Source organism: Mesocricetus auratus, unplaced genomic scaffold (assembly GCF_017639785.1).
Source record: "Mesocricetus auratus isolate SY011 unplaced genomic scaffold, BCM_Maur_2.0 Super-Scaffold_2245, whole genome shotgun sequence".
In the NCBI taxonomy this organism is placed as follows: Eukaryota; Metazoa; Chordata; class Mammalia; order Rodentia; family Cricetidae; genus Mesocricetus; species Mesocricetus auratus.
In genome coordinates, this window is record NW_024429180.1 from 46,703,638 (window position 1) to 46,847,816 (window position 144,179).

General features: G+C 41.6%; 1 protein-coding gene across 2 annotated transcripts; it reads right to left on the reverse strand.

Annotated features, from left to right (window-relative positions):
• Positions 1-1,543: 1,543 nt before the first annotated feature.
• Htr2a (5-hydroxytryptamine receptor 2A) lies at positions 1,544-66,351 on the reverse strand. 2 transcript variants are annotated; one of them, XM_040745887.1, is made up of 4 exons: positions 65,396-66,351; positions 64,479-65,183; positions 61,473-61,673; positions 1,544-5,488 (listed from the first exon to the last, which is right to left on the reverse strand). In XM_040745887.1, exons 2-4 carry the CDS (start codon positions 64,888-64,890, stop codon positions 4,686-4,688), a joined length of 1,416 nt encoding a protein of 471 aa, XP_040601821.1. In that variant the 5' UTR covers positions 64,891-65,183; positions 65,396-66,351; the 3' UTR covers positions 1,544-4,685.
• Positions 66,352-144,179: the final 77,828 nt, after the last annotated feature.

Below are 144,179 nucleotides of genomic sequence, written 5' to 3' on the forward strand. Positions count from 1 at the left end.
GTAGAGAGACTAACTCTGGCAGAGACAGGATCTGAGACAATGATGGGCAGTCCTTCGCAGGACTGCTTAGCTATCTCTTGCTTTCTGAATCTCTTCATCCCTCATTGAGTAAATCCTCCTTTATTGCTTTCACTATTAATTTGGGCTCTTTCAGTTGATTTATTGAGGATGAGTGGCTGACTGGTTTGCTAGGCACAGATTGTATGCGACCATAAACCTGGTGACATTAACTGGGTACTTTGGAAAGAAGAAATGAAGGGGGCCAGATGAAGGAACCTGTGCATCATGGCAGCAGAGGTAAAAAGTGTTTTGAAAGTCAGAAACATTCACAGGAAACAGTAGAGAATTCTGAAGAATAGTGTTGGAGGAAGATCACAGGTTTAGGCCCTTCCCAACCTATGGAGTAGGTTCAAGGTCAGCCTGGGCAACCTAAGACCCTCTCTCAAAAGGACAGTTAGGTGGCATAATGCTTGCCCAGCATTGTAAGACCCTAGATTGAATCCTTAGTTTCATAATAATGAAAACAAACAAAAACTGAAGCAAGCAAGGCCATTTCTAGTGTGTTGCAGATTATCAGGGACAGCTACAGCTGTGATATGATGTATCCATCTCTGTCAGTTAGCAAGGCAGGGCCCTGCAGGCCCACTCTAGAGACAACAATGAGGTGCATGGTGACAAGGATGACTCAAGCTCATAACCTAGTGTATAGGAGAAACAAAGATGGAAACTGAAGTGTTTGGGTTATGAAAGGTACTCTTTTCACCACTTGGATGAAATTGGTAGAAGCATTTATGGATTTGGATCAGATGCCTTTGGCTTGAACTGTCACATTTCTTGTTAGCTGTGTGGCTTTTGACATGTCACTGAGTATCAGTATCCTTCAAAAAAGACTATTCCTACCTTTACCATCATTGTGAAGAGCCCATTTATATCAAATGAACAAAAGCAGGAAGCTTAACAGCAGGCATACAGTAGGTAGGTGCTCAACACATGAGGTGTAACAACCTGGAAAAGACCATTTTCTCTGTTTGTAATCATCTCTATACTTTCTTCATTTTTTTTGGAAACAAGGTATCATGTAGCTCAGGCTGGCCTTATTATCTGTAGGCATCCCCCACCCTCTAGCCTCCACCTCCTCAGTGCTGGGGTTATAGGCATGTCCCTATGAAGCCCTGGCTTAAACATGAAATGATGAATGAGGTGACTCTGGCCTACTTAATGATGCTCCATGTCCTTGATTAACTATGGTTCCTGTGAAAGAATGTGTGTGTGTGTGTTTGTGCATGTATGGTAATGTACCTGCGCGTGTGTACACCTGCAGGCATGCCTCTATCTTTTGATGGCATCACTAAGACACAGAGCATCTCTCTTCTGTGTACGATGACGGCAAACTGACTCGTGACCTTGAAGCTGAAGAAGTGAGTTCTGGCTTTGTGATGTGGCTGAATCCAGAGGTCCAGGCTTTTACTTTCCAACTGTCCTCAGCTTGGAGATCTGGAAGGTTTTGACCAATTCCTTTTAGCAAACACAGCCATTGACTCACTGTTTTTAGTATACTTTATTTGCAATTAATCATTCATTCTTCAAATATTTTAGAATAGATTAAAATCAGTACATAAAATAAATCTTCACTGTATTTGTTACATATGGCACAGAATAACAACACTTTATAAATACGTTTCATCAGTGCACAAAATGGGGGAAGAACCCTTTTGCTAAAAGCAGCCCAGTCACAATTTGAGTGGGCTATGGTAGCATTTTCCAAAACTGACCATGAGATGGCGATGTGGCCAAGTAGATTATGTAAGCTCTAACTGAGTTTTCCTTAACTATGGCATTGAATCCCTTAAGTCTAGAAGAATCTATCATCTAACTTAAAGAAGACTGAAGTTAGTCACTCTTTTAATAGTATTGGCTAGAAACGAATCCTTTCAACATGGATCAATAAATCATTAGATGGTCTTTTTCCCCCTACCGGGGAGAGGAGTGTATCTGAATAGCCACAGAGGTCAGGAAGTACCCAGCCTAAAAAGAGGCCTGAAGTTACCATTCAATTTAAGATTAGTACACGGAACACAGGCTATTGTTTTCAACACCCTGATCAACCTGTGTTAAAATCTTTCCACATAATTAAAGCAACTTCCAGTTTATTTAAAGGGTATGTCTGTTACACAGTAATCTCCTTTGGCAGTCATGGAAGGTCAAAGGAATATTAGAACATGAATTCACATTTAGACAAACATGATTCAAACATGCACATGTGTGTGTTTTCACCGACTTGCTCCTCTTTCATATAAATATATAAATATTGAATAAAGTGCATGGGAACATGTCTGTACATATATACAGGTACACGTTTTCTTATATACACTTCAGTGGATACTTACAGAGAGAAAAACCACATACACACTGGTTATACATGTATAGTCAAAAGACATCTGCCAGGCAGTATTTATGGTCATTCTGATGGATTAAGATCTCAGATTAGAATTGATAGGTTTTTCCTTAATGCATATTGACATGTGTACAGTGTTAAACTAAGGCAACACACATTAGAGCAGACTTCCTAACACTTCTGTTTTTATCAGTCATTATGGTCTAAGCATTGAGGACTAGCTCTTTTCAAATATAATCTCAGTACAAGTGACATACTAAAATTCTATGTCTGAAGCAATGACCACCATTCAAAGCGACTGTAAGAAAAACTCGGGAAAACATTAGTGCATTTCCAACCTACATAATGAAGCTTTCTACATTCTTTAATGCCAAACTTGTAAATTTCCCAACGGCTTACAGCAAAACACGTTTATAGTCAATATAAAACTTCCAGTGTTTTACCCTGTACCTATTGAATGTTCCAACAGTAATGTGCAATTTACTCTTGTACACCACAGTGTCAAAGCGGAGTAACAGTGGCCGACTTTGTTAGTGATCATTTCTACCAAACATTATGGTAACTGATGTTTGCCTTTTAATTGGGAGCTAGTATCTGTCAGAGTAAAATGAATGGAGTTTTAGAGGGTAGGGACAAAAAATACTGCTTTAAACCTTGATTATCATGAGTTGGATTCAGTCTGAGGTGCTTATTTCTATACATAAATTGAAATCCTTGATTCAACTGACATTTTCTCATTTTCTTGCCTGCTTGGCAAATGAGAAAAACTGGAAAAAAATTTCAAGAGTAAATACAAACTCTTTTCTGAGTCAGGTAAGAAAGCAATTGAACTGATTGGTTTTCAAAATAAATCTGTTCATGCTTTTTGACAATGGCCAATTAAGTTGTCATTTTTAAGTGGAAAGATCTTATAAATTTATTTTTATATACTTAATAACTAAGGAACTGCTCCACTCATAAGATACAGTACATAGATCACTGTGGAACCAAGCTAACCCATTTTAATAAATAATATAAATACATTAATATGAAAGTATCAATTTTCAAAAAGTCTATATTTATTTATTTTCTTTTTGGGGCAGGGTTACATGCAGTCCACACCGACTTGATAGAAAGCTGAGAATGACTTTGAATTCCTGATTCACCTGCATTTCCCAAGGGCTAGGATAACAGGCATGCACCTCCTTACCCTGGGGATCCAAGCTAGTGCTTCCCCAATGCTCACAGTGCTGGGAACCCTGCATGGTAGAGGAACACTCCTATCAATGGACTTATATCCCCAGCCCTTTGAAAACATCAGTTTTACCTGATTAAGTGTCAATAGGAAAGCCACTTGACTTTTTTTTTCTTCCAGAAACAGCCTAAGAAACTACTGCTAACAGCGAGAAACCTGAGTTTATTGTTTAGCTGTGTCAGTCAAATCAATGTACTGGTCGCCGCTCAAAGGGCGCATGCGCAATGCAGTTGGTCCCATAGTGAGTGACCAAACACCTCCAGGATGCTGTTTCTTTGAAGCGAGTTCTAGAACTGTATTTTGAAAAGCAAAATTATCCTTTGATAGTTTACAGAGAGGAAAATATATGAAACAAGATCACATTGCAAATTCAGGTAAAGCCCAAGAAGTTGAAGAGAAAGCAGCACGTTATTGAATAACATTTAAAATCCTTCCACATCTGAGAATTAAATGACAGATGCAGCAAATGCCAGTGATCTTGTGAACATTTCAAAATGGCATCTATGAAAAGGCAAGAATGAAAAATATTGTCAAGTATTTCAATTAATTATATTAGCAATACAAATTTCATAATACTATTTTTTTATTTTCAAAATATGTGTCATGGTAAATTTTAAATGCTTTTTTTAAAAGAGGCTATTCATTATGTTCAGTATTTCTAGCTACTTTTATATACAATAATAGGTCACCAAGTCACTCCCATGCCACCCATCAACAACATGGCAGCAAGGTTTCCATTTGAATAATAGAAATTAATTAGATTGATTTTTATGCCTCATTATAATTGTACAATAAAGTACAATGATCTTAAAGTGCTCACTGACAATGTTAAAAGGACAATGATAAAACCACAACACTCTGCTCAAATGCTGTCACGACATTGTCCAAGTGCACATTTTGTGACACACATTTTGTCTTCATACACAGAGTACAATGAGGCATATAGATACTATTGAGTCACCGGAGTAGTCTAATTTGTCCCAGACTCCTGATCCCCACCCCCACACACTAGGGCTAAAAACTGGTTCAAGTGCCATTGTCATAGCAACCAGTCCATCACACGCAGCTAACCTTTTCATTCATGGTGTTGATACTGTCTGTACAAGTCTCGTCGGACTGTTGTTTTCCTAGTGTAACCATAGAGCAGTCATTACCTGCCGGCTCAGAATCTTCCTTAGAGTTCTTATTTTGTCCCGCCTGGAGCTGACCAGACTTGTAGGCCAACGCCGGTATAGTGTTCACTAAAATTAACTGCAGTGGCTTTCTGTTTTCCTTGTACTGACACTGAATGTACCGCGAGAAGGCAGACCTGTAAGTCTTGTTGAACAGTGTATAGACCAGTGGATTGACAGCTGAGGAGAGGTATCCAATCCAGACAAACACATTGAGCAGGGCTCCGATGATATCTTCGTTGCAGGACTCTTTGCAGATGACGGCCATGATGTTGGTGATGAAGAATGGGCACCACATCACGACAAACAGAAAGAACACGATGCCCAGCACCTTGCACGCTTTTTGCTCATTGCTGATGGATTGCATCGTCCTCCTGCCTGTGTAGGAGCCTGGCTCCCTGTGGATGGACCGCTGGAAGAGCTTTTCGGACGACAGAGAGCTCTGAGGCAGGAAGCTGAAGGAGGCTAATTTGGCCCGGGTACTGAGGTCACTCACGCACAGGGTGGCTTCTTTCTGAAGTGACTTGATAGTGAGGAAGTAGGTGATAACCATGATGGTTAAGGGGATGAAAAACGCCACAAAAGAACCTATGAGGACAAAATTGTCATCGGCGAGCAGGCAGCTCCCCTCCTTAAAGACCTTCGAGTCATCCTGCAATCCAAAGACTGGGATCGGCATGGATATACCTGGAATGGAAGTAGAGGGAGACACGTGATCAAGGAATTGAGTACATGAAGGTGAGAGTATCCCTACAAAATGCTGGCTGGTCAAAGAATTTATACCAACTTATTTTAAGGTTTAATATGTTACTGCCATGAGAGTTGGGCTAATTCTTACTCTATAGTTTTCTGATGATATTTTGATTATTAACTGGAGAGAAAATACACAGAGGCAAAATGAAGCAAATAAAAATGACCACTAACTCTACCATCCAGAGATCAACAGACAGACTGCCCTAGACAATGTCATGTTGTTTGTTTTAAGCACGTATCACACGCATGCATGTGCTCATGTACTGGGAAACAGAAAAAGCTTCTACTTTATCTACAATTTTCTAACTTTCCATTTCACATTATATTATCAGCATATCTTCCTTTGTAATGCTACAAGCCTAATATAGTTCCTTTTTAGCAAATTCAAAAAATATAAAAAAGTAACAATTAAGAAACGAAATAGCATTTATTGTCACTACCAAGGACATAGGTTACATTTCTTTTGCTTGCACAGTACTTAAATGCAGTTTTAGATCTTCCTTTCTTAATTAATATTCATTATAAAACTGAATTGCAATCAGGGTTCACTCCTCATTATGTCATGTTCTCTGCCACAAAGGCAGAGTCAGGAGGATGGAAAAGGAGAAGAAAGAACTACACAACTCAGTTCAAGTTTGCTTCTTTCACCGAAGGATAGACAGAGACCTTGTTTCCTTCCTACACTTTTCCTGTATTTTCAGTTTCCCAAGCTGCACGATGGAGGGCCCTGGTGGTGCTTTCAGAGACTCTGTAGGCAGCCCAAGATGCGGCTCTCAGGCCAGCTCATCTCAGTCAGGGGCCACTGTTTAACCCCTGCCTTGCTATCCGTCAGGAAGAAAGTTTCCTTGGAGGATGTGTGCTACAAACATTGCAGCAGCAACGACAAAACAAGAGAAAAGCAACCCAACTCCGTATGATCAGAAATGAGTTTGGCTCTCCCCAAACACAGGTGTGACTGTCCTAAATCCTGCCTTTGGGAGGGAACTTAGAGTTCACTGGAACTTAGAGTGATATTTCACAAGAACTTCTGTCTGTCTCTCCTCTCTGTGTGAGCTTGCCCACCATCTTGTCCCAAATGGGAACCTAAAGCTGGCATTTTCCTCAATCACTTCTCCACCTTATGTTTTGAGGCAGGGTCTCTCACTGAACCAGAGCTTGCCATTTCAGCCAGACTGGATGGCCAGTGAATCCCCTGAGCTATCTGTCTCCATCATGCTAGTCTGGAGGGCCAGTAAGCCCTTGATCTGTCTGTCTCCATCCCGTCCTTTCCTCTGGCTGCCATGCCCAAATTTTTAATTTGGTTTGTCGAGACAGGGTTTCTCTGTATTGTTTTGGAGGCTGTCCTGGAACTGGCTCTGTAGACCAGCCTGGCCTTGAACTCACAGAGATCCACCTGCCTCTGCCTCCTGAGTGCCGGGATTAAAGGCGTGGGCCACCACCATCCTGGCTTCCATGCCCAAATTTTTGCTTGAGTGCTTAGGATCCAAACTTGGGTCCTCATGCTTGCCTGGCATGCACTTTGCCCCATGAACTGTTTTCTTAGCCTGATAAAACTCTTTTTGAGTGCCATTTGCCTATAACCCCACAGGCTCTAATGATGATGTTTGTCACTTGTCTGTGCAAGGTCATACCAGGTTTTTTGTTTGTTTGTTTTGTTCACATTCCAAAAACAAAACAAAACAAACAAACAAAAAACCTGGTATTTTTTGTGGTAAATGACTCTTCATGTGTGTGTCCCTGCCACACTGTTGAGGACTCTGAGTCAAGAGTTGTGGCTGTAGTGGAACCCTCCTCTGAGAGAGACCTTCTGATCCCTCACCAAATTTTAGAACACTAACCATAAAAGATAACGTATGATTTCTAAGACAGCTTTCTTTTTCTGCCGATATTTGAACTCATATCTGTGAGAGCTGTTTCTTGTACTCATCTAGTCTCATTATATAGACGCCCTGTTTACTGCTTAGAATGGATACACTGGACATCCATTTCAGATGGATGTAGATTTGAGTCTTGGCTATGACTCTGGGCTCCTGGTGTGATGTTCATTTCTTCTGTAATACGAGGCTGGTGCCAACATGCCTTCATGAATGGAATGAGAATAGGATGGATCAAATGTGCAGAGCATCAGGATGGTGCATGGCCCAAAGGAGATGGGATAACAAATGAAAAGCAGGTGGCAATAGTTTTCCTGGTGTAATTTTTCAGAAAAAAGATATATTTTGTTTTAATCTATTTTGTTTAATTTTTCTATGCTAGCTTTTACATAACAGAGTTCATAAACCAAAAGAAGCAAAACAGTGTTCTGGCTGCTTACTATTGGCTACGTAACAATGATGTAATTATTAGCTTTTGCCAGGGTCGTGTGAGGTCTCAATCAATTTTAATTTGGTATGGCTAGCACTGTTGATTACTTTTCTAATGTGATGGATGGTAGCCATTACTATTAGTCATGATGCACATAAACAGAATATCAACTGTCCAAAAAAGGTATGTGATTTTGTTGTTAAACTCTTGGGTGTTCATTTTCTTGATTAGTACAAGGAAAGTCCTGCCTTTTGACCTATTACTTATTACCTGATAATTTGTAATGAGTGATCATTTTCAGTGAAACAGAATGTAGGACAGCCTAAAGCACCCAACTCCTCAATCATTTGGAATTTGTTACTGTGTCTTGGGTTGGCAAGACACACAAACTATCCACCCTCTGTGGGATGTTTTGATTTATGCAGTCCTGGAAGGAAAGGGTGATGGAACCACCCACATGGACTCAAATATTGTCTCTTTAAAATGTCTGAGATAAAGAACTGATTCTGGAAGGTATGGTAGGAGGTCATAGGCAGGATTGTTTTGTGCTTGGAGAGGACACCTTGATTTGGATGGGGGACAATCTTTAAATGGTTCATTTCTCTGCATGAGCTACAAAACTATCCTGATTTTTGCTGTATACCATTTGTTAGTAGTGTTTCTTCCTGAAACACCATGGTCAGCAAGTGTTATAAAATGCTAGTTGGAAAGTGAAAGCTGTACTATAGAAAGAAGGGAAGAATTTTTTGTCAAAGAACTAAGGCATGTAGATGGGCTTTGTGTGCACAATAGGGAGTGCTGAAGCATGCTCCCACCAAGAGAAATGAAGAACGCTGGCTGATAGTCAAGAGTATGGTCACAGTCATTTCAAGTGCATTAATTTTCTGGCTGCTTTGTCTGATAATAGTGGCTTTTGGAGACCTGACATCTCCTCTCACTTGGAATTTCTGCATATTAAGCATTTTGCTTTATGAACAAACAGTCAGTAGCTTGAACTGTGTGACTCTGCATTTTGTTTAATAAGTTTTTTCCCCCTGAGAAGTAGAAAACAGCAATCGAAATTCACTAAAGGCATGGGATCTTCTGTGCATATTTTTTTATTCCTCTGCATTAGCATTCAGACAGTGAAGTGAATGGGAAACACGGACACTAAGAACACAAAGGATTTGGAGGGTGTTCTCTTTGAGCTCGGCTCTCTGCTTGCTTTGCAAATAAAGGTTGCATCTCTAGTTAGCATCTTGCGGAGGGCTAAAGGATCTTTAGTGAACTGTGACAGATGGGCTTTTCCTTTTAATTCTACACGCTAATGATTTAGGATCTTGAAACCACTCCTGGTTCTTTTGTGGCAACTACTTTTCTTTAGATGTAAGAAGTTTTAGTACTAGGTAGCAAGGGTCTCATGGGACACTGAGAGTTGGGGGAGGCTTTTGGTGTACAGAGAACCTAGATGATGGGAACAGATATTTCAGGAGCCCGAGGAAAGTTTTGAGTCTTGCATTTTTGTTTCCCCCAGATTGTCACCTTTCTTTGGACACTTGACTTTTTTTTAGTTATAAGAGAGGATTTACTAGCAGTTTGACAGAAAGCACCATAAGCTAATGCAACAGAATAATCTTCAGGCTGCAGGTGAAAGGAAATTGATTCTCTGTGGGGAGACTGGAAATGGCACTCACCAACCTGCCAGCTCCAATACATGGCAACATTTCAAGATATTTTACACACATGCACTCACTCCACCTTGACTTTTTAACAGATTGGATAAACATTACCCAGACTACATAAGGATTGATAAGAATTTCACCATAAGGAGATGAAAATTGGCCCTAGCTAGCTTATGCAACTTACATAAATTTAAGGACATAATTAAGACTTCTACCAGTCTTTTAATTTTTATATGATATTTAAAAAACTGATTTTATGGTAGTTATAAAATCTAAAGTCTCCAATAATCCTAAAATCCTCTGACTGGCACAGATAGAAATTTATATATAATCTATGAGAAAGATAGAACTTTCATCAGATTATCTGAAAACATAGCAACCAACACTATTAGTTACCTTTAAATTTCTCAGATGTTGCATGGACAGCAATACACTTACACACACACATGCACGCATTTATACCTACTAGTATACCTCCTAACATGCACATACACACACATATTACACATACACTTATAATACAAACACACATACACACCCTTCTTCAACAATTCTCTGAACTTTGAATCTTCTTTCTGAACCTCAAAATAAGTCTCCTGGTGAGACATTACATTTTTGAGGCTAGAAATTAGAAGGGCAACATATTCTTACTAGGTCTCTGCCACATGTAGCAGTTGTACTCAGCTTTGGCTGTACATTAGAATCACCCAGGAAGCTTTTAAAAATTATGGTGCCTGGGCCTCATTCCAGACTGATTTACAGAGTTTGAGAATTATGAATGCCCATGCTCTGCCTTGACTTTGAAGCAAAAGCCACACCAGTGACCTCTGAGAGCTAAGTGGTGTGCAATGCAGAGGCTGGCTGCCTGGTTGGTCCATCTTAGATTCTTGGCTCCTGGCTCTGTTGTCCCTCTCTGTTGTGTAGTGAAGGGACTGTGCTTGAAACTCTGTAATGATCTCCTGCAGAAGGTAGGTAGAATTCTGACTTGGAGATGCAGATTGCTGGCTGCAAGTACAGCTCCCATCCATATGCTTCTTCTTTCAGGGATGTGTTATTTACATTGACCATTTTTGCCTCTTGAAAATATAAGTATCTGAATCATATCAAATAATTGAAATCATTAAAGCTTATTATTAAAAACTCATTTATTAATATCATGGGGTGGGCACATAGGCCACATCATATGTGTGTGGTCAGAGGATAATTCTGTGGAGTTGGTTCTCCCCTCCCACTATCAGTTCTGAGGACCGAAATCAGGTCTCAGGCTTAGGCAGCAAGCACCTGCTGAGCCATCTCACTGTCCCTGAAACGAATTATTATAACCTTGCTTTGTTGCCGAAACCACAAGTAAGAAGGAACTTTGGGTGATGGCTATGTAAATTAACTTGGTTTAATTATCCTATATCATATACATGTACCAAAACTCATATTATATCTCATATATGTATACAGTTATGATTGTCTAGCAAACAATAATAATAAAACTCAAATATACTGTTTCTTTTTTCATAAGCATATAGTGGTGAATGTTACCCACCATTACCAAGTGTTCTTTTCTCAGCTGAATATTTAGCAATATGCTCATAAATAATGATTTATTTAGGCAAAGGTCATACCTGGTCCATATTATTGAATCCCAACTTTTATTATAGTTTTCCTGAATTTTTACTGGGGACAGATTTCCTGATTAAGTTTTGCATGGAATACATCTCATTTTGGTAGCTCCAGTATTCAAGATATGTGTAGAAAGAGCCATGGCTCATCTGTAATCAGACTGGTGACTATCCTAGTTGTCATCAGAGAGCCTTCATCGATTAAAGGATCCACAGCCAAGCCCTGGGAAGAGCTCTGGGAGTCCAAGAGATTGTATGAGCCAGGAGGGTCAAGGTCATGATGAGGGAACCTACAGAGATAGCTGACCTGAGCTCATAGGAATTCATGGACTCTGGACAAACAGTTTAGGTAGCCTGCATAGGACCAACCTAAGTCCTCTGCATGTGTGTGACAGTCATGTAGCTTAGTCTATTTGCAAGACTCCTAGCAGTGAGATCAGAAGCTGTCCTTGGCACTTGGCTGGGTTTTGGGAGCCTACTCCCCATGCTGGATTACCTTGCCTGGCCTTGGTGTACGGGGAGGGGTTCCATCCTGCCCCAACTTGATGTGCCATGCTTTGTTCACCCTCATGGGAAGCCTGGCCCTTTCTGAACAGAGATGGAGGTGGAGTGGATGGGGAAGAGGGGAAGGGAGGGAATAGGAGGAGAGAAGGGAGGGGAAACTGTAGTCAACATATAAAACAAATGAAAAAATGTTAATAAAATAAATAAATTAAAAAAGAGAGTGCTGGTGTCTGGAAAGGGTGTGGTAACTATGTGTTCACACAACCCAGGTCTAATAGAAGTCAAATCTGCCTGTAGGTTAGCACACTGGATTAACCATACTACAGTGTAGAGAACCCACAGCCTACCTAATGCTCAAGCACTTACCAATCACTCATCTTACCCTAGAAGGCCTTAGTTTGGTCTTCGTGTAATTCACAATTTTTATATTTCCACCTAATCCTGTAGCCTTCCCTCTCTGACTCTTCCTAATCATGTCTGGAGCTATTTAGCTACATAGTGACTTGAGATGTTCCTAAGACCTGCCTCCTATCACATGTATCTCCCCCTAATGACTTGGTTGATATAATGCAGTGCCCTTTTACTAGTAAGACATGTTTCTTTTTGTGTACCTAGAATGCATTGGAGGACTGGTTTTAACCCAGATTCATTTGGCATTGGATAGAGGTGGGTCCATGTGGACCTTGGCTGTCATGAAAGAGAAGCCACAGGGAATAGCTTAGGGGTGCTAGTCTGATAGTAACATGACAAATATATCCTTATATTCTTAAAAGTCTAGCATCAAGGGGCACTGTAAATAGTAACCAGAGTAAAGAGACTCACATCTCATTTGTCCTCTGGCCCAATTCTGATGCTATCTACTTTTCCAGATGCTTCATGAATGACCTTTCATGGTTCTAGGATTTCTGATAAGCAAGGACTTGGGTAGGACAGTGGGTTGGGCATCTGGAGGTGGGGAACCTGTTTTATGGCTACATTTACTTAGAAAGCAGACTTTTTATTTTGTATTATTGCCTCATATGGTATTGGGCTGCAGATGGGGACTGTATTCCAAACTGCCTCCTATTCCTTTCAAGACATTTCCCAAGGCATATCCCTTGTGAAAACTTCTCAAAATCATTTCTCTCTCTCCAATGCGTTCTCTCTCCTAACTCTGTATTCATCACTGATCCATAATCATTTACATGACGCTTCCAACACCTTAGCATTCTTTTTCTTTAGAGGTTCCACTTCACAAAGGGATGGTGATCTCATTAGCAGCAGAGATGCTTTTTCTTAAAAACTTATTATAAGTTCAGACCTCAGATAAATGCTGGCAGGATTAGGGAGCAAGCTTGAGAAGGGAGAAGGTATGGGTTGGGAATCATAACACATTTTATAGACACATCTTGGAATCACTGCATAATTTCACAGTGTTTCTCAGTTTTGCTTGGGAAACACAGTAATGGGGTTTTAATTAGTTATAAAAGGCAGAAGAAATCAAAATGGACACTTATGTGAGACACAAGAGCTACCCACAGGATGAGGCAGCACAGAGCAGACTACTTGTACAGCTAAAATCACAGGAGGTGGTGGGGATGGGTGACCACGGCACCACGAGGAAATCAAGGATCTCAGTTCAATTCCTGGGCTGGGATCTGGCCTGTTATTTTCCTTAAAGCTGTTTCTAAGATAAATTGATTGTTGAGAAACTAGAGAATTGTATAGAGGGGAAAGACAGGATTTAAAAGCCTGAAGTTTATCTCCCAACTGTTCATCAGTAGGTGAGTGACCTTAGGCTGTGGAATTTTAATGATTCCACTTGTAAGGAAAGGTGTGTGTGTGTGTGTGTGTGTGTGTGTGCGTGTGAGTGTGTGTGTGAGAGAGAGAGAGAGAGAGATCCACCCTGATCTTCATGTGGGACTATAATGAGGAAATAGTGATACATTGGTTCAGAAATATTTTATAAACTTCTAAGATTTATTTTTTAAAAAAGCAATTACAACTCACTCATGCGGGGTGGGATTCTGTAGTAATACAAAGGGCATATGAGAAGCATTGGGAAGCCTGGGATCTTATGGGGAAATTTAAATGTGCCTACATGATTTATTAAGGAGGCAGTACAGGAGGAAATGAGATCAAGAGGCATAGTAGAAGACGTGGTTAGCAAGGCTGAATAATGGCAGAGTGTGACACCCATGGTGAGTTCACATTTCTGGGGGAGAGTCATGTAGAGGACAGATACTGAGCTGGCCCTGTGGCTGAATAACATCTGGGTGGAGTTCGGGACCAAAGGCAGGATCCAGAAGGGGTCTGTGTACACCCTAACTGAGGAACACCTGGCCTTGTGCATCCAAGGAGATAAGCACCTGGCCATGTGTATTTTGTGTGCCTGACCTCACCGTGGGCTAAGGCAGTCTCCAGTTTACTGTGCAATTTCAGGCTCAGAACAAGCACACATATTTCCTTTGTTTTGTTCTGTTTTCTTTTGTGTGCTGGAGTCAAACCCAAGGCCCTATCTATGCTCTTCAAGGACATCCACACTGAGCTACAAACTAAGTTCCACACCGATGTCTTACTTCTTATTATAGACACTGAGTAGGCCCTACATCTGGGTCAGCAGTCAGTTTTGGCCGTTTATACATCAATCAAATGTTTAATTGACTCTCCTCTGAATGAGGTACTTAGGAATGCAAGAAGAAGGGGATTTGATATAAACAGTTGCTTTATACCAAGACCTTCTATGGTCATCAGTCCCAAGGAAGACTGGGAGAGAGTGAGAGGGAGGGAAAACAAGCGAAACCAGGGTTACACCAGCACCATATTGCCAAACACATGATGCATCCAGGGAAATCTGCATCTTGAACTCTGTTGCTGCTATCGAAGGGTACTATAATGTATACTTGCAGCTCTGGGACGTTCAGCCTCAAGACTTGCTTACCATTAAAAATCATTAAAAAGTCCAGAAAGCTTTTTGTTTGGGGGGAGTTTTAAGTATCTATTGGTTTCAGAAATTCAAAAGAGCACTTTAAAGGCAATCGTTAATTGATTCATTTAATAATAAAATATTATATGTAGACATGAGTAGCATATTTTAAACAAAAAGGTCCTCGTATTTCCCCCAAAGAATGTGAATGGCACTGTTTTGTGAGTGAAAATCCCTTTACCGTCAGGTCTCATAGAAGATGGTGGATTCACATGGTGCCACCTGCTTCTGCCTTTGTATTGTCACAGGTCCTTGTAACTGGAAACTGCACCCTGCTCTTATAAGAGGATGAAAGGGAAGATGGAAATGCCTTCTTGAAGGTATCATTGACCCCTTTGGTCTTCCTGGGAGTGACCCTGGAATTCCCAAAGACCTACAGAGCACCACCAGCGTAAGGGAGAAAAGCAATTAGCTGGCATCAGAAAAGCCCAGTTTGGATCCCCTCTTGTTTGAAACAAACCTTTTCATTTCTCTAAGTTTCCTCTGTAATGTGAGGATTGCTCAGTAATGTCCCTTAAAAGGATTGTCATCAGGATTAGAAATGAGACTTGCTGTACCATTAGTGGCGATTGTGGCAGCATCTAACAGCCGGTAAAGAGAAGAATGCTCCCTTAATGTTTAGAGTTCTTCATTCTGTCTGAAATCCCTGTTGTAGCCCAAACCTCCAGGCACCCTTGTTTGGTTCTAACAAAATGCTACCATCCTTACAACTTTGAAGATGCATGCATGGCTTAACTCCTCTGCTACAAACATCTCTATTAACATCAAACCACTCACCTCCCAAGATAGGGATCCTGCAGAGCAAGTCTGTGTCCTAGGATGGCTTGTAACAGAGTTGTTGAACATGACCTCTGGGGTGGGAACATCCACCAACACTGAATAATGGGTGCAAATGCAAAAAATGACATAAGGAAACACAGGAGGACTCAGATTCACAGAGTGAGGATAAAAGAGATGTCCTCTGTGGCTTTCATCTCTGGGCCTTCAGATAGATGGGATTTCAGATAGGTGGCATTAGGGCTCATGGGAATTAGTATGAGTGACTCTCTTCCTACAAAGTCTTCAATGAAAGGTCTGGGTTGCCTTCTTTGTTAGACAAGGTCTTTGTACTTAATAAATGGTAGCTGATGCTGGCTAACGTTGCAGAAACCAATACTGAGCACATTGAGAGATGTGGGAGAGGGCTGGGCTCCAGGATAAAATCTCAGAAGTGAAACTGCACTGCAGATGCAAGGGATAGGTGAAGAACATTCAGTCATCTTTGCCTACTTGGTGCTCAGGAGACTGTAGAAGTGTCCCTTCTGTACGGACCTTAAGAGCTCAGTCTCTGGAAACAGGCGCTTTAGATAGTGAACCAATACCTGGTAACAAGTGCCTCAGGCATGTGAACCAACACCTGATAACTGCTTCATCTTGTTTGCTCTTTTCATTCCTTCCAAAGTCAAAGTTTGACTAGATCATTCGTACTGACTCTAAGGGTCCTAGGGAAAGTTGGGATTTGACTTCTGAGAAGCTTTGAAGTTCTTAAGAACCTCTTATAAATATTGAAGTCATGGTGAGAACAAGCATAGCTCTAGAGTACAGTGGCTGGCACCCACATTACTCAATATAAAGTAGGATATGCAGTTGTAGAATATTATTTTAATTCGGTAAAGATGTGTCACATTTGTTTATGCTGTGGAATATTACTTTAACTGTGTAAAGGTGCTTTGCATTTGTCTATGTTGCATTTGTTTAATGATGAAAGAGTGTGTTGTATTTGTTTATGCTGCATTTGTTTAATTATGTAAAGATGTGTTGCTGTTTCACCTTGCCTGCCTAAGGCACCTGATTGGTCTAACAAAAAGCTGAACGGTCAATAGCTAGGCAGGAGAGAGACAGGTGGGGCTGGTGGGTAGAGAGAATAAATATGAGGAGAAATCTAGGCTTGAGAGAGAAGAGAAGAACAAGGGAGAAAGACAGGGACATGCCCGGGGCCAGAAGCCAAGCAGCTGCCAGCCAGACACAAGAATCAATGAAAGTAAGATGTATAGAAGGAGCCGGGCGGTGGTGGTGCACGCCTTTAATCCCAGCACTCGGGAGGCAGAGGCAGGCGGATCTCTGTGAGTTCGAGGCTGGGCTGGCCCGACAGCCTTGAAAACAATACAGAGAAACCCTGTCTCGTAAAAACCAAAAAAAAAAAGATGTATAGAAGGAAAGAAGGGTAGGAAGTCCTGAGTCAAATGCCAATGAAGAGAAACAGGTTAATTTAAGTTAAAAGAGCTAGCAGGAAATGAGCCCAAGCTAGGTTGAACATTCATAGCTAATAAGAAGTGTCCTTGTCATGATTTGGTTGGTGACCTAAAAACAAACAAACAAAACCTTGTACAATATGCAACTTCTGTAATGGCTTATTTCAGAGGTGCTGATGCTAAAATTTCATTTCCCCCCTATTTCCTACTTCTCTTGGATTTTGTTCTCCTTTTCAGTGATCTTTGCAGTTAGCATTGGGTCAAGTATTTAATACTTAAAAACATAGGACTAGCAAGATGGCACCGTTGGTAAAGTGCCTACCACATAAAATCAAGGACTTGAGTTAAGAGCTTCATATACACCAGGCATAGTAGCATACATATATAACCCAGAACTCCAAGGTGGGCCAGAGATGGGAAGATCCTAGGTTCTCGTTGGCCAGCCAGCCCAGATTAATCAATGGGGTCCAGGTTCAGCGAGAGACTCTGGCAGAACTGGGGAGATGGCTTAGTGGGTAGGAGCATTTTCTAAAGACCTCAGTTCAAATCCCCAGCCCCCACCTGAAAAGCAGGGCTTGGTCACACATGGTTGTAATGCTGGCACACTATTGAGGATGGAGACAAGAGGATTGCTGGGGCTTTCTAGACACCAGCCTAGTTTCAGGCTCAGTAAAAGACCTTGTCTCAAAAGAGTAAAGGGGACAGTGACAAAGCAAGAATTACAGCACCTGCATTCATACGTGCACACACATGAATACACACACACACACACACACACACACACACAAACACGTCATTCTGGAAGCACAAACCGCTTACTGACAGCTGCAAATTCAGATGTTCATGCAGCCAGTGTTTATAACTCAGTAACATATCAGAGCCATGACGTAGAGTGGGAGATGGTTGGGAGACTGGTGCTAGGTAAATGATAACATCAGTGTCTAATAATATCTGTGTTCAATTAAAAGGAAAACTGAGACACATTGTACAAACAAAACAAAATGTGTCTGTGGGCGAGAGACACTTTCCATTTTGTTATTAGCTTGGCAAGCTCGGAGCTTTAGAGAATTTCTCTTGAGATCTTTTTAGTTCACATCCCTCATGAGGTTTTCACCTTGGCCTTACTCTTGGGGGTCACTGTCCCTGTACTGATAAACTGACACCATTTCTACCACAGGGCTCAAAGAAAGTTTTTACTTGGATCCTAAATCCTGAGATCTGCTGGACTTGTTCTTGGCTTCATTTCAGTTTCATGCCCTTAGGCTCAGAAAACACCACTTTTTATAGATAGGTAAGATCTCAATTTGACAGTGCCTGAAGGCACTATTTGGGGGCACGAAAAAGTCCCTAACTAGCAACTTCATTTTCTAACTCTAGCTACACTTCAGTTTCCCTACTGTCTTAGTTGTGCTCAAGCTCCTAGAGTTCTTGAGGCTTCTCTATGATTTCACCTTTCAACACCTGTCTAGTTGGCTCAGACCCTCGCATTTTTAATCCAGCTTAGTGGGGCTCAGGATGATGACCTCAGAGTTCTGCTTTCTCTCAAGTTGTATTTACTAGGAGTTGAGTAACATGAAAGCTACTAGTCAGTGAAGAGTTTACCACTTCTGTCTTCTGCAAAGCTCTGCATGCCCTGATATGTTAGTTCAGGGATATGGAGGGAGAACTATTGATTCCTGTATCTGAGAAACATGTCTGAGTTCGAATCCCTACTTGTGCATACTCTATCTTCTCCAGTCTAAGTACGACTTTGGGTTTGCAGAAAGAGGCTTCAAATTAAAAAGCACCGTTGATGAACTTATCTGGTAGTTACCAAGAAGATCCTGTCTAGCTTTCTTGTGAAGAGCTCTAGTAGAGCTTAATGGCCATCGAATGAAGCAACTGTCCCTTATATTCAATGTCCCGTGCAAACGTACATTCAAAGGCAGCAAGCAGGGAGAAATGACCCGCCAAGTGTCAGGCTCTGTAGGTCATCACAGATCCACAAGGAACTGATGAGGCGTTTGTCTCACTTTATGAAGAAAACACAGATGCCAATGTAGTCTATAGTTTGCTGTCAGCCTTGGAGCTCACAAATGAATGAGCTAGGACAGGAAGCTAGATCTGATCTACTTTCTTCCATAACTCAAATGTTTTAGGACCTTCATCTGGTGTACTGATGTTAGTCTTGTCTGGTTTAACTAGGCTGTTGTGTTTATAGGCCGGGTGGAGGGAGTTTTCATAGATCCCTTGACAGTGTGAGGTTTATTAGCATTTTCATGACTTTCATATTGAAGCCAGTGCTCTGGGTTCTGAGGATTAAGTGCATTCACTCATGGGAGCATTAAGATGCATATGGAAATTATTCAATATCCCAGAGTACTTAAACATGGGCAAAGGAACAGAAAGAAGAATTAGAAATAGAAACAAACAAAACCTCTACCCCAAAGGCAGGGCATTGTCACACTCAGTAAGATACAATTATGAGCTGCCTGCTTGGCCTCTCAAGTATGCATCTCTCTAGTGGGCATTCCTACCTTTGCATAGCAGTATTATGGGCTGCATTCCATTGCCTATTCCCCTTAGCCCAGGAAATGGCACTGCTGTGTGTAAATACTTGGCTCAAGATCTTAGGAGAAACATTTTCATTATGCTCCCTCCGAGCATCCCAATGATGCTAGGAGCCTGTACACTTTCCACCCTGCACTTAATGACCACATCTGTCTTTCCATTCCCATTGCTACACCTATACTGCAAGCCTTTTGGACTCACGTTTGATCTTCCCCACTGTTCATACTGCTTCCGGCCCTGCCTATGCATCCTTGAGCCTCCATGGCATGCTCTGACCTTCCTCCCTTCCTCAGTCACCACCACCCACTGCCTTTTGTAGGATACTAGAGCTGCACTGTTGGCATCTGTCCCTGTTCTTCAGCCTCATAAACTGCTTAAGTCTTTATGGTCGTGGGATTTGCTGATCCCACTGCTAGGACACTCTCCACTAATACTCACATAGCCGTGTCCTTATTATTAAATATCTTCATAAATACCCTCTCATCAGCGGTCCCTTCCTGACCACTTAGTCTGAACTGGCCCAAATCACCCTTTGGCTTGGTTTCTGGTTGGCATCCCCTTTAGCATCTGTTACATTCTGAAGTCACTTTATTGGTGCATTTATTTAGTGGGTTTCTGATCCTTGAATGCGAGCTCCATTGAGGCAGAGGCTCTTCCTGAGTTCATGTTTAGCACACGGAATAAGTAACCAAGAAAATGCAGCAAAGCAGTTATGGCAAAATAGTAGACAATCTCATTATCCTAGGGATAGAGCTAAGAGATTGCCCAAATACAGGTCGAATGAGGGTTAACAATTTTGGCTTTGTAGATTCAGGTAAAGATATGAATTTGAGAACCCTCTTTTGGTGTCCTTCCTAATGATAAAATTCCCTTTATACTTCTGACCTAACACTGCACCGGGAGAACTGTGTGATATGGGTGATTATAACAACCATATATACACATGGAAGCAGGATGGAGATTATCTAGGAACTAGCAGGAGAGGATGAAGGGGGTGAATACCAGCAAAGAACAAAGATACATACATATACATACAAAAACATCATGACAAAACATTATTTTATATAACTAAAAATTAGTTTAAAAATCAGACTAGCAGCAAATATTTACACAAAGATTACTATGTTCCAGGCTCATCCTAAATACTTTATGCAAGTTGGCTCCCTCATTCCTCATAGCAGCCCTGTTCAAGAACATTATATTTGCGGATGAGAAAATAGAGAGACAAGTTAATCAACTTGGCCAAGGTCAGACGGTAAGTGATGGAACTAGAATTTTGATTCATGTGGCTCTGTGGCCTTTGTTGTATATGTTGTGTGGCCTCAGCACGACAGTGTAGACATTAAGTGTACATGTTTAAGGGTCAAATTCCCTCATTTTGAAGAATTAGGGGGTCAGGCCTGGCTCTTGGGTCCTGAATCTCAGGTTTGTGGAGGCCCAGAAGTCATGCTGATCTCTGTGCAATATTTTATGAGTGCATATATATTTTTTATGTGTTTGTGCCTTGGGGGCGATCATCTAAAAGTCAGAGCCATTAAGATGAGGCCAAGGTGAAAGCAGGCCATGGCTTCCTAGAGGACACAAAAACGAAGGCAATGTGGGGTAGCTTCTGGAACTTGGTTTGAAGGAATGATTGTCTTTTACTATAAGCCCTTAATGGCCATCTTCCAGGTCAACATTTTTAAATTACCATTCCCTCCACTCTTACAACGTCTAATTTCTGTCATTGAATTTCTGAGAACTGATGTCCAAGACCTGTACTAATGTTGACTTTTTTCCTCCAACTTAACCTATGGAGGATGCTGGAGGGCATAGAGAGCATACCCTTAAAGGGGAGTGCAAACATTTACCTGTTCTCAAGTCTATGCGTCCAAGTTTAGAAGAGGAGGATTCTGTAAGCTCTCTAGCAAGTAAGGCAGTTCGAATCTCTGGACCTAGAACAGTGGCCTTTTTGATGGTGTCACACATGTGTGTGTTGTGTATACAGATGCTCATCGTGCCTGTTGGAAAATCAGGCTCTGGGCTTCGCAGTTAAGCTTTAGTACCCTCCCGAGAATAGAAAAGGACTGTGTAATTAGAAAACACCGTAAGAAACAAAAGACAGATGTTTATGAGAAAATGCAGCAGAATGATGATAAGCTTCTGGGGGACACTGCACAACAACATCCGGGAAGCAGTTAATTTGCTGGGTTGCGCACACAAGTTAACACAGAAGATTGAAGTCTGTCAGGCAAGAAGGGAAACTTGTAGGATGGAAAAAGAAACTTCTAGAAAGTTGCTATAGCTTTCCACTTCACAGGGGCAGTTTTAGAATAATGAGACCATCTTTTTAGCAATATTGCGGGTATTTAGTGTGTGTGTGTGTGTGTGTGTGTGTGTGTGTGTGTGTGTGTGTGTGTGTGTGTGTAGATCCAGCTGATTAAGTTGCCAACTTCTCGGTGAAGTACAAGCTAACGCTAACTTTTGTAAGGGTAATAGGAAGTTTTGTTTTTGTAGCCTGTTGAACATTTGCACCTGATATGTTTTGTGGTAGGCAATTGTTGGGGGAAGTCCTGTGTATATATTAATAATAAAGCACTGCTGGCCAATAGGGAATCAAGATAGGTGGGACTAGGAGTCCAGGAGGACTCTGGGAAGGAGAAACACAGAGAGTCAAGATGTAACGCCATGGGGTAGGACGCCTGGAAACCTCTTCAGTAAGAGAAATACATAGATTAACAATTATGGGGTAATTACTTAAGTCAGAGCTAGCCAGTAAGAAACAAGCAAGGCCAACAGCTTCATAATTAATATAGCCTCCTGTGTGTTTATTTGGGACTCATGCGACTCTAGAACCAGGCTGGCAGGAAGGCTTCTCTCAAGGAAAAAGCTTCCCTTTACAGGCAATAATAATGGTGTTCCAAAAATGCCCTCATCAGGTCCCTGGAATCTGTGACCATGCTATGTTTCATAGCAAAGAGGAATTAAAGTGACTGAAGTGGCAGGTGGGAATAAAGCATCCAGATGAGTTGATCTTAAAAACAGATTACATACCGTGGGCCACCCAGGTGGGCCCAGTGTCATCACAGGAATCTTTGGAAGTGGAAGAGGAATGCAGGAGTGTTTGATCAGAGCTTCTCAGGGAGAGTAAGGCCCCCCTGGTCCTGATTGGCTTTGCAGATGCAGCAAGTGCCCAGGCCTCGCCGTGTCTCTCCTGGATGTTTGAAGGAGGAAGACTGACCACCAGGGAGAGCAACTCTAGCATTGCTGCTGGTTACAAGGTATTATTTTGCCCGTATTCTGCTTGGATATCCTCACTGACACTTGCATGGGCTATATCTCTCCCTCAAAATCGCCTAACCCCTGTGCTTAGAAGCAGGAGAGAAAGCTCAGAGGTTGGAGGGTGGCTCTTATTCCTCTTTGTGCTATCATTGGTTATTGGATACACATTTGGAACCACCAGCCAATTTAAAAATCCCAAACATCTGTCTGAATCCATGTGGTCTGACTTTACATCCCAGGTAAGGATGAGGGTGTGGGCGTTGACATGTTCCACAGAGGCCCCTGAGTGATTCTGATGTAGCATGAATTGGGATCTTCGTTCTTCATAGGCTATAGGAGATTCTGGGCTCTCTGCATTGAACAAAAGGCTGTACAGACACTAAACCAGGGCACTGTCTACATTGTGCCTTTCTCGGCTGTCCTCCATTCTGGGCTGTGTGTGCTTCCTACAGGCGGATTAATGAGCTCTGGTTTGCAGAAATTCATTAGTTTTTTCTGTTGGTTCCTGAGTCTCTCATTTTTCTCCGATTAGGTATGATAGTCTGTAGTCCCAGCTACTGTAGCTTCAGGGCAGAACAAGGAGGCCCTCTTTATCTATCTATCTGTCTGTCTGTCTGTCTGTCTGTCTATCTGTTTATTTATTTAATATGTGTATGTGGTTGCTAGCATGCATGTCTGTGCATCACTTGTATGTCTGATGCCTGTGGAGGCCAGAAGAAGGCATTGTATCCCCCTGGGACTAGAGTTACAGACAGTTCTGAATCACCATGTGGGTTTAGGGAATTGAACCCAGGTCCTCTGGAAGAACATCAGTGCTTTTAGCTGCTGAGTCCTCTCTCCAGGCTTCCTTCTGTACTTGAATCCGGAAAGAAGGGGAAACTAGCATGACCCAGCCAGGTAGCTGTGGTCATTAGCACCCCTTAATCCTACCAGGAACCTAGAAAAAGCAGCCACGCCTCCTGCTCCTCCCCACCAGGCTGCTTTAGTAGATTTGGTGAGAATGGGCTTTATCAGAACTTTCTTCCATTATGTGACACAAGAGGCACACCGCGTAGTGCACCCAGGCAGTTCTTTGTGGCCTGCACCAGTGTGGGGCCAAAAGTTATAGGAAGGCATTCTTAGAGGGTTTTGGGGTAATACTGAAGAAAATTATCACCCCAGGACTGGTGCTACCACACTTCAGTTCTTTCTAGATTAAAAGTTGTCCCAGAGCCAGGCGTTGGTGGTGCATGCCTTTAATCCCAGCAATTGGGAGGCAGAGGCAGGCAGATCTCTGTGAGTTCAAGGCCAGCCTGGTCTACAGAGCCAGTTCCAGGATAGCCTCCAAACAATACAGAGAAACCCTGTCTCGAAAAACCAAAAAAAAAAAAAAATTGTCCCTGGCTTTTATGGTCTACAGGACTCATGGCATAAGTCAGGAAAGACTCCTGGGAAAGGGATCTTCAGTTGAGCAATTGACTCTAATAGATTGGCCTGTGGGGGTCATTTTCATGATTAATGATTTGTTTGGAAAGGCCCGGCCCACTGTGCACAGTGCCATCTATGGGCGGGTGGTCCTGGATGGCATTAAAAAGCAGGCTGAGAAAGCCTGTATAGCACTCCTCTGTGGTCCGTTTCAGGTCCTACCTCGCCTTCCTTCAATGCTAGACTGTAACCTGTAAAACAAATAAACCTTTCCCTACAAGTTGCTTTTGGCTATGATGCTTTACAGTGATTATAAGATCAGAAGCAAACTAGAACAGTAGTAATATAATTAACTTTTTAAAAAATAACATTCAAGGTAGCCACAAAATAGTGTTGGTGGCCAGAGCATCAAGCTCCAAAGCCCATTGTAGGCTGGGGTTGGTGGACTTTCTACAAAGTGCTCCAAGTCCTAAAAGTTCTACCCTCCAGCCATGAGCATGATCTTACTTGGAAAAAGACTGTCTGACCAAGATAAAGTCAGATTCTGGGGATGACTCCAATCTAGTATTACTGATGGCCTTATTTTATTAAAAGGGCCCAGAGGAAGATCTGCACACAGGGCTCATGCTTCGTGAAAGTGAAGACAGAGATTAAGTGACAATCTAAAAGTCAAGGGTACCAAGGATCACCATCATACTGGCAGAGTCTAAGACAAGGGCACACAGAGGACCACAGAGGGAAGCAGACTGGATGCTACCCTGATCCTGGTGTCCTGGTCTGCAGAGGGAGACAAGCACTGTGCTGCATCAGCCCCGTGGTCAATAGTACCCTTCTCTACCTTTCAGAAGGGATGCTGTAGATTGGTCAAACTTGGGGAAACCTACTCAGTTCACAGGCTAAAACACAGAAAGACTGACAACCACCTATAGAAACAGAAATGTCACAGGACTTAAACTAGTATGTCTTTTTAGCAAGGAGAGCTTTGGAGAAATCCCTTTGGAGCCAGGGATGAACATGTCTCTTTCAGTTTGCAGCTCCTTGGAGAGTGGTCAACTGGGGAAGGTATCCCCAAATGGATACACATTTTTCCTTGGTTTTCCTTATGTTTTTTGGATGCTCTTCCTTCTGGGTATCCGGAAAATATGTAAACAGAGGCAGAATCCCCAAACTCCCCTCCCTAATGAAGGTGGCAGGCAGGCAGGCAGGTAGGAATCTATGAGAACTTTAAGATCTGGAAAAAAGTGTTGTCCAAGATACATAAAAATTGCAATCTCAGAATTAATACATTTGATCTCTATTAAAATGTTCCTACCCTTTGGACATATCAGTTCTAATAGTTGAATATCTAAGTTATTTAGCATGAACATTAATGCATATGATTGGATATAAGTGGGCTCTCCAAAAGTAAGAGGGAGCAAAGGTCTGGAATGGCCATGGGCACAGGAACAAACGCTTTCTTCTGCTTCTACCTGCTTACACTCAGACCTTCTTACAAAAGGACCTCCTTCCTAGCATCCAGTAGAGTGGAATGATGACTTGGTGTGGGTTGAGGATGAAGGGGTAGATGAAAGCATCCCCTCTGGGGTTGTATCTCTGCTTATGCACTTGGCCTTAGAAAACTGAGAAATTTAACAGTGGGCTGAGAACAAGACTCGGACATTCTTGGCTCCCTGCCAATACCATCTCGTCCCTTGTGAGAGTACCCAATTGAAGTTTTTTCTCTACAGAAACTCATTGAAATAAAAGCAAAGCACCAGTCCCTCATAGATTTATAATCAAATTAATATACGATTTAGAAAAGATGAAGCCAAAGCTTAAGAACAGAGTTCTATCTTTCCAATGAAACTTCAATAAATCTAATTACTTTTCATACTTTCCTAACAAAGGCAGGTGGGAAGGGAAAATGTTTAGATGTTACTGGGAATTCTATAAGCCTCAGAAGTTCAAGAGCTAGGAAACACAGCAAGGTTTCAAATAGCAAGAGAGCTTTTAAAATGGATGTGAGAATCAGTTGTTCCCAAGGAGTATGGGTCTTTTAAATGGATATGGACACTGTGGTAGTTTGAGTGAAAATGGCCCATATATATTCATAGGGAGTGGCACTATTAAGGACAAATGACCTTGTTGGAGGGAATGTGGCACTAGGAGTGGGCTTTGAAGTTTAAAATACTCAAGTCAGGCCCACTCTCTCTTCTTGCTGCTTGCCAATCCAGATGCAGAACTCTCAGCTGTCTCTCCAGCACCATGTCTGCCTGCATGCTGACATGCTTCCCACCATGATGATAATAGATCAAACCTCTGAAACTGTAGGCCAGTCCTAATTAAATGTTTTCCATTAGAAGAGTTGCCATGGGCATGGTGTCTCTTCACAGCAATAAAACTCTAAGATAGACCCTGAACACACCATCAAGTTTGTGGCAATGAATTCAGCAAGACTCATTAGGCTTCTTGAACAAAATCCTAGGCTAGATACAACATTAATGTAATCAAGGGTGTTGGTTATGTAGGATTTCACACTTGAATTACATTTTCTTAAAACTTAGATTAAGAGACACTCTGATTCATGGTTATATTTTATCCATGGGATATTTTAAAGAAAGTGTAAGTGTCAGAAATATAACCTTTGTCCAAAACAGCAACAGTCCCTATCACTAAGCAGCTTACAGGCCAGTAGGAGGCATTTATGTCAGTATGGTAAATACTAGCATGAAGATGATGCAGGGTATGAGGTACAATGGTATCTTAGACCCAATGGGCTGCCATAACAAAATACCACCAACAAGGTCATTTACAAATCATAGAAGTGTAGTCCTTACAGTTATGAAGGCTAGAAAATCAAAGATGGAGGCAACAACAATTCGGTGTCTGATATAGACTCATTTACACACACACCCCTACCTCTAAATTCACCCCTACCTCTAAATTCATGGTACCTTCATTTGGTGGAAGGACTAGGGTAGCTTTCTGAGGTCCCTGGTACAAAGGTGCTAATCCATTTGGGATTTGTGCCCTTAGGATTTAATCAACTCTCACCAGCACATAGGTGATTAGGTTTCAGTACACAGAACTGAGACACACTCAAACATTGAGACCATATCATGCAGGGAGGGGCACTTGACTTAGATCTGAGAACTGATTAGGAAAGATTTCTGTGCAAAGTGATAGCCAAGCCTTCAAAAACACCAGGACTCTATCCAGACAAATTGGATAAATGCCCCAGGGACAAGAAAGCTCAGCACATAATCAGAGCTGAAAGCAACTCAATATGAGGTGAGGGTGCTCAAGAGAGAGATGGGCTCAGACTAAGATGTAAGAGGTACATCTTGAAGGGGTTTACAAGTCATTTAGAGGAAATATAACTTTATCCTGAGGCCAATGGGCAGCTCTCAAATGATTTCAGGCAGAGAACAGAAATGATGCAATGAGCGCCTTGGTCATATGGAGGGTGGATCTGGACCAGTCCAGCGAAGAGGACGGCACAGTAAACAACACGGGCAGAGACAGAGCACTGGGGACGGGAAGGAGAGGGTTTCTCACATACTGGGAGGCAGAATTGACAGAAGTAATAATTAACTAGGAATAGGTACTTAGGAAAAGATTTGGGGTTTCTAGCATAATAATTTGTGAAAGGAGAAACAGGTTTTGAAGGACAGGTAATGGTTCTATATTGTGCAACCTGTGTTGGAGGTAAAGTGTGTCTAAATTGATATATGCTGTCTTAGGGTTTCTATTGCTGTGACAAAATGCCACAGTGGAAGCAACTTGGGGAGGAAAGAGGTTTTTTGGCTTACACTCTCATATTGTTCATCCCTGAAGGAAGTCAGGACAGGAATTCAAACAGGGCAGGAACCTGGAGCTGATGCGGAGGCCATGGAAGGGTGCTGATTTCTGACTTGCTCCCTATGGCTTGCTCAGCCTGCTTTCTTATAGACCCCAGGACCACATCCCAGCCCAGGGATGGCACCACACACAGTGGACTGGGCCCTCCCCGATTAATCACTAATTAAGAAAATGCCTCACAGTTGAATCTTACAGAGGCATTTTCTCAGCTGAGACTCCCTCTTGGATCAAGCTGACCTAAGACTAGTCAGTCCACATGCTTACTGAGTTCTGAGGAGAGAGCTGCTAGGAATTGATCTAGAACAGGCAGCTCTAGGGCCTTCAAGAAGGGAATGCTAAACTGAGTCTTGTAGGATGAATGCTAGTGCTTAAGAGGTGAAGGAAAGAAAACTCCTTAGGAGGAAGTGTGTAGGTGAAGGAGAGGAAGTGCTGTGGGGGCTGCAGGTGATAGAGAGTGACGGAGACAGAAGGCAGGGTCTTCCTGATGGGCCTTCTGCATCGTTTTCATGTCTGGGGAAGTTAAAAAGAGCCAATGACTTCAGACAAGAGGGAGATGCCATTTGTTCTTTTTTTTTTTCCCGAGACAGGATTTCTCTGTATTTTCTTGGAGGCTGTCCTGGAACTCACTCTGTAGACCAGGCTAGCCTTGACCTCACAGAGATCCTCCTGCACCTCTGCCTCCCAAGTGCAGGGATTAAAGGTGTGCGCCACCAACACCCGGCAAGATGCCGTTTGTTTTAGACATTAGACCAGCACGGATGTGACCTGTCAGTGGGAATAAAGCAGACCGATTTGCAGAAAGCAGTATGAGTGCATTCAAAAGATCAACTCCCAAGCTGTGGCAAAGGCCAGGGGGTAGAGAGGAAGGAAGGCATTTGAGAGAGAAGTAGGTAGCAGAATGAGAAGTGCAGCATTGAAGTAGGTATGGAGGAAGGTGGCCAGGACGGTGCTCAGGGCTCTGCTTTGGCTACCTGGAAGATGGGCAACACCACCTGGGTGTTAGGGAAACTTGGGCGCAAAAAGATCATGACAGACTGGTCACAAACCTTGGTGTTTCATTTTAGTCTAATGTCATTCGTCTCTATGACACTTGAATTTGTGTCCCTACAAGAAACAATCACAATCGCTTTCATATGCACCAAGGAATGGGATGTCACTTAACTGCTCTTCTTTTAGCAGTATTAAGTCTTAGGAGTTAGTTCCATATTTGGGAATGGCACTATTCAACATCCATGAGACTGATGAAATCCCTCTAGGATTTTGCTCTTGCAGGACACTGTTGTCAAATAACCCAAAAGAACCAGTCTGCAGCAGTGACTTAGGCTTGCTCAAGACGCCATATGTGGTGGTGACTCCTCCTTCAGGTCTGCAGGGATGAAAATGGGCAGCAGGCCTTTCCTGAAAACTTTCTAAGTGTTTCTGTCACTGAAGTGTCATCATATCCTGTTCATTCACAGCCCCTTCCTTGCCAACGTTCAAAGACTGATTTTTATTTAACCCATTCCTTGTCTTTCTTCCTGCTCCATAAGGTCCTGGGTGGGGGGGCGTACAGCTTCTTGACCTGGGCCTAACCAATAACAGCATTATTACATGTGCTGTGAGATCACCCTTCTGTAGATCCCGACTAACTCTTGGAGATCTCTGTTTGCAGGCTCTTCTAAGCCAGCACTATGAACACACTGATGGTTAACAGCCCAGTTCCTTTTGTTTTCCTTATCAGCCACTGCTCAGAGCCCTGGGATCCTTCACCATTACCAATCCACATCTCTCCCTTCTGCTGGGAGTCTTTGATCTTCCCCGGCCCCTCAACCTGCTACTTAAAGCTCAGTCAAGCAGGCTCTTACCCTGGTGCTAAAACTGATGCTTGTTCAAGTTGGTATCTGTGCTGTACATGCTCATATTTGACTACCATTCCCTCCCTACCTTTAATTTGTTTTGCTGTGTAATGCATGGAAACTTCCACAACAATTAGATTAATATAAGAAAGGTTTCCTAATGTTAGCCATGAACAAGCTCATTTCCATTAAAGGAGAAACACAGTGTGTGTTACAGCACATAGATGGGAGGTCTACGTATTTGATTGTGACAGAGTCAAGAAATAAAGGACAAAGGGTGGGGGACTTGAGCGTATCATGTTTAATCTGTTTTAAATGGAATACAATGTTTCATTGCTTTCAAAGAAAGTAAGGCTCACAGAACGGAGTCTGATTTGAACTGTGTTGATTCTGAAATATCTTAAGTGGAGGATCTTGATTGAACCTTCCTCTTTGGCTGGCTTAATTGGATTCCAACTGGGCAGAATAGATTCTTAATCAGAATATATTTTATTTGCTTAAAATGAATATCACTACAGTTACCCCTATTTATCAATAGAGTGGTCATTAAGAGCCATCGGCGGCTGACCTTGACAGATTCCATTACTGAAATAATGAAACCCGATGGGGTACTATTATTTGCTAATGACTCTCCATTGTAGAGAAAGCATGAAACTGGGGGGAAAGAGAGCTACTTATTCAGACAGGCTGACCCAGGGGAGAAGGTGAGGAAGGAATTAATGAAAAGCGTGGGCTCTTGAAGAAAAACAAATGTCTCTTGGGCAGACTTTCTATAAATGAAATGCAAATTTGGATATATGTTTTTTAGTCACCAGACTGAAAAGGTCAATCATTTAAAATTAGACTCTCCTGATGTGTTTGTCGGAGGCAGGAATGGGAGGCTGACAAAGAGGGGAAATAAGAATGCATCCTTTGAAAAAACTCTCGTTATTTCATAATAGCTCCTGAGTGAACGAACTGATACATTGAAAGCATCTGGACTTAAGAGGGGAATGAAGGGGAAACCCCCAGAACAAGATAGGAGAAAAAGCAAGCTGAACTTCCACCAACCTTATCAGTTTTTAGCATTTCTGAAATCTATAAGCCTGAGTTGGTGGGAAAAGGAAATGATTTTCTTAGTCCTCCCCACCCCGGAAAGTATTCACAGGTTACCGATATTTTCCTCACTGACCTATATTGAACTTGTCAAAACATTCCCTTCAGAAGCGTTAAATTTTCATCACTGTTAAATCTTTGACCCACAGAAAGCAACCCAGCTATTTCACTTTTTTTTTCTGGGCAGAACCAGCAGTGTGCACAGGAGTATCTTTTCTTCTGTGACACAGTTTACGGGACATGGGAAAGGCCTGTTATAGCTCAGGTCCCTCCCCCCTTTCTGAAATTCCCATCACAAATGCATTTTTCAGCTCTATCAAGCATTTTGCTATTTCTGCCTTCAATTCACATAAAAGCATCTGGAGGAGATAGTAACTTATACCCCTCTGCTCTTGGCATGTGGAATTTCAGCCTAAATGGAAGTCCTGTTGGGGATGAATCCTGTGGAGGGGGTTATTTTTGGATGAGGGAAAATAGCAGGCAGAGGGATTGGCAGAGGTCACTCCTGCCTGTCTTATATGACTTGAAGAGGGAGGGACCAGTTCTAGCATAGCCAGTCTCTACTATCCAGACTTTATGGCTCACTGGTTCTCCAGCCAATAGTTGCGCTGGAGCCCAAAGTAATGAATATTAAGCACACACAGACACAAGTGCTTCATTTATCTAGAAGACAGAAATGGAGTCTGTATTTCTACGCTTGTCTCCCTGAGTCAGTGGTCTAGGCTGCTGCTGATTTCCTACACAAGAAATTGGCTGTAGACCTCAAAATGACCTCATTTATGAATGCAAAATACCAGATATGACTAAATTCTTGCCCAGTGCTGGCCAACTTTAATTACACAAGTGCAATATCATTTGTAACTATATTTGACTTTGATAATCAGGGCACAGCATACAGGAAATGCAGATGTAATTTTAGACACATCTTTTAAAGTGAGTAGCTCCTTTAAAATACATTTTTCTGTATATCACTTTAAATATACAGAGTATATCCTCCATGGTTCTCATAGATTACAAAGATGATCACCCTGCAGACTGTGGGCCTGCAATATGCAAATGGGTATATTGTTAGGGACTTTATGCTACATTGTGTTACCAAGTTGATTATTTTAATATTAAACATTGATTTTATGTGTACAGATGTTTGGGCTGCATACATGGCTGTTCCTGATTCATAACCCTGGTGCTAGCAGAGGTCAGAGAGGGTGTCAGATCCCCTGGAACACAAGTTGGTTGTGAGCCACCATGTGCGTGCTGGGTATTGAACTCAGGTCCTCTGGACGAGCAGCCAGTGCTCTTAATCAGTTTGGAATCTCTCCAGTTACCATACTATCAATTTAAAAAATTATTTATTCTTCTAAGACTGAGCATGGCATCTCACCATAGGGAATGAGCTCCAACAAGCTAGCTCATGTACCAGGTTTGTATTGTGGTCCTACTGCAAAGGGACCCTCAGATAGTCCAAGCTTCACAACTGTCTCTCACATATGGAGAGCTTAATGCAGTTTCCTGGAGTCTCTACTGCTGTCAGTCTAGAGTTCATGAATTTCTATGAACTTGATTCAGTTGTCTCTGTAGATTCTCCATCATGATCTTGACTTCCCTTGCTCACAAATTCCCTCCCTCCTCTTTCTGACTGGGTTTCTGGAGCTGCGCCTGGTTCTTGGTTGTGGGTATCTGTGTCTGGTTCCATCAATTACTGGATGGACGGTTCTATGATGATGATAGTTGGTGTAGTCACCAATCTGATTATTTGGTCACCCTCTCCACTATTGCTGGGAGTCTTAGCTGGGGCCACCTTTGTGGATTCTTAGGAATTACCCTAGAACCAGATTTCTCCCTAACCCCACAGTGGCTCTCTCCATTAAGATCTCTTTCATTGCTCTTCCACCGCATCCCTCTCCTCCCCTCACCATCCAATTCTCTCATGTTCTCATCCCCCTCCCCTCTCCCTTACTTGCCCCATCGCCAGTTTACCCAGTACATCTCATCTAATTTCACTTCCAGAGGTGATCCATGTGTCCCTCTTAGAGTTCTCCTTGTTACCTAGCTTCCCTGGAGCTGTGGACTGTAGTCTGGTTATCCTTTGCTTTACCTCCAATATCCACTTATGAGTGAATACACACTGTGTTCAACTTTCTGAGTCTGGGTAGACAAAATGACAGCCCTACAGAATGGGAAAAGATCTTCACCAACCCACATCTGACAGAGGACTTATCTCCAAAATATATAAAGAACTCAAGAAACTAGACATAAAAATACAAAATAACCCAGTTGAAAAACGGGGTACAGAGATAAATAGAATTCTCACCAGAAGAGTTTCAGATGGCCAAAAGACATTTAAGGAATGCTCAACATCCTTAATCATCAGAGAAGTGCAATACAAAATGTCCCTGAGACACCATCATATACTTGCCAGAATGGCTAAGATCAAATATGTTGGAGAGGATGTGGAGTCAAGGAAACACTCCTCCACTGCTGGTAGGAGTGCAAACTTATGTAGCCACTTTGGAAATAGATGACAGTTTCTCAGAAAATTGGGAATCAATCTACCTCAAAACCCAGCAATACCATTCTTGGGCATTTACCCAAAGGACTTTCAATCATACCACAAGGACACTTGCTCAACAATGTTCGTAGCAGCATCATTCATAATATCCAGAACCTGGAAATAATCTAGAGGTCCTCATCAGAAGAATGGGTAAGGAAAGTGTGGTAGATTTACACAAAGCAGTACTACTCAGCTGTAAAAAAATGAGGTCATCCCTTGCAGGCAAATGGATGGAACTGGGAAAGAAAAATACTATCAAATTTAATGAAAGAAAGTAAAAATTTAATTTATTTGGCAGAAAAAAACTTGTAGTATAATTCTTTTTGAGATAGATGAAATGGCTTTGGGAACATACTCTCCCAGTGAGGATCCTCAGAAACAGGAAAAAAACAGAAGTTGGTGATTCTCTTTTAGGTGATAATTAACAACTTCCCTTTGTTGATGGAAAAACTCAACTCTCACCTCAAAAGGAGTAAGACAGTTTATTCTAGAGACAAATGTAAACAATCATGGCTTGGGGATTCAGGTCACCCTAAGTACCTATTCTGATGAGACAACAGTTCCATCAAGTTTTAGGGTGTATCAGATAAAAAGGGAGATCATGAAGTAAGGAGTTTTTCAAAACACAATGGAGAACAGCAGGTCAGGCGGTCACAGCAAAGGGGGAAATCTCTGCTCTAGGCTTCAAATCCTGTCTGAAGATGCTCTGAGCCTTTGTGTTGGTAGAGGTTACATCAGTGAAATGATCTACTTGATTATATTAGGGTGTTAGGTCAGAGGTGGGCAATGAATAACTATTAAAGGAGCTAATGATAATTAGGCTCTTGGGCTCCACACCACTACCAATTGTGAAATCGCAATCAGTCAGCCTTTTGATCTTTAATTGTCCCCCCCAAACTACAGTTTACATATTAAATGAACCGTTGGAGACAAAGTGTAACTTGTGTTGTATGAGCACTTGAAAAATACCTTCTAGTTTATAATAAGTAGATCCAATGTTAAAATATGTCCATATATCCCAACTGGGAGCCCAGACCTAAAAAGAGAGTAAAAAATGAAGTGGATAGTGGGTATGAGCAGGATATGAATTTGAACCCTGAAATAGGAATTACTGGTAACTGGGGAAAAATCTTTGCCTGCCTTTAAGGGGAAATGAGGAAGAAGGGTACAGTAAAGAGGGGGAAGAAGGCGGAAGACATTGTAAACTATGCTAAGGGCAGGGAAAGCTTGCACTTCAAACAGTAGAAAGTTTTAAAAGAGATACACTCCCAGCTCACTCTCTGAAGTTTACTGAGTAGTCTGAGATAATGACAGCAGCTATGTTTCTTCAGCATTGAAGTAATCAACTCCAAATTAGCTGTGTTAAGTGTGTAATGTGTATATGCATGGTGTGTGTATATATTAATGAATATACAAATATAATATTATGGTGTGTGTATGTATATGTAGATTTTTTAGTCTTTCTTCTCCTACTCTTCTTTTTCATATTACATTCTAACTGCAGTTTCCCCTCCTTCCCATTTCTTAGTCTCCCCATCATCTCCCTTCTCCCTGATCCATGCCTCTTCTGTCTCCCCTCAGAAAAGAGCAGCTCTCCCAGGGACGCTACAAGAAGACCAGGCACAAATCATCACATCAAGGCTGGATGAGGCCACCTAGTAGGAGGAAACGTGTCCCATAAATAGGCAAAAGAATCCTTTGTTTTTTTGTTTTTTTTTTGTTTGTTTTTTTAACCATAGAGTTTTACTATGTAGTCTTGGCTAGTCTAGACCTCACTATGTAGACCAAATAGACCTGGAAATTTCGGCAATCCTCCTTCCCTTGCTTCCTGACTGCTGGTATTCCAGGCATGCACCACTATACCCAGCTGACTAATTGTATATTTTGTATGATTATTAAAAATCTTGGCAATGCTCTGACCACTGAAGAATGAAATAAAAGAATAATACACGGACTGCAGCCAACTGGTCCTTGACGTGAATGATGAGGTTATTTTTTCAAATCAGAATCTTAATAAGGATTGAAATCAAATTTCTAAACCATGTGATGGGGAGTTTCCCTAAGCTGTAACAGAAGTCAGCAGGAGCATAACATTGTTACGTGCAGTTTTTCCCAATAGTGCAATGAAGGAGGCAAAAACTTAAAGCAAGGCAATGAATCTAAGACAAACTATGGTGTCTTATCTGCATAATACAAATTTATTTCAATAATTTAAATTGCTACTTCAAAACATACAAGGATATATTTGTGCCACCTATAAAATGACATTTTAGAGACAAATGGCATAAAAAGGGATTTTTGGGTTTTTGGGAAAATGATCCGATGAGTAGATTGTTTTCAGGCGCTTACTATTTGCTTCTAATGACATCAGCCACTAATTAAAAATGTTTCAACTCAGTGCTATAGAAGACACCCAAAGGACCTACCCACTGATGCTCCTATGAGCATCTGAAGATGAAAAGTCTCTAAAGTAATCTGCTATTTTGAGGAATCCAAGGTTAGTTTTCTCAAAGATTAGTCAAACAAGGAGACACTATAAATGACTGTACAAACCTTTGGATGGATGTATTTTGTGAAGATTGTACATGCAAATATGAAGTAAAGCAAGCCACGTGCCTGCCCTTTGGTGACAGCATCTTCTTTTATACACTTGTGGTTTCAATTGCTTCTGTTTTTGGAGACATAATCTTTGTAAAATCCTCTCGCTGGTCTTAGGACTCTGAGCATCTTTTCCCAAAGACCAGTGAGTCATCATTTGACGTGTAATCTCCAAAGGGACAATGTTCCTATCTTCCATGTTCAGAGGAAGGGTAGGGGGGAGCCCAGTCTCCTAGAGGTGCCTCTCTCCAAGTTATAACTACCTCTTTTTTGTTTTTTTTTTTTTTCTAGACAGGGTTTCTGTGCTGCTGATGTGAGTGAGTTGTATGTGTGGGTGCTGCTCATCTCCCCCATGATGGAGGGCTGCTCAGGGCTGCTCAGGGCTGGAGCTCCTGAAAGGATGAGGTAAGCTCTTCTGGGCTCTTTGCGGCCTCTGCCTGAGACCTTTTTGCTGTTTTGCTTCCAAATACCCCGTTATTTTCAAATTCTGCTATCTCTATCTTGCCCACATCCCGGGAACCCTAAGAGGATTCATTTGTGAGAGTTTTAGAAATAGCTTTGTAGATTAAAATTCTGTAGAAAGTGTCTATTGCCATTGGCAGTCCTGACTTAGAGAGATTAGGCTTCTGACAGTTGGTTGTTATGGGGTTCAGAGTGAGGAGTCTGTGTCATTAACCCAGGAGGCAGGCCCTTTCAGACACACCCTCGGGGAGAGGATGCTTCCCATAAAGTTAGCCTGCTGTCACAGTCCCTCACTTCTCTGCCCATCACAGAGTCTCTGCTCCTGACAGAGCTGACTGATGGCTGCCTGGGGGCTGTGCCAACAGGTCTGTCTGGGGCCCTGTCATCAGCTCTGTCTGAGGGCAAGAAGAGGTTGGTCACAGTGATAAGCATCATCTCACAGTGGGAAATACAGTTACCTTGAAGTCAGAAGACAAGTCTTTGAGCCCTAATGCCCCTGTGGAGGTTATGAAAGCATAACTAGGTACATAATCTCATTTTGATGACCAATGACAGGCCAGCTTTTATTTCATTGGGGACTAGAGTCATCAGTGAACAGGTACTTCATGGGAATTGTGTTTCCACTAGGGGAACTGCAAATAAAACCTAACAAATACTTTATAAACATACTAGAAAATAACAAGCTAGGGGGAACAATAACTGCAAGAAATGGGTGGGAGTGAATATAATTTCTGCAGTAGAATCATGTCACAGAGACACAGATCTTAGAGCAAAGGCTGGACAAAAATGAAGTGTAATCTCACATGGTCCAGCTCTTCAAGTGACACAGGTTTAATTTAGAACAGGATGGGAAACATGAAAGTACAATGTGATTGGTCACTCTCACTGAGTGACGGTGACAGCTACCCCTGAAGTGCTTAACACGTGCTAGATACCAATAATTTAAAACTCCTTTTTCTTTCTCTTTATCTCTCTCTGTCTGCCTACCTCTCTCTGTCTCTCTCTGTGTGTCTGTCTCTGTCTCTCTGTGTTTCTGTCTCTGTCTCTGTCTGTCTGTCTGTCTGTCTGTCTGTCTGTCTCTCTCTCTCTCTCTCTCTGTGTGTGTGTGTGTGTGTGTGTGTGTGTGTGTGTGTGTGTGTGTGTGTGTGTGTGTGTGTCTGAGTGTTACTGGGAATTAAATCCAGGGCTTTGAACATCTATGCACACATTCTGCCACAGACGTAGCTCCAAATACACCTAACAGCTGGTTCCAACTGGTCCTCACCTTGGAAGATGAAGGCCAACAGTGAAACTTCAAACTATCCGTCTCAGGAAATAGGTATATGTTCAATTTGAATCGGACTCCATTTACCACTGGAGATTTATCTCAGTAATAAGAACTGGCTACATATTCAGAGATAGGGAACTAAACATAAAACAACCAAGAACCGGTTCTCCTGGGTCTGGGGCCACAAGTTTCTGTTTTTCCACAACCTTTTCTGAGGATGTTTGAGGAATTAATAGCTTGAAACACAGATGGTGCCTGAACCTGGAGCGAAGGGCACATTTGCTTGCTGCTCATAATGAAAAAGCTGGTTTCTTTAAGTTTAGCTTTCTTTCTGTAGTCCTGTTGTTCTCAACCTGTGGATCATCACCACTTGGGAGGGTCAAATGACCCTTTCACAGGGATTGCCCAAGGCCATCAGAAAACAGATATTTACATTATGATTCATAACCGTAGTAAGATTACAGCTAAAAAGTAGAAAGGAAATAATTTTATGTTGGGGGTCAGCACAGCATGAGGAACTGTATCAAAGAGTCACAGCATTAGGAAGGTTGAGGACCATTGCTCCAGTGTCATCAAGTGTTTGCAGTGGTAGGAAGTGAAACTCAGGCGGCCAGTGGGAGAAAGTGACTACAATGCTATTACCAGGTGACTCTCTGACCCAAGAGTCCTATCTGTCACTAGTAAGAGTGACAGGCTAACTCACCAGTTGGCTAGTAGAGTATAATTTAAAGATCCAATCTGGGAACCGTTGCTGTGGATAGCTATATGAACTAGACTTTCAAGGAGAAAATAAAAGAGAGTTTAATGAGGAAAGATTAAGAGAAACCGTATAAACACAATGTATTGAACTCTGAGTAATGGTCCAGATTATAAAGTACATAAGGAAATGATGGCTCTTTTGCTGTCATAGAGAAGGTCCTAAAGTGACAAGTTTCTTGGGCCGTTGGCTGTGTAGATGATTTTGTGGCTGTATTAGGCCATCGTTAAATGTTCTGTTTCCATTTCATTTTCAAGCATTTATCCCACTTCTAACATCCTGCAGCTAGGGAATGATGTTTTCCTTAAAAAGCCAGGCCTGGACATTTGAGTGAGATAGCTTAGTATCCTTGGGTTTGTGAGCTGACAGAGCAGGATCAGAGGCAGGCTGAGCAGAGCAGGTGATCTGGAGGTGAAATGGCCAGCAAAGCCCCAGAGCAGGCTGGGAGCTGAGCCTTAACATTTATTCAAGGTCCTGGAGGGTAAAGGCATGGGCAAGAACAAATACAACTGTCAAGATCGTGGTTTCAAAGCCTCCTCCATAGGATCAAAAGTAAATGCCACGAGGAGGACTCACATATCCTCCAGAATCCAGAAAATATCACCACTGATCTTATTTTTTTTTTAAATTATGAGGTTAGTGTCCTACAAATGTATGATGACTACTCCTAGCTCTTGGCAAGAACCTATTCTTGGGGAGTTGATTCTGTATGTTTATCTGAGTCCTTGTTTTATCCCATATGTGACATGTGATGGTTTATCTTCATGTAGTTTCAAAGGATGTCTAGGGCAAGACATTTGTCTTTGAATAAACATGTGTGTTTACAAGGTTAGGGCATTGCTCACTTTCCTAATGTGTGAGACTCTGGACTCAATCTCCAGACGCATCCTAAGGAGTTCGGGATGAACTATGTCCACACTCACCAGCTACTGAAATCTTATTATCGCTAAATGAGAGTGTGGTTGTTTGAATAAGAGTGGCCCCTATAGATACACAGATTTGAATGCTTGTTACCAGGGAGTGGCACTGCTTGAAAGGAATAGGAGGTGTGGCCTTGTGGAGTGGGTGTGACTTGGTGGAGAAAGTGTGTCACTGAGGGTGAGCATTGGGTTTCAGAAGCCCAAGTCAGGCTTGGGCTATCTCTTGAGGTTCTATTTCTCTATTGCCTATGGATCCAAATATAGAACTCTCAGTGACTTCTCCAGCGCCATGCCTGCCTGCATGCTGCCATGGTGATAATGGACTGAACCTCTGAAACTATAAGTAATCTCCAGTTAAATGCTTTCTTTTATAATTGTTGCTGTGGTCATGGTGTCTCTTTACAGCCATAGAAAGAACACTGACTAAGACGGTGAGCAAAATTTTATTTTTCACACAGGAAACTGAAATAGGATATATATGTGAAATACATGCATATGTATATACATATAAATACATACACACATACATATATATATGTATACACACACACACACACTTAGAGGTGGGACAACTGGAATGGAAAAATTAAATGGAGAGAGTGAGGGAAGAAGGGAGTAAGGGGGTAATGTTGAGAGGGACAGATAACTCTAAGAGTCATTTATGGGGTCATATGGAAACCTATTACACTAGAAAGTTCTTAAAATATATGCATATATGAAGGAAACCTAAATGGACTCACCAATAATGAGGGAAACAAATCCCCAACAAGACATCGTTTGCCATCAAATGAAACTCCAGCATCAGCAATGGGTTACCTCTAATTGAGATGTTGATTAGAGGAAACTTTAGAAATCCTCAAACAACTCAGGCTATTGGCATGGTTATTGGTTGCTCCGCATAAACTGATGACAAAGCTTTATTGTTGAAGACAAAACTTATGTGTCTCAATCACCATGGATAATTCGAGTTCATTCATATCTAACTAGAGTCTTCACCCTACTGACTAGTACTAATAGTACTGGAAGGTACATTGCACACTATCAGAGGAGAAAGGTAAATATGAACCCTTTGACAAAATCTTCAATCTACAATGGTGACCTGTCTGCATGTTATACTGATGCAGTAGGGGCACACATGTTGTGGGATGAAGTAAACAGTCTCTGATTAGATTTAAGTCCTACTCTATGAGATGTAATCCATGCCTGACACACTGTGAGGGCTGGGAGTCTCAGAGTATATAGGTGATGGACCTAGGTTACAACCAATTACTAGTGTTCTGCTAAAGGGACACAGCAGTGAAATAACTCCTAATGGCATTCTGTTGATTCCCCTAGGTAATTGTCTTGTGCAGCCATCATCATCTGATCTGCAGCTTCCTCCTGCAGTAGATAGGAACTAATACGAGACCCTTAACTGGACAAAATACAGAGAGTTAGAAACCTAAATGGAATGTCTCCCTCAAGCCCCTCCCCTCAGGGCTCAGGGAATTATGTGGAAGAGGGTGCAGAAAGATTGTTAAGAGCCAGAGGAAGAGGAGATCAAGGAAACAGTGTCTCTCAGATACCCCAGGACTGACACATATATGAACTCACAGACTGTAGTAGCATGCTTTGGGGCTTTCACAGGTCAAAACCAGTTGGGGTCCCAACAATGAGAAGGAGTAGATGTTAATTCCTGTCTCTAAACAAGAGGCTCTCTTCAATTGACAACTGCTTGCAAAGGAAAAATGGTTTCTCTAAGGGAGTGCCATTGTGTATACAAACCACACTTACGGGAGGCTCCATGCCAAGTAGTGGATGGCCAACATGAAAAAACCTCAAACTCAAAGCACTGTGTGTGTGTGTGTGTGTGTGTGCGCGTGTGTGTGAGCGAGCGAGAGAGAGAGAGGGGGGGGGCTTTGTTACTGATCTTTTGCTTATATATTATAGTTTTACGATTTTGTGTTTTTATAGCTTTTCTTTATATGTGTGTCTCTGTGTTTGGTGTTCTCTTTATTTCTTTTTTGTTTGTTTCTCTGTTTTATTTTATTTGTTTTATTCTTATTTTTTTATTTGATTGTTTGTATTCTTAACAGAGAGAGAGGAGGCGTGGAGTTGGAAGGTAGGGAAGATGGGGAGAATCTGGGAGGAAATAAGGGAGGGGAAATTGTCATCAGAATACACTGTATAAAAATCCTTTATTTTCAATTGAAAAGTTTAAAGATAAAGAAACAGATGTATTGACACCATTGAAAGTAGGACCCTTTATATACCAAAGGATATTGCCATGAACATGGAAGGAGCTTATAGAATGATTGTGTAGAATGGTGTATAATGAGGGGAAATATTTGCAAATCACATCGGATAATCAGATAAGACTATATTTCCAGGCTGAATAAAGAGGACCCAAAACTCCACGAGATAATACCATCAACTAAAGATGGACAAAGGACCTTTCTGCAGAGAAGACAAACAAGAGTCTAATAAGCATATGAAATGGTGCCATTTTCATTAATTATTAGGGAAATACAAATTGGTACCACAGGGTCAGAACAGTTCACATGTAATTCAGTGATCAGAATAAAAACAATGGGAAATATGGATGTAAATGAGGGCTGAAGAAATAAGAACCTTCTTACATCGATAGTGGGAACCAAATATTGTAGTTATTTTAGAAAAGACTTTGGCACCTGGTGGTGGTGACACATGCTTTTAATCTCAGCACTCAGGAGGCAGAGGCAAGCAAATCTCTGAGTTCAAGGCCAAGCCTGGTCTACAGATCGAGTTCCAGGATGGCCAGAGATACATGGAGAAACCCTGTCTTGAAAAAACAAACAAAAACCCTCCAAAATAAAAAACCCAAAAAACAAAAAAGGATTTTGGTAATTCCTTAAAAAAATAAAACAAAAACAAAACATAAAACATAAATCTACTAAAGGACTCAATAATTCCATTCATGGGTACAAACCTGAAAGATTGAAAAACAAAAATCTAGATAGCTATTTGTTTGCAAACATTCACTGTAATGTCACAACAGACAAAGAGCAGAAACAGCTTAACTATCCTTTCATCAATAAGCAAGATGTTGTTCCTACAAGGAATTTAGCAGTAAACAGTAATCTAAGGGAAATGGCTGAAAGGGAAAGCATTGTGCAATCCCACTTACATAAAATGCCTAGAATACACAAACCATTAGAAAGCAGGTTAAGGATAACCTAGGAGCTTGGATGGAGAAAAGAAAATATTACTGATTAATGGAGACACAGTTTCTATTTAGGAGATGAAAGTTTGGAAATGGTAGCGATGATAGATAACACTCTGGGTGCCATTAATGTCATTCTATGAATGGTTAAAATAGCAAATTCGGCGTTAGATATTTCATCATGAGATTTGTTTTTAAATTACCCATCTATCTTTGTGACTTTGAAAAATGTGAGTTCTAAATTCATCAAATACAAGTGATAAAATTATTGCCACCCAAACAAATATACCTGAGCTAATGATAAAGAGATAAGACTAAAAGGACAAATGTAGACTTCTGTGGTGTAGAGGTGGGCTGAAACCAGACCAAAGATGCTGTGTGAATACACTGCTTCCCTTCACTTTTGCTAGGTGGCCAGAAGTGGATGGGTAGGTCAGTTAATACACCATGCTAGAACAACATGAAGGGAGAACTCTCAGTATTGGAGTCATTATGAGCCCTAGTAGAGGAAAACAGATGTTAGCAATGCAAGGTTACATAAAGGATCAGATCATAGACCAGCAGATGATGTTCTTGCAACTTTAAGCTATGCTACATGTGGCAGACAAAACATAAAATGAAAATAGCTGTGCTAGAATTAAAATATTTTGAGTGCTGTTGTATTATTCAGTTTTTTTAAAAGGAGAAAATGAAAGTAAAAAGGTTAACATTGCTGCTTAATAATGACTTAATGCCCAATTAAATAACTTGGGGGTTCAGGAAAGATCTCCTCTATCTTATATATGTATTGATAATGAAAAGTCTTAGTCTGCAGATGACGTCTAATTGAGGTTGTGACACTGGAGTGAAGCCAATGGTTTAGTTACAGATTTTAGGAATTCCATGTTGTATTTTACTTAAGACCTTCCTAAATATTCTATCTGGTAAGACTGTAAGATTCAGTTTATGTAGCTAAAAGTATGGGGTTGGAGATGAGCTTAGGGCTTTGGTAGCCTTCAGAAGCCAAGATCTCCCAAGTCTTAGTCCCCTAATCATTATGGCAATGTGATCTCTGACCTGTTCTCAAATTCTGTACCAATGTTACAGACACATAGCAGTGAACTTGGTTCTTGAATACAACATTGGATGACACCAGCTTGTGTTTATAAACCTGCACTAAACTAACAAAACTGAGCTGGGGAGTTATCACAGCTAGCAAAGTTGTAAAAGTGTGAGGACCTGTGTTTGATCCTCATGTAAAAATGCCAGGCATTGTGGCTCATTCTTATAATACCAGAATTAGGGAGGCAGAGACAGATGGATCCCTGGGGTTTTCTGGCCAGCCCCCTGAGCTAAGTCAGGGAGATCCAAGCCAGTGAGTATCTCTGTACAAGAGACAAGGTGGCCAGCTTCTGAAGAACAGCAGTCACAGTTGTCCTCAGGCCTCCTCATGCACCTGTGTATGTACATGCATTATACCCCACAAATGGACACACACACACACACACACACACACACACACACACACATACACACACAAACACACACACGATAGATGATAGATGAGAGAGAGAGAGAGATTAAACTAACCAAATTGGTTAACCCATTGTGCCTTCTCATATCATAAGAGCCTCTGACAAGAGAGAGCAGCCGGATGTGTTCCTATAAACACACGGTTATTCAGTTTCCTTGTATCTTCCCCCAAAAAACATGTTCCTAGCGCATTTATTATTTGGACAATTCTAAAATCAGAAGGAAATCAGTGTGGAGACCCATCACCTCCAGGGCTGATCTCCAGGTTCACTTGAAGCAGGAGGTTGGGGCAGAATAGAACCTCTCTGGCCCTTCAGTCTTTTCCTGGTCTAATTCCATTGCTGTCCTGTTAATTCAATTTGATGAGCCTGGTGAGGCTGTTAAAGAACCAATTTTCTGTTCTGCATTCAACTGTCTTATAAAAGAAAAGATGATAATTTTGAAAATGGAATCTTAACATCAGTCATTCAATAGGGTTTACCTACAATATAGTGTGTTCAACCAAGAGATAACCTGTAACACAAATTCTACTTGGTATTAATAATAAAAACACAGAGACAGATATTGGGATTAAAGCTGAAGATCAGAAAAGCAAAGCGACCAGCCACTAGAGAGTTCTCACCTCTACCAGTGCTCAGATTGAACGGGTGATCCTGTCCTCAGACTGCATCTGCAGACTACATCTGTCTCCACTGAACCTCAGACCACACTAAACTTCTGCCTCTACTGCCTTATAGTCCTCTCTGGTGCTGGGATTGAAGGCATGGGATCCCAAGTGCTGAGATCACCTTTGTGTGAGCTCTGTTTCTCTTCAGACTGGATCAATTTTGTGTAGCTCAGGGTGGCCTTGATTTAACAGAAATCTGTCTGCCTCTGTCTCCGAGTGTTGGGATTAAAGGTGTGTGCCATCACTGCCTGGCCTCTATGGCTTTGCACTTAACCTTCAGGCAAGTTTTATTTGCTAGATCATAAACAGAGTATCACCACACTAACCCCACTTGAGAATAAACACGTGTTCAAAGATGACAGTCAGCCAATGTGAAGCTACAGTCGGTCAGACCACCGAGAGGTTTCTGCATCCTCCCGGCACCTGAGCATGGTTCTGAAAATTGCATGGAGGCTTGAGATCCTATGCTCTTGGTGTAAAAATCTCTTCATGAAGCTTGCTGACAGTCTGAGGTCTTGAAAACTGATGACCAAGCTGTAACTAGAATACTGATAAGGATCATCAAAATGTAGTTTGATTTGAAGCAAATTCCTTGTAAGACTTGTGGTTTTCTGAGCCATTTCTGAACAAACCAGGGAAAGTGTTTCAGTTTTCCTTTTGTTTTTCTTTACAACCTGATTACTAATGGATGGTGATGTCTTTGAAATGTTGTGGTACCATTTAAGATGGGAGGAAACACCATTTCACCTTCTCATGAACTTGCCATGAAAACTCCTACTGGATACAGACTTCAGATCCAAGGTAACATGAGAAAATTCTAAAAAAGTAAGGCCAGCACACCTACTTCAGGAAACCATGATGGGCTTCTCAAAAGACATCTGTAGTATTGACTAAGTGTCTCTGTATCAGTGAGAGAGGCCCAGTGAGACATATCCTTGTCACCGCAGCAGTGGAGACCCATGAAGGAAAAATGATTTCCTTCTGGTCAAGAGAACAGAAATCTCTGGCTGGGTGGAGACCTAATATTCCAGAGGCCAGTCGCCTTGTTTAAGGCGACCCAGAGGAAGGTGGATCCATCTTAAGACCATGCTAAGGAGAAAGGAGGTATAATTATCTCCCTAATGAGGAATTGTACTTTCTTTTCCAGATTTCTAACCCCCTAGTGCACTTGGTGTAGGGCTGCTGGGAGGTTCTTTTGGGTCTGCCACAGCATTTGGGCTCTAGAGTAACCTTCCTTCCTTCCTTCCTTCCTTCCTTCCTTCCTTCCTTCCTTCTTTCCTCCCTCCCTCCCTCCCTCCCTCCCTCCCTCCCTCCCTCCCTCTCTCCCTCCCTCCCTCTCTCCCTCCCTCCCTCTCTCCCTCCCTCCCTTCCTCTTGCTGTCAGATCCTTAAGTATGCCTTTTCTGGTTTTATGGTACCCTGGCTTCCTTTCTCTCTCCCTGACATCCATGCCTGGTTCAAAGCTCATGGCCTTCTTTCTTTCTCTTACTCATTTCTGTCCTCTGGACAGCTGCCTAGGTTGACAGCTTGCCTGCTTTGGGTTTTCCTTTTAAACTGTAATGAAACTGTTCTAAAGCTTCCTTCAGAGCCAGCTCTTAAATCATTTTATTAACTAGACTAAAAATGCCAATAGAGGACCTTGGTTTCTCATAATATGTGGCAACTCTGGCCAGAGAACTCCCCTATCCACAGATTTCAATAACATCTCTTGCCCTTGAGAGCCTGCCTAAAACTCTATTATGCTCTATGCCATGGTTAACTTGGCCACTCTGCATATTGCTGCTGGAAGTGCTTGCATAAGAAACACATGGGCTGGACAGAAACCCTTTGAGTTTAGAAAGAAGCATATATACAGTGGGGCTCATGCAGTCTGCCTAAATTTCTAAGCAAATGTTTGAGGAGTGCATCTGAGTCTACTCAACCCCAGGTTGCTTCTTGGCTCCTATTGGACCAGATTCTCTGGGAATGGCCTTTAGAAAAATGCGTTTTCCAGAAATTGCTATGCACTTTGCAGAAAAGTCATGCTTCACAGAGATAAAGGTTTTCATCCAAAGGTCCAGAGGTCCTTGGGGGCCATAATTTTTGCATCTATGTCCCATTCTGATTTGTCGGGATCTTTAGCAAGCACTGACTTTTATAGTTCAGTCGCATTCTCCCATTCCTTATAATGGTTTATCCAAACTTAATAAAAAATGCTTTAATCTAGGCAGGTGAGTGAGTATGGCTCGTTGTGGAAAGGACTTGGGGCAAGGAACTGTGAAGGCTGTAACTGGAATCTAAGTTCTCCATCCCCTGCCCCTGTCCCCGCCCCCAGAAACATTCCCCGTGAACACACTCCCTGCAAGAGCTTCCACTCAGAGGAGAAGCTGAAACGGTCAGAAATTAACCTCATTAACACAGCGGAAACATTTCTCAGTTGAATTAATATGCCGCTCTCCTGCGTGTAAAGCTCCAGGTTACTGAAAAGACGGTGCAAGGGAATTGACAGCATGTACCTCGCTGTCTCAGGGCAAAACCCTTGTGCTATATGATTTTCATTCTTGGCTTCTGTCTGCAGCCAGGTTTGCCAAAACTATCTCCAAGGAAACGAACATTAAGTCTGTGAGAATACTGGAAAAGCCACCATGGAGATATTCATCCAGACTCATTTGTTGTACTTTTCCAAGTAAGGTCCCATATGCACCCAGACAGGCACAGGCAGACATTAGACTGTGGAAACCACTTCCTTATCAGGAAAACACACAAGGACCTCTGGGGAAAAACATTCTCTCTCTTCTCCCAGCTCTTGGTTGGCCCTCTTTATTTTCTTTTCTTTCCCTTCTTTTCTCATTTGTCATTCATTCAGCAACAAAGATGTGGTCCCATTTGTGGTTAAATGTGTATGTGCATATAATTCTATTTCTTCCTGACTAGCTCTGTGATACATAGCACCTAGGGAACCTGTCCATGAAACAGATCATGATGCAAAGGAAAGTTTATGGTTGATGTCACTAATACCTAACACTTAACGATGTTGTGTATATATTTTCAGTGAGAAGGTTGAATAGAATGTCAGGGAGCCTGGGGTAGAGGTGTGTTGGAGAATTAGGAGGACAGGAGAATACAAAGACTCCTTGGCAGAGCTACAGTTGCCAGCTGCCTAGCTCCTATCCTCTTCAGGTGGACTCAATAAACTATTAAAAAATACCAACGACAAAAGGATCTTTGATTAACTGAAGAAGCCTCTAGCATCTAATGTATCATGGTAGGGATGGGGATGTGGCCAGATATCCCCAATGCTATGCCTAAGATAAAAGTGGGAGACACACAGTCACCATGCTTCCTGCACACCTGGTAATTGGGGATCATCTCTCTTTATTTAAGACAAGCTTGAATGTCTCTCTTCAGATGAATCAAAATTTTAGTAAAAGCCATTTCCAATACCAGATGGATGAATTGGTCTATTAGTGAGTAGACAGGAGGCAGTCCTTTGGCCAAGAAGGGGGCATGGGACATGGCTCAGTGGTAAAATGCTCGCCACACAAACATGAGGACCTGAGTTTGGATCCCAGGATGCACATAAATCTGGGCATTGTAATCCCATCTGTAATCCCAGTGCTCTTAAATTGGGAATGGGAGGTGGTGACAGAAGCTTCCCTGGAAGCTCACTGGCCATCTGGCCTGGGGTACATAGTAGTGAGGAACAAGAGACCTGTCTCAAACAAGGTGCGAGGCAAGGGCCAATACTCAAGGTTCTCACGCATATGAACTCATTCACACACACTTATAGATCATATATCTCCAGCTACAATCACATACTTTGAGTGGCAAGCATGAATGGTTTTGACCCTAAAGGTTCTTAAGGACATATTTTAATATGTTAGGCATTAAGATTCGCCTCATCCCTATACTTCACCATAGCCAAACGTCCTAACTCCTGGAGTCAGATGTTAATAACGAATGAGGGATTTGATAATTCACTTCCAATTTACAACGTTTCAAGTATTCCATTGTAATTCACACTTCTTAAAGTAACACCAAAGTCAGAGATCCCAAATTGGGGACCTAGAATGCCTCAGCAAATTGCTTCCTTATGAAAAGAAACTAAGGTTTTTCATAAGCTAGTGAAAGTGTTCATCTGATGTTTTCCTAGAACAGCATGTCCAGAAGAATTCTGCAAGTTTTCTGGTAAAAATGTTTTCCTTTCTGGATGTCACCAAATGGGAATTTAAAGTATGACTGGTATGAGTCAGGGTTAATCCTGGAACTTTGATATAAAAATAGCAGATGGTTGATGCCAGAGTAGGGTAAGTCTATCAAGTTGGGCATCATCCCTATGCTTGCCAGGGGAACATTGTTCAGTTCTGGACAACTGGGCTCCCATAGCTAACTATGGATCCTCCATCATAGTTGGGCTGCAGAATGGTAGAGCTATGAAAGACTCCAAGAAAGTTTGATATTTGTTGAAAGTCTGATTTTTTTCATACAATACATATTCTGATTACAATTCTTCCTCCCCCAACTCCTTTCAGATACCCACAGAACCTAAATTCCCACCATTCCTTCCTCATTTTCATTAGAAAACAGGCAAGCATCTAATAAAATTAAAGATGAAGTAAAAAGAAACAGAACAGAATAGGACAAAAAAAAAAAACAGAAAAAAGAGCCAAAGAAAAAGCACAAGAAACACATATAGATTCAGATACACACATTTGCACACCCAGAAATCCCATAAAAACACAAAACACAAAAACAAAATGCCCAGATAAAGCTAAAACCTCTTCAATATCACTGAATCCATTTTGTATTGGCTGTCTATTTCTGGGAATGGGACCTACCTTAAGTGTCCTTTGTAGACCCAGTGTGACTCCTTTGGAGAGAACTGACTTCTCTTTTTTGAGAGTCTTAACCCTTTGTTTATGATGCCTGTCCCCCAAGCAGTCTCTTCTTGGAAGCTTTCCCTCTTATTTCTTTTGCTGACAACTTGTTTATCATTCAAATTTAGTTTTAACCTTTCCCTGTTCAGTCAGCTTCCCAGATCCCTATCCCTGCCAGAGTTCTCTACACGTCAGTCATAAGGGTAAATTCTATTTTCTGCTGTATGGAGCTGTTTTTCCATTAGCTATTTTTAGTGTGTTAGTATATTTACTTTAATTTTTTAATTAAAAGTTTAGTTTCTGGCAACTTTTATGCACATACACAGAATTTTGTGAACGTATCCACCCCATGATCCCCTCTTCTCCCTCCCACTCCCATGGTTGATTTTTATTTCAAAATAGTCTGTGAGCATTTCCACATCACCCTGCTGAGTGCTCATTTGTGCCCTCCCATGCTTGTATGGTCCGTGGCCCGCTGTGGACCCTTGCTTATCTTGCAATGCTACTTTTTGAGAGGATTCCCCTTTTAGGAGGGAGGAACCAGGAAAACATTCAAAATAAAGACATTTAATTGTGATTTGATGTGTGAATTTCCTTAGACTGTGACAGTCCCTGAATAAAGGAAACAAGCTTTGGAAAAGTAAACTAGACTTGGACAGTTGATGCTGTGGGCCGTGAACAATTTCCCGAGCGGCAGTCAGTTGCTGAGATCCTGCCTGGGCAGATACAGAAGCCTGCCTGCTTGCCTTCTTTCTCCTCTCTGCTTCTCCCCTCGCCTCTTTGCCTAACTGAAACATCAACATCTCTTAGAGGTTACTTTGATTCCAGTGTAGGAAATCCCACTTTCGGAAGGAGTGACTCCCAAAAGCTTCTGAAGAAATTTCAAGATCTCAAATTGAAGTCTAACAGCAAGTGGGGAACTCAACAGACCAAAGCCCACCAAGAGTCCTTTCTTGCAGCCTCTGCTAATTAGCGTTGTTAATAACTACCAGGCTGATGCTAAGTAGAACGATAAAACAAGTCCTTTCTTGCATAACTATTAGTCTTTATTGCTTGAAGTATAGGGAGACAGTCTAAAATTAGCTTTGAAGCAGGGCATAGTAATACAATTTCTTTTATAGGTGTCTCAGTGTCAGACTCAAGAAATTAGTTTTCAGATGAGCGCTTGGTTAGGTGTTTTCTATTATCATATGGATTGGGAGCAAGAGGAAGTACGTTTTATTTCTGCTTGTTTTGCTCTCTATTTCTGTTCTCTGGAAAATTGTGACCTAGCATGGAAGTAGATTATTATCACATAAATGGAATCGGTGAGGAGATAGATTTATGGAAGAAACAAAGCAGGCCAACACTTAATTTCTGGAGAGAAGAGAAGTTTGAAGGCTTCTTAGAGGCAGTAGATTAAAGCAAAGACCATCTAAGCAAGGGGAAGTGAGGGCTTTGCAGACAGACATCTACTGGATGCTGTGAGAGTAATGGCGATTGATGGTGCCTGGGGAGTGTGGAGTGAGCTAGGGTGTACTAGGAGATATAGCTGCCGTAAGGGCTCATGAAAGTTTGCTTGAAAATCTGAACACTTGGTCCCCAGTTGGTGGCTAAGCCAAAATGAACACTTTGTTCCTTAATTTTCTTTTGGTTATTGTCTTAGGGATTGTCAATGATGTTCGATTATCGGAAAGACCATTTTGAAGGTAATTTTCAGATCCAACTTCCCTATGAGAGTTCTGTGAGCATAAAGGGCAAGGCTTGCTGGTTTCCCCTTTAAATTGAAATTATTAGCTAATAGGTAAAGACATGCAAAAATCCATATTGTGGGGGTGCCATGATATCTGAATTCATGAATATGTTATACGATTAAGTATGAAAAGATGCTAAAAATCCCGTGTGAAAATAGTTATAAATTAAAACTAGTTGTATGTGTTATTCTCCCCGTCCCTGTGTGTGCTTCCTCAGAAGGAAGGTTTTCCACCTGAATAAAGGAGGAGGCTTGATCTAGGGACTGAAGCTTTTTGTTTAGGATTCTGCGCATGACTCACAGCTTCTGAGGTTAAAGGCCTTGAATAAATGTGACCCAGCCTACCTCTTCATCCATTACAGAAGTAATAACACGGAGAACAGGTGCTTAGCCTTGAGGGGGAATATCTTTCTATTTCGATGCACTTCACAATTACCCTATGAGTTGCGGATGCATTTCTGGAATGAAATACTATTCATGGAAAAAGGATGTGAAGGGGTATATTTGCTTGTCATCATATGACAATGTGCAAATATAAGTTTAACCTTCCTATCTCGTGCTTATCTTAGCTCATGATAGTCAGGAGATAAAGGAACATATATTTCTTTTCCCATGGTATCAGCAAGGCAATCAAGGGTAGAGTTTGCTCATTTTTGCATCAGAGTGAAATCATAGTTAGCTCTAGCATTGCGAATGAGGTTTGAGAAGGAAAATATAATCGACAGACAACCCAGGATCACTCTTCACCAAATGTCTCATTCAATCATTGCCACTTCTTCACCCGGAGAAGCTCACAAATGGGACACAGGATTGATTTGTAATTATGCTCATTTGCCTCAGAAGTTGGTGGAAGCCTAGACAAGCAACATCATGGCAATGCTGGTATCATTGAACAGGGGAGAAAGCAGTAGATGTCAGGATTTACCTTGTTTAAGGAAACCCAAATCCTCTGCAAGCAGGCTGCGGAGGCTCCTGCCATTTGTAATGTAAAGCCCTCAAGGTTGGCCATTGTCTCCAGGAAATCTTTCCTGATTCATCATGGAATCGTGACATTCCATTCTTGGTTATCTAGACCACCTTGAAAGTAATGTTTGTGGTGATTACAATGGTATAGAGTGTATGATGGAAAAGATGCCAGGTGTGACTCTCGGTGGAATTTCGGTCTTTGTAAATGTGGAATCTTCCAGCAACCCCCCAGTTTCACCACCTCTGTCTCCCTATGATCGTGATTAACACCACCAGCCTTTTTAAAATCAGAACTGGCTCGTATCGTACGTGCACCCCCACAACTTGATGTCTGCACTTAACCCCATAGACATGCTTCCTCTGCTTGAGTAGCCAACGTCCTAACCCATTGCTTTTCAGCACTTCAGAAAATCAATGGGCCCTGTCTTGGCTGACCGTCTATTTTCACACTATTTTAAACACTGAGGTGCTGACCTTGCTCAGCCTTCATATGGGGAGGAGGGGCTTGGTTCTGCCTCAGCTTGATATGTCAGACTTTGTGGACTCCCCAAGGAAGGCCATACCCCCTATGAGGAGTGTATGGGGGTGGAAAGGGAGGGAGGCAGGGGGTGAGAGAGGGGGTAAGGGGAGCTGAGGTTTGTATGGAAAATAAAAAACAATAAATTAAATTAAATGTTGAGGTGAAGAATGCTTTTACACTTACTTTTATTTTTCTAGAGAAAACAATTCTGTCAAGCAGGGTAGATGTCCACTTTTAATAACCTTAGATTGTCAAAGAACTAACACCTTGCATTGCCACACACAAAACATGGGCATACATATGGTGTCATGCTCAAAATGGCCTGTGTGAGGGTGAGGGCAGGGTGAGGGCATTTTTTGTCACTCTATCTGGCTGGTCATTGAGTGGAAAGCCATGCTATGCTTTAAGTCATGTCTCTATGACCCCCTGAGCGAAGAGTCCATGTGCTTTAGTGTCTATTTCAAGTTATATTTCTGAAAATTGCCTGTTTATTTGGCTTATTTCTTTCCTTACTGGGTTATTTGTCCTTACAAAAAAGCAGGTGCATTCTGCCTCTTTTAAAGTGTGTCTCCTGGTCTGTTATTCCTATAGGTATTTTTGAGTTTGCTCATGACTATTTTAGCCATACCTAACATTTTCCATAGAATTTTCTAAACCTGTATTAATTTTTACAGTTCCTATACTTTGCGACCTGCATTAAAAGACCTGGCACACCACTAGGTGAACTAAAAATGCTAGAGAAAAAACAAAGTATGAACTGGGGATACAAGGTAACTGAAAGTAAGGCTCTTGCTTTATGTTCACTAGTAGACAGGTTGGGGTAATAATTATGTGGGATGAAATTTTAATCAGTAGAGGAATGAAGAGAAAGTATTGTAGAAATCTGAGTTAGTGGGAAGTGGTAGAGGAAATGGGAGAATTTGCAGTTCAATTTAAAATGGGGAAGTAGGGGAAGCTTGAGAGAAGTATGGGAGAAGCAAACGGCAGCTATAGCATAAACCATAACAGGAAACTAATTATATCAAGTGCCACAGTGAATGCAGACGGGCTGAAGTTCAGTGTTAAAGACAGACTGTCAGATTTTGAGAAGAAAATTAAATGCACCTATGCATTGTGAAATGCATAAAAAAAGGCAGAGAAACAAATTATGTTAAAATGAAGAGACAAAGGATACACCGGAGAGAAGCAAACTGAACGAGGCATGGCAGCATTAATTCAGAGTAAAGTTAGAATTCATGTCTCAGTGAGTGCTGCCGAGGCAGAAGGAGGGGGAAGAAGCGTCAGGTGGTGGGGGCCACCTCGTTCTCAATCACCCACTGATTTGTCAGAGGCTGAATGAGTTAGCAGCCATATTGTGGGCTGAGGCTATGAGAGATGAGGTCAGAGCTTCTGCAGCCAATAACCAACAAGCCTTCGGGAACCATAGAGGAATACAGAGAGGATGGAGAGACACAGGTAGAAATCAGTTCGTATGAGATCACTGCTTCAAGGAAACGGTCTGATCCAGTTAAGACTTGCCTGCCCATGCATGCACACACATATACTGTGATCTGTTAAAACTCATGGATTCCTCTGTGGTGAAAGCTAATATCAACACGCTGCCTACTGGATGTCTTACATAAGATACATGGCAAATAAAAAAATCTACTAGGTATAGTAACTCAAAGAAATGAGACAGGCCAGGAAGAAAAATCAGGGGACAGAATCACCAAGTAACTGAGATACCCAGAAAAAGAGTGATTGATATTTAATAGACGAATAATAAAGAACTAGTCCAGACAATGGAAATCTGTTAAATAATCAACTGGGGGAAAATCTAACAATCTAGTCACTGAAATCTAATCTATGAGAACATATTAGATGGGCTTGGCAGTAGATTAGGAGTAGGTGATTCGAGAAGAATCGGTGACACAGATTGAAGGGACAAGAGAGCAGGAGGAAGAGAATGCAGAAACTGAGCCTAAGAAGCATGGGTCAAAGTTCTATTGTACATGAGCTGGAGCCCCAGAGTGAGGGCAAGGGAGAATGTTGCAGGTGTGATAATTGAAAGGAGAATGGCTAAGGAATTTTTCAAAGTGACAGCAAGATGACATTGAACATCAAATTTAAGAACCCATACAAAGTTCAGGATGAAGGCAAAACTAACACATATCTAGGCAACACCTAAGATTTCTAAAACACAGACCAAGATACTCTCTGAAGCCAGGTGACATGGTGGCTTCTGTGGCCACCCAACAGCTGAATTTTTTTTAACCTGACAAGCCTATTTTAATTTTTTTAAATTTAATTTAGAAACAATCACATTTTACATATCAATCCTAGTTTAATTCTTGACAATTGAAGGTATGTGTTCAATGGATTGTGAATGTATGCATCTTCCTTACTCTCTCTTATTTCCCCTTCACTCTTTCTTTTTTATTATTAATTTTTTTTATTTTTAAGTTTAAATTTGGATTAGAAACATGGTTGGTTCACAAGTCAGTTCCAGGTCCCTCTCTGTTTCCCTCCCCTTCTTCTGTGCCCTCCCCCCGCTTCACCCTTTCTAATGTATCTTCTTCCAGACTAGTTTATCTGCTACTTTTTAAAATTCTTTGTTCAGGTCTTATGGAAAACAATAAAGATGCTGAGTATCCATAATTACAAGAGCTACATCACATCCAAATGACAGATTTTGATATTGGTTTTATCTGTCCTCTAGCTCTTTTTCTTTTTAAGTTAAATCAGAAACAAGCTGGTTTTACATGCCAATCCCAGTTCGGTCTCCCTCCCCTCCTCCCCTGCCCCCACCAACCCCTTATCCCATCCCCTTTCTGCTCCCCAGGGAGGGTGAGGCCTTCCATGGGGATCTTCGAAGTAGTCATATCATTTGGAGCAGGGCCTATGCACCCTCCCCCCTCCCCCTCCCCTGTGTCTAGGCTAAGAGAGTAGCCCTCTATGTGGAATGGGCTCCCATAGTCCATTTGTATACTAGGAGTAAATACTGATCAATTACCAGAGGTCCCATAGATTGCCCAGGCTTCCTAACTGACACCCACATTCAGGGGTCTGGATCAGAAGAACATGAGGGAGCAGGAAGACTGAGTCAGGGAAAGAATAGAGGAGAGCAAGAAAAGACACATCATAGTAGAGGGAGCCATTATAGGTTTAAAGAGAAATCTGGCTCTAGGGAAATGTCCAGAGATCTACAAGGATGACACCAACCAACAATCTGAGCAATAGTGGAGAGGCTACCTTAAATGTCTTTCCCCTATAATGAGATTTGTGACTACCTTATATGCCATCCTAGAGCCTTCATTCAGTAGCTGATGAGCAGACACCCACAACTAACATTGAGCCAAGCTCCTGGAATGCTGTTGCAGAGAGGGAGAAGTGATGAGCAAAGGGGTCAAGACCAGGCTGGAGAAACCCACAGAAACAGCTGACCTGAACAAGGGGTTGCTCATGAACCCCAGACTGATATCTGGGAAACCAGCATAGCTGAAATAATCTAGACACACAGAAGGCCATGGGGAAAGTTCTGGAAAAGAGACTGCTTGATTTATTTTTTTGTGCTAGGATTGAACCTAGAGCCCCACACACACTGGGCTAGTGCTCTTCCATTGAGCTACAGACCAAGTCTCTTTTACTTTTACTTCATGACAAGGTCTCACTAAGTTACCTATGCCAGCCTTGGGTTTTCTGGCAACAGAGTCTCAGGAAACTGGCATCATGGGTCTGCATCACCAGGTCCCTTTGGGCTCTGTACAATGCAAAAGTGTTCTTTAAATGAAGGTAAGATAGAGTGACCCAGAGTAATGAAAATGGAGAGCAAACAGCACGCATGTGCAAAGAAGTTCTTCAGGAGTGAGGGCTGTATACTCAGGTAGAATTGTGGGAGTGGAGAAAGCAGAACATATCAACAGAAGAGTTTGTATGTAGGAAACACATGCCAAGTTCATAGGGCAGCTGGAATGTTGCCTTGGGTTTTTGTTAATGTCTGTGTACAAAACAAGAAAGGAAAACACGAAGGACCACAAGGTAAATAGGGGTTAAAATGTTCTCACATTTTTGCATTCCGAAGAGGTGTAAAAGGATTTTTTTAGGCTCTTAATAATAAAAAGAGGCAGTTGCTATTGCTAAAAGAATAGATGATCAATAAGCTAAAAGAGAAATTTGAATTATAATTCTGATCAGCCTAAAAGTAAAGCAGGAAGAAATCCACTGACATCACCTGTAAAAGAAATATATAATCCAATTAAAAGACAAAGATAGGGGCAGGAGTGATGACTCAGTCATTAAGAGCAATTGCTGCTTTTCTACAGGACCCAGTTCCCAGCATCCGTACCAGACAGCTCACTGGTCTGTAACTCCAGCTCCAGAGGAATCCACACCTCTGGCTTCCACAGGCACCTGTACTCACGTGCACTCATCTACAAGCAGACACACCACCTACACATAAATAAAATCAAATCTTTTTCTAAAGGCAAAAATGGGTTGGATTTAAAAAACCAAACCAAAACAGGTGTGTTTCCATTCAGGTGACACATTTAAAATACAAAGTCACAGTCTGATGGTAATAGGACAGAGTAATGATAATCAAAAGAAATGGTATCATCTATGGAGCTGAGGGCTTAAGGCAAGAAGCCTCACTAGAAATGAAGAGAGCATTTGATAGTGATTAAAAACCAGCGTGAAAGATATAATCTGTATGTAGCTAAAACCCATGAAGGGGTAGGAGTGTAAATGGAGGCTAAAGAGAGATTTAAATGTTTTTAATGGCACCAGAGAGTTAGGACTAAGTTCTATACAACTTTTCGAAAATACTCATGTCTTACTCATGTAAAGAACTTGGGGGAAATGGCAGCCCCTGAACTTCATTAAGGATGCTAGGAAAATAACTGCAGAAATCCAAGTTTGGCCCTGCTTTCGTCAACTTATCAAGACAACTGAGTACATAGTAAACTAATGAAAACTTTACAATAGATGCTGTAAAAGCTTTAACTGTTAATTGAAAGCAAGACCGGCCATATACAAACAGAATTCTATATTATGTAGTCACAGAAAAGAAGTCTGCTTGTTTCCAACACTGGGGGGAATAGTCTTGAAAGAATAGTAAGGATATATGCTGTTACTCATATATGAAGTCTAAGAAAGGTTGAATTTGTAGAAACAGTAGAATGACATTTACTCTAGCAGGGATTTTAGGGTAACATCTGGACCCCTGCAGGTCCCAACAAGCAATATGCCAATGAAAGAGAACTACTCAGAGATGCAGAGGAAGGGAATTTAATCAGTATGGACACCTCGAGAAGGACAAAGATGTCCTTTGTAACTCCAAACCCATCTTTGGGGTCCTGATGTGAGGTTTATGTTTCAATAGAAGGTGAAGTGTATAATTAACAGTGCTGGCCAAGACACCATACAGTCAACATTGAACGTCACTGTCCAGCTTTTTTTCTGCGAGGTTTTCTGACAAGATACCAGACCACTGTGAACTCTCTTCCAGAGAGGCAAGTTCTTTCTCTGCCTGGCACCAGATTTTGGTCTTTTCTTTCCCTCACTGGGGAGTTTTGTTTCACTGGGGTTCAATGTTTGAATAATGAGTTAACTGGAAGTGACGGCACAACCATCTCTTTTAGAATACTTCCTCTCTGGCAAAAGGGGTCCTATTACCAGAGACAGATAGGGGAAAGGGAGATGAGTTAGTTCAGGGGATCTAGTGTGTGGCATGGTGTCTGCATTTACTAACTCTGAGTTTTACTCCTGTAATTTGCTCCATGACTGCAAACTAAAAGGCATTGTGGTAAGAGGATGGAGAAATTATCTAATTTGATTGAGGCATTTATATTACAAAATATTTCTACATTCAATCACCACAGTGTGCATTTTGAAATCAATTTCATTAGTTGACTATACATGATATAAAAACAAGCAAACAAACAAGAAAAATACCAGCTGGAATAAGGAACCAAGTATAGAGTCACATACAGAGCAAACGAAATCCCTAAGCCCAAATAAAACGATAGAAACAGAAACTAGAGAAGAAAAGTCAAGAAGAAGTATGTGCCGAGCCTTTCCTGGACCCAGACTAAAACCGACTTCTTGTTTTTAGCATTTCTTACCTGATTGTTCCTCAAACTCCACCTCACAGGTAGTTACAAGATTGCATAACCTCGATTTTTTAACACTTAACTGTCTCTACCACACTTGAGAGACTCGAACACACACTTGTCATCTGGTTTATGTTAGAAAAATTCACAGAACAGATAGACGATAACTTCCAAATGACTCCTCTTTAACTATGACCATTGGCCAGCATCCCCACAATCATTTCAGTCTGTCTCCCTCCTGGGATGACAGCCAGGAAGAGCTAGGGAAGACGGCCTTATTAGGTAGTAGATAAAGCACAGACTGGAACTGGGTTGACCTGGGTTGACTCCTGTGTCTAAGTGCTGCCATCCTGTGTGATGGACCTATCTAAAAGGTGACTTGGACATGACCAGGTCTGTGGCAATGCTCAGAATCTCTAACTTTTGCTAGTGGCGTCATCATGAAGCTTATCAGAGACAGGAGGTTGTTTTGGCCAAGGGTAAAAGATGATGGACTCTGGTCCTGGAGAGATGGCTCAGTGGGTACAAGTCCTTGCTGTAATGTGAGGACCAGAGTTAAGATTCTCAGCACTCAAGTAAATGTTGGGTGGGCTACCTGTAATCCTAGCCCTCAGGGGGCAGAGGCAGGATCCCTGAGACACACCAGCTGGGTAGACTAGTCAAATCGGCAAGCTCTGGATTCAAGTGAGAGGCCCTACCTCATACAGTAGAGATAACCCGGGAAAGATACTGACATCAACCTTTGGCCACTACATTGAATGTGCATTCACGAGAACCCCTATACAGGCAAACACACACCACATACACGCAAAGAGAACGGCATGTCTGGGGCATTTCAGTTTCTGCTTAGCTACTGGGGCACTCTGAGAAGTGAACAGAATCCTTGGCTGCACGAATTGAATTGTACTTCACCTTTGTTCCTCATGTTTCTGTCTCTGATAATCTGGCTCATGGTCCTCAACCATGGATCTCTCTCAGGAACACTCAACCATCTACACCTAAGGGTTCTTCAGAGTGGTAATGAGCAGCTTGGGTGGTTACCTGCTGGCCCCTTTACCCTCCTGTTCCAGGTGGAACAAGTTCTGGATTGCACAGATTAATGCTATTAGCATTTCCTTGGAGCAGAAGCTGCTGGCTAAGGAAGGTGTGGTGCACTCGGCAGAGAGAGAAAGGGCTCGATGCCAGAAGCCTAGAGTGTTAGTGAGTCAGACCAGTGACCCAGGAAACCCCAAGTCCTGTGTCCTGAGGTTCCCCACCTTATAAAACAAACACTATGAGATTGTCTGTGCTGCTGACCTCAAGTGATAATGTAAGGTTCAAAATAGAAATCAGATGAGTACTTTTTTTCCCCCAAAACCCGAGAAGGTGCTGTGTAACATGTCATGTTAGCCTCAGAACTAGAGAATGCTCACTGCGCCAATGCTCGCTGCATACATACACCTCATTTCTGGTTTTAGACACTAGTTTTCTCATCTACAAAATGGAGAGTGTCACATTATTCCTGGTATTAGAAGGAAAGGAAGCAATGGACACAAGCTATGCTTGCTATTTCTGACAGATATTTTAAAAACTGCTTTATTTTATGTGTATGGGTGTTTTGCCTGCCTGTATGTGTGCACCACATGTGTGTTCCTGGTGCCCTCAGAGACCAGAAGAGGGTGTCAAATGTCTTGGAACTGGGTCGCAAGCCACCAAGTAGGTGCTGGAAATCAAAATGGGTCCTCTGCAAGAGGAGCAAATGCTCTTAGTGCTAAGTCATCTCTCCAGCCCCATTGATAGGTGTTTTTATCACAAAGTTGGGAGTAATGTCAAATGGGTTCTGGGATTTTAACCTACCATTGAATCCCATGCCTCTCCTAGAAGTAGAGAGCACACCCCATGGGTGTTAGCAGGTACAGTATTTCCATCTGAAAAGCTTGGAGACTTTACAACAGGTCTCAGGGCGTCTTTGATTACAAACCAAGTCTTCTGAGGTGACAGGTACAATTGACTTTGCTGCCTGAGAGCTGCCCCTTCAGATCCCATTATGGTGACAGAAGATCAATACTAGCAAGAGGTGAGTGTGTATAATCAGCCTAACTGAAGTCAGTTGGAACCTTTGGTGTGGATGTCACAGCAGGAAGAAGGAAACAAGAAGAACGAAGGACACAGCACCAGGCAGTTGAAATGCCCAGCCCTTAAGCAATTGTTGCCGCTACTCCTCAACTTCTGCCACTTTCTGGATCCCCTCTCAAGGCTTATGTTACCTAGGACAAAGCTCAGGTTTCTGGGAGACCCAAAGCTTGGAGTGCTGAGCTTGGATGTAAGAAAGGACATGGTCATTCTTGACTCGGGCTCTGCCTGTGTGCTGATTCTTAACCTGTGCAAAACAATACACACAGATGCCGTCAGCTGACATCCACAGACTTTCCTCGCCTAAAATAACTCCAATAATCATGAGGTGTGGGACATGCCTTGTAACACACAAAACAATAGACTCTCGAGAATGTCAAGTTTCAGTGCAACAAAACGGAACATGTCTCCCGGGAAAGGACAAACTCCAGTTTCAAACGCCACCGTGAAGGATGTCCCAGCTTACCTACGGATATGGTCCACACAGCAATGATTTTCAGGAAGGCCTTGGTTCTGGAGTTGAAGCGGCTATGGTGGATGGGGTTCTGGATGGCGACATAGCGGTCCAGTGAAATAGCACAGAGGTGCATGATGGAGGCCGTGGAGAAGAGGACGTCCAGGTAGATCCAGACTGCACAGAGCTTGCTGGGCAAAGGCCACCGGTACCCTGTGTGTGGTGCAGAAGTTTAGTGTCAGAAAGCAGCTTCATACTTCTTTTGGCACATGACCTATACCCTGGGACAACTGTTAACAACTTGGGTGGGGGGAGGCAGGCATTGGTGACAGTGAAGGAGATTACGCGACTTTCAACATTTGAACAAATAGCAAGCGTGATAGGTGAGTGTAGGTTTGGATGTCTCTGGCCTGTGGAATCATATTAGCAAAAGAGGAACTGGCTTGTTCCTCTTGACTGAGTCTCCTTCCCAACTCCACCTGGCTGTAAGCTCCTGGAGCCACAGGAGAGACCAGGTCCCTCCCCTGAGGACCTCAACTGCCAGTCTATACCTATAGGTGGGGTGGGGAGGGGCTGGCCACCTTGTGTCTCAAGGGGCTTACACTGGCAAAGCCATTTTTATTTAACAATTAATCCGAAGTTATGTTCTGAGTTCCTTCATCATTTATCCACACAGTTCTGTCTCGAGTTAAGGTCCTTATGGGTTATCTAACCTTAGCCATTCCTAGATGTGTCCAGCCTCATACGAGCAGGCAATTAGTGATGTTGTGACAAAATGACTTTATGTCTACCTCTTGAATGTCTTTAATTATGATACATAGTCCCCCAATGTTTTATTAGACTCAAATTTGGGGCACGTGAGAAACACTGAGGATGCCGAAATTAAGGGTGTCTAAGCTTGGAGCTTTGTCCCAGGGCAGTGTCCAAATTACGGGTGACAGCTCGTTTTCTTAGTTGGTTCCTTACAATGTGGGACCCAGACCCATCTCTGGTCATTCTGAACCAGTAAGGCTGGAGCAGGCTGGAAAATGTGCAATTTTCAAAAACTTAGAAATCATACAGCTGACTCTGATATTGGAGCCTCTCCCAGTAGCTGTTGCTTTGGGCAAAGATACCCTTCCTCCTGTCCCTCCCTGCCCCAGCATCGCAATCAGCCAATAGAATTTTGGGTCCAGTTAATTATTCTCTCTGTAGAGTGGCTAGAGGTAGACCCTCAGTATCAAAGGGGTCTGAAAACTTCCCAAAGGCCCGGACAGAAAGCCTGGCAGATGCTCTGCTGTCTGCGGAAGACAGCAGTTGCCTTGATACCATAAAGGAAGTGTCCTCTTCCTCTCGGTGTGTTTTGGAGAGCATCAAACACTTGAGTAAACCGTTAATTAGTTTGGCTAACAGAATGAGCAATGATATTACATCTGCCTGCGAATGGGAAGGGAAATTAGATCAGTTCTTTAGAATAGGAGAGCTCAAACTGAGCGAGCCCTCACTTAAGCACGTCTTACTTCTGCCAAAGAAAAGGAGCGCTGCGGAACCTAAACCTAATCCCAAACCTTCTAGTTCCAGTCTCGGCAAACAGTTTAAGCTGAAAGGGTCTTATACTTTTAGTCCTGAACCCAGATACCGCCTCTGCTCTTGGGAACTGATGTTGGCTCTTGCCGGGCTGGAGGTGGAGGATGGTGGCGGGGAGGGGATGGGGGAGTCTTCCCTAAAAGAAAACAAGCCCTTCTCCCCTTAAAGTTTCCTCCAATGTGTAAGAAGAGAATACTTGTGCAAGACAGATGTATCACTTGCCCCTGGGGAAGACGCAGGACCAGCCAGGAAGACTCTGGAAGGGTGCAGGCTGCATACCCAGAAATTGTCACTAGGGGACAGCCTTGAGCTGAGACCAAGGGACCTGGTGCACTTCCTACATGGCCAGGGCTGCCCCTGCTGCACCCCGCCCTCCTGCTGTGGTTTGGGTTCTTGCAGAGTCACCCCTCCCACCCGCAGTAGAGTTTGCCCCCAGAGCTGGCTAGGGTTTTAGGAAGTGACCGCCCCTCCTCAGTGACTGAGAAACGATAAGCAAATGTAATGGAATTATTCCTGTGTGCCATTTGAATGGTCAAGTCAGGGATGGTCTTTACAAAGGGATACTGACTATTCCTGGCTGGTCTCCTTCTTTTTGAAGCTTTTCAGAGCTAGGTTCATATTGTAGCCTCTAGAGCTTGGCCAGAAAACCCTTTAAAGGTTTCTCGAAAACTACCTATGGCTCTGGTGACTCGCGAGTACCAACAGTCTTAATATTATTTCCTTTGCTCTTTGTTAGGAGGACTCTGGCTGTATTATTCATAATTTGAAAGAATATCACGTTCTGCTCCCCCATGAAAGCCGTCCCAGTGTTTGCTGACTTCCTGAGAAGTTTGATGCTGTCAAACTGGGTTGAGAAAAAAGCAAGATTAATAGCTTTCCGTTTGTTTTCCACCCTCCTCCAAAACCAGACAGAAGGAGTTTCCGTGTATACATTTTTTAAAGACTTGAGGGTATAACTCAAAGGCTTTCTTCCATATTGGCTTTTCTGGGCAAGGGGGACAATTAAAACCAGAGTTATTCATTTATTCTAATGGAGACTCTGAATATTTTAACATTAAACCCACTCCAGCACTAATGCTCTCTCTGCAAATGTTCCAAGGTAATTGGGAAGGCTTTACCACTCCATTAGAAGTGCTGAGAACTGTGTGACAAAGATAAAACCGTTCAGTCCCAAGGCTGGCAAAGAAAAGCAAAAATCACATGGACACAGAATGAAAGTTAAATTATGCTCATGGAGTTTTGGAATACAGATAATAACTTCTCTACAAAATTTATTTTAAATCTCGAAATTCTCTGGTGATCAGGTACCAGGCTGTCTCACAAGTAAAACAGAATTTTAAGACTAAAAGCTTCTGGTCTATTTCTTTCCTGAGCCCCAGTCCCTCTGCAAACAGCCATGCACATGCTCTTTTAGACTACACTGGGGGCAGCTGACATGCTAACACCACTCACCATACAAGATGGTTAACATGGACACAGGCATGACAAGGAAGCCCAGCAGCATATCAGCTATGGCAAGTGACATCAGGAAATAGTTGGTGGCATTCTGTAGCTTTTTCTCTAGGGACACTGCCATGATGACCAGTATGTTTCCAGCAATGGTTAGGATAATCACTACAGTTGTCAATAAAGCAGACCAGTTTTTTTCCTGGAGATGAAGAATGGAGAGGCATGTCGGTGGGAGGTACCCTTCGCAGGAAAGATTGGTCCGGTTTTCCGCATCAATTGTCCAGTTTGATGCATCAGAGCTGTTAGCATCTCTGGAGTTGAAGTCGTTATGGTAGAGCCTGGAGTCACCATCTAATTGCATTAAAGAGTTTGGAATTGAGCTCAGAGAAGTATTGTCTTCACAAAGAATTTCCATGTCTAAGCCGGAAGTTGTAGCAGATGAAGTGTGGAAGGACTAGCAAGTCATAGCCTTGGCTCACCATTCATCTTCATGCCCCGGTGCTAGGACGTGTTGAAGCGGAGACCATGTGTGGCTCCTCTGGCTGCCTTTTCCTCTCCCATAGTAAGAGTTACAGAAGTGTGACGCCTCTTGATTGATACTGTCTCCCTTCACAGTGCTAGGAAGAGTCCCAGGTCCAGGTGTAACTTCTCAATGAAGCAAAGGCAAAAAAAAAGCCCTTTTGAGCATTTGAGGACACAAACGTGCTCCTGGTTAAGGAAGAAAAGTTTTGTAAGCAGTGGGGATCTGTTTCTGCTAATTCTCGGGTTGAATGTGCCGATTTCGCGAGTTCAGCCATCACAAAGTTAAAACAGCATGCAATCCGAAATCAGTAGGGAGGGCTGTGTGCCCTCTGTGTTAAGGAAGTCCGTTAAAAACCCATGCATGTTAATCCCGTAGTAACTGGATATACTTGACTTACTCTTCTTAGTCTCCGGCAGAATCGCCGCAGCGGCGATCAGGAATTTCTGCTCCTGTCTGTGGCTTGGTTAATGAAAGGAAAACGCATCCCGAAGAGCAGCAGAGAACTTTCCACTCCAGAAATTCTCACGGCAATGACGGCATCGTGGCCAAGCGTGACTTCAACCAGAAAGAAAATCCCACAGCAGTAAAAGACAGCAGCCTAAGAACTTACATTCATTGTCGCCAGGGTCTGCTATCCTGTGACTCGCCTGTCGCATGGTGGTGACTGAGCTGGTGTGGAATCCCCTCTCCTTGAGCTTCCAGCAGCTGAAAATGAGAATAATTTGATTTCTGTTTCTGCTGACTTCAAAAACTGCATGCCAGTGCCAGCAGTTGAGGTCTGTGCTGGCTGCCTCTGGCCACTGCTCTGCTCCGCTCGGGTCCCCCCCTCCGGGAGCTGCTGCTCGCCTCCGCAGGCGCTCAGTAGGAATCAGTCACCGGGAGCCCCTCTCAAAGTCACACAAAAGAGCCGCAGGGAAAGTAGGAAGGGCTGTCAGCACCAAGTGGCTCCCGGGTTTCCAGGAGAACAAGCAGCTCTAGTCTGTCTCCTTTCTCAGACCTCCCTCTGTCACCGTGTCATAACCTGCAAGGTGGCGACAGCCAGGAAGGGCAGAGCAAACAGCTCGCCCACCCCCCTGCCCCATTCTTCTTTCCGCTACAGGTTCACATTGAGAACTTTTGCTTTAAAGAGAGAGAGAGAGTGGAGACACAGCCTAGTGGCTAGATTGCTAATCAGGTGGGCTACCTCGCAGTGATATTTTAGGCTGAGGGGTGAAGAGTGAGGAGAGAAGGTAAATAAGGTTAGGAACCAGTGTGTCCTGGGGTGTGGGAGCACCCAGCACATCTATCCAAGCCAGTGGTGCTGTGTCCAGGACGCATGGCTGACATTGGCAACATGAGTTCGGAGGAGCCCGGAAGTCTGGGGCGACAACTGATAAACCATTAGTTCATTGTTGAGTTAGTTAAATGTATTTCAGCACACACACCATTGTTATGTGTACGCACCACTTAACCAGCTTATTTTTCTTCATCTGCAAAATGTCACCAGGGAGTGATCGAAAACTTCACGTTAGAGAATGAAGCCTTTCATTTTACTTTTATTTATTTTTTATCCGGAAGTGACACGAATGGCTCTCTCTCATGTGGCTCTTAAGGAAGGCAGATGTAGATCGTTACCTCTCCAGATGAGAATGTGGATTATTTCTCCAGCGCGAGGGGCTTTCTGGGGGTTCTGTTTACCACATTCTTCTCTTGTCTATTGCACTCCCCATTCAGCCACTCCCAGGATGTTGCCAATCACCCAATCCTTGTGGCAGTACCACAGCTAAGCATCTGTGACCCAGGTCACCTTGTCACTGTCCATTCTGAGCCTCTCATCTTAGGGTTTCTCTCCACACGTCCCCCTGGTTCATGGAATCATCATAATTATGGCTCACCCACCTCCCTGCCCATCCCTCTAGACCCCCAGCTGTCCCTCCCACCTCAAGCACATTTCTCAGCTCTTCTCTGTTCGGCCACAGTGAGGAGCCCTTCTGTTATTCCTGGATGGGCACATTATTCCCAAATCGCCTGCCTGTCATGAGGCTGCTGGTCTTCTGCATCCAATGCATGGTCTGTGGGGGCAGGACTGTGTAGAGTAGGCAAGGGAGTCACAGTCCCTTGGTTCAGAATGTCAGCTTTGTAACTCATACCACTCAGCTGTCTTGAGAGCCCCCGGTATCATCCATTGTCAACCCAGGGGGATGTGAGCTTCATCACTGGGTTGCAGTGAGGCATCAGATCATCAGATGACATACACGCATGCGTAGCCCGTGTCTGGCTGGTAGCATGTTCTACACTGTACACTAGCCTTTTTATTCCTACTAAAGTTATTATTGATTGCAGGAAAAATTATTATCATCCTCTTGCCTACATTCCTTGTCGCTTCTTTGAGGGATATACAGCTCCTTTCTTAGTTTGCTCATTCTCTGCAGGGGCGGGGGTCCCCTGCTTTCAGTCCTAGACTCTCACAGCGTTTCCATGGGCAGGCTGGCTGCAGTCTGAATCTTCATGGTGCTGACATGTTCATGTTTGCGTTTGTAGTTCCTTGAGACTGGAATACTTTCACTGTCTCTCTTTCTGAACTCACCTTGGGAATTTCCAAAGTGCAACTCCCAAGCTTGCCACTTGTCACCTCTGTGACCTTGATTAAGCTCTTTAATCTCTACACGTGGCCTCCTCAACTGGATGAAAAGGAATAGGATTAGCCGTACATCGACTTCAGAAAGTTAACCTGAGAGCTAAGCAAGTTTATAGATTCACCTGGCATATTATAAGCCCACATGTTTTTAGTCTTATTGCTCTATTGGATTTCCTTTTAGGGAGCTCGCTGTGAATGGTCCTTCCCCATTGGAGGCAAAGACTTGCCCACTCTCTGCAGTCTTTCATTTGAATGCTAATCACACTGAGTTCAAGCCACATACAGGCAAGAGGTGTGGGCATCTTGTTCATGGTTGGGTGCATGGTTTTTCCTTTAAATACACATGAACTGAAAGCATGAGTCACTTTTTGAAGACTTGGTGGCACAGGCCTGTAATCTTACCTATTTAGGGGGCTTGGGGAGTAGGGAGCAGGTTGAAGTCCAGCCTGGGAAAAAATAAAATATTAAAAAAAGGATTTTTTGCAATTTTTGCACAGTTTTGTGGACAAAGCAATATAGACATGATCTATCCACGTTGTTGACTACTGATAATAGAATGTGAGTCAGATTGGGTAGGAAAGTATTTTTATTCTTATATATTGGACATAATAATGGGACTTTATTATGACATTTAAATATATGTATAAATAAGACATGCTTTGACTATATTCAGCCCTAGCTATTCTAAGTCCAACAGTCTTTTTGAGTTTGCAGTGTGTTGGCAGCTGTGGTGGACGCTGGAAAGAGCAGCCCAGCACACCCTGCAGGACTGTAGTGCTTAGTCTCGCTACTGAGAGAAGTATTAGCAGATGGATCTCAGCCATTACCCTCAGCTACACTATGTGGCCATACTATTTCCCTGAGGGCAGTTCCCATGTGGTGACAGTAGTGACACTAGGTTCACCTTTGCCCAAAGGCTGGACAGGGGTCAGTGGCCTTCTTAAAGTATCTTCTCACATGTACCGAGGCCTTTATTGTATGAGTCATACTCCCTACCCCCAATTGTGTCTGTGTCTGTGTCCGGTGGCAACCCTCTCCCCTTCCCCACTGCTCCCCTATGGGTGCTGATCTGGGAGTCCTCTTCAGTGGCCCCTCCTACACAGCCTGCCTGATTTGGCTTCCTGGGAACTCGGCATAAGATGTAGCTCTCCCAACTGTGTTTTAATGCTTTTTACACCCGCGGATGAGCCTGCCCTGCAGAGAGCTCAAGTTAGGAATGCTTCTTTGTTTCTTTTCCCACTGTGTATCAGAGATTTTTATTGCTGGGCTCATTTTCTCTTAGAAAATACTTTATTTTTAAAATTTATTTTACATGCCAACCACAGTTCCCCCTCCTTCCCCTCCTCTCCCTCCACCCACCTCCCCTCCCCCACCCCCATTCACTTCTTAGAAAGGGTAAGGCCTCCCATGGGGAGTCAACAAAGGCTGGCACTTGAAGTTGAGGCAGGACAAAGTATTCCTATCCCAACCTCCAAAGCCGAGCAAGGCATCCCACCATATGGAATGGGCTTCAAAGGCCAGGTCATGCACTAGGAATAGATCCTGGTCCCATTGGGGGAGGTCCCACAAACAGACCAGGCTACAAAACTGTCGCCCATATCCAGAGGGCCTGGTTTGGTAGCATTCAGGATCTTCAGCTATTGGTCTGGAGTCTGTGAGCTCTGAAAAGTTCGGGTCAACTGTCTCTGTGGGTTTCCCATCATGATCTTGACCTCTGTCCCTTGCTCATATAATTCCTCCTTTCTCTTTTTGACTGGACCCCTGTAGCTCAGCCTGGTGCTTGAATATGGATCTCTGCATCTGCTTCCATCAGTTACTGGATGAAAGTTCTGTGATGACAGTTAGGGTAGTCACCAATCTGATTATAGGGAAGACTAGTTTAGGTGCCCTCTCTACTATTGCTAGGGTTCTTAGCTGGGGTCATCCTTGTGAATCCCTGGGTATTTCCCTAGCACCAGGTTTCTTCTTAGCCCCATAAAGGCTCTCTCTATAGAGATCTCTCTTTCCTTGCTCTCCTACCCCATCTTCCCCATAACTGGACCATCCAACTTCCTCATAGTCTCCTCCCCCATCCTCTCCTCTTTACCCTGCCCCCCCAGTTTACCCAGGATATCTCATCTATTTCCCCTTCCTAGGGCAATCCTTAGGTCTCTCTTAGGGTCGTCCTTGTTACCTAACTTCTCTGGAGCTGTGGATTGTGGGCTGCTTATTCTTTGCTTTACATCTAATATTCACTTATGATTGGGTACATACTTTGTCTTTCTGGATCTGGGATACCTCACTCAGAATGATTTTTTTTCTAGTTCCATCCATTTGCCTGCAAATTTCAAGTCCATTTGCCTGCAAATTTCAAGATGCCATTGATTTTTACAGCTGAGTAATACTCCATTGTGTAAATGAACCACATTTTCTTTATCTATTCTTTGGTTGAGGGGCATCTAGGTTGTCTCCAGGTTCTGGTTATGAATAATGCTGCTATGAACTTAGCTGAACAAGTGTCCTTGTGGTATGACTGAGCATCCTTTGGGTATATGCCCAAGAGTGGTAATGGTGGATCTTGAGGTAGACTGCTCCCCAATTTTCTGAGAAACCTCCTTACTTATTTCCAACTTCCAGTTACTCATAGTCAGTGGCTGCCTTGTTATTGTCAGAGGAGCTTGAGGTCAACAAAATCAACTTATTATTTGATTCATAATTCTAAAATTATTGGGTCTTATATTATGTGGTGACTTTTATAACTAGTTTTTGTTATACAGGTCAACAGAAAAATTATTGCTTAAAATTGCTTTAAAAAGTAGCTGAAGTAGCATTGAAAGCCCTTGCTGAACTTTTCCCCCATGCTAAAGGCACTTGGTTCCTGAAATATTAATGCTTTATAGATGTTAAAATATGTAAGAAAAAAGTTCTGTGAGTAAATAAATCTGGGTCATACTGCATTTTTATAGCCTCCTCTTGAGCATTTTAAAGGCTATGGGAAACCCTGTAATAACAGATTTGCTTTTGTTTATCTCCCCTCTTCCAAAACATTCACTCTAGGTTCATTTTATTTTCTTTCAAAGAATTGAGTTATATTTTGCATTCATCAAAATATAAGGATCTTAAATATGTAATTCAGTGAGTTTTGAAAAAATATATACGCCCCCACAACTGTCACCCAAATCAACACACCTACCTTTTCTATGTTTCCATTATTTTTTAAAGTTCCTTCATACTCATTTTTGACCTCTGCTTAAGCCAGAAACATTTGGTTTCTTTTTACTCTGTAGTATGCCTATAAGTTCTACCCAGTTTGCTGCCATAAAACTGGGGTGTGTGTGTGTGTGTGTGTGTGTGTATGTGTGTGTGTGTGTGTGTGTGTGTGTATGTATGTGTGTGCATGCCCATAAGGCCGAAGAGGACAACTGTTGTCCTGCTCTGTCTTTCTCCTCCTTATTCCCTTAAAATAGGGTCTAATATATACCTGGAGCTCACTGATTCTTGGTTCAGGCTTGTTGACCAGAAGACTCTAATGGTATTCCTTATCCACTTCATACCAGCAACAGGGTTAAAGGTCAGTGTGGCTATGCCCAGCTTTTGTGTGTGTGTTGGAAATCTAAACTGAGGTGCTCATGTTTTCTCAATAAGTGATCTTAACCAATGAGCCATCTCTCCAGAACAGGCCCCCACCTGCCTATGTTTAAAATACATGGTAACCCAGTAAAATCTTTAAGAATCTAGGTATGAATATTGACTGGATTGTAGTATGTCTGTCCTTTTAAAAGTTTCACCTTTTCAAGATGTTGCCAATATTAACCTCTATTCAATCAACAGAATCCAATTTTGTCCTAAGTTGGCAGCATGGAATTCTTTTACTCCATGTCCTTCTTTAAGAATATGTCCTAGGATCTAGGCCCTGCCCTGGATGAAATGACAGACTATGGAGAGGATACTGGGGGGGTTGGTGGGAGGGCGTGGGAGGAGGGGAGTGAAAGAGAGGGACCTGGGATTGACATGTGAAGCAACCTTGTTTCTAATTTAAATTTAAGTTTAAAAATTAAAAAAGGAAGCATAGAAAAGAGAGACAGAAAAAAGAATATGTCCTGAATTTTCTGTGACACAGATTTTTACCAATGGTGCGAGGATGAAAAAAAAACACAAACACTATCTGCAGGATAGTTTTTAGTGGTATTTAATCTGTCACTTTCCTTGGTTGCAGTAATTTTCCAGTTTGAAATAAGCTAGCCCTCTTAATTTTTCTCTTACTTAAAATATTTTTTTATTTCATATGTTTTGATTATAGATTCTCCTCCTCAAATTCCTACCAGTTCCTCACCACCTGTCCACTTATCTGGCTCCATAGGCTTTCTGTTCCTTCTTAGAAAATAAACAGATATCTAAGGGATAATAAAATAAAAAATAATACAAGTCAGAATATGATTGAACAACTAAATAAGAAAAAGAGTAAATGAAAAAACACAAGAAACACATATAAACACAGACACACACATTTGCACACAGAGGAATCCCATAAAAACCCTAAACTGAAACCATAATAAATATGCAAAGGACCTATAAGGTTAAAAAAATAATGTCCTGACATAACAGGAGACAAAGAAACCCAAAGTTACCTTTGAGTTTGTTTTGTGTTGACTATTTACAGCTGGGCATGGGCCTACCCTTAAGAGTGCTTTGTTTCACCAGTGAGACTCCCTTGGAATAACTAATTTTTCATTTGCAAGTGATTGTCAATTAGAGCTAGCTTCTTCGTGCATGAGGCATGTGCCCACTTCTCCTTTGAGCTCTATGACTCCATCTGATACAGACCCATTCAGGTCTTATACATGCCACCACATTCTCCATGAGTTCCTATGTAAAAGCCAGCATACATGACCACTGTATATCTGGAATGTACAACTGCCCCTGCCTTTATCAAAAGAAACAAGTGTTTGATATTAGTGAATGGCTGTCAAGCTTTGAATTTTTCTAGTGAATACTTAGTTTGCAATGTATATTAATTAGAAAACCATTGAGCACCTTGAAGGTAACCAGCTCTTGCTCAAATACTCGATGACAAAATAGATGAGGACTGGGTTTGGGGGGAAGAAATAAATTTGTTAATCCATTGCATATTGATGGCATTTTAAGTATGACACTGTGTGAGATCATAGAAGAAGCTAGGGACAGGGAAGGGAAAAGTACTGAGGGCTGAGCTCTGGATTTTTCCAGTATTTTGGATCAGAGAAGGACAAAAAAAGTTAGTTAAGTAGATTGGCTTTTACTATCACTAAGTCTTTGCATTCACCTAATGTCAAGGAAAGTGTACAATGCTCCTGATGAGTTCAATATAATGAAGATGGAATACCAAAAAAAACTTTTAAGAATGGCATCCTTCAATGACATTGTGTTAGTGGAGTGCTTAGAGTAGAAATTCAACTGAGTGGGTTCAAGAGAAAGTTGGAAGAGATGGAAGGATTGGCAATGAATGTAGACAGCCTTATGGAAGATACCTGGGGAGCACAGCAGAGAATAGAGTGGGTGGAGGGATGTTGGAAGCCAGAAAACTTGATGTGGTAGAACATACCTGTTATCCTGGCACCCTAGAGGTGCAGGCAAGAGCATCAGGCATTTGAGACAAACCTAGAGTATATAAGGAGATGGGGAATTGATACTGAAATGGTGGTAGGAGATACTTATTATGACAAAGTTCTTGAGTGGTGAAAAGGGATTAAACACATGCAAAAATTAGAGCAAGGGAGATGGATATGCGGGTGCTGTTGGTAGAGATGGTAAAAGACATTCCCAGTTCTTCATTAGCTTGGGGTTGTAGTTTGGGAAAATAGCAAATGAATGTTTTTATAAACTACATACATTCTGTCAAGGTGGTTAACAGGGTGATGTAATCAAGTGTTAAGAGTGAGGAACAGCTTTTGGTAGAATGGTCTAGGATCATCTTCCATGAAGGTTGTTTCTGAGATGAAGTCTGAAGGGGGAAGACGCTGGATGTAGAGTCCTTCAAGCAAAAGGAGTCAACTGTGGACTTCCCCAAGGCTAGACTGGTCTGGAGTAAAGGCAAGATTAATTCTGAGAGCTGAGTAGGAATAGAAATGGGGGAACTGGAGAGGGTATGAGGCTGCAGGGTTGTTGATCATCTATCAAGTCAGCCTTGCTAGACCACAATCAATGGCTGGATTCTACTTGAAATGCAATGGGAAGCCACTTAGGTTTTAGGGATGATAAAAGCATAATTCTTTGATGGGAGATGTCCACTGTATATTATGACTATGTGTTTCTCTTATTGGTTAATGAATAAAGCTGTTTTGAACAATAGAAAGGCAAAATTAGCTAAGTGGGAGTTCTAAACAAAGAGGCAGGGAAAGGAAGACAAAGAACAGACACCATGTAGTCCCTGTGGAGGCAGGATCCCAGGGTATCACCTAGGTAAGTCACAGCCACATGGAGATACACAGGTTAGTATTAATGGATTAGAGAGAGAGAAAGAGAAAGGAGAGAGAGAGAGAGAGAGAGAGAGAGAGAGAGAGAGAGAGAGAGAGAGAGAGCTAGTCAATGGCCCAAAGCCAGTTGGCCAAACAATTATAAATATATAATTTAGTCTCTGAGTGGTTATTTCTTAAGTAGCTGTGGGACCCAGTGGGCAGAGGAAAACTGGTCCAATTGGCCTTAAATAGACAGAAAAATATTCCCTATACAATTCTTATGTTACAAAAGGCTGTTGTGTCTATGATATGGAGAAAAGGTGAGGGTAGGAAGAATAAAAGCAGAGAAAATGACTAAAAGATATCACATGCTCATAGAAGAGTTGCAGGGAGTTTGCCTCTGATGCTGGGGATGCAGAGGACAGACACATTTGGAACAAGAATCACCACAATACTGTCTACCTGTGCTTAGGAGGTAGGGTGGTTAAGATAGTAAGAGCAGGGAGGTTGGATAGGTAAGATCGTATTATCTACCTAGATGATTAATCCAAATACTAAAAAATAGTTCTTGATCCCTGCCGATACTATTATTTAGTAATGAGGAAATCTAAAGAGTTGAGTTTTAGAGGGGAAAAAAACACACACACACAATCATTCTGTTATTGGTATTCTAATTTTATCATCCCAGTTAAACTGAAATTTAGCTCCAGGTAGTAGAAATCCCAAGACAATAGTATCATAAACAACAGGGAAGTTTTCCATCTTTAAACAGAATCTCTAGGGCTGTCAATCACCCTCAGAACTGACGTTCTTCCATCTCACGGTTCTACCATCCTGCATTGATGCTTTGGGAGGCAGTATGGATGCCTGAGCTCCAGCCATCCTGTTTGTATTTCAGTTAGTAGGAGGGAGAAAAAAATATCAATTTCCTTCCTCCACCAGTGCCAGGCTGGGTATATGGCTACTGCAGGATACATGACCTTGTTTAGTTATTGATCAGGAATTTTGTGATAGTGGAAAAAGCAAAAGGAAGTTGGAAGAAAGTCAGCAGGTTAAGTCACCAAGAGCCCACAGTCATCCAAAGGCAGTTGAATGTTGAGTCAGTGGACACAGGAGCAGTTAGGGCAAGGGTTTTAAACACTGGAATCATCAGCATACATGGTATTAAAGATTATATACATTCATATTTTAGTTCTCATATGAGTTGCTGCAAACTGTATTGCTTATAAACAATTTAGTGTAGTTCAGTGGGTTGGAAGTCCCCAAGGATATTCCCAGTACAGCTCAAACTGTCCTTAAGGTGGTACTCTTCTCTACATACTCTGAGGACCTTCGATCCAATTCCTCTTTCAGTTTCTAATGGTCATTATATTGCATGGATGTTGTCCCTTCCTTCACGTCTAAGGTCACCCACTGCAAAGGAACCCTCAGGTGTTTACCTCACTGTTGCCCTCACAGGGACAAGTTCTCTGCTTTTAAAGACATGAACAATTTTACCAAGCAGCCTTGGAAAGTCCAGGATACTCTTCCCATCTCAAGAGCCTTAATTCTAATCATTCATGTACAGCAGTGCTTGCTTTTGATAGTAACACAGTAACAGGTTTGAAGAATTAAGGCATAGGCTTAGTAGTTTAAAAAAGCAAAGTGGGAGAGATGGCTTAGCAGTTAAGAGCACTTGATGCTCTTGCAGAATTTGGTTTCCAGCACCCACATGCCTCACAATATCCTATAACACCAGTTCCAGGGGACCTGATGCCCTCTGGCCTTCAGGGGTATCTGCACCCACTTGGTGCACATAAACTCATGTAAGCACACATGCGAACACATAAATAAAGTACATATAAGTTTAAATAAGCCAAGTATGTCACTAACAGAAATGAAGGGCATGGAGCATGACAGTATTTGGATTCTGTTCTAAAGCAGTGGTAGAGGAAGAGGATATGGCAAACATCATAGCTTGTGAAAGAGGACTCAGCTTATTGGTGACTTACCATTTTACTACGAAGTTTTGGCTAGACCTCTGTGGGTCACATACCCAACTCTGAACCCATCATGGCATCCCAGAGAACAAGCTAGTCAAATTGTCTGAGTCACTTGCAACACTTGTGGGGAAGAGTCTGAGAAATGTGACCAACCAGCTTCATTGGAAGATGTGGAAGGGACCTCTTTCCCAAATAAAGATGCCTGCCCATGTGGTGAAATGAAGACTGTTCACTCTATTAGTGGAAGGCACTGTTTGACTTATTTTCTTGGTGTTTTTATGCAGCCGCATTGTCTCCTGGATCTGAGTCATCCTTAGATCTTAGGAGAAGAATCCCATTTGTTTCAGGTCATAGTGAGAACATTTACTGCATTCTTCTGCTGGAGGAAAATAGCCCCTCCAGTCAGAGTTGACCTAAAAGTAGTATAAGTGTATTTCCTCAAATATCTAACTTATTATCAGTCAAGTCCTTGACTTGGGAGAAATTAATACCTTATCACTTAGACTCTCATATTTTCTTACATGGGAGCCAGAACTATTTGAGGAAAAGCTGTATTCTAGACTCAAGGCATTACTCACTCAAGATATCAAATGTTTCTTCAAAATTTGAGACTTTCTTACAGGAAGATATTTGGCCAGGATGCCAAATTTTGTTTTAGTACCAACTTTTGGATGCCCCTCATGCATGACAAAGAGGTATTTGAGAAGATTTGCTTCTCACTCCTAACCAGGGTCTGGAGTGTGCCAGAGTTGTCCACAGGAGATGTGAGTTCTGTTTTCTGTCCAGTCTCACCAAAACATTCACTGTACTTGTCCTCTGAGCCCCACCCTGGTTCCCAATTACTGCTTAAGGGGCTGTGACAACTAATGGCTGAAGTCTGCTCCAAGTGAGGGGATCACTCTGGACCAGCTTTCTCAAACCAGTATCATGAGAAAAGCAGGCTCTGGGGAGAAAGAAAGGTACCCAAAGAGAAAGAGATACCTCCGTGTTCAGAGGAGAGGTGTTTGCTTCTTCTGTAGAAGGTTGTGTCTTTCAGAAGTATGACCTTGACCTTGACCTAATTTAGCCCTTTCCTTCCATTTTAGTGGGTGGCACTGTGGTTTAAAGAAGTCTCAAATTTTTACAGTATTAAATGGGTAGACTGTACCTTCAGTTTCCATGTTTTCCACTTACTAATGTGAGTTACTGTGAATATGGGAGACTCCAGGATTATCAAAATCATCAAATTGGTACCTCATGAAGCTGCTTTTCAAATACAAATGACTGTTCATTCTGTCTACCTAATGTGGATGATTCATGCAGTTCAGCCCTCAGGGCATTTTATAAATATCTCAGATGGGGTACTGGAAACCACTGAAATGGATCAGAACATTACTTCAATTTAGTTTCTCCTAAGGCCACAGAAAATTATTCTTCTTGTTCAGTTGTTCATCTCAAATTAGCTCAGTTCCGCTCTCCAGGATGAGGTGGTAGGTCCTATTTCAGTATTTCAGCTGGCTTCTAAGTCCTAGGGTTAATCTGCTGTGACAAAAATACCAGAGACAAGTGACTTAGAAGCAGGGAATGTTTATGTTGTCTCACGGTTTTCAGATGACTTACTGGGGAGTCACTTGCTCCGCCTGCTTTGGGCCTGTGCTGGTGTAGAGCATCCTGGGAAGCTTGTGTTGTGGAGGGAACTTAAAACCTCACAACAGTTTCAGGAACATGTCATCTGTGACAGCTTCCTTTACTTAGCATTCAGAGTCCTGCTTCTCCAAGTTTCCCCTACTTCCCAATAGCAGAATAGCTAGGGACCACGCCTTTAGCACATTGTCCTCTGAGGCACACAGATCCAAATGACAGCAGATTTTGGAGTTTAAAAATGAGGGTCACATATATTGTTTGTAAATATTAATCATTTGATTAATGTTCTTAAGAAACCCAATACCCCACTTGCTGTCCCCACATCCCCTGATGCTGATGAAGGACTCTAGAGCATTAGGTCAAAGGGGTCCATCCTGCTTCAGACCTCATGTTGATCAGTCTACTTCTTGATGCCACCAGTGTGTTTGTGGAAGCCATGTCTACCCCTCGAAAAAAGCGAACCTTCAATTACATAATTGCCTTTGCTCTGTGTTGGTCTGCTGGCCAGAATAATTTTTAGTTTGTTTTCAGGAGATGACCATTGTTCCTGGAATCAAGATTTCTGTTTGGTGACTTGTTTTAGGGATCCTCTAGGCAGAACTACATGCATATATGTTGTCCCCATGAGGTTGTGAATCTTCAGGGTTGAAGAAGATGACATTGTGCATTTAAGACATTTTCAAGAAGATATATTCCTAGAATACCAGTTGGCTTTGTTCTTATAGGTCCCTACCAACTATGATATTGTTTTAATCTGTGAATCTAAATAAGATGCAAAAACTATTGTGGATAATACATATTAATTTTGTGGACTGTTTTTGTAAATGCTTAACGACAACAAATAAAATGCACATAAAAGTCATGCCATTTAGAAGTATCTCTTTTCAAAGCATAACCCCATATTTTATAATCCTCTAAATATTTTCTTTGGCCATGTGTTTGCTTGTGTGAATCACACACATGTATGATTTGTATGTGTACAATTTACATTGTACATAAAATTACAAATACAGATGGGCAATGGAATTTTACTGGTTAGATACTCCATCATTTATTTAATTCATCTCTTTTTGACAACTAGATAAAATGTGATCCTTGCAGGGACAAAAAATAGCCCCCTAATGCTACTTTACATTCCTACCAGCAACTCATTATTACTCCCCTTGTACCTAACAAAGGGGTCTTCTAAAATTTGTTTCACTGTAAAATAAAATTTCATGAGTGCCTGCAGATCTCCTGGGAACTGCACAGAGCTCCCAATCCCGGCGGGAGTCAAGCACCCCAGACTCCATTTCTTCTCTCCCACCATCGAGACCAGGAAAAGAGAGGAGGCTGGGAGTCCAGGGAAGTAGCTATCCCTCTGGCAGCATCAGGTAAACAGGCCGGCTTCCCGGCCTGTGTTCCAATGCCTGCAGATCACCTGGGAACTGCACAGAGCTCCCAATCCCGGCGGGAGCCAAGCACCCCAGACTCCAGATCTTCTCTCCCACCAACGAGACCAGGAAACCAGAGGAGCCAGGGAGACCAGGGGAGTAGCTGTTCCGGATCAGGTACAACAGGACCCAGCATAGGATCCAGGGGACCAAGTAGGAGGCTAAGTGTCCCCAGATTCCTGTTCTTCTTCTCCACCCACGGACCAGCATTTGGACAAGGAATAGAAGAACCACCAGATTATTGGACTCGCTAGCACCCACCAAAAGGGAACTCTGGTCCCCAGACCAGTAAGGGGCTCTTTCTGCACCCACTAGAAGAAGAGATGGGAAAGAAACAATACAAAAACACAGTCAGCAACAGAAAAACAAATATGACACCGCCAGATTCTAGAGACTCCACACCAGCAAGACCCCAACATTCCAACGCGAACGAAGCAGAAGAGAACGACCTTAAAAGCACTTTCATGAAAATGATAGAGGCCCTAAAAGAGGATATAGGAAAATCCCTCAAAGAAATGGAAGAAAAAACAAACCAAAAAATGCAAGAAATGGAAGAAAAAACAAACCAAAAAATGCAAGAATTGGATGAAAAAACAAACCAAAAAAGGCAGGAAATGGAAGAAGAAATGAAGCAAAAAAATGCAAGAAATGGAAGAAAAAACAAAGCAAAAAATGCAAGAATTGGAAGAAGAAACATACCAAAAAAGGCAGGAAATGGAAGAAGAAACAAAGCAAAAAATGCGAGAAATGGTAGAAAAACAAAGCAAAAAATGAAAAAAATGGAAGAAGAAACAAACCAAAAAAGGCAGGAAATGGAATAAGAAACAAAGCACAAAATGGGAGACATGGAACAAAAAGCAAACCAAAAAATGCAAGAAATGGAAGAAAGAACAAACCAAAAAATTCATAAAAGGCAACAAACAGACGAACAGATAAACAGAAAATTGCAAGAAGCAATGCAAATACTGCAAGGGTTGAAAACTGAAATAGAGACATAAAAACACAATCTGAAGAAAGGCAGAAAATAGAAAAGCTGGACAAACAGTCAGGCACTACCAATACAAGCATTACCAACAGAATAGAAGAGATGGAAGAGAGAATCTCAAGTGTTGAAGAACACTAGGAGAAATGGATTTATCAACCAAAGAAAACCTTAAATCCAACAAATCCTTAACACAAAACATCCAGGAAATATGGGACACCATGAAAAGACCAAACCTAAGAATAATAGGTATAGAAGAAGGAGAAGAAATCCACCTCAAAGGGGCAGAAGGCATATTCAACAAAATCATAGAAGAAAACTTTCCCAACCTTAAGAAAGACATGCCAATGAAGGTACAAGAAGCCTACAGAACACCAAATAGAGTGGACCACAAAAAAAATCCCCTCGCCACATAATAATCAAGACCCCAAACATACAGAATAAATAAAGAATATTAAGAGCAGCTAAGGAAAAAGGTCAAGTAACAAATAAAGGCAGACCTATCAGAATTACACCTGATTTCTCCATGGAAACTCTGAAAGCCAGAAGGTCCTGGATAGATATTCTACCTACACTAAGAGACCATGGATGCCAGCCCAGACTACTATACCCGGCAAAGCTCTCAATCACTATAGACGGAGAAAACAAGATATTCCATGACAAAACTAGATTCAAGCAATATGTGTCCACTAACCCAGCCCTACAGAAAATTTTGGAAGGAAAACTCCAACCCAAGGAAGCTAACTACAACCAGAAAAACATAAGCATTAGAGAATCCCTCTCTACCAACAGCCAAAAGAACAAAGGGGTGAAATTCCACACATAATTCCAACAACAACAACCATCGCAAATCGAAGAAGGATGAGCAATCATTGGTCATTAATATCCCTCAATATTAACGGCCTTAACTCACCCATAAAAAGACACAGACTAGCAGAATGGATTCGAAGACAGAACCCTTCCTTCTGCTGCATACAAGAAACACACCTCACCCTCAAAGACAGACATTACCTGAGAGTTAAAGGTTGGGAAAACATTTTTCAATCAAATGGACCCAAGAAACAAGCAGGGGTAGCAATCCTAATATCTAACAAACTAGACTTTAAAATAAAATCAATCAAAAGAGATGAAGGAGGTCATTACATACTCATCACAGGTTAAACCCACCAAGATGAAGTGTCTATCCTGAACATCTATGCCCCCAATACAAAGGCATCCACATTCGTTAAAGAAACATTATTAGAACTTAAATCTCATCTAAAGCCCCACACAGTTATAGTGGGAGATTTCAACACACCACTCTCACCACTAGACAGGAATACCAGACAGAAACTCAACAAAGAAGCAAAGGGTCTAATAGAAGTAATGACCCAACTGGGATTAACAGATATCTATAGAACATTTCATCCACATTAAAAAGAATATACCTTCTTCTCACCACCACATGGAACCTTCTCAAAAATCGACCACATACTTGGCAACATATCAAACCTCAGCCGCTACAAAAAAATTGGAATAACTCCATGCATCTTATCAGACCACCATGCTTTAAAATTAGAATTCAACAACAACACAAATTGCAGAAAACCTACAAACTCATGGAAATTGAATAATGCTCAACTGCACCATCCCTGGGTCAAAGAGGAAATAAAAAAGAAATTAAAGACTTCCTCGAATTCAATGAGAATGAAGACACAACATACCCAAACCTATGGGACACTTTGAAAGCAGTGCTACGGGGGAAGTTCATAGCGCTAAATGCTCACATGAAGAAACAGGAGAACAGTTATACCAGAGAATTAACATCACAGCTAAAAGCTCTAGAACACAAAGAAGCAAACTCCCCCAGGAGGAGTAGACGCCAGGAAATAATCAAATTGAGGGCTGAAATCAATAAAGTAGAAACCAGGAAAACAATACAAAGAATCAATGCAACGAAGAGTTGGTTCTTTGAGAAAATCAACAAGATAGACAAACCTTTGTCCAAACTTACCAAACAGTAGAGAGTGAACACGCAAATTAACAAAATCAGAAATGAAAAGGGGGACATAACAACAGACTCTGAGGAAATCCAGAGAATCATTAGGTCATACTTTGAAAACCTGTACTCCACAAAATTCGAAAATTTAAAGGAAATGGATGACTTCCTGGACAGCTATCATTTGCCAAAACTAAATCAAGAACAGATAAGCAATTTAAATAGACCTATAACCCCTATGGAAATAGAAGCTGTCATCAAAAGTCTCCCAACCAAAAAAAGTCCAGGTCCAGATGGCCTCAGTGCAGAATTCTACCAGAAATTCAAAGAACAGCTTATACCAATTCTTCTCAAAGTGTTCCACACAATAAAAGCAGAAGGGTCTTTGCCAAACTCTTTCTATGAGGCTTCAATAACCTTGATCCCCAAGCCACACAAAGATACAACTAAGAAAGAGAACTTCAGACCAATATCCCTCATGAACATTGATGCAAAAATACTCAATAAAATACTGGCAAATCGGATCCAAGAACACATCAAAACAATCATTCACCACGATCAAGTAGGTTTCATCCCAGGGATGCAGGCAAGGTTCAACATACGAAAATCCATCAACGTAATCCACCATATAAACAAACTGAAAAACAAAAATCACATGATCATCTCACTAGATGCTGAAAAAGCCTTTGACAAAATCCAACACCCCTTCATGATAAAGGTCTTGGAGAGATCTGGGATAACAGGGACATACTTAAACATAATAAAAGCTATATACAGTAAACCAACAGCCAACATCAAACTAAATGGACAGAAACTCAACGCAATTCCTCTAAAATCAGGAACAAAACAAGGCTGTCCACTCTCTCCATACCTTTTCAACATGGTACTTGAAGTTCTAGCTATTGCCATACGACAACAAAGGGGGATCAAGGGGATACAAATTGGGAAGGAAGAGGTCAAACTTTCACTGTTTGCAGACGATATGATAGTTTACATCAATGACCCAAAGAACTCTACCAGGGAACTCTTACAGCTGATTAACACCTTCAGCAAAGTGGCAGGCTACAAGATCAACTCAAGAAAATCAGTAGCCCTACTATATACAGATGATAAAAGGGCTGAAAGAGAAATCAGAGAAACATCACCCTTTACAATTGCCACAAACAACATAAAATACCTTGGGGTAACGCTAACCAAACAAGTGAAAGACCTGTATCATAAGAACTTTGAATCTTTAAAGAAAGAAATTAAAGAAGCCCTCAGAAAATGGAAAGATCTCCCATGCTCTTGGATAGGTAGGATCAATGTAGTAAAAATGGCAATCCTGCCAAAAGCAATCTACAGATTCAATGCAATCCCCATTAAAATTCCAGCACAATTCTTCACCGACCTTGAAAGAACAATAATCAATTTTGTATGGAAAAACAAAACACCCAGGATAGCCAAAACAACCCTGTTCAACAAGGCAACGTCCGGAGGCATCACCATCCCTGACCTCAAGCTCTATTATAGAGCTATAGTCCTGAAAACAGCTTGGTATTGGCACAAAAATAGACAGGTAGACACGTACGAACATCTGATCTTTGACAAAGAAGCTAAAAATATACAATGGAATAAAGAAAGCATCTTCAACAAATGGTGCTGGCATAATTGGAGACTGGCATGTAGAAGAATGCAGATCGATCCATGTTTATCGCCATGCACAAAACTTACGTCCAAATGGATCAAAGACCTCAACATAAATCCAGCCACACTGAACCTCTTAGAAGAGAAAGTGGGTGGTACCCTTGAACGAATTGGTACAGGAGACAGCTTCCTGAACATAACACCAGTAGCACAGACAGTGAGATCAACAATTAATAAATGGGACCTACTGAAACTGAGAAGCTTCTGTAAGGCAAAGGACACAGTCAGCAAGACAAAAAGGCAGCCCACAGAATGGGAAAAAATATTCACTAATCCCACATCTGACAGAGGGTTGATCTCCAAAATTTACAAAGAACTCAAGAAGCAAGTCTCCAAAACAGCAAAGGACCAAATTAAAAAGTGGGCTGCAGAACTAAATAGAGAGTTTTCAATAGAGGAGTCTAAAATGGCTGAGAGGCACTTGAGAAAGTGCTCAACATCCTTAGCCATCAGGGAATTGCAAATCAAAACAACTCTGAGATACCATCTCACTCCTGTCAGAATGGCTAAAATCAAAAACACCAATGACAATTTATGCTGGAGAGGATGTGGTGAAAGGGGAACACTCCTCCATTGCTGGGGGCAGTGCCAACTGGTTCAGCCACTTTGGAAATCAGTATGGAGATTCCTCAGAAAAATGGGAATAAACCTACCACAAGACCCAGCAACTCCACTCTTAGGCATATATCCAAAAGATGCCCATTCATACAACAAAGATGTCTGTTCCACTATGTTCATAGCAGCTTTATTTGTAATAGCCAGAACTTGGAAGCAACCTAGATGTCCCTCACCCGAAGAGTGGATAGAGAAAATGTGGTACATCTACACACTGGAGTACTATTCAGCAGAAAAAAATAATGGAATCATGAGATTCGCAGGCAAATGGATGACACTAGAAGAAACCATCCTGAGTGAGGTAACCCAGTCACAAAAAGAGAAACATGGCATGTACTCTCTCATATATGGATTTTAGACATAGATCTGGGGAGTGCCAGCCTACAATCCTATGGCCAGAGAGTCTGGGAAACAGAAACTTCATTTAGTGGCTGGTTAAGTACTGAGCTGAACTCAAGAAAGCCAGTAACAGAGAGGGAGGACTGATGATCAAAGGGATTAAGACTGGGCTGGTTTAACCCCCAGAAACAGCTGACCAGACAAAGGTTAACTCTTGAATCCCAGGTATCAGCCTGGGAATCCAGCATGGGACTGATCAATACCCCCTGAATTTGGGTGTCAGTGAGGAGGCCTAGGGAACCTATTGAGCCTTGGGCAGCAGATCAGTACCCATCCCAAGTATACACATGGACTTTGGACTCCCATAGAACAATGTGAGGTGCACTCTCACCCTGAACTCTTGGGGTAGGGTCTAGGCCCTGCCCTATATGAAATGACAGACTATGGACACCCCCATGGAGGGCCTCACCCTCCCTGGGGGAATGAGGGGATAACGGGGGGGGGGGGGTTGGTGGGAGGGCACGGGAGGAGGGAGGGAATGGGAGAGGGACCTGGAACTGACTTGTGAAGCAACCTCGTTTCTTATGTAAATTTAAACTGGAAAAAAAGAAAGTTATTTGAATGCATGTTAAACATTAATGTAATTTTTGAAAGGTTATATCTGATTTTTTTTACCAAAATAAATCTGGAGAAAAAAATAAAAAATAAAAAAAATAAAATTTCATTCCTTTTCAATTGAGACATTCATGAAAAAGGTTTTTTGAACTTTCAAGGCATAAAATGTAGCAGGACTTCAGAAGTTACAGTGCTTAAGGCTAACAAATCCCTCCCTTTCACAAGGGACATCACTACTCTCCATTCAAGCTTTCCTCTTCTGCTCCCTTTACCCCTACTCGTTCTGTCCACAAATAATCTGTTTCCAGATGCTTTCTTGACAAAGATCAAGGGCCTCTTCCCGTATTCCTTGCTATAAGAACACTCAGTGTTAATGTTGGGAGAAAATACAAACTGTCAGTAGAATTCTACTGATGGAGATTTCATACTTTACTTAGTTTCCTTCTAAAAATTAAACTAATTAAATAAGCAGTTAGCTAAATTCAATTAAATAAGTTGCAATATTGTAAAGAACTAACTTTTTAAAAATCACTAAATAGTTCTCTAAAATGGTCTGATAATTTATAGTGTCATCTACAGCCCACATTGTGAATCACTCTGAACTCTTAATAGACAGCGTTGTGCATGGTTGGCTTGTGTAAGATAGGTAGGGTTGTGCACCGCTGGTTTTTGTAACAGGACTGTGCACACCTGGGTTGTGTAACAGGGTTGTACACAGCTGGGTTGTGTAACTGATAGGGTTGTACACATCTGTGTTGTGTAACAGATAGGGTTGTGGACAGCTGGGTTGTATAACAGACAGGGTTGTGCATGGCTGGGTTGTGTAACAGACAGGGTTGTGCATGGCTGGGTTGTGTAACAGACAGGGTTGTGCATGGCTGGGTTGTGTAACAGGGTTGTGCATGGCTGGGTTGTGTAACAAGGTTGTACACAGCTGAGGTCATTGTAGCTTTCTTGCGTCTTAGGCATGTGTGTATGTTTAGTGCTTACTTTGCCAGCTTTACGTGATATCTACAAAGAGAAGGAGAGACATTCCCATTATCAGTCTTTGCAAATTTGGAAGGCATCATGTCTAATCTGCTCTGTGATCAGAAAACCCATGTTGCCTCCAGTTTTTGTCCTGGGTTTTGCTGCTTACTACTGTCTATTTTGCTATGGGTGACCTATGACTGATCATTCTTTAGTGGTCTCTTCAGAAATGATCCTATAACCATACTCCTTGAGTGCTCAAAAGCTAAGAGAAATTCTCTTGCCTGAACACCAAGAAAAATTTGATCAGTAAATACTCAGTGTCTCATTTCTTTCTGTAATGATGCTGTAAGATCTTGGATTAACCATCTACTGGGCTAGCATGTTGATGTGGATAAGAATGGGTTTGATGAGGCTGTTCTGGTTCATGTGTTTAAAACTTTCATCTATATAAGTGGTTCTCAAACTGTGGGATGCCACCCTTTCGGGACCAAATGACCCTTTTGCAGGGGTTGCATGCTAGAAATCCTGTGTATCAGATATGCACATTACAATTCATATAGCTAGCAAAATTATAGTTATAAAGTAGCAGTGAAAATAATTTTATGGTTGAGGGCCACCACAACATGAAGAACTGTATTAAAGTGTCGCAGCTTTAGGAAGGTTGAGAATCATTGATCTAGATTCTTTAAGGATCTGTTTTCATGTTATCTTTGTATGCTTAGATTGCCAGGGTAAAATTATAAATATAGTACACACACCTTCATTGTCTGTCAGGCTTTGCTGAAACACCGTAAGACCTTTCTAGTAGTACCATAATTTCTTCCTAAAGGTTCTTAAAATTTTCATGAATTGTATTTTATTAAGTAAATTTATTAAAATTTGGGTTGGAATAAAAATAGTCGGTTTCCAATGAGGGATGCTTGCTTAGCCTGGACTCTTGGGGGAGGGTCTAGGCCCTGTCCTGGATGAAATGACAGACTCTGGAGATCCCCCATGGAGGGCCTCACCCTCCCTGGGGATCAGAGTGGGGATTGGGTGGGGGACTGGAATGCTTTGTGGGGGGGTGGGAGGAGGGGAGGGAGCGGGAGCTGGGATTGACATGTGAAGCAAGCTTATTTCTAATGTAAATAAAAAATGAAAAAACATAGTGGGTTTCTTTGTGACATTTGATATGTATGTCATTGAGTGTGCTCATATTCTTACACTATACTTTTGTTGATCCCTCCCCCTCTGCTGTTCCCATTGCCACCACACATGTTCTCCCTTCTGTATGTGCATCATATATATGCATACACATATACATATATGCATCTATACATATACCTCTGTGTATGTGTGTGTGTGTGTGTGTGTGTGTGTGTGTGTATGCGCAGGCACACACATGCACACATGTTTGTCCTTATTTGATTTTGGTGACAAAGTAAACTCATATCATCCAGTGACTTTGGTAATTTCTCCCTATTTTCTATTTCATGGGGTCACTTAAGGAGCCATGGTCCTGGTTCTTATTTCAAAGTCTGGGAGAATTTAGCAGTGAATCCACCTAGCCCCAGGATTCTCTTCGTTGGGAAGCTCTTGCTATTGCCTCAGTGTTATCCTTTTTAATTTATATATCTATTTAAGTTGTTCTGTCCTCTTGTTTTAATTTTGATCGGTCACATGTATCTTGGAGTTTATTATTTATGCTAGATTTTCTATCCTTTTAGAACATACATTTTTTAGAGTTTTTTTCTAATAATCCTTCAGATTTCATTGGCATGAGTAAAAAAAAAGTCATTTTTTTAACATCTTCAGTTTTACTAATTTGGGGTTTCTCTCGATCTTTTGGTTAGGTTGACCAATGGTTTGTTTATTTAAAATGTTTTCATTGGTCCTTTGGGAATTTCACACAATGTATTTATATCCTACACACCCCATCTTCATCCTTCAGCTCCTTTCCATTCCCAGCACCCTTCACTTCACACCATCCGTTGTTAGAGGACACCTTCTTGTCTCGCTGCAAGCAGCTGGTGTACATGATGTGTTGTAAATGTGCATTGATAGGGAATGTGCACACTATGGTCAGTTCTGTTGGTTTTGACCCCTTGTGACTTCTGCAATGGTTTCTTTCTACTGCATAAAGAAGCTTCCTTGAGAGGGAAGAGCTATGCTTATCTGTGTGTATAAGGAGAAGTAGAATGAAGTTAGCAATTAATACTGGTTAAGAAAAGTGGCAGTAGTGGGCTTTTTCCTCTGGGTTCCATGGCCTCAGGAGCCATGACTAGTTAGTTAAGCTTACAGTACAGGATATGAATTTCCCTCCTAGTGAGCAGACCTTAAGTCCTATTAAGTGGCTCTTGGTGACCCCCAGGATGTAAACACCACTATTGCATTTTCAGAATATTTTGCTGTTCTGGTCATTGTGGTTCATAGGCTTTGCAGCTGGGCAGGAGGACTACTGACTGCTGGAGAATGCTTAGCTCCTTCTGATACTGTGAGAGCTAGTCTTCAGGGCGAAAGCTTCCAAGTCAGATCATATAGGGATTGATTCCTTCACATCCTGTGCTTGAAGTGTGTGACATCTTCAGCACTAGGGTTTTACCTACAATAGTAATAACCTATATTGTTTGGGTCCTCTTGTACTCTGCTGACAAACAATTTGAAAGAAGGCTTCCTATGCCTGGTACTGGGGTTTTTGTTAAATAGCCTATGGTGTTTTGGGGGAGCCTTATCACCCACAAATGGTGTAACTTCACTAAAACTCTATGTATATGCTAATACTTCCTTATTATATGTAATTTTCAGTTAATGTAAAATGTTCCCTATGACTTTTTCAAACATCCTTAGTGTTATTTATCCCTCTTCCTTTTCTCTATCTTTCCCCTCCCTCCCCTACCCCCGGGCTTGTTCATCTTTTTATCCTTTCAAAGTACCAATTTATGTTGATTCTTTGTCCTTTCCGGCATTGTTTCATTAATTTTTAGTGTGATATTTATTATTTATTTACATCTACTTATTTTGGGTTTGGCTGGTTCTTGTTTTTCTAAGAGCTTGAGTTGCATTGTTGCTTATTATTCTCTCAATATATTTTGAAATCAAAGCCAATGATGTGTTTATCACATTAAAATTGTATCCCTGATGAGTCATTAAGATATTATTGTTTTGTTGCTTATAACATTTTTGTTTTCCTATCAGTTTATAATGGATTATCCTTTCCATATACTTCCCATACCAATCATGAGTCCATCTCCAAACCCCTTTCCGGAGTTGTAAACCTCACAGTGTTCAAATCAGTTCAGTTGTCTTTCTCCCTGGGGTTACCTCTCTTTGTGGTCACTGTCATTCTGCACCAGCTCAAGCATGATGTGATGAGTAGCCAAACTGTGAGATGAACTGAGATGTGGCTGGACCTCAGAAATAGAACAGGTGGCTTTAACATTGCCTTCACCAGCTTCTAGTTAATCCCCTGATGTTTAAACACACACACACACACACACACACACACACACACACACACACACACACACTAGCCAAACCTCATCAAGTACAGTTCATCTCAGATGTGTGGCCATCCAACCTACCAGTGGCTACCTCCTTAAAGAAAATGGAGTTTCCCTCTTCTGGAAGCAATTGATTGCCAATAGCTCCTTATCCATAGGTGAGACTTATGACCTTCCTCATGTATGTATGTATGTATGTATGTATGTATGTATGTATGTATGTATGTATTGTTTTAATTTATTTATTTTACATCATGGTCACAGTTTCCTCTCTCTCTTCTCAGTCCCTTTCTCTACCCCTTCGGTTCCCATCCCCCACTGTTCCCACTCCCTAATCCACTACTCTTTCGGCTTCTGTTTAGGAAAGGGCAGGTCTCCCATGAGTATCAACAAAACATGGCATATCAAGTTGCAGTAAGACTAAGCACTTCTCCATGTATTAAGGTTGGGCAAAGGCAACCAATATGAGGAGTAAAGTCCCAAAAGCCAGTAAAAGAGTCAAGACAGCCCCTGTTCCTGCTGTTAGGAGTGCCACAGAGGACCAAGCTATACAACTGTAACATGTATACCTAGGTCAGGGTCATGCAGACTCCCTGGTTGCCAGTTCAGTCTCTTGAGCCCCTATGAGCTCAGGCGAGTCGATTCTGTGAATTTTCTTGTGGTGTCCTTGACCTCTTTGGCTCCTACAATCCTTTCTCCCCTTCTTCTACAGGATTTCCTGAGCTTCACCTAATGTTTGGCTGTGGGTTAGCCTCAGTTCCTGGGTGAAGCCATACTATTGACAATTGAGGTAGGCACCAATCCCAGCACATCCCATAGGCAGGACAGACTATAGGTTGAAGGTTATGTGGTTGAGTTGGTTTCCCACTCCTTCCTCATGAATCTTGCCCAGTCACAGGAGATGCCAGTTCAGGCTATGTATCTGTTATTGCTAGGAGTCTTAGCTGGGTCATCCTTGTGGATTCTTGGGAGATTCTCTTGCAACAGGCTTTTCATCTGACCCCCAAATGCATTCCCATTCCCAGTAGTCACTTTCAGTACTCTCCACCTCTGCTTCCCCCAACCTGATTGCTCATGCTCCCATCCCCGCCCCATCCTCAGTCCACTCATGAAATTTCTTCTATTTCCCCTTCCAAGTGACATCCAGTATCCCATCCCCCATGAACCCTCATTACCTAGCTTCTTGGGTCTGCGGATTATAGTTTAGTTATCCTTTATTTTTGCAGCTAATATCCACTAATGAGTGAGTACATACCATGCTTGTCTTTCTTGGTCTGAGTTACCTCACTCAGGATGATTTTTTTTCTATTCCATCCATTTGCCTTCAAATTTCCTGGTGTCGTTTTTAACAGCTGAGTAGTACTCACTGTATAAATGTACCACATTTCTTTATCCATTCTCCAGTTGAGGGATATCTAAGTTTCCAGGTTTCAGCTATTACAAATAAAGCTGCAGCGAATTTAGTTGAGCAACGGTACTTACGGTATGACTGAGCATCCTTTGGGTATATGCCCAAGACTGGTATAGATTTATTCATAGTTTTCTGAGAAGTCACCCTATTGATTTCCAAAGTGTCCATATAAGTTCACACTCCTACCAGCAGTGGAGGAGTGTTTCCCTTTCTCCACATCCTCCCCAGCATGAGTTGTCACTTGTGGTTTTTGATCTTAGCTATTCTGACAGGTGTAAGATCTTGGAGTTCTTTTGATTTGAATTTCCCTGGTGGCTAAGGATGTTGAACATCTCCTTAAGTGTTTCTCAGCCACTTCAGAATCTTCTGTTGAGAATTCTCTATTTAGATTTGTATTCCATTTTCAATTGGATATTTGGTTTGGTTATTAGGTTATTATTGGATTATTGATTTGTTGGTATCTAGTTTATTGAGTTCTTTATATATTTGGAAGCCAGCCCTCTGTCAGATGTGGGGTTGTTGGAGACTTTTTCCTATTTTGTAGCCTGCCAGTTTGTTTTATTGATGGTGTCCTTTGTCTTGCAGAAACTTCAGTTTCATGAGGTCCCATTTATTAAGCATTGATCTTAGTGTCTGCCCTTTTGGTGTCCGGTTAAGGAAGTTGTCTTTTGTGCCAATGTGCTCAAGGCTATTTCCCACTTTCTCTTCTATTAGCTTCAGTATATCTGGATTTATGTTGAGACCTTTGATACAGTTGGACTTGAGTTTTTTGCAGAGCAATAGATATGGATTTATCTGCAATCTTCTATATGCTGACATCCAGTTAAATCAGCACCATTTATTGAAGATGTTTTCTATTTTCCATTGTATAATTTTGACTTCTTTGTTGAAAATCAGGTGTCCATAGGTGTGTAGATTTATGTCTAGGTCTTTGATTCCATTCCATTGAGCCAACTATCTGTTTTTATGCCAACAGCATGAGGTTTTTATTACTATAGCTGTGCAACAAAGCTTGAAATCAGGGATGGTGGTACCTCCAGAAGTTCTTTTATTGAACAGGATTGTTTTTAGCTATCCTGGGTTTTCTGTTTTTCTATATGAAGTTGAGTATTGTTCTTTCAAGGTCTGTAAAGAATTGTGTTGGGATTATAATGTGGATTGCATTGAATTTTTAGGTTGTTTTTGGTAAGATAACCATTTTTGCTGTTAATCCTACTGATCCATGAGCATTGGAGACCTTTCTGTCTTCCGATATCTTCTCCAATTTCTTTCTTTGAAGACTTTAAGTTCTTCCCACACAGGTCTTTCACTTTCTTGGTTTCTGTTATTTAAAGAGTATTGATTCCTCAATTTCTTTCTCAGATATTTATTGTTTGTATACAGGAGGGTTACTGATTTTTTTTTTAGTTTATCCTATTTCGGTCACTTGACTAAAGGTGTTTATCAGCTGTAGAAATTCCCTAGTAGAATTTTTGGAGTTACTTATGTATACTATCATATCATCTGTGAATAATGATACTTTACTTTCCAATTTGTATCACCTTGATTTCCTTTAGTTGAATTGAATAGCTATGGGGAAATTGCTTCGAATTTCTTTTCATTTAATTTGATATTGGCAATCAGCTTGCTGTATATTGCTTTTATTATGTTTAGGTATGTCCTTAGTATCCATGATCTCTCCAAGTTTTTATTATGAAGGGGTGTTGGATTTGTCAAAGGCTTTTTAAGCATCTAAAGAGGATTTTTTTCCTTTCAGTTTGTTTATATGGTGGATTGCATTTACAGATTTTCATATGTTGACTTTCTTTCCCTCTTTGTACTGGAATTTTTTTTCATAAGCTTGAGTTTGTATGAGTTTTGTGTATGCTGTCTCAATTGCTGAATTTACATATGCGACTGTCCCCCACTGTGTCTGGTAAATGATTTCTTTGTATTCATCTACCACCTCTGGCTTCTGAATTCTTCTGGACCCTCTTTTGCACAATGATTCCTGAGCCTTGGGAGGTAGGTGTGATGTAGATGTCCCATTTAGGGCAGTTTCTTATCTGCCACTTGACCAGTTATCTGTGGGTTGCTATGCTAATCCTTATCTACTGCAAAAAGAAACTTCTCTGATGAGGGTTGACACATACTAATTTATGGGTATGATGACAAACTGTGTTCACTTATCAGAAAAAAATAGTATTAGGTTCTCCCACAGGGCCTATCACCTATCTAGCTATAGATTCTTGGTTCCAGTATCCATACCAGGTATGAGTTTCAACTTGTGGATTAGTACCTAAATCCAACCAGAAAGTGATTCGTCACTCCTATGGTATTTGTACCACTATTGCATCAATGAGCATGCCTCGTCTAGACAGTTGTTATTATAGCTCTCAGGGTTTGAATCTGGGTATGACTGGTGATTATTTTTCTCCTCTGAGAAAGTAAGTACTTAGAACTCTAAAATTTCCACCTTGAACTGCCTTTGCTGTATCTAAGTATTGTGATTAATTATGCCATTTGTTTTCACTAATTTATAACTGGTGACTTTTCTGCCAAATTTCTTTGACACACTGATCATTCTAGAGTGTGTTAGCATTCAGACATCTGTAATGGCCTGATCTTGGGGCTCTGACAGGATATATCCTCAGCTGCAGCCACTAAGAGCACCACCTGTGCACATTCACTATGTTCCCTTTAAAAGGGCCCTGCCCACCTTCCTCCCCTCCCTCTCTATTTCTCTCTCTCTATTTCTCTCTCTCTGTTTCTCTGCTGTCTCTCTCTGACCCATCTCCCACCTCTCTCTTCTCTTCTGCTGCTCTTGTCTCCAGAGGCTGATCTCCCTCCACCACTTTACCATTCCTTTTCCCCTAATTAAAAAAAAGCTTCACGGGGAAATGGAAACCTAAACACAAGGCAACATAACTCTACTCATCTCTTCTGTATCCTTGCATGTGTTTGTGTGTGTGCACATGCCAGGCTTGTGTGTTCATGTGTGTATGGAGGCCAGAGTTTAACATCAGGTGTCTTCCTCAGTTGCTCTCCACTTTATTTTTTAGACAGGGTCTCTTAATGAGTGTGGAACCTTTCCCGATACATTGCTTGATAACCTTGCTATTCTTGGTTTGTGCGCATCTTTGCCAGGGAAATGTGTTCCTGTGGACAATGTATTCATTGATTTTTGAAACAGAGATCTGGTCTGCAGCTTCTATTTGGAAAAATGAAGACTGTCTTTAGCATTACTGACAAAAACTTGTTAATTCCTGTAATTTTGTTGATTGTTTCCCTGTTTATCTCAATTACTGCTTTTTTTTTCTTCCTCACTTACATTTTCAACTTGTTGGTTTACTAATCTGGGCGTGATTAATTCTCTGTTCTCCTTTGTCCATCGTCACTGTGATTGAGACTTTCTTCCTTCACTGTGTGTGGACTGACTTTAGGAGTCTTCTGCAGTCCTGGTTATTTGGCATGAGTTGATTTAGTTTGTGTCTGTCTTGAAATGTCTCAGATAGTTAAAAACCAACCAAATCAACCAACAACTTCATTGGTTATAGCAATCTTAGTTGGCAACTGCTTTGTTTCATAGCTTAAAATATATTATCTCATGCTTTTCTGGTTGCTAGGGTATCTTTTGAGAGTTCTAGTATTATTTTTGTATGTTTACTTTAGCAGGTTGATTTATATATTTTTAAGATAGGGTCTCCTGTAGCTTAGATTGGCCTTGAACTCATTATACAGCTAAGAATGACCTTGAACTTCTGAGTCTTCTACCTTCACCCACCAAGTGTTGGGATTACAGGTTTGTGTAGCATTATGGCTGGATGTTAGTATCTTAACATTATAGATTTTACTATTTTTGTTTTGTTTTGATTTAGATATGTTGACTATAATATGCCATGGAGATTTTTCTCTAGCCATATCTACTTGGAGTTCTAACTTCCTCTTGTGCTTGATAACCATTTTTTCCATAAATTTGGGGAAAGTTTGTTATAATTTCATTTAATTTATTTTTCTGTCACTCATTTTTATAACTCCTTATAGCCCTTGGGTTCTTAGGCATTGCCTATTTTTCCTTATTAATATTGAAATATAGCATTTCTTCAGCTTTGTCTTCTGTTCTCCCTCCTTCCACTCTCTTTCGTGCTTGCTTTAGTCTGGTAGGAACACTTTCCACTCTGGCTTTGTACTTCATTAGTTTTTCATTTTCAACATTTGCTTTCTCAGAGTCTCAATTTTCTTGCTGAATTTCCTGTCAGTGTTGCTGCCTTTCCCCTCTGTTTCTGATTTTCATATTGTCAGAAGAGCACTGAGCTCTTCAATGTATTTTTCTGCTTATTTCCCCTTTGAAATGATTACTTTCAGCAGTAAACTTTGAATTCTTATTTCAAACAGAATCTTTAGATTTGGTAGTTGATTCTGATCTCTCTCTCTCTCTCTCTCTCTCTCTCTCTCTCTCTCTCTGTGTCTTCTTCTTCTTCTTCTTCTTCTTCTTCTTCTTCTTCTTCTTCTTCTTCTTCTTCTTCTTCTTCTTCTTCTTCTCCTCCTCCTCCTCCTCCTCCTCCTCCTCCTCCTCCTCCTCCTCCTCCTCCTCCTCCTTCCTCCTCCTCTTCCTCTCCTTCTCCTCCTTCTTTCTTTTTGTTTTTTTCTTTGAGACAAGGCTTTTCTGTATATTCCTGGCTGTCCTGGAACTTTCTCTGTAGACCACCCTGACCTCAAAGTAGAGCTTGACCTGCCTCTGCCTCCCACATGCCAGGAGTTCTGGTATCTTGAAAGCATTATGTTACTTTCTTTTTTTTGTGTTTTAATGTGATTGATGCATCTGTTAGTTTTATTACATTTGGTTTTATTGGGGAATCATCTTAGTAAACAATCTCTTTTTCCTTCTTCTTATTAAATTTTTAGGTTAGCATACAAAGTAATGGGTCCCACAATAGCACCTTACTCATATGTGTCACACTCATATGTGTCACACTCATATGTGTCATACTCATATGTGTCATACTCATATGTGTTACACTCATATGCGTCACACTCATATGTGTCATACTCATATGTGTCACAATCATGTGTCACACTCATATGTGTCACACTCATATGTGTCACACGTCACACTCATATGTGTCACATTCATATGTGTCACACTCATATGCGTCACACTCATGTGTCACACTCATATGTGTCACACTCATATGTGTCACACTCATATGTGTCACACTCATGTGTCATACTCATATGTGTCACACTCATATGTGTCACACTCATATGCGTCACACTCATATGTGTCATACTCATATGTGTCACAATCATGTGTCACACTCATATGTGTCACACTCATATGTGTCACACGTCACACTCATATGTGTCACATTCATATGTGTCACACTCATATGCGTCACACTCATGTGTCACACTCATATGTGTCACACTCATATGTGTCACACGTCACACTCATATGTGTCACACTCATATGTGTCACACTCACATGTGTCACACTCATATGTGTCACACTCATATGCGTCACACTCATATGCGTCACACTCATATGCGTCACACTCATATGCGTCACACTCATATGCGTCACACTCATATGTGTCACACTCATATGCGTCACACTCATATGCGTCACACTCATATGTGTCACACTCATATGTGTCATACGTGTTACACTCATATGTGTCATACTCATATGTGTCACACTCATATGTGTCATACTCATATGTGTCATACTCATATGTGTCATACTCATATGTGTCACACTCATATGTGTCACACTCATATGTGTCATACTCATATGTGTCACACTCATATGTGTCACACTCATGTGTCATACTCATATGTGTCACACTCATATGCGTCACACTCATATGTGTCACACTCATATGTGTCACACTCATATGTGTCATACTCATATGTGTCACACTCATATGTGTCACACTCATATGTGTCACACTCATATGTGTCATACTCATATGTGTTATACTCATATGTGTTACACTCATATGCGTCACACTCATATGTGTCACACTCATATGCGTCACACTCATATGCGTCACACTCATATGTGTCACACTCATATGTGTCACACTCATATGTGTCACACTCATATGTGTCACACTCATATGCATCACACTCATATGCGTCACACTCATATGCGTCACACTCATATGCGTCACACTCATATGCGTCACACTCATATGCGTCACACTCATATGCGTCACACTCATATGCGTCACACTCATATGCGTCACACTCATATGCGTCACACTCATATGTGTCACACTCATATGTGTCACACTCATATGTGTCATACTCATATGTGTCACACTCATATGCGTCACACTCATATGCGTCACACTCATATGCGTCACACTCATATGCGTCACACTCATATGCGTCACACTCATATGTGTCATACGTGTTACACTCATATGTGTCATACGTGTTACACTCATATGTGTCACACTCATATGTGTCACACTCATATGTGTCACACTCATATGTGTTATACTCATATGTGTCACACTCATATGCGTCACACTCATATGTGTCACACTCATATGCATCACACTCATATGCGTCACACTCATATGTGTCACACTCATATGTGTCACACTCATATGTGTCACACTCATATGTGTCACACTCATATGCGTCACACTCATATGTGTCACACTCATATGTGTCACACTCATGTGTCATACTCATATGTGTCACACTCATATGTGTCACACTCATATGTGTCACACTCATATGCGTCACACTCATATGTGTCACACTCATATGTGTCACACTCATATGTGTCACACTCATATGTGTCACACTCATATGTGTCACACTCATATGCGTCACACTCATATGCGTCACACTCATATGTGTCACACTCATGTGTCATACTCATATATGTCACACTCATATGCGTCACACTCATATGCGTCACACTCATATGTGTCACACTCATATGTGTCACACTCATATGTGTCACACTCATATGTGTCACACTCATATGTGTCACACTCATATGCGTCACACTCATATGCGTCACACTCATATGCGTCACACTCATATGCGTCACACTCATATGCGTCACACTCATATGCGTCACACTCATATGCGTCACACTCATATGCGTCACACTCATATGTGTCACACTGTGTGATCATTTGTTCTCCTCCCCATATCTCCTTCCCCCTATCTACTGGATCCTTTTCCTTGATCATTTTCCCTTCTGCTTTCTTGGCAGACATGTTCCACTGCCCTTTCTAGTTACCATTTTCTCCATTCTCACAATTCCCTTTATGTGTTCATGATTCTATGCATACATAAACACATATACACACATTTTGTACCTAGCTAAGAGGAAATGTAAGGTATTTATCTTTGAATCTGGTTAATTTCATTTAACATATCAATTTCCCGTTTTATTTATTTTCTTCTGAATATTATTATTTCAGTTTTCTTTGTGGCTGCATTAAATTTCATTGCATATGCATATATATATTTTTTATATCTTCTTCAGGCATTAATTTACTGGTAGTAACCTAGCTTCCCTATGACTGTTAACAATAACCAGAAAATAGAACCAGGCTTCTGAATGATGACCAAGTGGTCCAGTCTCCACTGCTGTCCCATGATGCTGAAGGAGTACTAGTCTGACCAAAGCTCTCAGACTGAGACTGGCCTGTGGTTGGGGCTACCTGTATCCTTTTACTAGGGTCACCTGGATAGCCTTTGGATGAGGCTTCTGTTTCCCTCTTCCTGGAGAACAGGGTCATGTGATATTTTCTCCTCTTTGCTGTATAACCCTGCTGTTTTTCCACACCCACCCTCCATCTTTTATGATTTTGGATGTTATGCCATTCTATCTATCTCTGAAATTGTCTGTTTTTAATTCTCTTGACTTTTACCACTGTACATGGAGGCAGCCCACTTCTTAGATTCTCATTCTTTACACATTATTTTTAAAAACCCAGCTTCTTGATGTTTGAACATAGATCTCACTTATTTTCAAATATTTAAAAAAACTTTAACGTCAAAACCTTAAAATAATGAAAGGAAGCCTTGATACAAAGTATAACTCTTAGAAGAACAGCGAGCCTATGCGACTAATTCAAGCGTGGTTCACTCCAGTGCAATAACATTTTAATGTAAAACATGTAAATAAGAACACTGTGCTCCTTTCTTCTTTCAGTGGTACCATTAAAAAAGCTATGACTTGGAAAGAAATTCAATTTTTATTTTCAACATTGCTGTTCAGGACCTGCCATATACAACAAAGAGCTCCAAAATGCAGAGGAGGTCAGATAGCGGTGAGGGATGAGGCCAAGAATATTCTTGTCAGTGCAGATCTCATATGATGCTGTCAGCATCATTCTCCCCCGCCCCAGGCTGCAAACTGAAGAAAGGAAGGCTGACAGCCCTTATTCTGAAACAGGATGCAATAAGTCTGAGGAGGGCATGAGCTTTCCTATCCCATTTGAAACAGAAAAGGCTCTGAAGGGCATCTGTCCATAAGAGGTGCTGAGTAACTACAGGACAGCATTTGCATTGTCCACTGCATTCCAACAGCAGTATCTCCTGGCTAGGGAGATGGAAACCAAGGGCACATGTAAGAGTGAGTGGAGAACGGAAGAGAATGGGGAGGAAGAAGAAAAAGAAGGCCATGGAGAAGAGAGGAGAGGAAAGAGGGAGGGATTAAGGAGAGGGAGAAAGAAGGAAAGAAGGGGAAGGGGAAGGGAGAGGGGGAGGGAGAAAAGAAGAGGGAGGAAGGGGTGAGAAGGAGGAAAGGGGAGGGAAAGAAGCAGAGGTAAATTGGAGGGAGAGACAGGAGGGAAGAAGAGGGGGAGACAAGGAGAGAGATGAGAGACATGGGGAGAGATGGGGGTAGAAATGAGGGAGAGTTGGGGGGAGACAAGGGAGAAAGGGAAGAACAGGTATAGGGAAGGAGGAGGAGGAGAAGAGAGGAAGGAAGAATGAATATGGTGAATAAGGGATTTGTCTAAACCACATTTACATCCACCAGATTGGAACTTGTTCTGGTCCTATGGGGGAACTTCTGTAGGTAATAGAGAGAAGATACAATAAAACAAAAACAACAAAAGAAAACTTGGATACCAAGAATATTTCATCCTTCCCAAAACAATTCTATGGAGATTAGAATTTTGATCAAACATCATGATGTGACCCCCCAAGGCCTTTATGAAGCAAACTCTCATATAAACAAGAGCTGCAAGTTTGGGTCTGCATCTCAATTAGGGTTAAAGAGGGACCTCAAAAGGAGGCCTTGGAGGATCCAGTTCTGTAAGAGAGGGGGTCACAGAAGTGCACACCATACTGAAGTTGTGAGTGTAGACACCCCCCTACACAGGGAGAGACCAGCAAGACAGGCTGTGAGAACTGAAGGCAGAAGAGTGGAGTCTCTAAGAACCTGACCAGATAGACTAAGTGTCCTCCCTCCCCAAGCATATACAGGCAAGAAGGACTTCTAAAGTACTCTGTCAAACCAGCACAGCATCTGGAGGGAACAGAAACCAGCTGAACAGCCTGGAAAGGACACTCTCCAAACTGCTGAGCTGCCCGTAGGCTGTGCAGTGTGCCCCGAGTTTCCAGCTTTGTGAGCTCTCACCCTTGCTGGGGCAGGGCTTTGGTGAAAAAACTTTGAGTCATTTTTGCTCAAAGTAAGCAACCCGTCACCTATATTCCTGCAAGTAACTATAATAAGACTCACTTTCACCAATCTGGACTTTGATGGCATTTTCCTTTGATATACCATTTGTTTCCTCTCTGGGGTAGGGACATCTGTTTGTTCATGTCTCCACAGGAAAAGTGTCACACAGTATTGTGTGACAGCAATCATGTGGCATTAAGCTTTTTGCAGAAAAATAATTATTAATTTAGAGTAATCCCCTGTAACATTGTAATTCTTTGTATTTCTTTCTTTCAAGGTCACTCTGGAGTAAACAAGAAACCCTCTACTTCCAGTCTTTCCTCCCAGGAAGTAGTATGTAGGGTTAGCATACAAACAAATCTCTTTTGCTATTTCTTAGATATAGACCAGATACCATTTTTTTTGTAAGTTATTACTTTTTGGAGAATCCCAAGAAATTTGAATTTTTAGACACTTTGGAGAAATCTGTAAGATACTTTCCTGGGCCCTAATTTTTGGATGTTTAGAAGACTCTCCTGTATTATAGGCATCTTTCATGGTTGTATGGCTGTCTCCAAATATTGTTCTCACCTATTTCGAGGGTGATCACAATCTTTGGTTTCTAGAATCAATTTGCTATTGACCCTCACGGTCAAATACTGTAAAGGAAGATTGGGGTGGATAAAACAATTTTATGTATCCACACAGTCTTTTCTCTTCCATTCTGCTGTTGTTGTTATTACCAGTTACATTTTCCTCCACAATAAGAAATTATAGCCATTGTATACCAACTGTATGTACTATTCTAATGTTGAAAAAAATAGTGAAGGAGGCATCATTTTTCCCCAGAGAAGCAGTAGTATAACCCACAGGCTAAAAAAAAAGAGACACTGTTGTTGAACTTCCTCTGTGTGTGTGTGTGTGTGTGTCTGTGAATAGTGCTGGCTCATTTTAAGTTTTGCTTTTTTGTCTCAGATTTCAACTTTTGTTTCCTTGAAATCGTCTCTGGATCCTGTCCCTTTTGGAGCCCAGAGGAGACACAAGGACTGATGGCAGAAGCTTCAACTCAGGAAATTCTTCATCGCAGTATTATGGGTGCGAATGTACCAGTTCCTCCCACAGCATTCGATAATAAGATGCTTGAAAATGGAAACACACTCTTGTTGATTCCCTTCAATACCTGGACAGGGTTTCTTTTTTCCTGTACCATTGAATATGGCTGCTGGAACTTGAAAGTCATTTACTCCAGTGACATACATGTTAGTGACACTCCAGTGAGGCAAGAGTACAGCTCTGGATTGTTAACCACTGTGGCACAGCCAGGCTTCTTTGAGCTGTTGCATTGTGCATTATTGTTTTGGGTTCTGGAGACGACTGTCCCGTAGCTTATTTACCACCCACCATTGATTGTCCATCCCAGAAAAGCACGCTAGATTGTGTAAAAACTCTCTGAACTTTCCTAATTCTAAAGTACTATGGACATTCCATTGTAGTATTTTCCTATTGAATGACACATTCTTATGTGTTTTCACTGCATTAAGAATAGAGGAGTTTGGTCTACAGAGCCAGTGCCAGGAGAGCCTCCAAAACAATACAGAGAAACCCTGTCTCGAAAAACAAAGAAACAAAACAAAAAAGAATAGAGAAGTTGGTTTTATATGAAACACATTCTTACTTTAGGGTCAAGGGAGGGAGATGCATGGATGCTAGTAGAGTCATGTGCTTCACATTCGCATCACACACTTCTAGTGACAGCTCTGCATGACAGGGAAGGTGGAATCTGTGACACAGACACCTCTCGAAGAGTAAAGAGATGTGCCCATGCTTGCATCATGGCCCAGTGCTTGTACTAGTTCTCAGTGCTCACCTCTGCCAATCGTTTCCTGTTATGTCATCCTTTATTTAGCTGTGCTCCTTTATATTCTGTTTTGCCTTGGTTTAAATTTTTTTTAATTGACTAATAACCACTGTGTGTCTTGTTAATGTGTTACGTTAGTTTTAGGTTTTAATTATGTCACACACACAGCCACACACACAGATACTGACACATAAACACAGACACAGCCACACAGCCACACATACACAGCCACACACACAGATACTGACACATAAACACACACACACACACACACATCTCCTGTAAGGTTATAGTGCAATTAAATTTCTCAAATTAAATGTACCTGTGCTTATAAGCACTGGCTGAGAAACTGAAATAAATAAATAAATATCAAAGAAAGCTCTTTAATCTCCCATCAGTCCTTTCTCCTTAACTCTAAGGGTAGCTACTGCCTTGATTCCCAACAGCAAAGGCTGTTTTTATCTGTTGTTTAGCTTCATATTGGAAGACTCATATAGTAATACCCCTTATATCTGGCTATTTCAGTTCATCACTTTGTTGCTGAGATTATAAATTATTGTTACATGCAGTGGTTGATGGTTGACGATACCCCATTCTGGGAATATCCCATAATGTTCTCTACTATAGAGAGACTTTGACTGATACTTAATTTTAGACTAAATAATATTCTTCCTTTTTTTTTTTTTGGTTTTTCGAGACAGGGTTTCTCTGTATTGTTTGGAGGCTATCGGTCCAGCCCGGCCTCGAACTCACAGAGATCTCCCTGCCTCTGCCTCCCGAGTGCTGGGATTAAAGGCGTGTGCCACCACTGCCCAGCAATATTCTTCATTTCTAACAAGCCTTTTTAAGGCTTAGGGAATTCAGTGAGAATAGGGCCCAGTTTTCTTCATTAAATAAAAAACAAAACTTCATGGATTTTCATGTATATGGCAAAATCAACATCACTAATGACTGTTATTTTTATGATAGAATGATGTAATCTTGTTTAAATATCTTTTCTATATTTTTATAAGGATAAGCTTTTAAACATGTACGTACATTACTCGTTGGCACTTATCAATTAATTATGCAAACACATTATTTCTTTAATTTTATTTATTTTTTTAGATTTTTTAAAATTTAAATTAGAACACTCAGGGCAGAGGGCTGAGGTGAGCACCAGGAACCCATCTTAGATCCAATTTCCTCCCAATTGCCCTCTCTCGGATCCCCTGGCTTGGGGACTGCAGCCAGGTTGACTCCCCCCAGGATGGATGACCAAGCAACCAGGAGCCTGAGAGAGAGCTGGTCCACTTCTGACCACACTCATGGCAGAGGGCAGAGGACAGACAGCAGAGGCCAGAGAATATTGGATTTCCTTACACCCACCAAAAAGGAACCCTGGTCACCTACACACAGGAGAGGAAAATACTCTTTCTACACCCACTGGAAGAAGTGATGGGGAAGAGGCAATATAAGAACATACTCAGCAACAGAAAAACAAATATGACACCACCAGATTCTAGAGATTCTACACCAGTAAGATCTGAACACCCCAATGTAGATGAAACAGAAGGGAATCACCTTAAAAACACCTTCATAAAAATGACAGAGGCCCTCAAAGAGGATGTGAAAAAATCCCTTAAAGAAATGGAAGAAAAAACTAACCAAAAATATGCAAGAAATAGAAGAAAAAACAAACCAAAAAATCCAACAAATACAAGAAAGGGAGGAAAACACGAAGCAAAATACAAGAAACAATTCAAACAGTGCAAGGGTTGAAAGCTGACATGGAGACAATAAAAAACACAGTCTGAAGGAATGCTGGAAATAGAAAAACTGGGGAAATGGTCAGATACTACAGATGCAAGCATAACCAACAGAATGCAAGAGATGGACAAGAGAATCTCAGGTGTTGAAGACACACTAGGAGAAATAGATTCATCAATCAAAGAAAACCTTAAGTCCAAAAAATACCTAACACAAAATATCCAGGAAATATGGGACACCGTGAAAAGATCAAACCTAAGAATAATAGGTATAGAAGAAGGTGAAGAAATCCAACTCAAAGGGACAGACAATATATTCAACAAAATCATAGAAGAAAACTTTCCCAATCTAAAGAAAGACATGCCAATGAAGGTACAAGAAGCTTACAGAACACCAAATAGAGTGGATCACAAAAAAAGTCCCCTCGACACATCATAATCAAGACCCAAGCATACAGAATCACACCTGACTTCTCTATGGAAACACTGAAAGCCAGAAGGTCCTAGATAGATATTTACCAACACAAATAGACCAAGGATGCCAGCCCAGACTACTATATCCAGCAAAGCTTTCAATCACTAGAGATGGAGAAAACAAGATATTCCATGACAAAACCAGATTTAAGCAATATATATCCACTAATGCAGCCCTACAGAAAGTTCTGGAAGGAAAACTCCAGTCCAAGGAAGTTAACTACAACCAGAAAAACATAGGAAATAGATAATCCCACTTTACCAACACCCAAAAGAGAAAAGGGATGGAAATCTACATACAGTTCCACCAAGAACAACCATTCCAAATCAAATGAGAATGAACAATCAAAGGTCATTAATATCCCTCAATATTAATGGTTTTAACTCGCCCATAAAAAGGCACAGGCTGACAGAATGGATTTGAAGACAGAACCCATCCTTCTGCTGCATACAAGAAACACACCTCAGCTTCAAAGACAGACTTTATTTCAGAGGTAAGTGTTGGGAAAAGATTTTCCAATCAAATGGTCCCAAGAAACAAGCAGGGGTAGCAATCCTAATATCTAACAAACTAGACTTTAAATTGAAATCAATCAAAAGAGATAAAGGAGGTCATTTCATATTCATCACAGGAAAAATCCACCAAGATGAAGTCTTGATTCTGAACATCTATGCACCAAATACAAAGGCATCCACACTAGTAAAAGAAACATTACTAAGACACAAACCACACATAAAACCTCACACACTTACAGTGGGAGAATTCAACACCCAATTGTCACCACTAGACAGGACTACAAGACAGAAACTTAACAAAGAAACAAAAGAACTAATAGAAGTTATGACCCAATTGGGTTTGACAGACATTTATAGAACATTCCATTCAAACACAAAAGAATATACCTTCTTCTCAGGGCCACATGGCATGGAACCTTCTCAAAAATTGACCACATACTTGACAACATGGCAACCCTCAAGAGTACAAAAATATTGGAATAACTCCATGTAACTTATCAGACCACCATGCTTTAAAGTTAGAGTTCAGCAACAACACAAACTGCAGGAAACCTACAAACTCATGTAAATTGAATAATGCACAATTGTACCACTCCTGAGTCAAAGAAGAAACAAAAAATTCCTAGAATTCAATGAGAATGAAGACACAACATATCCAAACTTATGGGACACTTTGAAAGCAGTGCTAAGAGGAAAGTTCACAGCACTAAGTTCCCACATGAAGAAACTGGAGGATAGTTACACTAGAGAATTAACAGCACAACTGAAAGCTCTAGAACACAAAGAAGCAAATTCACCCAGGAGGAGTAGATGCCAAGAAATAATCAAATTGAGGGCTGAAATAAATAAAGCAGAGACTAGGAAAACAATACAAAGAATCAAAGTAACAAAGAGTTGGTTCTTTGAGAAAATCAACAAGATAGACAAATCTTTATTCAAACTCACCAAACAGCAGACTATGAACATTCAAATTAACAAAATGAGAAATGAAAAGGGGGGCATAACAATGGGCACTGAGGAAATCCAGAGAATCATCAGGTCATACTTTGAAACCCTGTACTCCACAAAATTCAAAAATTTAAAGGAAATGGAAGACTTTCTGGATAGATATCACCTACCAAAATTAAATCAAGAACAGATAAGCAATTTAAATAGACCTATAACACCTAAGGAAATAGAAGCAGTCATCAAAAGTCTCCCAACCAAAAAAAGCCCAGGGCCAGATAGCTTCAGTGCAGAATTTTACCAGAAATTCAAAGAACAGGTTATACCAATTCTCCTTAAAGTATTCCATGCAATAGAAGCAGAAGGGTCTTTGCCAAACTCCTTTTACGAGGCTTCAATAACATTGATACCCAAGCCACACAAAGATACAACTAAGAAAGAGAACTTCAGACCATTTCCCTCATGAACATTGATGTAAAAATACTCAATAAAATACCGGCAAATCGGATCCAAGAACACATCAGAAATCTCATCCACCATGATCAAGTAGGCTTCATTCCAGTGATGCAGGGATGATTCAACATATGAAAATCTATCAATGTAATCCACCATATAAACAAGCTGAGTAACAAAAATCCCATGATCATCTCACTAGATGCTGAAAAAGCCTTTGATAAAATCCAACACACCTTCATAATAAAGGTCTTGGAGAGATCTGGTATAACAGGAACATACCTAAACATCATAAAAGCTATATACAGCAAACCAACAGGCAACATCAAACTAAATGGACAGAAACTCAAGGCAATTCTGCTAAAATCAGGAACAAGACAAGGGTGTTCCCTCTCCCCATACCTCTTCAATATTGTATTCAAATTTCTAGCTAGAACAATAAGACAACAAAAGGAGATCAAGGAGATACAAATTGGAAAGGAAGAAGTAAAACTTTCACTATTTGCAGATGATATGATAGTTTACATAAGTAATCCAAAAAACTCTACCAGGGAACTCTTACAGCTGATTACACCTTCAGCAAAGTGGCAGGATACAAGATTAACTCAAGTAAATCAGTAGCCCTACTATATACAGATGATAAGAGGGCTGAGAAAGAAATCAGAGAAACATCACCCTTTACAGTTGCCACACACAATATAAAATACCTTGGGGTAACGCTAACAAAACAAGTGCAAGACCTCTATCAAAAGAACTTTGAGTCTTTAAAGAAAGAAATTAAAGAAGACACCAAAAAATGGAAAGATCTCCCATGCTCTTGGATATGTAGGATCAAAGTAGTAAAAATGGCAATCCTGAAAAAAGCAATCTACAGATTCAATGCAATCCCCATCAAAATCCCAGAACAATTTTTCACAGACATTGAAAGAACAATTCTCAACTTTATATGGAAAAACAAAAGACCCCAGGATAGCCAAAACAACCTTACTCAACAAAGCAACATCTGGAGGCATCTCCATCCCTGACTTCAAGCTCTGCAATATAGCTGTAGTCCTGAAAACAGCTTGGTATTGACACAAAAATAGACAGGTAGACCAATGGAATTGAATTGGACACTCTGAGATTAATCCATAAACCTATGAACAGCTGATTTATGACAAAGATGCTAATATTATGCAATGGAAAAAAGATAGCATCTTCAACAAATGGTGCTGGCATAACTGGATGTTGGCATGTAGAAGACTGCAGATAGATCCATGTCTATCGCCATGCACAAAACTTACGTCCAAATGGATCAAAGACCTCAACATAAATCCAGGCACACTGAACCTGTTAGAAGAGAAAGTGGGAGGTACCCTTGAACGAATTGGTACAGAAGACTGCTTCCTGAACATAACACCAGTAGCACAAACACTGAGATCGACAATTCATAAATGGAACCTCCTGAAACTGAGTAGCTTCTGTAAGGCAAAGGACACAGTCAGCAAGACAAAGTGGCAACCCACAGATTGGGAAAAGATATTCACTAAACCCACATCTGACAGAGAGCTGATTTCCAAAATTAACAAAGAACTCAAGAAGCTATTCTCCAAAACAACAAAGGACCCAATTAAAAACTGGGGGACTGAACTAAATAGAGAATTCTCAATAGAGGAGTATAAAATGGCTGAGACACACTTGAGAAAATGCTCAACATCATTAGCCATTAGGGAAATGCAAATCAAAGCAACTCTGAGATATCATCTTATTCCTGTCAGAATGTCTAAAATCAAAAACACCAATGACAGCTTATGCTGGAGAGGATGTGGAGATAGGGGAACACTGGTCTCTTGCTAGTGGGAGTGCAAACTTGTACAGCCACTTTGGAAATCAGTATGGTGATTCCTCAGGAAAATGGGAATCAGTCTACCACACGACCCAGCAATTCCACTCTTAGGCATATACCCAAAAGATTCCCATTCGTACAAAAGTGATGTCTGTTCACAGCAACATTATTTGTAATAGGTAGAACCTGGAAGCAACCTAGATGCCCTTCAACTGAAGAGTGGATAGAGAAAATGTGGCACATTTACACAATGGAGTACTACTCAGCGGAAAAAAAAACAATGGAATCTTGAAATTTGCAGGCAAATGGACAGCACTAGAAGAAACCATCCTGAGTGAGGTAACCCAGTCACAAAAAGACAAACATGGTATGTACTCACTCATATATGGATTTTAGACATGGATCAGTGGAGTGCCAGCCTACAATCCCAGGGCCAGTGAGTCTGGGAAACGGAGATTCCCAAGAGTTATGCATTATACCCCAGGGAAGTGGAAAGAGGCAAGATCTCCTGAGCAGATTGGGATCGTGGGGGGAGAGGAGAGGGAACCAGGAAAAAGAGAGGTAGATAAGAGGAGGGTAGAAGAAGACATGGGGGAGCAGGAAGATTGAATCTGGGTAAGAATAGAAGAGACCAGGATGAGAGATTCCATAATAGTTGTAGTCATTATAGCTTTGAGGAGAGAACTGACACCAGTGAGATTTCCAGAGATCTACAAGGATAACACCAACTGGAAAACTAAGTGATAGCACAGAGACTACATTAATAGCCTCTACCTAATGATAAGGTTGAAAACTTCCATATATGACACCCTAGAACCTTCATCCAGTGACTGATGGAAGCAGAGACAGATACTCACAGCTAAACACTGAACTGACCATCAGGAACCCAGTGACAGAGATGGAGAAGTGATGAGCAAAGGGGTCAAGACTGTGCTTGTGTGTGTGTGGGGGGGTCGGGGTTGCTTCACATGTCAATCTCAGCTCCCTTTTCCTCCCCTCCTACCTCACCCTCCTCCAACTCCTCCCAACCCCCACTCTGTTCCCCAGGAAGGGTGAGTTCCTCTATGGGGGATATCCAGAGTCTGTCATTTGCTCAGGGCAGGGCGTAGGCTCTCTCCCATAGTCCAGGCTGAGATAGCTCATTGTAGGATGGGCACCCAAAGTCCATTTGTATGCCAGGGATAAATATTGATCTACTACCCAAGGTCCCATAGATTGCCTAGGCCTCCTCACTGACACCCACATTCAGGTGGTCTTGATCAGTCCCATGCTGGCCTCCCAACCATCAGTCTGGGGTCCAACAGCTCCCCCTTGTTCAGATGAGCTCTTTCTGTGTGTTAAACCAATCCAGTCTTGACCCCTTTGCTCATCAGTCCTCCCTCTCTGTCACTGGGTTCCAGGAGTTCAGCTCAGTGTTTAGCTGTGGGTGTCTGCCTCTGTTTCCATCAGACATCGGTTGAAGGTTCTAGTATGGTATATAAGGAAGTAGTCAAACTCATTATCAGGGAGGGGCATTTAAGGTAGTCTCTCTACTATTGCTTAGTTTGACAGCTGGTGTCATCTTTGTATACCTCTGGAAATCTCACTAGTGCCAGATCTCTCTTCATACCTATAATGACTCTCTCTATTATGGAATCTCTTGTCTTGCTCTCCTCTATTCTTCCCCTGACTCAATCTTCCTGACCCCCTTGTCCTCCTCTCCACTCTCTTTTTCCCAGGTCCCTCTCCCCTCCCCATCCTCCCAATCTACTGAGGAGATCTTGCCTCATTCCCCTTCTCTGGGGTACCATGTATATCTGTCTTAGGGTCCTAACTGTTTCCCAGATTCTCTGGCCCTGGGATTGTAGGCTGACACTCCCCTCTAAAATCCATATATGAGTGAGTACATACCATGTTTGTCTTTTTGTGACTGGGTTACCTCACTCAGGATGGATTCTTCTAGTGCTGTCCATTTGCCTGCAAATTTCAAGATTCCATTGTTTTTTTTTTTCTGCTGAGTAGTACTCCATTGTGTAAATGTGCCACATTTTCTCTATCCACTCTTCAGTTGAGGGGCATCTAGATTGCTTCCAGATTCTGGCTATTTAATCTTATTTTTTAATAAAATAAAATATAGTAAGAAAACAAAGGCAATCACATAAAAGTTGGACAAGGTAAGCCAAGAGAAAGCACTGGAATCAGAGACCCACTCATTCACACACTCAGGACTCCCATAAAAATAAAGGCTGAAAGCTATAGTAAATATGAAGAGGACGTGGTAAAGATCCATGCACACCCTTAGCTTATTATTTCAGTCTCTATGAGTTCGTATGTGCTTTGCTGGGTTGATTTAGAAGGCTTCACTTTCTTGGTGCACTCGGTCCCCACTGGCTCTTAAACTCTTTCTACCTTCTCTTCCCTGGGGTTCCATGAGCTGTGAGGGCACGGATTTTTTGGAGACATCCCCTTGAGAGTTGTGACAAACACATAATTTTAAAATTACTTTCCATATTTTCTATTTTATCTTTAATGTTTAAAAATAGCATGTTTTAGGACAGTTCAATCCTGTCTAGTGTCTGCTCCATCTCTCCTGCATGTTCACCACTCAGCGAACTCCATGTTTTCATAGAGCAGGTTTCTTATATCAGAACAAGATTCAATTTTCATGGAAAACGTAATCCACTCTCCTAGTACATGGGCACCAAACAGTCCAGAGACCTCAGGATTTGGATGTAAAATATCCCCGAAGGCTTCTGTATGCAAGACTCACTTCCCAGCTGGTGGTGAAATGAAACTGACCTGTGATATATCCTATATGTTTCCATAAAGACTGTATATTTTAGAAAAGTTTCGGTTTTTATTGTTTCTTTGTACAATTTAGTACACAAACACAATGCATTGCCAGTATATCGATGCCTTCCCCTCTTACCCCAGTACCTTCTCTTACCCATGCCTTTCTGGTCTTCTTCCTCAGGACCCTTTCATCTTCCAATTAGACCCATGGGCAGGGTGTTTTGTTGGAGCAGGGACAGTAGCTACACCAACACAGGATTTGTCATTGTCACTCCACGTGATTCTCTGGATCTTTGCCATGTTTCATTCTTCTTCTATACATAACAGTTGTTTTTTAATCACTAGATTATGTTCAGTAGCATTGCTGTACCACAGGATTTATTTTATTTTTTTATTTAGGAATATATATAATTTCCATTATTTTGTTGACACAAATAAGAGATCCATAAATATCAGCACATGGACATTTGCATGAATGCAAAGTTTTACTTCTCTGGGATTAATACCCAGAAACAAAATGGTCGAGTGAAACCTCCAGCTCTGTGAAGAGCAGCTGTACAATTTTTTCAGTCACACTAGCACAACTTAAGAGATGTGCCTCCTCTACATTTTCCCATCCTTTGGTCGCTGTCTCTGTTTTTCATTTTAGCTGGACAGGTATATAGTGGCATCTCCTTTTGCTTTTAATTTCCTGTTCCCTAATACTTAGTTGATGCTGCAACAATAAACGGCACACTTGTTGAAAGTATAGGTAACTGTTTATTGTAGAAATTACTTACAAGAGAAAACGGGCAACCCAGATGAGTCAAGTCTTTCACTACCAAACCGAAAAGAGGGAGAGAGGCTCTGCTGCTTGGTCTTTCCCTCCTCCGTACAAGCCTCTAGCCACACCCAAAAGTGGGCCTGGCTAGTGGCATAATTCACCGCCCTGTCTCTAGTCATGCCCAAAGTGGGTGTGGTTAGCAGCACAGTTCTGCCCTTTCATTACCACCTTTGTATGTGTCTCTAGAGCACTACATGGCTAATGGCAGAGTCCTAAGTTTCCCCCTACACTTAGTGGTACTGGTCACCTTTTATATATTTATTCATCACCCTATATTATGTTAACTCAACTGTCTCTTTGTATTTTTCCCATTTTAAAATGTAATTTTATTAAAATTACTGGGTTTTGAGTATTGCTTGTTTATATTCTGGACAGTGATTCAGATGACTTCTTTGACCAGTGGACTGTTTAAAAGAATGGGGATTTTTCTTTTTGCGTTTGATTTCTACCCTTGTTCCATTGTGGTTGTGATGACATACCTCTGACTTCAGTTCCTGTGACCTGAGGTGAATCTTACAGGCACATGGTCTATCTTGCTTACATGTTCCTCTGTGCTTGAACGTAATACAAACTCTGAGATCTATTCTATGTGCCTGTTACAATGTTGGCTGACTCTGTTGTTGAACTCTTGTGTATCCTTGCTGATTGTGGAGGTTTGAATGAGGAATGGGCCCCAAATGCTTGTGTATTGAATGGTTGGTCTCTACTTGGTGGTGCTGTTTGTGGAGGTTATGGAGTCTTTAGGAGATGTAGCTTTGTTGGAGGATGTGCTGGGAGGGAGTTTTGAGGGTTTATGGCCTCACTCTACTTCCTGTTCATTCTCTCTGTTTTCTGTTTGTGGATGAAAATGCAATAAGCTGGCCTCCTTTTCAGGCCACTATGCTGTGCCTGATGTGATGGACTATCACTCTAGAACTGTAAACCAAGATAACCCTTTATACCTCAAGTTGTCCTGCTATTTTAACACATGAAAGAAAAGTAACTGCTAACATTTGTGTTTTTTCTATGTTCTACAAATTGATGAGAAGTAAATAGGTTTTGTCTCTAAGTATGGTTTCATTGATTTTTCTTTCAATTCTATAAATTTCGTTATATGTAATTTGTATCTCTTAATTCATGTACACATGTGTAATGCTGCTGTATGTGTTGGTATATCAACTATTTTACCATTATGTAATGCTATTGTGAATATCTAGAAATATTCTTTGCTTTCAAGTCCTGGGTTTGACATACTCCAGTTAACAGCAGCAGTTAGTTAGAAGCAGAACTATATAGAAGCCACAAAGCAAGGTTAGTATATTTAGAGACTTTTCCATAACTATTGACTTTGATGAATTAGGTCTTTGTTTTCATTTTTGGAAGGTGTGCTGTCTGTGTGCTGGGTTTTACAGCCTGAATGACACTTTCGTCATGGAGTCAGTTGTGGTAACATCTGGAGCCTTGCTACATAATCACTCTGAGCTCTTCCTAGAAGAAGATGAGTTTTTTTAAATTGGAAACTGTTACATGTATATTTGATTATGAGCTTCTAGGTCTTATTTAAGGATCCTATTGTTGGCTTCTATGAAGTTGTCATGTAGTGGAAGGTATGCATGTGCTACCTTGTTATTGCCATGTGGGAAGTGAATGACGAGGCTCTCCACTGAACCATTGCTGACCATTAGGGCTGCGACTCCTACTAGAGATGATAGCAGTGAGATTTCTGACTGCTCTGGCAACCACCGCTGGCTTCTTCTTGTGTTGTGGCCCATCCATCCATCCATCCATCCATCCATCCATCCATCCATCCATCCATTTATCCATGCATCCATTCATGCTGTTCCTTACTGGCCTCTATTGGTCCATGAGAATATGGCCTCCCTGCAGGCAGCAGTGAAATTTTTCCTATCATCTGGACCTCCTTTAACAACACACATCGGAGAGTACTAGGTAGAAGTCTTAGCTCCCCTAGCGTTTTCACAGAAACTGAAGTGGGTGACTTATCCATCAATGGTAAGCATCCTGGGAACTTTTTAGACCTTCTTGGGTCCTACCCTGATTGGGCTTTGGATGCCTCAGTTTACCCAGCAAAGGTGGTTTTATAGGTTCCCCATTCAGTGTTTGCCTAGTGGTGGTGAGCCACAGTTGATTCATTGGTGATTGACTGGAAAATAATTGTCATTAAGATTTTTGCTTTCCTAACATCTTGGTTGCTTTTCTCATTGCTATGCTAACATACTTGACAAAGCCCACTTAAAGGGGAAAAGGCTTACGTTTGGTACATAGTTTAGGGGTGTGGTCTACCCTGACAGAGAAGCTTGAAGCAGCTGGTCATATCACAATAACAGTCAGAAGAGCAGGGAAGGCTAGCTTTCTCGCTTCACAAAAACAAGGACCCAGACTTCAGGAATGGTGCCTCCTCTTAGTGTGAGAACCTCCACCTGAGTAAATCTAATCAACACAGTCTTCACAGGTGCTCCCAGAAGCTGGCTTTCTTGATGATTCCAGACAGATCCAGGTGAGTGGAAAACACTATTTCACCTACTCTGTACTTTTGCTGGTCCTTTTGCTAGGGAGAAGCATTTAAGGTGGGTGTTTTTTGTTAGCTCCTCTTGGTGTTTTTCAGTTGTTGTCTTCTGAGGTACCCATTCAGGGATATATGAGACCAGAATAAACCCTAAAGAAATAACCAGTGTGTTGTTCCTTGATTGAAGACAACTCAACCTGGTTTTGGCTTTCTCATTACCTTCCAGAGTTATCATATTCTATGTGTGCATATGTACACTATTCACAGACACACACACACACACACAAAGTGAGAGCATGAGTGTGTGTGTATGAGAGAGAGAGAGAGATAAGGAAAGGGAGAGGGAGAGAGAGAGAGAGAGAGAGAGAGAGAGAGAGAGAGAGAGAGAGAGAGAGAGAGAGAGAGAGAGAGAGAGAAGTGGGCATAGGATAAAATACACCTCCACTCGGTGTTTCCGAAAGTACAAGTGATTTTGCTGGAGGTTTGTGAAGACCATTTCAGAATCAAGGACAGAGACTAAGAAAGCCATTTAGGGTGAGTGGTCCACTCACTTGTATACAAGGAAGGTGTCAAGACTGTGGCTGTTAGTCAAGTAGGCTGGAAGCAGAGCCTTTGAGAGGAAGTTTGCCTGGTGGGGCTTCAAGGTTATGGTTTAGTACATAGGCTCCCACAGTTCCTAAGAACTATTTCCTAGTTCTGATTCATTTGTGAAACACACATGCTAAAGATTTATTTCTATAACATTTGGGTAGTTTGAACACCATATGAATGAACAAATTAAATATGAACAGAGGTAGGAAAATAGAATGGATACTTCTCAGATGTTTATGACAAAAATTTAAATCATAAATAATGCAGAGCAATAACTTTTCATAGTGAGTGGGGAGAGGAGAAAAACCATTTAACATGAATCCATGAAGAAGATAACCAAAAACATTTAAATTCCACATGCATTACTTACATGGTAGTTTGAGGTACAATTTATTAATCGTAGTCAACTCAGTTATAAGATGTTCATTATATATTCTTGACAAACTTTCACCTGTAATTTTCTTGTCAAGAATCCTGACATTCCCACAGTGTTTGCTGTACCTTTTAACAGTATTTAAAAAATCAGATTCCTGTGAACATAATTGGGTTAGAGATGTTCTGTCTCTGATTTAAAAAAAAAGAAAATTTCTCAAATTGAGCAGAGGGCTATTTTCTGTAACCACTTGCATTTCTAGTTACCCTGACAGTTTGTTTTTATATTCCCCCACACACTAGTTTCTCTTAAACTGCCTCTGGCATTTCCTTATTCATTAACAATTAATTCAGGACCTTCCACTATCCATACTTTTGGTACTGCATAGACAGATGTGAGCAGCATGGAGTTAAGTACCTTCTATGCAGTTTCCATCCCATTTGGGAAGATAGATCATAAACAAATATGCAAAGTAATAACCAAGATTTGGCCAAATGACCAAATGATGCTGAGTTCTTAGTGAGGCAATGGTAGACAAGAAGAGGCTAGAGAGAGATAGATGTTGGGTAACAGAGAGAATGTAGGACAGTTGAGAAAGGCCATCCTGAACAGTTAATATTACAACTATGGAATCTTGAAATTTGCAGGCAAATGGACGGCACTAGAAGAAATCATCCTGAGTGAGGTAACCCAGTCACAAAATGACAAACATGGCATGTACTCACTCATATTTGGATTTTAGACATGGATCAGGGGAGTGTCAGTCTACAATCCCAGGGCCAGTGAGTCTGGGAAACAGGGAGGTTCCCAAGAGATATGCATTATACCCCAGAGAAGTGGAAAGAGGCAAGATCTCCTGAGCAGATTGGGAACATGGGGGGAGAGGAGAGGGAACCAGGAAAAAGAGAAGGGGATAAGAGGAGGGTAGGAGAAGACATGGGGGAGAAGGAAGGTTGAGTTGGGGGTAAGAATAAAGGAGACCAGGATGAGAGATTCCATTATACTTGTAGTCATTATAGCTTTGAGGCGAGAACTGACACCAGTGAGATTTCCAGAGATCTACAAGGATAACACCAACTGGAAAACTAAGTAATAGCGGAGAGACTACATTAATAGCCCCTACCTAATGATAAGGTTGATGACTACCTTACATGACATCCTAGAATCTTCATCCTGTGACTGATGGAAGCAGAGACAGATACACACAGGTAGACACTGAACTGACCCCCCTGGAACCCAGTGACAGAGATGGAGGAGTGATGAGCAAAGGGGTCAAGACCATGATGGTGAAACCCACAAAGACAGCTGACTGGGCAAGGGGGAACTCTTGAACCCCAAACTGATGGCTAAGAGGCCAACAGGGGACTGATCCAAACTCCATGAATGTAGTGTCAGTGAGGAGGCCTCAGAAATCTCGGGGGTCTTGGGTAGTAGATTAGTGTTCACCATTGCATACAAATGAACTTTGGGAGCCCATTCCACATGCAGGGATGCTCTCTTAGCTTGGACACATGGGGAAGGGCCTAGGTCCTGCCCTGGATGAAATGACAAACTCTGGAGATTCCCCCCAAGGAGGGCCTCACCCTCCCTGGGGAAAGATGTGTGGATTGGGCTAGGGGTGGGAGGGTGTGGTGGGGGTGGGGCTGAGAGGGAGAAGGGGGGGACCTGGGATTAATATTTGAAGCATGCATATTTCTAATTTAAGTAAAAATAGAAACAATATTACAACTATTTCTGAAGGCAAGGAGCCCTTGAGAACTGGAGCAAGACCTTTCCAGACAGAGTCAAAAGGTAATGCAAAGGTGTTTATGGTAAACATGGGCTACTTAAGGAACAGGAGACAGCCTAGGTAGCTAGACTAGAGCAGGTGAAGGTGCATGGCGGATGAGGCTGGCCTCTGGTAGCCCGAGATGTTGGCGGGTGGCTGAGGTTTGCTAAGTATCATGGAGATTCAGTAGAGTGCTCTGACCCATGCGGGGGAAACATGACCAGAGAAGCGAAAGTAAAGGGAGAATTCCTGCGACTTGGAATTACCTGAGGAAGGAAGACCCACCCTGAATATGAGCACCGTCATCCCATGGGAGGAAGTGAGCTGAGCCCCAGCCTTCATTTTGTGCTGCATACAGAGTGCAGGCTCAATGTGGCCAGCTGCCTCACTCGCCTGTCACCATGCCTTCCTGCCATAGTGGACAGCACTCTCGAACTGTGGACAGAAATAAATGCTTCTCTGAAGTTGAGTGTGTTGTCACTTTGTCAGGGCAGCAGGACCAGCGACCAGTGCAGAGCTGAACAGACCTGGGGTTGTTCAATTCATATTTCTTCCTCTTAGCAGATAGGAAAAACATTGCTTGTCTTTGTGAGTCATTCAGCGTTAGTCTAGGGATAATTAAGAATTTAAGATTGCTTTCCTTATAGAGTTATTATGAGAATCAAAGTCACATAAAGACATTCTTTATAGTTCCAAAATTGTCGGGAAGGACATTATGTACTTTGGGAACATCTTCAAAACACACTGCTTAAAGTTGAAAAAAGTGAGATACAACTCACTGTATGTTCTAGGTTTTGTTTTTGGTTTTTGTTTTGTTTTTGCTCTAGCATAGGAAAGTACCATAGACCAGGAGGCTTAACCCACTGACTGGAGGTATTTTCTGAACATAGGTGTCAGTGGGGTCTAGCTCTGTTACTGTAACAAAATACCTGAGGTAAATAGCTAATTGAGAAGAAATGTTTATTTTGGCTTGGTTTTGTCAAAACAAGACAGATGAAAGGCTAGCATGACATATAAAAATCTTTCATTGTAAGCTGTCAAGAGTTTTCAAAAGTATTTTTCCTACCATCTCGTTTAATAGATAGCTTCCAGCTTATTCCAACAAAGATGTGCTGTGTGACGTGAGCGTGCAGTGTCCCACCTGCGCAGCTCAAACACTGTCATTGAAGGATCTGCTCTTTGAGTGTAGGGATTCTTTTTTTATTATTATTATTTTTGGTTTTTAGAGACAGGATTTCTTGGTATTGTTTTGCAGGCTGTCGGTCCAGCCTGGCCTCGAACTCACAGAGATCCGCCTGCCTCTGCCTCCCGAGTGCTGGGATTAAAGGCGTGCGCCACCACCTCCCGGCGAGTGTAGGGATTCTAATGGACCTACTTTCACTGTACACCTGTAATACAGAACCCACACAGGCCTGGTGAGTGTGGTGGGGGAAGTTGTCTCTCTCACTATTGTCTTTGGTCCTGCTGTGCACATAGAATATAAGAAGGCAGACATAGATGTCCCTAGGAATTTTTAATGTAGATGCTAAATGACAGAAGAACTCTTCTCTTCAGAGAGTACCCTAGAAGCATCAAGTAGAAAGGAACGGGCTAAATACAGGAAGAGAAGCAAAGACTGGACAAGATTGCAGTACAGAGACAGCAATCAGCATTCAAGTTCTGCGGCTGTTTATTCTCCACATACTTTAAACTTGCTAAGAGTCTGAGCAGGTCACTTCCTCTTGCCTTGCTTCGAGCTGCTATTAATTGTGCCTGGAAGGGTCCTGGCATGATTTTATATCACACAGTTAACACAATGACAAGAGGTAAAGGAATACTGCATAACATGATGCTAGTATAGGGAAAAGGTGGGCTTTCTAAAGGATTTTCATTTCTGTGCCAAGTGGGGGCAGATGCCCTATGAAAGGAGTAAGGAAATGTGTTGGTTGCATTTCCTCTCCTGACGTTTCTTTCTTCAGATGCTGTGTATGCCCACATCTAATAAAGGACTGTACAGTCATGCTGGCTGTCTGCTGGCACTCGTATTTTGGTCTTGCTGCTTGAATGTATGTAAAATAATTGGGTCTATGGGGCTACCCGTTCAGGCTGTGTCTGCCTGCTGAGTGTGCTGGCATTCATCTTAGCAATCCACTCTGAGATTTTCACATGAAACTAAAGGGAAGTCTTCTGCTGATGAGAACAAAAAATTCTTTATCCCCAACACTGGCCAGTGGTGTTGGAATGCACACACACCTGCAGCAACCTGAACATGCAAGTGTGCACCTAAGGACAAATCTCCTTGCCTTGTCCATAAGAGAAGAGCACCATGATGGTATGGTCCTAAGTCCTGAGACCTTTTCTCTGGAGGAAGAGGAATCCACAGACCGGAAGTGAAGATTTTATTTTCACCTACAGAATTATGAAGGCCCCGGAATTTTCTCCTGGGGGCCTTATATATGTAAAGGACTGTGGTGGCCTTTGCAGGTGACCATTCCCAGCCTCTCTTTGTTGCTGCAATGCAGAATGGAAGCTCAGAGCCCCGATTGGTCCCAAATTCTACACGAAGCTATAACAAGGCAACTGACTCCAGCTTGTTAAGCTGTGTCTTAAAATCCAGCTGCTTTTCCCTCCAGACACACTGGCTGACTTTCTGCGTACATTTTCCACTGCAGTGCCCCGCTTTCTGAAAACCAGTCTCTGTGTCCAGGATCTGGGGCAGTTTTAATAGCATGCCCCTATTGATCTTTCTTCTCAAAATACAAGTAATTGTCTTTGGGATTACATTTGTTTCCATGGCTGATTGAAAAGGCCTCATTGAGTCTGTACTGACCCAGAGGTAGTCTATGAAATGATGCTATGCCAGTTCAGGGTCTGGCCACTAGGGGGCTGCAACTCCTGCTGATTGCCTCCCTGAACCAGTGGTTCTCAACCTTCCTAAGGTCGAGACCCTTTAATACAATTCCTCATGCTTTGGTGACCCCCAGGAACAACATTATTTTCATTGCTACTTCATAGCTATAGTTTTATTACTGTTAGGAATCGCAATGTAAACATATATGTTTTTCTATGATCTTTTGGCGGTTGCGACCCGCAGGTTGAGAACAGCTGCTAGTCTTACATTATCTTGGAGCCTGGGACCACATTGTAGAGCCTAACCATCCTACTGAGGACCCTGGAGAGAAAGGCTCTGAGACTATGTGGAGAAAATGAGTGCCTTACCTGCATCGAGCTTTCCAGTCACTGTCACCAAGGCCATTGGGAGTGGAGTGTAGACATTTTCGGACTCCCATACTGAATCAGCCTAGCAGCTAGTTGAGACTGACAGGTTAACGGAGCAGAGCATGGGGCATATAAGAAATGCCCATGAAGCTGAGTGTGGTGAGACACATCGGCAATCCTAGCACTCAAAGGGGTGGACACAGAAATACCATGAGGTCAAGTCTTACATAGTAAGACCTAGTATCAATTTCTCTGTAACCCCTGCCACCCTCATCACCCATTTTTTTTATTGTTTTAAAAGATAAACCTACAGAAAAGAGTGAGGAGCAATATAAGAAGCCATTTTAAGCAATATTGTCATCCTGCCGTTAGAAGCTAAGTAAATAGTTCGGATGCCTTAGAAGAAACTACTTTCCTCTTGAGACCCTTTGATTTTCAGCACAAGCAAATTTTTAGAAGGCCCCTGAGCCAGTGCCCCTGACATTTCACGCGGGTGCCTGAAGTTAGTGGGCACTGAATGTCTTCCGAGTAGGTTCAAAAGAACACTGCGATGGATAGTTGCAGGTAAGGAGCTTGAAGGGTTAGAGCCGTGGACAGGCAGTCAGATAAACAACAGTTTGGAGACAGATACCTCTGAAGGCAGACATCAGGGCACACAGGGCAGGGTCTGGGTCCTTTCTTTAGACTGTCTGAAGAAAGTCGGCATGGGGGGATAGATGGTGGGGGTGGGGAGGTATGTCTTGCATCCCAACTTTGTTATAAAGAGGCAGGGAAGAAGGTGGGGATCAAGATATGTGACCCCCACTTTTGCTGTAAACTTGCATCCTGAAGTCTGATGTGGTGGCCCACATACTCTACTTCCTGTTGCTGTCTTTCAGAACAAATTGGCGCTTCCTCACACCAACATACCTAGCCCCCAGGATAATAACCCTTTATCACACTTTTTTGGGTGGGTATATTATTTTAGGGAGGGAGAACTGAACAAGAGGACCACACCAAGTCCAGCATGGCCCCAGCTAACCAATAGTCCTGTAGAACTCTGTCCCCTAGCTTTCTCATCCAGTCACCCTGTCCCCAATACCTTTCTACAATTCTTACTTTATGCAGAGCAGTTCAGCTGTTTCCCTGAGCACTGTGGGCTCCCAGATGAACAACCTAGTCTTAATATGTACCTTTCCGGAGACTAGGACAGAAGGGGATTTGCTTAAGGACTGTGAAATATCTATTTTTTTCAGGACTTCTCTTTTGAGTTGGATTCATAGTTTACCTTCTCTTACTCTATGTCCCTGGCTCCTTTAGGGCCAAGCATGGCTAAGCTAAGGTAATCTCTCAGGTGATTCCTTTCTCAGCCTAGATGTTTACATGCCCTTGACCCTGAGACCTTCTAGAACAGCTTAGGCAGAACAGTGTCCTTGGGTAAGCCTTAATGCTGAATGCTTAAGAGAAGAGGGAGTTTTAAATAAGTGCTGTTAAGTCAGATTCATTTGAACAAGCAAGTGAACCCTGTTTGGGCTGCCTTTTGGATTTTCATCAGAATTCAATCCAGTCTAGCATATCTGACTCTCTTTTATGGTTTGAATACATCTGTTTATCTCTTCAATTCATATATTATTATTTTGCCCCCGAAGGTGATAATTGAGAGATGGAGTTTGCTGTGTGGAGACTTAGATCAGTGGTTAAGAGCACCTATTGCTCGTGCAGACCTGGGTTTGATTCCTATCTCCCACATGGAAGTTCAAAGCCAACTGTAGCTATAGTTCTAGGAGACCTATCTGATTCCTTCTTCTGGCTCCCACAGTCATCAGGAAGGCACGTGGTGGATATGCATCTATGTAGGCAAAACACTAATACCTTATTACTCTGGTAAGCAAAGGGCAAGTTGAGTGTGCAGGTCCTGTGTTAGTGTTCTCCAGAGGAATAGCACCAATAGTGTGTGTGTGTGTGTGTGTGTGTGTGTGTGTGAAGCAGGTGTGTATGAAGGATTCCCTAGATTGGCTTACATGATAGGGGCTGGATAGTCCAACAGTGGCTATCTACGTGTAGAGAGGCTGAGAACACGGTAGCAGCCAGCAGCTAACTCCACAACACTGGATACCCAAGCAGCACCAGTCTGGTGGGGAAAGCATTGATGATTCCTGGAGAGTCACTGGTTTCCAGTTCATGTTGAGGACTGAAGCAATGTCAACAAAGGATGGCAGTAGCAACTGGGATAGACACACTCACAGGGGAAACATAAAGGAAGACAGCCAAGTGAGATGAGATGCTGTTTCCTTGGACCTCTTTGAGTCTGAGAAACTCAGTGGAAGGTGCCATCTATTCTGAGGGAGCCTTCTCCCCTTTCTCAGTGCTTCCTGGATATGCCCTACAGACCTACTTAGAGGGTGTCCCTTATTTGATTTTAGAGTCCATCAAGTTGACAATTATGACTTATTATGACTGTTTCTTTTAGGAGTACAACCATGGGCAGATTTGATGTGGTTTCTGAATGCTCTCACATCCTTGCCAATTGTCCCCATGGTTGTTTGCTATAAGCATGATATATTAATTATTGTTACTGATAAAATGCCATGAGTAAGGCTACTCATACAAGCAGGTGTTGGCTTTGATTAGTGGTTCCACCCTGGCAGGGAGGTGTAGCAGCAAGTGTCAGGAGCAAAAAGCTGAGAGAACAAATGGGAATTGGGACAAGACTATATTTCACTCAAAGTCTGCCACCAGTGATGCACTTCCGCCAGCAAGGCTTCACTTCTCCAAGGTTCTATATCCTCCTCAAACACTGCCACTTATTGGAGATCAGATGTATCTCCCCTCAAATCCATGGGGGGATATTTCTCAAACTATCACATTCTACAACAGTTTATTCTTTGAGAAATTCCATCTTTGCTGGGTTAAAGGGCTGGGGTCCATGATTTAACCAAGATACTTGTCAGATATTTCTTCATTCCTAAAAGCAACAGTTCATTTCTTGTGTTGTTGAAGTGGCTTACATAAGGAGTCGCCAAGACGTTGCCAATATGGCAATTTACAGCATGCATCCAACTTCTGTATCTAGTCTACGTAATATTTATAGCGTATGGCTCACAATTTTAATGCTGGTGATCAGCCTCATCAGTCCCATCTGACTTTGAAGTGACATTCCAGGAGTCATCATGACTTGGAGGTCAAGCTGATTTCTGGGTGTTCTATACTTGTCTGTTGGGCAGTAAAAGTGATGATTTATTTTTGGCTTAGGGAGATCTGCCTACATCCCATCCTACTGATCCACAGCTAGATCCGTGATTGAAAGTAACATTCTTCTAGATAAGAACTGACAGAACCAACACAAAGAACCTCAGAGACAGCCTGGGACCCTTTCAGAGATGAAAATTCTCTGAATAGGGGAGTCAAGAACTGAAGGGATAAAGAAGAAACATAAAATGTGTATGAATATAGTTCTGAGAAATTAGAAAGCAGAATGGGGGAATTCTCAGCTGTTGCTCTACCAGAAGCATAGGCGGGCTGGCTGTGGTTTGTAATAGCAACCCTAAAGGCTAAAGGAAAAGGCCTGGTCTCCTCTCTGTTGTGCTTTTGGAGCTGGTGGGGATAGTGAGGAGGAGGATCCCACTGTGAGGTCTTCTGGTCATTGAGGCTGTGTTCTTGAGATGGAAGTTAGGATGCCCTAGCCTCTTTTGCAGTGATTATGAACAGAAGAGGCTTCCTTCATAATCCCTCCCCACACACACCAGTTTCCAAGATTTTCCAAATCCCACAGCAATAAAACCAATTAGTTAAGGATTGAAACCTCCAAACTTGTGACCCAAAGCAAACCTTTCCTTTTTGTAAAGTTATTATTTTCAAGAGTTTTGTTATTTTAACAGAAAGTTAGTGGGAGAAAAGGCCAAAACCTAAGCTTTTAAGTCATATGGCTATGTAGTAGAAATTGATGCCTATTACTGAGTCCTTTTAGACTTTAGTGTTAAGAAAATTAAGTAAGATGTCAACTATTGAGGACTTTGCACAGTGCCTGGCATATGGTTCCTGTTCTGCTTGAGTTCCTGTCCTGGTGAACTGTGATGTGGAAGTTTAGGCTGAATAAACCCTTTCCTCCCCATATTGCTTTTTGGTCCTGGTGTTTCATTCCAGCAATAGTAACTCTAACTAAGACAAGTTGCTACAGGAGAGTGAGGTATTGCTGTGACAGACATGACTATGTTGCTTTGGGAGGATTGTGGAAGGATTTTGGAACTTTGGGTTAGAAAAGCCATTGAGTTTTGAGAGCTCAGTGAGCTGTTCTTTAGGTTCTTGGAAGATGAGGATCTTGAGAGCAGTGCAGATGATGGAGGCCTGGATAGCAAAGACTCTACTATGCCATTTTTGTGATGAATCTGCGATGTCTAGTCAGTTACAATGGACGATTTGGCTGTGATAATCAAGGGTCTAGAACCACTAAAGTAAAACCTTTGTCTTACTAGGACAATTGTCAGCTGTAATTAAGAAGAAACCAGCATCATTGAGATGAAATCTTCTGGGAAGTGTTTCCTGAGAGTCAGCACACAGGAGCTGTGTTCCATAGATGGGTCTTGAGGTTGATTGATTCCCAATTTTCTGAGAAAACACCACACTGATTTCCAAAGTGGCCATACAAGTTTGCACTCCCACTAGCAATGGAGGAGTGTTCCTCTTTCTTCATATCCTCACCAGCATAAGCTGTTGTCAGAGTTTTTGATAACCATAGATTCTTAAGCAGCCAATCATAAGCTACTGCACAGTTCACAAATGTGTATGGTATGTGCACACCATTAACTAATTCTCTGCTATTGGATACATGGTTACTTGCATTATCTTGCTGTCTGTAGAGAAAATGAAATGTTTATGTCAGTTTTCTAAGTTGGTGTCTTATGTTCAGATATCAATGTACCTATGTTGAGTGGATTCTCCTTGTTCTCAAATCTTTAAATCTAACTCCTAGGCAAATGTTTTAGCCTTGCCTCAGTTTTGCTTGGGAATGTAGGGGATACATCCTGGGTTCTGACCAGGTCTAGACTGTTAGAGAAATGGAGTATGACAGGAAGCATCTATAAACAATAGAAAGGCCAATTTCTGGATGAAGAGGTGGTTATGACATTGACAACTTTCCTGGTTGCTTTTCTGTGTTAGTAGCGAGGGCTGAGGTTTGATTTTAAGAGATGTTATGACTGTCCCTTATAATAAACACTGACATTTAAGACTACAAATAAAAGTGACTTTAAGGAGAATCACTTGTGTGGGCCTTCTGCCTGCTGTATGCTTGTGGACCACATGAATCCTTGGAACAGGAGTTATCGATGGTTGTGGGACACCATGTGTGTGAAACAAAAGAACCTGGGTTCTCCTCAAGAGCATCCTACACTCTTCACTGCTGAGATCCTAAACTGACACAGTTTAAAGAATTTAGATCTTTAAATCTAAATTTAAACAATTTAGATGTTACACCTAAAGAATGATCCTTCTTAGAACATTCATATTAAAAAGAAAATTACATGTTTGAGAGAGATTATAAATAAGTCCAAACCTTTTTTTCTCATTCCTTTTACATAATTGCCTTGGAATTTAGCTGACAGGCTATGCAATGTTTTCATGACCTTTATAGTTCAACACTTACTAAAATAGTGTGTGAAACAGCGATATAATATATAAAATTTAAATATATAGACTAAAATATTAGGCTAGACTACATGATAGCCTATATTATGAGTGATACAAGAGTAGAGAGAATCTAAATTAGGTTTTACATATTTAACATTGAGATTTATGCATTGCCAGGATTTTCCCATATTTATAAGTTTGGAAGTATTAGAAAGAAAATCTAAAACATCATGTCACTTTATACTCTCATAGTTCATTGTGGGTCTCTAAAAGTGACGTTGTTTTTTTCTGTAACTATAAAGGCATTATAATACTCAATAAAATGACAGATAATTACTTAACAGCATCTAATACCATTATCTCAAAGATGTGTCTTCTGTCTTTCTTTACTTTTCAAGTCAGGAACCAAGCAATACCTTCCCCTTTGTTCTATGATTGATTTTCCTAAGAGTCTTTTCATCTTTACTGGTTCCATCTCAGTTTAAAAATGACATTTTAGCACATTGAGGCATTTGTATGGAAACATGTAGATGGCACTCATTTGAGCAGGGTTTCCTTACTTTCTTGTGACATCCTGTAACATGCACATGCATGTGTGTGCTCATGTCCTAGAGAAGAATATTCATGTGAGAAAACTGATTCTATTCTGGTGCTGTTGTTTCTGTCCTTAGGATATTAGAAATTAAGTATTTCCTCTTTAAACATCTCCGTCGCTGCCTTACCAAATGGGCTGTTGATATTTGGTGCCTGAATCAATTATTTCACTTAAAGGATTCCTAGTCATCCATCTCTAAATCTACTCTTCTTTCTGCACAGGTTAGTGGATGTACTTTTGATTTTAAAGATTTCTGTCACCAAATGAGCCTTGAGCTACTAGGAAGAGGGAGAAGGGTGCCCATTAAAGTTTGTATTCTTAGTTTCTAGTCAGCAACTTTCAGAGTGAGAAATTTGTATTACGTTTACTTCCAATGGTCCCCAAGTATGTCTTTTCCCTGTTTTCTTTTTTTGGTTTTTACGAGACAGGGTTTCTCTGTATTGTTTTGGAGGCTACTGGTCCAGCACGGCCTCGAACTCACAGAGATCTGCCTGCCTCTGACTCCCAAGTGCTGGGATTAAAGGCATGCGCCACCACCGCCCAGCCCCTGTTTTCTTTTTTACAATGAACAATATCCATGAATGTTAATGTATTGCTTTAGTCAGCCATACTAACTCTTTTTTTTTAATTTTAAATAGCTTGTTTTGCATGTCAATCCCAGTTCCCTCTCCCTCCCCTCCTCCCGCACCCCCCTTCCCCCCCACCCTCCCACCCTATTGCCAAATCCATCCACATAGGGGATATCAGAGTCTGTCATTTTACTCTGGGTAGGGTCCAGACACTCCCCTAAGAGTCCAGGCTGAGAGAGCATCCCTCTTTGTGCTATAGGCACACGAAGACTGTTTGTATATCAGGGATAGACACTGATCCACAGCTCAGGGCCCCATAGGTTGCCCAGGCCTTCTCGCTGACACTCACATTTGGGGGGTCCAGATCAGTCCCATGCTGGCCTCCCCACTGTCAGTCTGGGGTCCAAGAGCTCTCCCCTGTTCAGATCAGCTGTCTCTGCTGGTTTTGCCAGCCCATTCTTTGCCAATTTGCTCATCACTCCTCTCTCTCTGTCACTGGGTTCCTTGGGTTCAGTTCAGTGATTAATTGTGTGTTTGCCTCTGCTTCCATCAGTCACAGGATGAAGGCTCCCGGATGGTTATAGACATCAAGTTCATTATCAGGAATGGGCATTCGAGGTGGTCTCTCCACTATTGCTTAGCTTGCCAATTGGTGTTATCCCTTTAGATCACTCGAGGTTGCTCTGGTGCCTGATCTGTCTTCGATCCTATGATTCCCTCTTCCCCCTATTCTACCCCCACCCCCTCAACTTCCTTTTCCCCCATGACCAACTCTCTTCCTCTTCACCCCCTCTCTTCTTCCCAGGTCCCACTCCCCCCCCACCCCTCACCGTGTTCCCCATCCATTCAGGGGATCTTGTCTCAATCCTCTTCTCTTGGGTACTATGCATATATGCATATCTTTTAGGTTCTTTCCTGTTTCCCAGACTCTCTATCAGTGGAAGTGCAAACTGGCACTATCCTGATCCATGTCTAAAATCCATATATGAGTGAGTACATACCATGTTTGTCTTTTTGCGACTGGGTTACCTCACTCAGGATGGTTTCTTCCAGTGCTATCCATTTACCTGCGAATTTCAAGATTCCATTTTTTTTTTCTGCTGAGTAATACTCCATTGTGTAAATGTACCACATTTTCTCTATCTACTCTTCAGTTGAGGGGCATCTAGGTTGCTTCCAGGTTCTGGCTATTACAAATAATGCTGCTATGAACATAGTGGAGCAGATGCCCTTGTTGTATGAACTTGCCTCATTTGGATATATGCCTAAGAGTGGAATTGCTGGGTCTAGTGGTATATTAATTCCCATTTTCCTGAGGAATCTCCATACTGATTTCCAAAGAGGCTGTATGAGTCGGCACTCCCACCAGCAGTGGAGGAGTGTTCCTCTCTCTCCACATCCTCTCCAGCATAAATTGTCTTCGGTGTTTTTGATTTTAGCCATTCTAACAGGAGTAAGATGGTATCTCAGAGTTGTTTTGATTTGCATTTCCCTGATGGCTAAGGATGCTGAGCACTTTCTTAAGTGTCTCTTGGCCATTTTAGCCTCCTCTACTGAGAATTCTCTATTTAGCTCTGTACCCCACCTTTTAATTGGGTCCTTTGGTGTTTTGGAGACTTGTTTCTTGAGTTCTTTGTAAAAGGCCCAGGATACCTAAAACATCCCTATACAATAAAGGAACTTCAGGAGGCATCACCATACCTGACTTCAAGCTCTATTATAGAGCTATAGTCCTGAAAACATCTTGGTATTGGCACAAAAATAGGCAGGTAGACCAATGGAACCGAATTGAAAGCTCTAATTTTAACCCACACACCTATGAACACTTGATTTTTGACAAAGAAGCTAAAACTGTACAATGGAAAAAAGAAAGCATCTTCAACAAATGGTGCTGGCATAACTGGGTACTGGTATGCCGAAGACTGCACATAGATCCATGTTTATCGCCTTGTACAAAACTTAAGTCCAAATGGATCAAAGATCTCAACATAAATCCAGCCACACTGAAACTTTTAGAAGAGAAAGTGGGAGATACTCTTCAACGAGTTGGTACAGGAGACCACTTCCTAAACATAACACCAGTGGCACAGGCACTGAGATCGACAATTAACAAATGGGACCTTCTGAAACTAAAAAGCTTCTGTAAGGCAAAGGAAACAGTCAAAAAGACAAAAAGGCAGGCCACAGAATGGGAAAAGATATTCACTAACCCTACATCTGACAGAGGGCTAATCTCCAAAATTTACATACTAACTCTTTTGATGAGCTCTTCTAGCCTCTTGACACAACCCATTGTCTTTGATTAACTTCTGACAGGTGCATACTGCCCCACTGCATGTGGGAAACACTTGCAAGACATGTTGCATAAAGCTTTGTGATGGGATGAGTTTGGTGATCCTCGTTTTGTTTAAAGAAAGCAAGCTCACAAGCCCAGAACAAAACCACACTGGGCAAAGAATGAAGTTTTTGTGACTAATAAATTTGTCTTTGAGGTAATTTAAAAGGACAATTTCTAGAGTTCTAGAAAATGTTTGTTTAATCTGAGGCTCAGAAATTATAAATTGTACTATTTTAGTAACACTATGTAAAAATTCTATCTTGGTATCTCTTAAATCATTACAACAATGAGGGCTTTGTCTCAAATTTCTTTTCATTTTCATACACTTGCTATAGAATGAATGTTTGTGTCACTCAAGAGTTCATGTGCTAAAGAGAGAGCCCCAATGTGACATTTGGAATTTTGGTGTATATTGTAGTCATTTTGATGTTTTTTGGGGATGGATGGTTTGTGTTCTTAGTTGTGGTTTGTTTTTCATTTAATTATGGCTTCATAATCACCTGTTTTCTTTCTAGAGTCCCTTGGCTGTGCTTATTTCTCTTTTCAGTTTGAGTATTGCTTCTAGTATTCTGTTTAGTTTTTTTATATGAATTTCTTTAGGTTCGTTGGATCACAGGAAAAAATTGTCTTCTTGAATTATGGCAGATAATTTTGCTTGGTAGAGTAGTCTATGTTGGCAGGTGTACTCTTTTAGAGCATGGAGTGTATTGCTCTACTTTCTTCTGGATTTCATTGAGAAATCAGGTGTTATTGTGATCTGTTTTATTTTATTGTGTAATTTGTGCTTTCATCTAGTTCTGCTTTCATTAGTTGTTCTTTGTTTTAGCTATGCTATGTCAATTGTTTGTTTGTTTTACCTCATTGGGGCTTTGTATGCTTCTTATATCCACAAGATCATGTCTTTTCTTAATTTGGTGAAGTTTTCTTCTATGATCTTGCTAAATCTGGTCTATACTCTTGATGCCATTGTGATCTTAATTCACATTTCTTCAATGTACATAGCCTTAGACATTTTGAATGACTTCTTTAGGTCATTGCCTTTTTAAGTTCTTGGCCCATTGCAAAGTCAAGTTATTAATCTTTTTGCTTTGGGGTTGTAGGTATTCCTTTCATATTTTGACTATGAACCCTCTGTGAGATGTGTAGTTTACAAGTACTTTTCCCATTTTTTCCTGGTTCTATTCTGATTTCTTTTTTTTTCTTTTTCTTCCTTTTATTTTAAATTTAAGTTATAAACAAGCTTGCTTCACATGTCAATCCTAGCTCTCTCTCCCTTCCCTCCTTTCCTGCCCTCCTACCAGGTCCCCCAGTTCCCCACCCAATCTCTGCTCTGATCCCCAGGAAGGGTGAGGCCCTCCTTGGAGGATCTCCAGAGTCTGTCATTTCATCCAGAGCAGGGCCTAGGCCCTCCCCCAAGAGTCTAGGCTGAGAGAACATCCCTCATTGTGGGATGGGCAGCCAAAGTCCATTTGTATATCAGGGATAAATACTACCCAAAGCCCCATAGATTACCTAGGCCTCCTCACTGACACCCGTGGGGACACCAGACCTTGAGCAGAAACCCACTTCCCCTTCGGCCTGGGAGCAGGCAGCTGTGAGATAATGTTTACTGAAAACAATTCAGTGCTATAAAGCTCTTGATAGGGCTCAGATAAGGGCTTGCTCACTGAAACACCATGACTTTGATCCCCCCTAAGGTTAGATGCTTCTTCCTGCTCCCTGCGGTTTCTCCCTGATTCTGGGGCCCGATATTAAACCACCAGCCAGGAGGGTGAGAAGTCTGGGAGAGCTGTGAGAGGTGTGTGAGAGCTCGGTTGGAGAATTTTATGTAGATGGATGGCAGAAGCCCTTAAAAAGGGAAGCGTTTTTTTCTTGGGGAGTTCTCCTAAGCCGACTTGGGGAGCATAAAGTTTTCTTAAAGCAACTGACCAGTCTCTGTGTCATCTATCCTGACCACCTCGCTACATTCTCGGATGCAGGTTGCTCAGCAGGTGCGACAGACACCCATATTCAGGGGGTCTGGATCAGTCCCATGCTTTCCACACAGCCATCAGTCTGGGGTCCAAGAGCTCCCCCTTGTTCAGGTCAACTGTTTCTGTGGGTTAAACCAGCCCTGTCTTAACCCCTTTGCCCATTTGTTATATCGCTTTTTACCGTATTGATTTTTTCCTTTTGTTTTGTAGGATGCTTTTTAGTTTGACACATTTAGTTTTGATGGCACAATCATCACCAAGACCAATATCATGGGAGTTCCATTCTGTTTGCTTTGAGGAACTGAAGACTTCTGTGTCTTAAGTACCGAGTTGATTTAAATCTTGAATGATTTTAAATTGATTTTCATGTTGTAAGAAAGAGTAGTTTAGCTTCAAAAAATTTTTACAATTAAGATCTGGTCCACATGCTTAGCTCACAGTTTAATCCAAATAATGTTGTAGGGGTTCCTTTCATAAGTGTATCTCTTCAAAATCTTCAGTGTCTTACAACTTCTGTTAGGTTCCTCTATTCTTGCTTACCCTTCGACCAGAAACACAAGGCTTTGGCATTCTCCTCTGCTTGGGCTTCTGCAGCAGTAACCAAATGTGGAGTTAAATAATAGGAGTTCTAATAGAGGGAAGAAAACAGTAACATAGACCCTGGCACTTCTAGGCATGGTATACATATATCCAAGGGGTTGATGCAGAAGGATCATTGAGAATTTGAGGTTAGGCTGGGATACAAATGAAGAAGAAATGAGAGTGAGAGAGGGAGAGAGAGAGACATAGAGAGACAGAGACAGAGAGAGACAGAGACAGAGAGAGACAGAGACAGAGGCAGAGAGAGAGACAGAGAGATAGACAGAGAGAGAATTGTGTTCTTCATCCTTATTCATCTGCCATTATTTGTTTTTCAGAATCCTCCAATAGGTTCCACATACATTCTGTCCATGTTTTCTAACTAAATTTAGTGGTCGAGACAGCAGGAAATATGTTTACTACATCTTGCCTACAATTAGAAACTTCGGCTTAAAATATAAATCACAGGCTGGCATTTTTTCTCTCACATGAAGAACCAGATAGTAAATATTTTAGAATTGTGGGTTATATGGTTTCTGATGAAATCACTCAACTCTGTGTGTTAGTTTGAAGGCAGGTGTTAGCAGCATATTAGCAAATGTGAATTTGTTTTGGAAAACAGGTGGCTGACCCATGGAGAATAGTTTGCCAACCTCTGTTTAAGACAGTGAGCACCATGCCTGTTGAGGGAAGGAGAAGGGATGTGGAAAGACAGCAGGGTTTTGACAGAGGCTGCTCATTTTTCCTTACTCTGGAAATGTAGCAAGGCTGAGAACACTGGAGGATTACCAATAAAGTCATCGTGTTTCAGCCAAGCACTGTGATGCTCCTTCCAGTCACACACTATTTGGCCTTTCAACATCAGGGGTTTCCTTTCCAAATTGGAGGCTGTTACAGTTTTACACTTTCTGCTGATGAATATTTTGCTTTGTTCTTATGTGACAATACTGCGTTAACTCAAACTTTGCCACCTATGTCTTTCTCAGTTTTTGACAGGACTAGAGAAGGAAAGCTACCTCCTCATTATCTAGCCTGGATGCATAACCATACTTGAAAGTGTTGCTTTCTCTTTAGGTGTCAGCCAAGAAGATGATGGCCAAGGAGAATGCATTAATAATGGAAGGCTGACATTTCTAACTGACTCATGTGGGCCCAGGAGCTGAATAGTTGCTATTTATCATAGAAAAGGTTGCTGCTATTAGTTCAGGGTAAACAGAAGTGTTTCTTTCACATTGTCCCCAGGCCACACAAATCAATTCAAAGTATGTCTTATCAAAGACTCTACAAATGTAGAAACAGATGGGTATGGTGATTTGACCTGGGGGAACCACTTAAGGCCTAGATGTATTCTAGTGATTTCATTTCTTTGCTTCATGATATCACAAAGAAACCATTTTTCTCAGAAATCTCAAAAAGAACGAATTGGATGTGTATTGTTTTGATTTTAAGAGGAACTGGTAACTTCATATTGTACCATGAAGTATGGTTACTCTTGTGCAAAGCCCTGGAGATATGTGACTCGCTAAGATTTCACATCTTTTGGGAGCCGAAGAGGCCATTTCCTTCTGGAGTTCTCATTCATATCTCCAATGGACCTTCCTCAATGAACTGTTTTCTACAACGGTCACTGAAAAAAAAATGGTGTGTTTGCCCATGATCTTCTCTTTGCATGAACTAGTAGTTTGAAGTAGAAAGGAAGAAAAGAAGGAAAAATGAGAGAGAAGAAACTGGAAAGCAAATTTGTTGTAAACAAGTAGCTTAGTTCTGTCATAGGAAACCTACTATTTAGTCTCCGCAAGAGCTCAGTGGGACATGCACGTATCATGGTGAAGAAACGGTCCAAGAAGAATCCCTCAAGTTTGGAGCTGGCGCTCTCAAATGTTTGGTGGGAACTAAGGGGGAAGAATAACGAGACTATTGAACACATAGGAGAGAACTTTATTTAAGTTGGGCCTATGTGTCTGAGTCTTGGGGATGAGGGAATCTTCTTGAGCAATAAGCACAGAACACTCACAGGCTCACAAGTGCAGGCGGTGGCTGGAATAAGAACGGCTGCCATAGGTTCATTATTTAAATGTTTAGGGGTTTAGGGTACAATTTGAAAGGATTAGGAGGTGTGGCCTTGTTGGAGGAAGTGCATCTCTGGAGGTGGCCTTTGAGATTTCAAATCCCAAGCCAGGCCTAGTGGCTCTCTCTTCCTGCTGCCTGTGGATCTAGATGTAGAACTTACAGCTCCTTCTCCAGCACCGGGTTGGCCTGCCCTTCTCCAGCACCGAGTTTGCCTGCACACTGCCATGCTTTCTACCACGATGATAATGGACTAAACCTCTGAAACTGTAAGCCCACCCCAACCGAATATTTTCCTTTACAATAGGTGCCATGCTTGTGGTGACTCTTGTAAGTAATAAAACACAGTGTAGTAGACTGGTGAAACTTGGCCCCGAAGAGAAGTGTGTTACCACGGTAGGGGTAGATCCAGGGAGAGATATTACTGAACCTTAACTGAGGTGGGAGTTACTAGGAAAATTTGGTGAGTGTTGGAGAAACTGCTGGCCAACCTAACCAAGCCTTAGTCGCCCTGCCTAAACCTGCCCACATGAGCATGTACAGCAGACACTTGCTCCCCAAGTCAACTTAAGACTTGTCACTATACCCAGAGACTGCTGACACAGAGACAACTGACCAGAGATGCCAAAGAGGAAAGGACAATGTAGCAGAGTCGGCCACCTGAACCAATGGGACCTTGGGAGGGGTATATAGTCAGGCCTAACTCCCATAACAAATGAGACAAAAGCACCCTCTGATACTCACCCAACTCTGCCTCTTCTCACCCCTCTGCCAAGGGGTGTCTGAGCAGGGTCACCCACAACAGTTGAGGCCAGACCAGATGGATTCCATGGATTTCTTACCCTGAGGGAGAACTCAGTGACAGACCCAATTCTCAGGGCAAGGAGATAATATCTTGTTTGTGTTCCATGAATTAATTTAGTGAAAGCCTTCATGAACATCTGACTGGCTTCCTTTACCCTTCCTGATGATTGGGGATACCATGAAGAATGTAAGTCCTGCAGATTTGGTTCAGATTTTATTTATAAGCAGAGGACTCCCTAAATCAGGCAGTTAACTTCTTGATTCTGTTCAACAGTCTTCCATGTAAATGCAGAAGTGGTATGCCAACCTCCTCCATTCCTTTGGTGAGAAGCTTTGCCAGCAGGGGACTGACAGATTTCACTCACATGTCCTCATACATTATCTTTGTAGATACTTTTACTAGTTAGATTGGAAAGGCCTCAGAAGTCACAATGACACTTCATAATAACAGCTCTTATCTCTCAAAGAACCCGAAGGATGAGTGAAGCATTTAAAATATTTGGAGTACCTGAGAAAGGAGTAGATATTTTTTGAGAAATATTTACAGGGGTTGCAGACATTGATCATACAGGGAGTGAGATCCTGGATTTCAGGGGAAACTTGTTGGTCAATAGAAGGGTTTATCCTAGAGGACACTTAGATGTGGGAGCCAAGGAGTGGTAATAGGAATGCTGAGCATGTAGTTTGAACAGTAATGTTAGAACTAAATTCTGCCAAGGTATCTATCACTGGAAGTGGAGTGGGATATCTAGGTAATACCAGGAAGGAAGGGATAGATATGTTTTTCTAAGGCATATGCCAGAGAGGGTGTGAAGTGACTTTGCTAGGATTGCGTGTCAATTTCAACACCCAAGGAGAATCAAGAACCAAAAGGTGACCCCTGTAATTATTAAGAATGAATTCTAGTTCCAAAAGATCCAAAGTAACCTGAGGTTCCTCCATAGATACCACAAGTACAGGAGTCTGAACAGCTGCCCTGCCTGCCCATGGAGCTGGGCAAGATTCCCATCCTTTATAGGATCGTTCATCATCCAGGGATAGAGTCACAGGTAACTGTTGAGTTTTAAGGACAGACTGTCCTTGGGACTTTTGGTATTGGGTTGACTCTCCCTTTTGAGAAAGTAAGAAACAGCCTTGCTTCTAGTGTCTCTTTTGTTTTCAAAGTGGGCACATGCGAGATGGTGGGTGCTGGGGTCTGACAGTCATGACAGCATCTTAGTCAGTTACACACGGTGGTTCAGGAGAGAGTGCTTTATTTGACCTTGGTCTCCTCATCTAGGATATGGAACTTAAGGGTTGTATCAGGGAGAGAGGCACATGAGGATGCTCCAGTATGGAAATGGAACCAGCTGTGGCAGCTGCCATCTACTGGTCTATTGCTGTTTTACAACCTCTTGTTTTCTTTCCCTTCTTTCTTTGTCTTTTAGGCCTCCCCTGGTTTGTAAACTTAGCAGCCTGCATCTTGTCAAGTGGGAAAGGGATTTGAGTTTCTTGTTTAGCTTTTGTTTTGGTAAAAGTTTAGAGAGGTCTGACTCATGAAAGCCTCTGAGAATGGCAAACCCTTCTTTGGATCAAAGTTGGTGTGTGTTTAGCCTCAACCAGTGTAGATGTTCCAGGGCTTCAGTTTGGATGGAACTTTGGGTTATCTCTTTTACTTTGATGTAATAAACACATTTGATTACTGCTATTCTCATATCTTTAATTAAGGATGTGAATGTTTCTTTGGATTTCCCCAGTGTCTGTTGTTATGTTCCCTTTTTCATTACTGGTTTTGTTAATTGGCATGGTCTCTCTCTGTCTTTTGGTTAGGTTTGCTAGAGGTTTGTCTATCTTGTTGATTTTCTCAAAGAACCAACTCTTTGTTTCATTGATTCTTTGTATTGTTTTCTTTGTTTCTACTTTATTGATTTCAGCTCTCAATTTGATTATTTTCTGGCATCTACTCCTCCTGGGTGAGTTTGCTTCTTTTTGTTCTAGAGCTTTCAGGTGTTCTGTTAATTCTCTAGTGTGACAATTCTCCAGTTTCTTCATGTGGGCACTTAATGCTATGAATTTTTCTCTTAGACCTGCTTTCAAAGTATCCCAAAGATTTGGGTATGTTGTGCCTTCGTTTCCACTGAATTCTAGGAAGTCTTTTATTTCTTTCTTTACCTAGGGGTGATGTAATTGAGCATTGTTCAGTTTCCATGAGTTTGTGAGGTTTCTGCAGTCTGTGTGGATGGTGAATTCTAATTTTAAAGATTTAAAAGATGTACCCTCATACAATAAGGACATCTGCTCACCTATGTTCATAGCAGTATTAATTTTAATAGCCAGAACCTGGAAAGAACCTAGATGCCCTTCAACTGAAGAGTGGATAGAGAAAATATGGTACATTTACACAATGGAGTATTACTCAGCAGAAAAAAATGGAATCTTGAAATTTTCAGGCAAATGGATGTCACTAGAATAAACCATCCTGAGTAAGGTAACTCAGTCACAAAATGACAAACATGGTATGTACTCACTCATATATGGATTTTAGACATGGAGGAGGGCATTACCAGCCCACAATCCCACCACCAGAGAGTCTGGGGTGCAGGGAGGACCCTAAGAGAGATACGCATGGTAACCCGGAGAAGGGTTATGGGATGCGATCTCCTAATTAGATTGGGGAGGGGGAGAAGGAGAGGGCAGGAGATGGGAGAAAGAGAGGGAGAGAAGAGGAGGAGAGAGGACGACACAGGAGAGCAGGAAGGTTGAGCCAGGGTAAGAATAGAGGCGAAACGGATGGGAGATACCATAAAAGAGGGAGACATTGTACATTGGAGAAGAGATCTGGTACTAGTGAGATCTTCACAAATCTACAGGAATGACACCAACTGGCATTAAGGCTACTTTAAATGCCCTCCCATGATGGTGAGAATGATGACTGCCTTATATGCCATCCTAGAACTCTCATCCAGTGGCTGATGGAGATGGAGGGAGACACCCACAGCTGTGAACCGAATTGAACTCCTGGAACCCACTTGCAAAGAGGAGTGATGACCAAAGGAATCGGGATTGGGCTAGCGAGGCCCACAGGGGGAGCTGACCTAAACAAGGGGCATCACATAGACCCCAGACTGATGATTTGGGGGCCAGCATGGGACTGATCCAGACATCTTCCCACCGAACCTGGGTGACAGAGTGGAGGCCTTGGCAATCTGTGGGACCTTGGAGAGTGGAACAGTATTTATTCCTGGCATACAGAGGGACTCTGGGAGTCCATGCCATATGGAAGGATGCACTCTCAGCTTGGACACACGGGGAAGAACCTGGGCCATTTCCAGGATGATGTGACAGACTCTGGAAATCCCTCATGTAGGTCCTTGCTCTCCCTGGGTAGAGGAGGGGGATGGGATGGGGGTGAGGGATTGGGAGGATTGGGGGGGTGGGGAGGATGGGAGGGAGAGGGAACTGAAAGTGACATTCGTAAAAAGTTAAATAACAATATGGAAAAAAAAGAATGTGCATATGTAATTATGGCACCCTTTCACCAAATCAGTATCCTAATATGACACCCACCTTTATTTTTTAACTTCCTTTTTTTCTCAATATATGTTTTTATTTGAGTTAGAAACATGAATGCTTCACATGTCAATCCCAGTTCCCTCTCCCACCCCTCCTCCCTTGTCCCTCCACCAGTTCCCAGAGCCCCCCACCCCATCCCCACATCATTCCCCAGGGAGGGTGAGGCCCTCCTTGGGGAGAATCTCCAAAGTCTGTCATTTCATCCAAGGAAGGACCTAGGCCCTTCCCCATGTGTCCAGGCTGAGAGAGCATCCCTCTATTTGGAATGGGCTCCCAAAGATCATTCATACACCATGGTAAACACTGATCTACTACACAAGGCCCCAGTGATTTCTGTGGCCTCCTTACTGACACTACTTTTATGGAGTCTGGATCAGTCCCTTGTTGGCCTCTCAGCCATCATTCTGGGATTCAAGAGCTCCCCCTTATCCAGTCAGCTGTCTTTGTGGGTTTCAACATCATGGTCTTGACCCCTTTGCTAATCACTCCTCCATCTCTGTCACTAGGTTCTAGGAGTTCAGCTCAGTGTTTAGCTGTGGGTATCTGTCTGTGCTTCCATCAGTCATTGGAAGAAGGTTCTAGGATGGCATACAAGGTAGTCATCAACCTTATCATCAAGGAGGGGCTATTAATGTAGTCTCTCCACTATTGCTTAGTTTGCCAGTTGGTGTTATCCTTGTAGATATCTGGAGATCTCACTAGTGTCAGCTCTCTCCTCAAGCCTATAATGACTCAAAGGATCTATTATAGTATCTCTCATCCTGCTCTCCTCTATTCTTACCTCAACTCAACCTTCCTGCTCCCCCATGCCTTCTTCTCCCCTCCTCTTCTCCCTCTTTCTTTTTCCTAGTTCCCTCTTCCCTCCCCCGGTGTTCTCATTCTGCTCAGGAGATCTTGCCTCATTCCATTTCTCTGGGAACCTCCCTGTTTCCAAGACTCACTGGTACTGAGACTGTAGGCTGACAATCCCCTGATCCATTTCTAAAATCCATATATGAGTGAGTACATGCCATGTTTGTCTTTTTGTGACTGGGTTACCTCACTCAGGATGGTTTATTCTAGTGCCATCTATTTGCCTGCAAATTTCAAGATTCCATTTTTTTCTGCTGAATAGTATTCCATTGTATAAATGTACCACATTTTCTCTATCTATTCTTCAGTTGTTGGGCATCTAGGTTGCTTCCAGGATCTAGCTATTACATATAATGCTGCTATGAACAGACATCCTTGTTGTGTGAATGGGCCTCTTTTGGGTATATGCCTAAGAGTGGAATTGTTGGGTCGTGTGGTAGACTGATTCCCATTTTCCTGAGGAATCTCCATACTGATTTCCATAGTGGCTGTACTAGTTGCCACTCCCACCAGCAGTGGAGGAGTGTTCCCCTTTCTCCACAGCCTCTCCAGCACAAACTGCCATTGGTGTTTTTGATTTTAGCCATTCTTACAGGAATAAGATGATATCTCAGAGTTGCTTTTATTTGCATTTCCCTAATGGCTAATGATGTTGAGCACTTTCTCAAGTGTCTCTCAGCCATTTTATACTCCTCTATTGAGAATTCTCTATTTAGTTCAGTCCCTCACTTTTTAATTGGATCCTTTAGTGTTTTGGAGACTTGCTTATTGAGTTCTTTGTAAATTTTGAAGACCAGCCCTCTGTAAGAAGTGGGGTTAGTGACTACCTTTTCCCAATCTGTGGGGTGCCTTTTTGTGTTTCTGACTCTATCCTTTGTCTTACAAATGCTTCTCAGTTTCAGGAGGTCCCATTTATTGTCAATCTCAGTGTTTGTGCTAATGGTGTTATGTTCAGGAAGCAGTCTTCTGTACCAATTTGTTCAAGGGTACCTCCCACTTTCTCCTCTAAGTGTTTCAGTGTGACTGGATTTATGTTGAGGTCTTTGATCCATTTAGACTTAAGTTTTGTGCATGAGGATAGACATGGATCTATCGGCAGTCTTCTAAATGCCAATATCTAGTTATGCCTGCACCATTTGTTGAAGATGCTACCTTTTTTCCATTGTATAATTTTAGCTTCTTTGCTGAAAATCAAGTGTTCATAGGTTTGTGGATTAATCTCACTGGTTTACCTGTCTATTTTTGTGCCAATACCAAGCTGTTTTCAGGACTATAACTCTATAATAGAGCTTGAGGTCAGGGATGGTGATGCCTCCAGACATTGCTTTGTTGAGCAGGGTGGTCTTGGCTATCCTGGATCTTTTGATTTTCCATATAATGTTGAGAATTGATGTTTCAAGGTCTGTGAAGAATTGTGCTGGGATTTTGATGGGGATTTCATTGAGTCTGTAGATTGCTTTTGCCAGGATTGCCATTTTTACTACTTTGATCCTACCTATCTAAGAGCATGAGAGATCTTTCCATTTCCTGGTGTCTTCTTTAATTTCTTTCTTTAAAGACTCAAAGTTCTTTTGATACAGGTCTTTCACTTGTTTGGTTAGCGTTACCTCCAGGTATTTTATGTTGTTTGGGGCAATTGTAAAAGGTGATATTTCTCTGATTTCTTTCTCGGCCCTTATCATCTGTATACAGTAGAGCTACTCATTTTCTTGAGTTGATCTTGTATCCTGCCACTTTGCTGAAGGTGTTTATCAGCTGTAAGAGTTCCCTGGTAGAGTTCTTTGGGTCACTTATGTAAACTATCATATCATATGCAAATAGTGAAAGTTTTACCTCTTCCTTTCCAATTTGTATCCCCTTGGTCTCCTTTTGTTGTCTTATTGCTCTAGCTAGAACTTTGAGTACAATATTGAAGAGGTATGGGGATATGGGACAGCCTTGCCTTGTTCCTGATCTTAGAGGAATTGCCTTTAGTTTCTCTCCATTCAGTTTGATGTTGGCTGTTGGTTTGCTGCATATAGCTTTTATGATGTTTAGGTATGTTCCTGTTATCCCTGATCTCTCCAAGACCTTTATTATGAAGGTGTGTTGGATTTTTATCAAAGGCTTTTTCATCATCAAGTGAGATGATCATGTGATTTTTGTTTCTCAGTTTGTTTACATAGTGGATTACACTGATGGATTTTCATGTGTTGAACCATCCCTGCATCCCTGGAATGCAGCCTACTTGATCATGGTGGATGAGTTTTCTTATTTGTTCTTGTATCCGATTTACCAGTATTTTATTGAGTATATTTGCATTAATACTCATGAGGGATATTGGTCTGAAGTTCTCTTTCTTAGTTGTGTCTTTGTGTGGCTTTGGTATCAATGTTATTGAAGCCTCATAAAAAGAGTTTGGCAAAGACCCTTCTGCTGCTATTGCATGGAATACTTTGAGGAGAATTGGTATAACCGGTTCTTTGAATTTCTGGTAAAATTCTGCACTGAAACCATTTGTCCCTGGGCTTTTTTTGGTTGATAGACTTTTGATGACTGCTTCTATTTCCTTAGGTTTATAGGACTATTTAAATTGCTTATCTGTTCTTGATTTAATTTTGGTAAGTGATATTTATCCAGAAAATTGTCCATTTCCTTTAAATTTCAAATTTTGTGGAGTACAGCTTTTCAAAATATGACCTGATGATTATCTGGATTTCCTCACTCATTTTGTTAATTTGCATGTTCATACTCTACCGTTTGGTAAGTTTAGATAAAGGTTTGTCTGTCTTCTTGATTTACTCAAAGAACCAACTCTTTGTTACATTGATTCTTTGTATTGTTTTCCTAGTTTCTACTTTTTTGATTTCAGACCTCAATTTAACTATTTCTTGGGGTCTGCTCCTCTGGGGATGTGTTTGCTTCCTTTTGTTCTAGAGCTTTCAGCTGTGCTGTTAATTCTCTAGTGTGACTATTCTCCAGTTTCTTGAACTTTCCTCTCAGCACTGCTTTCAAAGTGTCCCATAGGTTTGGGTATGTTGTGTCTTCATTCTAATTGAATTCTAGGAAGTCTTTAATTTCTTTTTTTTTCTTCTTTGACCCAGGACTTGTGCAATTGTGTATTATTCAACTTCCATGACTTTGCAGGGTTTCTGAGATTTGTATTATTGTTGAATTCTAACTTTAAGGCATAATGGTCTGATAAGATACATGGAATTATTCCAGTTTTTTGTGCCTGTTGAAGTTTGCTATGTTGCCAAGTATGTGGTCAAATTTTGAGAAGGTTCCATGTGGAGCTGAGAAGAAGGTATATTCTTTTGTCTTTGGATGGAATGTTCTATAGATGTCTGTTAAGCCCTATTGGGTCATAACTTCTATTAGGTCCTTGGTATCCTTGTTAAGTTTCTGTATTGTGGTCCTTTCTAGTGGTGAGAGTGGGGTGTTGAAGTTTCCCACTACAAGTGTGTGATGCTCTATATGTGCTTTGAGTTTTAGTAATGTTTCTTTTATGAACATGGATGGCTTTGTATTTGGGGCATAGATGTTCAGAATTGAGACTTCATCTTGGTTGATTTCTCCTGTGATGAGTATTAAGTGACCTCCTTCATCTCTTTTTATCGATTTTAGTTTAAAGTCTAATTTGTTAGATATTAGGATTGCTATCCCTGCTTGTTTCTTGGGACCATTTGATTGGAAAATCTTTTCCCAACCCTTACCTCTGAAATAACTTCTGTCTTTGAAGCTGAGGTGTGTTTCTTGTATGCAGCATTAGGATGGATCCATTCTGTTAACCTGTGTCTTTTTATGGGTGAGTTAAGACCATTAACATTGAGGGAAATTAATGACCATTGATAGCTCATTCTTGTTTGTTTTTGAATGGCTGTTGTTGGTGGAATTGTATGTGGATTTTCATCACTTTTTCTTTTGCCTGTTGGTAAAGTGTGATTATCTATTGCCTATATTTTTCTGGTTGTAGTTAACTTCCTTGGGTTGGAGTTTTCCATAGGTCTGGGTTATTGGATATGTGTTGTTTCAATCTGGTTTTGTCATGAAATGTCTTGTTTTCTCTATCTATATTGATGGAAAGCTTTGCTGGGTATAGCAGACTTGGCTGGCATCCTTGGTCTCTTAGTGTTGGTAGAATATCTATCCAGGATATTCTGGCTTTCAGAGTTTCCATGGAGAAATCAGGTGTAATTCTGATAGATTTGCCTTTATGTGTTACTTGAACTTTTCCTTAGCTGCTCTTAATATTCTTTCTTTATTCTGTATATTTGGGGGGGTCTCGATTATTATGGGGCAAGGGGACTTTTTGTGATCCACTCTATTTGGTGTTCTGTAAGCTTCTTGAACCTTCATTGGCATGTCTTTCTTTAGGTTGGGAAAGTTTTCTTCTATGATTTTGTTGAAAATATTTTCTGCCCCTTTGAGGTGGGTTTCTTTTTTTTCCCAAACAAAAATTTAATTATTAAACAAAAACATAACAAGGTCATGGTAAATTCTAAGACCACAGAGACATTTAATGCTTATAATTTCTTTGAAGGAAATTGAAACAAGTATTATCAATAACAGAAATGAGCACACACCCTTGTCACAATTTTTTGAATGTCTCTATAGATAAACTTTGATTTTCCATAATTACAGCATAT

Bases quoted from the DNA above. Each gene is read 5' to 3' on its own strand.
- Htr2a (XM_040745887.1), bottom strand. From the start codon at position 64,890: ATGGAAATTCTTTGTGAAGACAATACTTCTCTGAGCTCAATTCCAAAC. The intron at 61,674-64,478 runs GTGAGTGGTGTT...CACCACACACAG, and splicing joins CATGTTAACCATCTTGTATG to GGTACCGGTGGCCTTTGCCC. The intron at 5,489-61,472 runs GTAAGCTGGGAC...CTTCCATTCCAG, and splicing joins TGTGTGGACCATATCCGTAG to GTATATCCATGCCGATCCCA.